At 38.9% G+C, this 126,335-nt stretch overlaps 1 protein-coding gene and 2 long non-coding RNA genes across 7 annotated transcripts; 2 read left to right on the top strand and 1 right to left on the bottom strand.

Annotated features, from left to right (window-relative positions):
• Nucleotides 1–5,946: 5,946 nt before the first annotated feature.
• LOC148214007 (uncharacterized) lies at nucleotides 5,947–49,332 on the top strand. Of its 2 annotated transcripts, none has more exons than XR_015793552.1 (3): nucleotides 5,947–6,653; nucleotides 7,167–7,329; nucleotides 43,286–49,332. It is a non-coding gene; the product is annotated as an uncharacterized LOC148214007 (long non-coding RNA). The 2 variants fall into 2 exon arrangements; XR_015793551.1 differs by lacking the exon at nucleotides 43,286–49,332 and adding an exon at nucleotides 11,060–12,422.
• An 18,107-nt stretch (nucleotides 49,333–67,439) lies between these two features.
• PCGF5 (polycomb group ring finger 5) lies at nucleotides 67,440–101,702 on the top strand. Of its 4 annotated transcripts, none has more exons than XM_088128981.1 (10): nucleotides 67,440–67,526; nucleotides 85,313–85,618; nucleotides 86,484–86,580; nucleotides 89,030–89,085; nucleotides 89,193–89,252; nucleotides 89,740–89,888; nucleotides 90,542–90,640; nucleotides 91,845–91,934; nucleotides 95,077–95,136; nucleotides 97,528–101,702. In XM_088128981.1, the coding sequence occupies exons 2-10, from the start codon at nucleotides 85,507–85,509 to the stop codon at nucleotides 97,573–97,575; spliced, it is 771 nt and encodes a 256-aa protein (XP_087985107.1). In that variant the 5' UTR covers nucleotides 67,440–67,526; nucleotides 85,313–85,506; the 3' UTR covers nucleotides 97,576–101,702. The 4 variants fall into 4 exon arrangements, with proteins under 4 accessions (XP_087985107.1, XP_087985106.1, XP_087985105.1 ...); XM_088128980.1 differs by lacking the exon at nucleotides 67,440–67,526 and adding an exon at nucleotides 67,595–67,662; XM_088128979.1 differs by lacking the exon at nucleotides 67,440–67,526 and adding an exon at nucleotides 67,983–68,136.
• Nucleotides 77,550–125,016, bottom strand: LOC148214006 (uncharacterized). The gene is made up of 4 exons (XR_015793550.1): nucleotides 124,881–125,016; nucleotides 106,171–114,437; nucleotides 79,044–79,156; nucleotides 77,550–77,685 (listed from the first exon to the last, which is right to left on the bottom strand). It is a non-coding gene; the product is annotated as an uncharacterized LOC148214006 (long non-coding RNA).
• Nucleotides 125,017–126,335: the final 1,319 nt, after the last annotated feature.

The raw sequence follows: 126,335 nt of genomic DNA, 5'->3' as shown, positions 1-126,335 counted from the left end.
CAAGGGGCAGGAAGGTGAAGCTACAATCTAATATAAGTAAAGACTTCCAATGAAATTGGAAAAGATAGAGAAATTACAGTAATTTTTAAAAAGCTAACTCTTGTCCAAGGTATGCATTTTAATGAAGAATTGATGGTGGACATTGGAATTTTGGCCCTAAGAAAATATAAAAGATGCAACTGGTCGATAGTATCCTAAACAGTTTAATCAGTACTCACTAAAAGCCATTTCAAAAGTTCAAGTATTGGATTTTGAAATCATATTCCATCTCCAGGTACCCAAGGCAATATGCAGCTTAAAAAAAATACCTATCCTTAAAAAAAAGAAGGCATAAAATACAGATCTAATAAGCTACAGTAAAAAGAAAAGAAACATCCCACTAAAATCAATAATCATATTAGCAGCAGTAATTTCAAATGAGTTCCCTCAGTAACCAATCCGGGCCCAACTTTACTGCACTACTATGTAACATTGCTACATAAAATATTCTTCTGATAGCCATTTCCTTGCCAGACAGCATTCTCATGAGGAAATAAATTGAAATAGGGAAGGAGTCAGAAGATGTGCTTAAAGTGGTTGTGAGCGAAAGGAGGAGCAAAGTCAAGGGCAGAAGGAAGAAATGGCACTTTATCCTTTAAAAAATTGTTGGAGGACATTCCATGGCAAAGAAACAGATGCTGGGCTAATGTTACACAGGGCTAGTTAGAACATGGACATGGCGTTAACAGAACTCACCAGCAGGGGTGAAATCTTTTTATGTATCTGTTAATTTGAAACAGAGACATAATTTCAGAAGAGATAATGTTGATAAGTGGACAAAGGGAATTACTAAAGTGATACAATTAATGCTCAATATAACACTAATAAAAGATTGACCATACCAGACTAAGTACATTGAGTTATTTTTGTAGTATGAAAAAGGATATAAATATTTGAGCTTAGTACCAAAATCTCGACTGTATTGTTATTTGAGAAGAGGAAGAAGAGGAAGAGGAAGAGGAAGAGGAGAAAATAAAGCTTCTTCCTGAAGCTTTATTAGATCATTATTTAGCCAATATGATCATCAGTTAACCTATAAAATTTACTTTATTTTAAATTGCATCGGTGTCATTGGAACAGTGTGTTTTTTCCTGGAATTACGGATTTGAAAAAATCCAATAGTATTGGAAAATATTATAAGATTATCTGGAGTTAGTCTGATGCTGTGACTCCTGAGGAAATGAAAAGGGTTCTCCAGTCTGTTAGCTTAGCCATCTGCCTAGTAGATCCAGGTCTCTCCTGGATAGTGAAAGCTGCCCTGTAGGTGACCTGTAATTGGATCCATGTGGTGGTGCTGGTCTCTTGAGTGAGGGGGTGCCCATCACCCTTGAAGGAGGCTGTAGTGCACCTTCTCCTCAAGAAGCCATTACAGGACCCAATGGTCCTGGACAATTACTGTCCAATCTCCAACTTTCTTTTTTAGGGAAGGTGGTGGAGAAGGTGATCCGGCTTCAGCTCCAGAGAAACCTTGAGGAAATGGAATAACTGCACCTATTTCAGTTGGGCTTCAAGCAAGGGTTTGTGTTTGTCAGGATGGGATTGGTGCATATGGTTTTCTTTTGAACCAGCTTCAGTGGTTGGAAGGAGGCACCATTTTGCAATGGTTCTCCTGCTTCTCTGTGGCTGGTTTCACTCGATGTTGACAGGTGGGGAGAGATCACGGCCACAACTCCTTATTTGAGGGGTACTGCAGGGTTTAACACTTTTCCCCCTTCTCTTTAACATCTACACGAAACCACTGAGTGAGATCATCCATTGATTTGGAGTCAGGTGTCATCAGTATCCCTATGACACCCACTTATACATCTGAGCCTTGGGCCAGCTGAATAATGCTGTCGAAGTCCTAGACCAGCAACTGGAGGCTATGCAGGCCTGGATGGGGAGGAACAGAAATATCAGCTCAATCCTGAAGAGAGCGAGTGGCTGTGCTTATTTGGGCCTCCTGGTTCTCAAGATATTCCATCATTAACTCTCAATGAGGTTGCATTGCACTTCCCCATTTGATATTAGTGTGCAATCTGAGGGTCCTTGTTCAGTATGGAATGGATGTGTCAACCCACCAGGTAGACTAGATCAGGAAATAAAGTCCACAGGAAGACTAAAACTACTTTTATTGAGTCTGTATGAAGAGATGGATAGAATGCTTGTCAAATTTATAGATGATACAAGCTACTTGGGATTGTTAATGCTCTAGAAGGCAGAAACCGAATTCAGGATTATTTGATAAGCTAAAGAAATGAGCTGGAAGTTCCTTGACTGAAGGATATGAAAACAAATGCAGAGATACAGGTTGGGAAATGACTTGGTAATAATACTTCTGAAACCAATCTTAGACTGTAGTTGATTGCAAACTCAATATATGATCAATCGTACTTTTAGGTTGTATCAATAGAAATACTGATACCAGTTTCCAGATCAAAGGAAATAATAATTCCACTGCGTCCATGTGCACTGGTTAAACTCCACCCCAAATATTGTGCCCTGTCCTGAGCATCAGATTTAAGGATTCAAGGAAACTAAAATTGGCCCATTGAGGGCACTGAGGATGATTGGGGGACTGGAAATTAAGTCCTTTGAAGACAGAATGAAGGAGTTCAATGAGTTTTGCCTTGAGAAATGATGGCTGGGGTCAGGGAGAGAGTATTTACTTACTTATTCACTTACTTACTTGATTTATATGGCCATCCATCTTATGAAAGCATTGTTCAGGTACCTGAAGGGATGTCACAAAGAAGGCCATAATTAGTTTCAAATAGTTTCAGAGGGTAGGACAAGGACAGTTTTGAAAGTTTAGGAAAATCTCCTGAACAATATGAACAATTTGATGGTAGAACCAATTTCCTAGAGAGGAAGTGGGTTCCCTTCACTGGAGGTATTCGAGCAGAAGCTAGACAGTCATCTTTGGGGGATGCTTTAATTTGGATTCCTGCAAAGAACAGAGGGCTGGACACAGTGGCTTAAAGCCACATCCTCCTTTTTGATTCTATGATCCTACATTGCTTGAGCCACTACTGGGAAGCCAGAATAGAAATTTTATAAGCAGTAAATATAATCCACTTTAGTTTGTTATATTTCCTAGCTGAATGTTGAATGATGTCCAAGGGACAACTAAAATTTATGGATGAGAAGTCTTTATTTATTCAAGAAAAATGACTTCAGCATGCTCAGAAGTGGCCTTCAAAAGTAGGTATCTCCTACTGAAATCAGTAACCTTAACTTGTCAAGGATGCATTTCTTTCCTTACTTAATCAATACAACTGTCCTTACTCCCACCAACAAATATGGGTGTGCATACGTGTGTGTGTGTGTGTGTGTGTGTGTGTGTTTATATCCTACTAGAATATTGGAGGCAATGCAAAATGACCCTCCGAATTCCCATTAAAATTTCATAGACTCCATAACAGTTTAAATGCTCTCCATTGATTGTATTTCATTGATTAATCTGTTAGGTGAACTTCCTTCCAATCCCTTTCAGAAATATTTGTTAAGTTGCAGTTCTCAAGGTAGTTTCAAAAGGCTGATTATTGAGCTTTTTGAGGTTCTGCATAAACAGCAACTGTCCATTGGTGCAGGCAACATTCATGTGTGCTGTCCAAGATTCAGCCTGGTCATGTGAGGGGGATAATATTTGAAAGCGTAGGTCCTGTTTAGATAGATGCTTCTATTTCTGTATGCCCAAACAGATGAGGAATGCCCCTCAGATCTCCATACCCAATGCAGGATAATCTAGGATTTACTGGGCAGGGTTGAAGATACTGGAACAGGAAGGTGTGCAAGCCACACACGCTTAGAACCTTTGTATGTGGACTCAGAACCTCTCCATGAAACTTGCGCTCCCTACTTTCATTGCTGGATGTTGCTGCCCTGCACTTGCTGCTTGTCCACAATAAGGAAATGACTGGATGGCCAAGATATTCTGCTACCTGAGACAAAGGACAAAGGTCTTCCCACACAAATACATGACACATGCACAAGATGACTGGACTGCTAGTTGAACCTCCTTTCAACACTGGCAGTGGGACAACATCCCTCCACTGTCCTTGATAGCGACATACTAAATGGCACCAGGCAGACTGTGTGACACACATAGCTCTCTTCTCCAATTAAGGGAACACCAGGAGAAAAAGCCAGAAGGGAGACTACTCACTTTCATTCTCCCTGCCCACACAAGCATTGTCACCCGAGGCAGCCACTTCATGGACTAATGGGCTACTAGATCTGAACTACAAAATCCAGGTGACTACTAGATGGATGCAGGACACATTAACTCTTTTACTGACATCTTCTGGCTGTCCAGATTGTTGCAGGCCCTGTCTGATAGCCGTATTGGTCTAGTGGATAAGGTGTTGCACTAGCCTCAGGGAGAACCAAGTTCACATCCGCCTTTAGCCATGGAAACTCCCTGGGTGACTTTGGCCTAGTTGGCAGATCTTTTTCTCAGCCTACCGTACCTCAGGCTGGTTGCTGAGGAGAAAAATGGGAGAAGGCAGAATTATGTACCCTGTCTTATGCTCCTGAATGAAAGCAAAATAGAAATCTAATCAATCAATCAATCAATCAATCAATCAATACAGAGCTGGTTTTATCATGAAAACTGTGAGGTGTGCTATTTTGCTTCCCTAATTCCCATATATCTGTTCGTTTCTTTTTAAAATAAGCACTTAGAGCTAAGGGACATCAGTATGGCTTTTTATATGAAGTGCAAGATTAGCTCTGAGGAAACACGCGTGGATTGTCTCTTGGTGGAGCAGGGTTGACATTCTCAGCTGCTGCAAAGTGGCAGAGCTTTGCCCAAAGTGACATGCTAGTCTGCTTCTCGGAAATCTCCGAGATCTGTTATCATGTTAATGAACCTTAAAGATGGAGACAGAGGATGATTCAACTTGATGCTATCGGTGGATTAAGTATTCCTCAATTAGAGACAGCGTTTGTGCCCACAAATACCACAAGCACGACAAGAACCAAACATTGTGGAGAGAGGAACAGGCATGTAGAAGATGTCCTTTTAGAGTAAATATTTTGATTCACACAACCAGGAAATTTGAAAAAGAGGTCTTGTAAACAGTTTGAGGGGGGAGGATGACTGTCACACCAGCCATCTGAATCCGTATCATGCCGTTTGAATTCCATTTATATTAACAGGCTTCAGATCACACATGCCACTTCAATTTGAAGACAGAAGGTTTAAAAAATAAACTTAGGTACTGTTTTACTTACTTGTTTATTTTTAAATTTATATCTTGCCTTTCTCCCCATAACAGTGCTCAAAGTATAAATTCCAAATAAATCTACTGTATTATAATTAAAACTCAAAAATTGGTAGATAATCAATCCCCTCATCATTATCAGCCCCATCACTTTTAAAAAGTCAAATTATTCAATAAGAAACAAATCCCAGCACCAATTAAACTTGCCTTCCCACAACAAGGCAACTTGAATGCTCAATGTCTGCCTGAATATAGAATGGATTTACTTGAGAGCAGAAGGGAGCACTTCTCCAGGCCAGAAGTTCTAGAGTCTGGGAACTGCCATTCTCCTGTTGCTACCAAACACGCTTCCAGTGATGATGTCTTACGTGTCATGGTGTCATTGCCCAAATGAGAAGAGCTATGTACTTTGTATAATTTGGATAAAGATGTAATGGCGCATGAAATGTCACATATCTTCCCTTGCCTCCCCCAACACCGATGCTCTGGCTTATTTTCAAGTTTGTGGGGTACAAGATACAAGTTGCTAACCCAGATTGAAACTGCATCATCTATGCATACCTCCCAGATGAAAGTGAGGGATGAGAAGTCCCCTTCCAAATGAATGCAATGCTATCAAACCTGAACATGGGTCAGTATCTTTTGTCTACTCAGCACTATATACTCAAGCCAATAAGATAAATGATTAATGATACCAGTTTATAGTCATATAAATGGAATTATGTATATAATATATAATATAATACTGTATAATATAATTACATAGAATGTATTACATAGCAATCAGGGACATGCAGCCAAGTTGAATTCAAGCAAGACAGAGCTACTGTTTTGGCAATGAGGTTCTTGTCAGCCCCAGGATTGTCTCCTGACAGGAGCATTTTGGGGTCCTCCTGGACTCGTAGCTATTGCCAGTTAGGCATGGGGGAGACCATGGCAGAGTGTCCTTTGCTCAGCTTCAATTGGTGCACTAGGTGAAGCTCTACCTGGTGTGAGGGGACTTTGCCACAGTAATTCATAACTTTATCACTTTGCAATGATTGGACTATTGAGTTGGGCTATTGCAATGCACATGGGTCTGTCTTTGAAGACCATCCAGAAAGTGCAGTTGGTATAGAACGCAGAAGCTCATTTGATAGCTGACACACATCACCAGGAACGCATCGTCCTTTTGCCATAGGTCCTGCGTTGGTTCCAATGGGCCTCCAGGTGCAATGCAAAGTTTCAACTTTGTCTTATAAAGCTGTCCATGGCTTGGCATCTAGGACTGCATTTTCCAGCCAGACTGTTAACACTCCGTCCTGGGAAAAGCAGCTGATTGTTTCCTGCTTCTGTGAAGGGAAGAGGGCTGAGGTTCAAATATGCTGCTTCTCAGCAGCAGGACCTGCTCTTTGGAATGAACTTCTGGTCAGAATCAGATTTGTCCTCTCTTTGGTTTCTTCGTTGTTTTGCTGTGCTACTAGTTGGTTGTTTTAATTATTAGTTTTTTTCACTGACTTATTTGTTTACTGTGGATGTTTTACTGTTTTATTTACTAGGGCTGTTTTATTATTGTTCTATTATCATGCATATCTTGTTATTAACCAGTCCCAGGAATCCTAGTGGATTATGGTGATCTACTTGTTGGATGAATGAATGAATGAATGAATGAATGAATGAATGAATGAATGAATGAGTGAGTGAGTGAGTGAGTGAGTGAGTATGAGGATCCAAAGCTTTGGATCTAGCATGGGCAGTCTCATTGCACCTGTTAGCACCACCTAAAGAATCTGAGACTTCTGGAGCTTGCACGATAGTTGCACAAACACACATTTGGGTTAAGGAGATGTGAGGAGAAGGAGGAGGAGGAGGTGGTATGGGTTCTATGACAGCTGCGGCAAGTGCAGCCACCATTCTTCTAAATCCCTTTTTCCACTTCAGATCTGAATGGCTGCATATTAACAACCACGAAAACACATAATCTGGCACACATCTGCTCAGAGCAACTGTTCCTCCTTGCATAAGATCCTTGAAATAGAGATGAATCACTCAACGTTACATCATTTTCTGTATGTAAAACAGGTAACCAAAGATTTTAGAAACGGTGGGTGTCTCTTTCTGCCATACCTGTAAGAATCCTTTGGTCTGAATGTTATTGTAATATTGCTGCATTCCCTTTAGCTCATTAAACTAGTGTAAACTAAAGCACATTTAGGAGGAGTATAGTTTAGCATATGGTGCAAACCCAACCACTTAACGTGCTGTGTGAACCAGGCCACCACATGAAGCCATAGCATGATTTATTTGTTAGTTCATACCATATTCTGTCTGTTAGTTTATACACATTCTGTTTTGTTAACTCGGTTCAGTATTTAGTGTCCCACATGGATGGGACACTATTAAAAGCACAAGAGCAGAGTTAGTTTTAAAAAATAGCTATGAAGAGAGGTAGGAGGGGACAGCCATAGGCTACCATAACACAGCTGCTTCACCACAGGCAACACTACTATATCTGGGCTGCAAGGATGCAGATGACCACCAGGGGGCAGCAAAGAGATACTCCATATTTTAAGCCTTTGCTACCATCTATTGCTCATCTGGGGTTTTGCAGCCCAGCATTAGTAGCACTACAAAAGGTTATCAAACTGTCAGCTGCTTAATTAATTCCTATTGCATTTTTTTCTGTCATGGAGGGATAGATGACATTTATTTGGCTAATATGCCAGAAGAATATGGTTGGATGATTGGGCTCGAACGCCTATTCCGGCTGATATTTCTCTACCTGACCCTCCCTCACTTGTTCTTATGACAGCCAAATGGGGAGATAGAATCATGAGCATCACGGAAGAGGACTGGGATAAGAACCATCACAAATTGTGTACATAATGTCAAGAAAATTGTCAAGTAATTTACAGGGATACAACATGGTCTGTGAATGATGAAGCAAGACAGAAATGAAAACAGCAGTATCTGCTCTATAAACCCTCCTGGGGAAAAGAGCTGCATTATTTCCTATGGACACATTTTATATACATCCAGTGAATATAAATATAATTTCAGTCCAGAAAAGGACTCAGTGATAATGCTGCTACTTGAATTAATCTCATGCAGGTTGCTATGAAACCATCAGGTAAACATAAACAACGCTCAGGAAGAGAAAATTACAAGCAGAAGCTGTTGGTAGAATAGAAGACTTAATGGTCTGACAGGTTCTGCAAGAACATTGCCTTTGCAAGCGTCCCATGTTGGTTAATACGTTCGGCAATAAGCAGCTCATGGCTGGAAAACTTGGTGCCTTTCCATCTTGCCAGCTAATTCAGAGGTTGTTGCTTCTGAGAACAGGACTTATTTAAACATGCATTTCAAGTATTAAATTTTTATGAGCATGCATCGAAACATCAATGACATTTCTTTATTTAATATATGTTTCAAGATTATATTAAAACCCTAACAAAAGCAATGTATGAAAACAAAACTAATATGTTCATTGAAAGGGCAGGGGGAGAAGAACTATTTATCTGACACTCATAGAGGCGAGGCCTGCTGAAGAAATAGATCTTCAACAGCGCCTAAAAGATATAGCAGCCAACATCACCAGAATTTCAGGGAGGATAATATTCTAGAGTAGTGTTTCTCAACCTTGGCAACTTTAAGATGTGTGGACTTGAACTCCCAGAATTCCCCAGCAGCATTTTATAACTGATACAATAATTATCATGTACCTATGTCAAAATGGAAGAGAACTAGTCCACCAATTCTCAGCTATCACAGTGAGAAGAGTCTGTGGGACTCCTGAAAGGGGTCTGGAGCCTCATGAACCCTTGGGATCACAGATGGCCCACACTGAAGTTTACACAGAATTCTGGGCAAGGTCTACATGACGTGTGCAACATTGAAGAGTGCAGCTGGAGAGTACGGTCTCATTCTCCATGCCTGTTGATTTTAAATACGGTCAATAATACTTGAACAGAGCCCTGAAATCATCCAAACTAGAGCTTTTGGTTCTTCTTTTTGAAATCCATAAATCCCTGAATAGCTCGCTCATAGCATCAGGCAGGAACAACGTGGAAGCCATCCAAAGAAACAGTGAGTACTGGAAGATTAGAGTCCCTTATCTTCATCACATTCCATAATGTCAGAAGCCACTCATACTGAAGTGAGATAAGTTCAACAAACACCCTTGTCATGGCATCAAGAATAAGGAAAGGATTAATATTTACATATACAGCATTAAGATTATTGATGGTGGTATACCCATGGGATATCATGTCAGCAGTTATCTGTCAACTTATTAAATACTTCCAGAGTTCCAGCAACGCTTGCCAAAGGGTAGTTATATAGCACAATATGTCAAATACCATAATCAGATGTGCTACTAAAACATCTAAAAAATGTGAAACAAAAGATATCAGCTGTCTGGAGGTAGTGTTGAATATGGAAGGTTTCTGGATGGATTATTTTGTTTTGGCTCTGCTACAACCATGACTTCTTTTGAATGACAATGAAAAACTTTTAAATAAATTACCCGCTCTTTAGGTTCTTCCTTATGGCCGAGTTAAAGTGTTATCTACTACCAGTCCTTAAACCAGAAGGAAATTATGCTAGCATGAATTGGGTTGTCCCCACTGCCAGTCCCTACTCTTCCACAGTAGCAGTGCTGGCGAAGGGAGCTGGCCTTAATTCCAAGTTAAGGGAAGTGGTGGATTGTTTTCCTCCTATCAAGCAACACCTACTGCTGGGAAGGCAATACTCTTCCCTCTAATATAGGGTTGTACAGGTGTAGATGGGTACCTGGGACAAAGAATTAACCACCTTTCAAGTTGCCTAAGTAACAGATTGCAGGTGCTTATAGGAGGAGCATCAGGTGAAGTGGGACAGAGCACTCCAATGCTCCTACTAAGACCTGCCTGTTACCTCTCATGCATGAGTGTGATTGTATGTTCAGAACCGAAAAGAGAATCTCATTCTGGACACCAATACTTTCTTCTCTTATAATTCAAAAGAACAGCAACTTCCTCAGTACACACAAAGGCTGGGATTAAGAGGCTGAGAAAGTTCCCCTTTGGCTGGATGGGAGATAAAATGGCTTCCGAAAATGAAAACAAATCACTTATTGTAATCTCTAACCATTCCAATAAATCTAGTTAAAGAAGCTTCTGTGAGAATCTTGCTTTGGGGTATAATTGGCTGTCAAGAATTGACAATGGGTAGAGTGCTCTTCTGAAAGAATGCCAAATTTGTGTTGAAAGTAGCCTGGCTGACAAGTAATAGCGGGGGGGGGGGGGGGGATGTGGGTGAAGCAGGAGGGAGCAAATGATAACAAGAGATTTCTATCCCTCATTAGTAGCGCAAGGGATTGGCATCCCTGGCAGCAAATGTCCAATATATCCAGTTCTTAACATGAAAGTTGCCAGAAAATAGTCATGGAGAATAGATAGTAGAACAGACCAATGCATAACTGTGATTGGCCTGTTTGTAATAACAACCATCCCCAGAATGCCTAGTTCCACCAATGCTGGAATGAAATAAGCAAATTGCGCCCCCCACCAACAAAGGGATATAAGTAATGAAAGTGCATTGCAGAAGCAGCTGTAGAAACTGCAGCAGCGTGAGACTGGCTCCCAGGAACATTGCCTGGCGAGGGTAAGAGCTGTAGTTCTGTGTGAGACTGCAGACATATAGACATAGTGAAAATTGTAAAACGTGCAGCCACAGAAAACACCAGCAGGAGCATGGAAGCATTTGTAAAATGTGCAGTGGTAACAGAACGCCTAGCTGGCAGACCTCAGCTCTCTTTCCTGGTCTAAGGTAATGCTTTACATACTTCTCCGCAGCACACAGGACCAGCAGTCCATCAAGACAGCACTGAACTTCCCTTTATCGGGAACCTGCATAAGGCCTGAAAAATACTGCGGAAAGTGCCGGTCAAGGATTTTGCAGCAATTGCCTCTGGGGAAGCCAGATTCTGATTTCTCAGCCCAAGCCAAAATGGCCATTGAGAGTTTTGACCAATCGCCAGAAAGGAGAGGATATGCCTGCAACATGTGGCCAGTAGAAGCTGGGCAGAACCCAACCCTTGACCACTTCAGCAACCAAATGATCACTGAAGCACGCCGGGTTGTATCCACAGCAAAAAACATGTGCTGGAAGAGGAGGAAAAACACCACTCTAAGGACTTTTCTCACTTGCCCCTAACCACAGCACACACATGCTTCAGTAGCCATTGAGGGGGGTGTCATGTCATCATTTTTGGATACATCATCCCCATTCAACAAATTGTTCCATTTATAGTACAAATTCAGGAGGAATCACCAAGTTTCCTACTTTCCATCTCTTTCTGCTGCCATTATGTACATAAAAGGGTTAAAGGTGGAACAACCAAAGGCCCCTTCCTTTGGGACTCTCCATGCTAATTACCACAGTATTATTTCCAATAAAAGTTCTGTTATTCTTAAATTCTTTGCCCTTTTATCTCTTCCCCTCTAGTTCATGTCTTGCTTCGCTTTTATCTGGTACAGGTAATCCTCAACTTATGACCATTCGTTTAACAACTGTTCAAAGTTACAACTGTGCTGAAAAAAGTGACTTACAACCAGTCCTTGCACTTATGACTGTTGCAGTGTCCCAAAGATCATGTGATCAAAATTCAGGCACTTGGCAACCGGTATGTATTTCTGACAGTTGCAGCATCCTGGGGTCATGTGATCACCATTTGCGACCTTCCCAGGGGGCTTCTGACAAACAAAGTCAATGGGGGAAGCTGGATTTGCTTAACGACCATGTGATTCACTTAACAACCACAGCAAAAAAGGTCATAAAATCGGGCATGACTCACTTAACGACCACATCGCTTAGTGATGAAAGTTCTGGTCCCAATTGTGGTTGTAAGTCAAGGACTGTCTGTTTTGCCTTTCACTGTTTTCGAAGTTTTGTTGATGTTTAATAATAAACATCAAGCTATTTTTTGCAACCTGAACTGAGTGGTGTATATGTTTTCTCAGATCCAGATCCAGAGGTAGACTGGGAGTGTGCTGGATGTAAAACTAAACCGGAAATTACCCCCAGCATTTTATTAAGTCCTCCTTAGCTGTTCCAGTTTTAAAGTAGTTTTCTGAATGTAACCCACTTGCCAGACATCCACAATACTTTGGACTGTGAGTTAGAAAAAGAATTCACATCCCCTAAAGAATACTCTAGCCCTTTCTTCTGCTGAAGGTAGAAAAAGTTGGGTCTTTTTTAAAACTAGAGCTGGTTTCTCCCCATCCAGACCCATTCAGGCACTGGGAGAGGACCTCAACAGCATCACTTGGCTGGCTTATGGTTGAAAGATATAATTGGGTATCATCACCATACTGATGATGCTGAACCTGGAACCAGTGGATGTAATGGTACGGGGGAATGACCTTGGGAGACAAAGAGATGTAACTAAGGGAATGGTCAGATAAAAAGCAGCTGAGTCTGCAGCAGGAATGTGGGTGGGCAAGAGGCTCAGAAGGGACCCTCCTAGTTTCTTGGGCTGTAAAGCAGATGGGGAGAGATGTAGTTTTATCTTTGTAAGATTCTATTAAGGTAGCTTTACCATAAAGTAGAATTAGCTCACCTGGTCATGTTTCCCGTCTGGACTGCCTCGTAAGACTGACATCAGTCCTGCAAGTCTGAAAGGTCATTCCCGCATACCATTACCATGGATGGCCTCACCCATGTAGATGTTAAACAGGAGGGAAAAGGGTGTTGAACCCTGTGTCACCCCACAAAGGAAGGGTTTAGGGAGTTTTCTACAGTTGTACTTTTTAGTCTTTGTATTGGACCTCATGGCACCCTCCTCAATATCTCACTCTACTTTGATGAGGAACCACTGATAAACACTCTTTCAGTATGACTTTTGAGCCAGCTACTATACACATCCACTTAATTGGCACACCAGTGCACACTTGGGCTCTTCAAATTCTTGAAAACAATGAACACTTAGGAGTGTGTACCCAGCTTCTCCTTTCTGAACCACTTAAGCAGATGCGCCTTTTTTCAGGCTAGAAAAAATGAGGAAGCTGCTCCTCTCTTCACTTGCCCCTGCGCATACAGGCAATTCATGTTTGAGTATGTAGCCTTAATACCCCTTGAAATCAAGAACACCAACATCCCATGATCCCATCTCCCAGTGCTGCTACTTCCACTTCCACTTGATTAAGTCCTTCCTACTGGTTAGTATCAAGTTAAGAAAAGCTGATTCTCATATGTGGGCCCTGACCCTCTGAAAGAGCAAATTGTCACCAAGATGATGATAGATTCTCATGTGCTGGCCCTCACCTTCTGAAAGAGCAAATTGTCACAAAGTAATTTCCTCGGACTATACTTGGCAGTGCTGGCAGATGGTGGGATAATTAAATGTTCCCCTCACTACTCTTTCAGGCCTCTTTGAAAAATATCCAGTTTGATTTTGGAAGGCATCATCTACATCTTCTGCTTGGTTGGGCAAGCCCTGGTCTTGCACATAAACCCCACCAATAATAATGCATTTATTCCTTCCTCCACTTACCCAGATGCTTTCTACAGTTTCACCAAGTGCATTGACTTGGATTTCTGAGCAGGTGTGGATACCTCTAACATATAATGCAACTTCTCTGCCCTTTCTATTGCTTCTGTTCCTTGTTGAGCAAATTGTATCTTTTAGCTGTTATATTCCAATCATGAGAGTCATTCCCTCAGGTCTCCATTATGGCTATAAAATCGTATTTGCTTTTCTGTGCTAAGAGTTCAAGCTAATTTTGTTTATTTCCCATACTTTGTGAATTCATGTATAGATGATGAAGACTATGAATTTTATGAGAGAATGTTCTTTCTGATTTTTCACTGAGTGGTTTAATAGATCCCACGACAGCAATATTCTCATGTACTTCTACAGCATGTACATTTTCAATATGAGGTCCTTACTTCAGGATTTTCTTCTATAATCCTCACAGGGTTTAGTTTTAAGGCTTCTCAGTCAAACTCACTGGGCTTTAGCCAAGCACATTTTTATCAGTCTTTGGGAGATGCAACCCATCTTGTCCTTGCAGTCCATCATGATCTGAGGAACCAGATCTCTCTCACCCACACCATCTTCATAGCCGGCCATTGCCTTGCAGGACTCTCCATTCTTTTTTCTCTCTTCTTCCTTCTCCTGAAGACTTTGACCTGTGTCTTCTGCCAGACCAGACAGCTATTTCAGAGTTCCAGCAGTGCAGAACTTCTTCTATGCCCCTTGCTTTTGACTATCACTCTAAACAATAAAAGTATCAAGCTCTAATCCTGTGAAAAACCAGAGCAGATGATTTATTATTTTAAAGCAGCTTTTTCCAACTTGGCACCCTTCTGGTGTGTTAGGACAGCAACTGCAGGAATTCCCAATGCAAACACAACCTGGCTGGAGGAGAATGCTTCAAAGTAAAATTAATGGTATCTTGCAGAGTCCTGCTGTGAAGACAACATCAATATTTGTGGTTTCTGGGCTTTCCATGGTGGATTGGAGCTGCCTGCAGATAACAATAAAACTCATGACTTGTTTCTTATATATTCTGCGTTTTCCTTCCCATCTGCCTCCACCAGCACTGTTGGAGGAACCGTCTCTCAAGGACCCCTGTTGTGAAAATGATACCAGAATTGTCAGTACTTTCATAGAGTTCCACAGCTTGTGACCTGCTAAAAAATATTCACACACAGAACTGCAGCAGAAATTGTGACAAACTGCTTAGCAATTTTGGTTACAGCAGTACCCTGGGAAGAGAAATCTGTATACAGAAATGGATTGTTGAAGATCAGTGAGGAAAGTCAAGCTTCTGGTCCACTGCGCTTTGCTAGCTAGAATAACCACCAGTCCAGCTAGTCAGAGATAGGGGCGGGGGGGGGGGGATTATTATTCCAGCTTATAGGTTCATACATAATGTACGATTATCAAGGATGTAATTAATAAACAAGTTTGAAATTATATAAAATCAGATGAATAGCCACAAAGTAACATTTGGTGCGAGAATCAAATCACCTTATTTTTTATTTATTTACTTTATTTATCAAATCTATACACCGCCCATCACACTATAAAAATGACTCTAGGCAGGTGACCCTTAAAAAATAATAAACACCATAAAAAGATCTTTACAACAACATATAAATACAGAGTTAAAAGTCGAGGGAAGCGACATCAAACCACCAACCAACCCAGTGCTGTGAGCCCCCATTAGATCCCCAGGCTAGATTTCCAGAAAGCCAGGAGAGTGGGGGCCAGCCTCACCTCAGGGGGCAAGATGTTCCACAGGGTGGGGGCAACAGCAGAGAAGGCTCTCCTCCTCAACCCCACCAGTTGGAATTCTTTAGCCAACGGGGTCCGCAACACGCTCTTCCTGCCGGATCAGGTGGGACGGGCGGATGTAACCATGACGAGAGGTCCACACATCTTAAAGTTGCTGAGGCTGAGAAACACTGCTTTAGAGCTTTGGTTTCACTAAAGAATTGCTAATGGTTGGTGTCACTTTCCAAAGGAAGGGTAAGTTATTGTCTGTCAGCTGTAAATTGTTTACAATAAGAGAACAAACATTTATTCAGGCTAGAGGAATGCTGGCTAAGGCTGTTACAGCTCTTTGGCTATGAAGGTACTACTTGCTTACTTGGGAACACATATAGTTGGGTAACTGATCTTCATGTCCCAGCCAAGTAACCTGGATACATAAAAATATAAATGATTATAACTTGGTATTTAATGTTCAGATTAAATCTTGCTGAGTGCCACTTGCAAATCAATTGATTTGTGTTCAGTTTAGCCATTAGAGGAATAAAGATGTTGCAATACGAGTGAAACTTAAATGACAATTTTAGGCAATACCACTCCCGCATAATATTGCCTGAAGGACAATTATTAATGGACCCTAACATTGAAAAAGTGTTAGATGCAGTCAGTCCAAGTGGCCTTTACAGTTCCAACATGCCCCCTCCCATATGTTTGCATGACTTAATAGATCAAAAAGTGTTTTATCAAAATAAAATAATGCAATCTCAAAATGGATTTTTCACCATGTGACTATGTATTGTCTGTGACCCGAAAACATATGTCCTATAAACAGCACTTGCCTATTCATTCTTACAGATATTCACCTACCATTACAAGAAGGGTAGAACTAGGGCCAGCTTTCTATCAATACTTAAAATATCTCTATACCCCAGTAATCCCTACCCAGAGCTACCATCTGTCTCCTGACATTGATGTGCCCTTCACACTAGAGCTCTTATTTGCAATGAAGACTTTCACAAATTCAACATGCCCCCTTCGTTTCTTGCACCTAATTATGGCAGACACGTGCCCCGGCAACATCTTTTTTTCAGCTGGATCCCCATGACATGTCTCCAACTCATCCCCGGCCTGTGAGTGAGATGCATTTAAGTCACCCATAGCTGTACTGATGTTAAAGTACTGTTTTCTCTTTATTCCAGCGCCTTCCAACAGCAGTCTCAAGGTGTGCAAAATCTGTTTGGCTTTGACACCATTCATGTCAGTGAAGTTTTCTGATGACTTAAGGATGGGTGGAGAGCATTTCAACTCAGAAGTAGGAAATGTCTCTTTATAATAGCACTATAATGTAGGATAGTATTGGTCTTCCCATATTATATTTGGAACTGGGTAGGACTGAGATCAAGACACTCTGTTATAAAGATACCTAAAGATACCGAAGATACAGCTGCTACTCATTCCATAGACATCCTGTCTATTCCAGCAGGCAACCTTAAGTTACACATTTATAGCCCTAATTATAATTTAATTTAACTATTAATCATTTAATTCATTATTATAATTAAACATTTATAGCCTGCCTTTCCTCTATTTTATCTTCACAATAACCCAGCCAGGCAGATCAGGCTGCTGAAAGTTAGTATCTGGCTCAGATCCACCCATTGAGGAATGTGGGGGCATTTCATGTTCCACTTCAGACCTTTCATATTTGAGTTCTAATTCAGACCACAAAATGCCCTGAGCTCATCTGGTGAGCTTAATATGATGATGCTTCACTACCCTAACTCATGATTAATTAGCTCTCAGTTACATTTATGCAACACCCCCCCCCAAGAAAGTAACTTTGAAAATACCCACTAAAGCTCTGCTCGCATGAACAGTTTCTTACTAAGATCACAGCTTTCTAGACTTGCATTTCACTGGCCTGATTGCTCCTTATATCAATGTTCTTCAGATTCTGTGGTCTGCACTCTTAATATTTCTAGCCATTGGGAATGCTGGTTGGGAAACTTGAGACTGCATTTGGAAATTGATCTGTCCAGGTGTCATCAAGCAAGTAGTAGGTATGATGAGAGGAGGGAAGCTACCTTACAGTGATGATGACTTTAATTTATATGATTTTCAACTATATCATTAAGCTTTTATTCTAACATCTCTATTATTTTGGAATGAGACTTTTCATGTTTATTATCCTCCATGGAGCCCATTGGAAAGCAAGTGTGTAACACCTCTAAGCCAGAATATCTGTTTCCCACCTTGAAAGCTGCCAGACACATTTGCATACAGGTAATCCTCGAATTATGACCATTCGTTCAGTGAACATTCAAAGTTATGATGGTGCTGCAAAAGGAGACTTACTGTATGACCGGTCTTCAAAGTTGCAGCCATCCCAACACCCCCGCGGTCACATGATCGTGATCTGGGTGCTTGGCAACTCGTTTGCACTTATGACCAGTTTCCAAGCGTCCTGCAATCACGTGATCACCATTTCCGACCTTCCCTGCCGGCTTCTCCCAAGCAAAGTCAATGGGAAGCGAGCAAGGAAGGTTGCAAGTCACTGGGGTAAGTCTCTCTGCTCCCTCCTGGCCTTTCTTCGCTTGCACACACGTGCCCTCCTTCCACTCTTTGCTCACACACACCTTGCACCCTCTTTGCTTTGCCTCCCTGCGCTCACACAGATGCATGGAAGCAAAAACCCCTTGCCCTCTTTTCACAGCCTCCCTGTGATCGTACAGACGCATGCACATGCCCCGCACCCTCTTTCCATGGTCTCCCTGCAATCGCACACATACACACACACACATAATCCGCGCCCTTGTTCCACAGCCTCCCTGCAACTGCACTTACCCTGCACCCTCTTTCCTCAGCTTCCCTGCACTCACACACACACAAGCACATACCCCACACCCTCTTTCCATGGCCTCCCTGTGATAGCATGCACTCCACACCCTCATTCCCCAGCCTTTCTGAGCTCACATCACACTGAGCACCCCCTCCCCTGACACATGTGCAGCCTGCACCAGGCCTCCCAGGGCCTCCCCCACCCCCCTGCGGCAACCCTGTGCTCCTTACCTGGGACACCCTCTGCTTCCCACTTAACCTGTGCATCTTGGGTTATGACAACAACCGGGACTACCTGGATTGCTGTCACTAAGTGATGCAGTCATGTGACATCACATTTGCAACTGCATCGCTTAGCGGTGGCAATTCCAATCCCAACTGCAGTCATAAATCGAGGACTACCTGTATTACTAAATAAATGATCCTGAATACTTCTGGGGAAGAAATGGTGGACTGAAGACAGCTCTGTGAAAAGCGGAGTTGACTACCATGGTGGAATGAAGAACTGGCAAGTAGACTGGCTCTTCTTCTTCTCCAGACAAGGAGAGGACTTGGGATCACCCACAAGTGCTCCAGTTAGCTGCTCCTCACAAGGAGACCATAAGACAAACTTGTCATTGCAAAGATCTCTAATAGCCCTAGAAGGTAAATAAGCAATTTCCAAAAGTGATTAGAAAATGAGGTTAGTGAACTCAGTGACCTTTAAAAAGGCCTATCACAATTGTGAGCATGATGGCTGATCCCTTTGTCTCCCGGCTCTCAGACCTATGGGAGACCACTGTCCTGCACTCTCCTCGTGAGAAGTGGCCATCCGGAGCACATGTGGGTGATCTCCCGTCCTGTCCTAGTCTGGAGAGGTTCTGAAGAACATTCTACTTGTCAGTTCTTCGGTCTTTGCCTCAGTCGTCATCGCTGTCATTGTTGGAGACATGTTTAGTTCTCCACGCTTCCCCCAGAAGTCCCATTATGGCAATCTTTTGTGATGAAGGAAGGGGTATACTCACCTCATCATAGCTATCCCAACATTTCCACTGGAGCATTCTCACCAATCAAAATCAGCTGTTTGTTCAGTACTATTTTTATTATTTCAGGATTACTTAGATGGACAGACCCAGATTTTCAGCCAGTCAGAGATGCTGTCATGGATGGGATTCCACCATGATGATCCATAACAAATCAGTTTTTCCTAGAATGTCATGGAGGCAAAGCAAATGAAACATGATTCAGTCTTTTTCTAAAGGTGAAGCCTTTTGATGTAATCCCTTAAAAGTCCCTTAAATTCTTTTTTTAAAGGCTGCTGCATCTGCTTGGATTGAACAAGTCCTCTTGATTCCACTGTTAAAAATAATTCTTGTTAGGTTTCCTCACTTGCAATCTCACAATTAGTGCATTCTCAGTCCTTCCACTTTTACTGGTGCCACTTGGCATTTAGAGATCAGCTGTCTGCCAACAAAAAGCAAGTATTTAAAGCATTAGATATTAGTGAGTTAAGGGTTGCACATTTTTGTAATGGTAGCAATGGGCAGGGAAATAGGCCAGATTCTCTTTGATCCTGCTAATGTTTAATCAGAACAGTTGCTACAGAAATCTTTCATCCCTTCTAATAAATTTCACGCCAACCTTCATTCGTATGCTTCTGTGGTTAGAGTCCAATCTATCCAACTATATCAAAGTATGTTGGAAACTACCCTACAAATGATCAAACATATAAGCGTATTTGTAAGATTGGAGATGTTTGCTGAATCATATCTAGACTCCATCATTCTGTTGCACTTTATAATCAGCAAAATATTCCTGGAACAGGATGTGCATCCTATCAATTCTGCTTATCTCCAGAATGTATTATTTAGAGATACTGCTTCTGAATGTCAAGATTATATTTTCTTACCATTCTGCCCTGAATTGGCTTAATCCCTTTGTTTATTGATTTTATTTACAAGAGAATCACACTGCATTTCCATCAGCCTGAAGGAAACTTACAAGAATTAGAAACTTCTGCAACAACTTCAGTTAACATCATAGAGTTACCACACGCAGTTGTGCTTTTATGTAAACAAGCTTCTTCAGATCCCATCATGAATGAAAGAGGGTGTGTCATAGGCTAACTGAAGGTGCTTCCAGACAGAAATAGCATTACAAACGTGCAGCAAGCCATCTTTTTCACTTTAAGAGATGACCTTTGGAAAGAAGAGGAAGGTTGGGAGAAAGATTATAAATCAAAGAAGATAAGCTCCAGACAAAGAGGATGACAACGTCTAGGTCTTTTGCCTCACAATATGTACAAATTACAGTACATCACTCCCCCAGCTGGCTGGGGAATTCTGGGCGTTGAAGTCCTCACATCTTAAAGTTGCCAAGGTTGGGAAGCACTGATCTGTAGTAATATTCCCAGATGACTTTCAGAGACCCATTTCCCTAATCCACACAGGATTGTAGACTGATTTGCCCCCAAAGATTCTTAGAACCAGTTTCCACATTCAGAATGGTTGCATGGATCAGTTTTTACTCAGCATCAACCCTTCTGACTTTATTTTATATTTATATGTACATATACACAAACACATAAATACCCATACACCATATGGAGTATTATTTATTTATTTAATTTCTAGCACACCTTTCCTAGAGGAGCTCAAGGTGGTGTCCGCATACATACCATTCTCTCCTCCTGTTTTTCTCCCACAACAGACTTGTGAGGTAGGCTGGGCTGAGAAACAGTGATTGGCCAAAAGATGGCCAAAAGTGAACTTCCATGGTTGTAGGTAGATTGCAACTTGAGTCTCTCTGCTACCAGTCCAACACCTTAATTAGCACACTACATTGGCTCTAAATCATTAAAGTCATTCCGGACCATTCAGAAAGGAGCTATATACTGAAAAAGAACTTGAAATAATATATACTGAGGAGAAGAAAAAAAGGCAAAACAAAAGTTAATGCCATAATATTTCTGTACTTTTTTATAACAGTAAAATATAATACTATCGTAATTGTATAAATCAGTATAAATCAATTCTGAAACAACAACTTAAACCTAGACCATGTAGAATCTATTGTCCAATCTTAACATCTTTAAACTTTAACTTTCTCCCAAGGATCAAATGCTTTTTATCCCCAGCATAGAAAGAACAATAACCAACCTTTTTTCAACATTTGCAGTGGGTTATGATAAATATTTCTTTGCTCTTATAAAGGGGGATTGTCAACCCTTCAGGATACCCCAGACTAGAACACCAGAGTTATGAATGCTAATACTACTTTATTATAACAGTACAGTAATAGAATCTGGCAAATCTGAATTTGCCTCCCCCTTCCCTCCCTTTATCTTCATGAGAACTAGGGAGGGTCATGTCTGAGATGCTCACTCAAATTACATTTCTGCCTCAGACTCAGATTTCTTTTATCTCACCATTGTCTTGGTTGTGGTTCTTCCTCCTGTTCCTCAAGGTTAGTCCTTCTTCTCATTACAGGGATCCATAGGGTATGGTCAAAAACCAGGATGCACCACAAAAAACAGGCAAAGCTTTGATCACATTGTCATGGCCACTATCTTGACTTTTTTGACCACACCCTGTGGATGTCCTGCCTTTATGTGGGATTGTATATTTGAATCTCATCCATAGAAAAGGAGACCTCCCTTTGATCTTAGCCAAAAGGGTGAGATCTCTCAAACTAATTGCCATTGTGTGTTAACAATATTGGAGGTACTACTGATAATTATCAAGTACCTTTACCTACAGTTGTGACTACTCTACAGATAGTCCTCGCTTAACAACCACAATAGGTATCGGAAAATTCATTGTTAAGCAGTGCGGTTGTTAAGCGAATCACCATGGTCATTAAGCAAATCATGCAGTTGTTAAGTGACTCATGCGGTTCCACATTGATTTGGCTTGCTGGAAGCTGGCTGGGTAGGTTGCAAATGGTGATCACGTGACCTGGGATGCTGCAACCATTGTAAGTGCGAGCTGGTTGCCAAGCGCCCAGATCATGATCCTGTGACCACAGGGCTACTGCAATGGTTGTTAGTGCGAGGACCAATTGTAAGTCATTTTTTTCACTGCTGTCATAACTTCAAATGGCCACCAAACAAATGGTTGTTAAGTGAGGACTACCTGTATAACAAATAGTAAACTATCAGATTATTCAATTAATTGGACAAAATCTAATATATTTCTGCTTGGATCACAGGTATCTATGAACATTTCTAAAGAACAGGGATTCATCTGTTGTTCAAATCATGTTAAATACAGTATCTTGGAATAAGATACCCTCATTAGTAAACTATTTTAAATTGCATCAAACAAATTAATATTGATTTAAATATATTGGCAAATGTAGTCAAATGTGGTACTTCTGGCTGATTTATACTTTAACATAAATTCCTATGTTAATTCCCCTTAACTATTTAACTTCAGTATTTTAGATTGATAAATTATTAAGGAAGATTTTTATGGGATAGGAAGACACACACACCACAGTTCTTTTTAGCTAAACTTGTGCTCCTCCAGAAAGAATTTAGATTACCTAAAAATACTGAATGGCAATATAGGCAATTAAAGAAGTTGTTGATTTCAGAGTTTGGACCTGATATAGTGAAAGCCTCTGAAATTCCTCAAATATGGATCATAGGGGAAAAGGTTTTGATGGAGTCTAAACCCACAGTCTAGATATATAAACAACTGAAATATATTACTAAGATATATAATGATAATTTACAAGAACTTTGGAATAAAGAGTTGGAATATCCTATTTTAAAGAATCAGAAGTTTTAGGTTTTAAAGAAAGCTAGTCATGTATACTATGATTTTAAGATGAGGTTAGTTCATTAAAAAAAAGGCCTCTTTCATTTTTACTGGACCCTAAGCAGATGTTCAACAAAGCTGGCTGTCAAACTTTTTATGGCAGAGAAGCAATAAATTTGAAGGAAATTTAACACATATGATTTGGACTTGTTCTTTGATTGCCCCATTGGGGCTTAATATTTATATTTTTATCAACATGATATTGAGAATTAAGATGTCAAGATGTGAATATTCAGTTATGTACCCAAAATTTGGAATTTGTTGATTTATGAAGAACTTTGGGTTTATCAGGCTTGGGGCATAATGAAGAAGATGGAAAGAAATGGCAACCCCAGATGTAAAATCCTGGATTAAAGAAATGTGTTTGCTTTTAGTTTTTGAAATGGCCTTCTATAGACTTAATAGAAGGAGTGAGCAATCTAGTCTCCATCTTCATCTGGTCAAGGATGAATTTGTGGTTCAAAAAATACATTATTGTATCTCATTTACATATGCTGATGTATTTCGTTTTACCTTGTTTTTCCTTCTTTCATTTTTGGTATGTACGCAAATAAAATAATAAAAAATTTAAAAGGAAAGTAGAGAACGGGGAAGAAAGGATGGCCATTGAGAAGACTGTCAGATCTGGGCTGCAAGATCAGTACAACCTCTAGGTGGCAGCAGAGAGATACAGAAATTTCTAATGGGAGCCTGGAGAGTAGAGATGCTAAGCCAGACACAAATTCTACTGGGTGCACCAGGGTGTCTGCGGGTATGGATGAAAAAATCAAGATGGTGGCTGCAATGGTGTGATGAAAGCTCTGCCTGATTGTTAATGTGTGTCACTTCCATCACACCGTCACAGCCATCATCACATCATCACAACCTGGTGTATACCTTCTGTAGTTTAGAAAGAAGGGGGGGGGGAAATCATCCAAGCTCTTCCTGCAGCTCATAACTTTCATGAATAAATAGAACCATGTAGTACAATGCCCCGGTGGAGCAAAAGCTAAATTCTGAAAAGCTCTGATCTACGATAGCTAGCCCAAGTCTTGGCCTGCAAACATCTGAATGATCACTAGGGAGCAGGAAATAATATGTTTTCTGTATTTCTTCGCTGCCATCTAGAGGCTGTTTGGATTTTTTTTTTGCCCAGATGTGCTCATTCTACTGTGATAAGGTAAATTTCCAGAAACAGGGATAGTTTGAAGTACTAAAGTCCAGGAAGGTTTGCGCCCCCATGGAAAGTATAATTCAACTCTTCACCAACTGTTTGGGACCTTTCTTGCGTCTCAGTAACTACTGTGTCGATATGGGTGAATGTGTAAGAGAACCTAGCTTGAATACCTAGAGGAAGGAAAGATCTGCAGTAGATAATTAACAGAGATAGAGGATTTTTGCATTTAGCTAGCAATATTCATTTGGCCTGCCTCAAATCACTGAGCTAAAAATCACACAACCATCTTGGAGAAGAATAAACACATTGACATCCGAGTTTGAATTTGTGCACATTCAGTCAAAGACCATTACAGAATGAAGGGATTTGACTGAACAGAACAAAGCAGTTGTCAAACCATATTCTTCCTTTTTCTCTCTCTCTCTTTCTTTCTCTCATTTTCTCTTGTAACTTGCCTATACATACAGAATGTAAATACTTCATCCTTCAAAATATTCCCAGCTGCAGCTGCTGAGGATTCATAATAGATATCTGATTGCTAAGACTTGTGTGCTGTTTATAGGGTTGGTTTTCATGTCACACAGGGACAATCCTGCCCTCTCCATATTTGCCACAGTGTGAACTTTCTACGCTGCAGGAGTGTGATGTCTGCTTCTTTACCCCAACATACTGAGATTGAACTCTTCTAAGGTCTTCATTTCGGTTATTTTAGGCATACTATTATGGGCATGTTTAAAAATAGTAGACCTGAAATTGCAAACTGGAAATCAAATTTGGATTTTGAATAGAAATTTATTTTGACTGCCAAGATTTGAAAGCTTTGGATTCTTGTTCTTTTAACTATTTTCTGAATATGAAACTGTATAATCTCTCAACTTCTAAAACTAAATACAACTGCCTTTCAGCTATTATTGACTGACTGCCATCTGCTTAGCACTAATATCCCAGCTGTCAGATACAATTGGCCTTTGGATATCAACTATCAGATACAGTCAGATCAGGAAGAAAATTGCCCTATAACATAGCCAAGAAAACATTCACAAGAATATAGTTAATTGAATAATGCAGCAAAATACCTATCAGCCACCCTCCTATAACAATGCTTTGCCAACATAAGAGAATTCTTACGTTCCACTAGCATAATTTGTTATGCTAGTGGAAACTAAAATATTCTGACATCAAGACAGATAAGCTGGCAAAACCAGGTAGTTTTGCCAGCAAGATTTAGCCTCAGCAGGGTTGTTGAGTCAACAAAGAGAGCTCCATACTTGAAATCCTTCAGTTCAAATCTGTGTAAGGATTTATTGTCCCTTCCTTACCTGGCGATTCCCAAACGTCTTGGACTTCAGCTTTCAACATTCTCAGTCAACTTGCTGGTTGTGAATTCTGGATATTAAAGTCCAATACATCTGGGAAACATCAGATAGAGGAAAGGTAACATATGAAGAGAGGACTTTGCTGACAGGTCAGAGTTACACGTGGCAGATAAAGTCAGTGCTAGTAATGTTTGCCTAAGTAGAGGTGGCAAAGTAAAATAATCAACAAAGTGAGAAGTCAGTGGAGGATATGAAGAGCAGATGAATCCTGGAGCTGAAGAAAAGAAGAACCATGAAAACAGTGAATTGGATCATGTACATTTTTGGCAATTTAGAAAGAGAACTTGATGCCTTTGAATGGTGATGCTGGACAGAATTTCTGAGAACACCTTGGACTGCAAGAACAAATAATTCCATACTAGATGAAGGAAAACCAGACAGCTTCCTAAAAGCACAAATAATAAAGTGAAACCTTAGGGGTTTTAAACATGTAATGTGAAGGCAAAAGTCATTGAAGAAGACGCTGATGCTAGGAAAAATCAAAGACAATTAAAAAAAAAAGAGGCCAACTAAAGAATAGGATGACCAGATACCATCACCAATAACCCAAGCATCACCTTACAAGATCTCAAAGAAGCAGGTCTTGACAGACAATCCTGGCAAAATGAAGTTCACCAGGTTGTGAAGAATTTAAGGAATTGAATTAGTGAACAAAAACAAAGAAGTAGGTATACCCTAACCCTAACCCTAACCCTAACCCTAACCCTTTTCTTGAAGTTCCTCAAGCTCACTTTCAAGGAAGACTAGAATTGCTTCACTTTTACTGTTATAATTGGCTTCACTAAATTGTACTCCAACAAAATTTCACCAAAACATTTTCTTAATCTTCAGAATAGAGTTCTATTTTTTTCTTTGTTTCCCTAGAGGACTGCTTTCAGGGAAGGGTGGCGAGATGTTCTTTAAGAAGAGCCAGCTTAGTGTAGTGGTTAAGGCTAGATGAAAAGGAGACTGTGAGTTGTACCACGAAGCCAGGCACAATCGCGGAATGGCTCAGTTCACAAGCAATCTTTGTTTTTATGTTGACGTCCTGGAGTAATTTTTTAATTTAATACCAAGATACTTCTGTCATGTGAAGGGACTTTCCCAGTTCACTTAACAATTATGGCCAGAGAGCTGCAGGGATGGATAATTTTCTAAAATATGCCATGAGCTGTTTGCCAACATTTTAAATGGCATGGGACCATGAAACTAGTAATTCTCATTGCTGCTACTTCTCTCTGCCTTTGCTTTCCTGTTAAGTTGTGCCCTCCTTTTCCAAACGTTTATAGCCTGAGCAGTGGTCCTTCTCTCGACAATAATTACATTTATTTATTTGTTTGTTTGTTTGTTTATTTAAAAGATATATATGGCCACCCGTATAATTACATTGCTTCTCTGACAGTGGTTTTGTTAGCGTAACTCGATCACGAGCATGAAAAACAAGCTTCCTTCAGAGTTCCTTACGCTTAATCCCTGGACCAAAGAAAGATCTCATTTCACAGTGATGCAATCCTTTCCAAATGAAATTCCAGGATTCAGTCTAGATGGGAAGGACTTGGGACAGAGAGTGTTCTTTAAAAGGATGATGAGAAGCTGCACGAGGGCCAGATATATTATTTGATCAAGCAGTTTTTTAGCAGCTCAGTTTATTCGTATGTCAGAAGCCGTTTGGCAGACTGGTGGATCTTAAGTAAACGTAAAGTAGACCCTACGATCCAGTGCAGCACAGCTGACAAAAGGCCAATTTAGAAGTGACTGAGGTGGAGGTATTTATTCAAATGTAGGTCTTTCCCCCATGTTATCTACATCAGCTAAGGAGTTATGTCCCTGAGTCTTTTAGGAAGGATGAGCTCTCTGTTCCCGTACTGATACTTCCCAACAGCTTTTCTGGAACTGGAGCTCAGCTAAAGTGATAAAACCTTGGGGACAGATGGCAGATATTCAAGTGGTAGAATTTTTAAAAAGATGTTGCACCCACATGTGACTTCTGTTCTAAAAATAGATTCTTCCTTTATTTGTTCTATTGCATTTTATAAAGAGAATCAGAGCTCTCAAGAAATGCTCAATTGTTATTTTTTTAAATTAATAACACTATAGAATTTTTTTAAGGTAAAAGCTAAAGTTCCTTCAGACAAGCCAAATCAACATTAAACTCCCTCAAATGTTTGTTTATATCTACTATTCTTACATCTACCTTAGTCCAGATTTTTATGTTTGAAATAAAGCCCCTGAAGGAGTATATCCTATGCACAGAAGTTGAGTTAAATTGAATTGGGGAGGATGCAAACAAGTTTTGCCCTCCTTGTTCCCCAGTGCATTTGATGATGACAGCTTGTGATGCGAGCACATTCAATTAAGCACACTTAGAAACTCGCCCACAGTTGGAAACCTTAATAAGGATGAATATGCCTGCCCTCAGAAGTGCCAGGCATTCAGGGATGTTAGAAGTGGCTTTACCTACATCCATTTAGCCCTCATATTTAGCTAAAGCCCAGGAGAGATAGGTAACAATTGCTTCTAATCTCTCTTCAGCCGTAAAACTTCATTTATCCCAGCCAAGTTAACCTAAAGGATAGTGATAAAGATAAAAGGAATGGTACGCACAGCTCTTCTGTGATCTCTTTAAAAGAAGGTGAAATACATGCAGTCAATAAAGGCTTAAAAACAGGCATTTTTCCATGTTCCATTATTCAAATGTATTCATTTTGCTATGGGCATATTAGGGCAAATGAGGATAAGTGATTTTGTTATGCATGCATACACATAAGTTAAATTGTTTTGAAGAAGGAACATATACCACAATCTGAGCAAATCCCATAACGAATTATGTTCAGTGAAATGTTAAACCATGAACAATTACTACCATGAAGACAAATAGATGCTCATTTAGCATTCCAAAATACCCCAAGAATATCCTCTACAATGTATGTGTACAACTATTTTTTCAGAATATTCATTGGGGCAGTATCCCTTTTTGCAGGACTCTTCTAACCATTTATCTCATCTTGACTCAGACAGTGATATAATTCAGTGATTTGTAAAAAGACAAAACAAAATTCTCTTTTTAAAAAATACCTCGTCTCAGCCGTGTGAGCTTCCACTGGCAGTCTGAGAGGGTACCATTGAGAAAACAGCTTTACAACCACGGTATCTGAAGCTTTAGCCTTAGAACTGAGTCTCTAATCTAGCACCTTTAGAAGTATTGAGATTACCCAAAATTCCCAAAATTCCCAAAATTCCTGCCATCCGAGCTAACAGGAATTCCAAAGGCTGTAGTCCCAACAGATCGTAAAGGTATCAGGCGGGGAGTGCCAGTTTTCCTTACAAGTCACTGAGAGAAATATGAAAAATGTCACTGCTTTAGTTGTCTTATAATTATGACACTCCTGAAAATAAATTACACATTTTTCTCACTATTATTGCTCAGCATAGGAAACCATTTAAATGTGTGATTTATGAACAGAAGTATGACTAGGAGTTTAAATTCTGAGCTGAAAAAATAATCTGGGTGCTCAGCCTAATTTTCTCACCACAAGGAATGTAATGTACACTCAGCAAAATTATTTGTTCCTATTTCTTTTATAGTAATTTTATTAAAGTTTATAATTACAACAGTAAAAACTAACACAAACTGGAAAAAGAAGACTAAAGAGTAGAAGATGCAGAAAAGAAAAAAGAGAAGTAGAAATAGAAAAGAAAGAAAAATAAGAATATAGTAAAGAAAAAGAAAATAAATATATAAAGAAGTGACTTCCATCACAAGTATAAATGATTTTAATAACTTATGACCTTCTCTTAAAATACAACAAATGACCTCTTCTTCCCATATCCCATCTCTTCTCTGTAAACAAATCCATAAAGGCTCATCATTTCAGTCCTGGTGTCAGCAAAAGTCCATTAATGGTTACCAGAGGTAACAACCTACCTATTTTAACCTTGATCAAATAAACCAACTTTATATTCCTTCCTTTTACTTCTAATAATCTTTAGGCTCTTCAAATAATGTCCTAGAACTTGATTTCTTTTCATTTCTTCTTTGTCCCTTTTCACAAAATTCTTCAAAACTTTAACAAGCCTTTTTTATAAATCCAATATAGGAAAAGGATCCAGGTCACTTTCTTGATTTATTGTTTTTATATCCCTTTTAATTATTAACACATCAGCCAGTTTCTTTTGTATGTCCCATGTAACATCTTTTTCCATGTCATTCTTGTAGCCTGTCACTTTCAAATCAGTCTCAGTCTTGTCCAGTAAAACTTGTTCCTCTTCCATAACATGTTTTAGACACAGTCTCTCCATTGAGGTACATGTCTCTGTTGACACTATTAAAATTATCCTTCAGTATATTCAGTATTAGAATATCTTGCTTCATTCTGTAATTGTAAATCAAGTTTAAGTGTTCTTCTCCTTTAATTGTAATCTTTAGTTCTCTCTAGTGTCCACCTTTTAAAATCTTATTATTTTTTTAAAAAATCAAAACAAAAGCATTTTCCCACAGGAAGGATTATTTATAATTAATTCCAAAAATCTTATTTCAAATTTATCTGGACCCTTAGTCCATTTGTAACTTTCTAAAATCAAAGTTTGAATCACCCTTTTACTGTATATTCTCCCCCCACCCTCTAATTTTAAGTTCTTAAGCTTGCAGTTAAGACTTCTTTTGCTAAGGATTGACGGAAACTCACTCAGTGCTTTAAAACTTGTCAACCCAAAGGTTCCTAATAGCTGAAAAGCAGTTAACAAGCAATTTCTGAAAATGATTAGAAAAGGAAGTATGTCCTTCCTTCTAGGACCTTAGAGTCCTTTCAAAGGTGCTGACTTTGAAAGGACACTGTTTCCTCATTTCCCAGAGCTCTAAACCCACTGGAGACTGCTATCTTGCAGGTCCCCTTGTGAGGGGCAGTTGTATGGAGCACTTATGGGTGATCCCAAGTCCTCTCCTTGTCCAGTGAGGAATCACGAAGAGCCAGTCCACTCACAGGCTCTTCATTCTGCCATGGTTGTCAGCCCCGCTTTTCAGAGCCATCTTCCATCCACCATTTCTTCTTCTAGAAGTCCACAATTATTGTTCCTATTTCAATGAATCCCAGAATGGAAACCATATTGTTAACTTGTCTCTCAGAATTTCCAGAAGATTAACCCATCGGAGTCTTTTGGAACTTCAAAGGTTAATTAATGTATTATGCAATACGACACAAACCAACATTTAGGTGCCTTCCAGGTGTTTGGACTTCAACTCCCATCATGATTAAAGAATAGCCTTTGGCAAAAGATTGTGGAATTTATACTCCAAAACTTATGGAGACACCAGGCTGAAATCTCTGACATAGGTCTATGTGGATTATAATCAGTTTTATAAAATCTTTAGGCTATAATCTTTGAAATCTTACAGTGGTACATTTCGTGGTCTTGTGATGCCATAAAACTGTGATTGCTTTTCCTCAGAGTATCCTGTCAAAAGAAAGAACCACATGGTGCGATTTTCTGGGAGCAGTTCAGTGCAAACCAATGGGTGCACAGTTGTAGATCTCAATAGTCTTCTATCCGAAAACCCTGGGCACTTCTTACATAGACATAGGTTTCACCCAATCCCCAAACCATCAGCAACATTTTCACATTGCCTGATGAGAGCTTTCCCATTGCTTTCCTTGCAATGTGCAGTGCTCTTCATGATATGACAGGACTTCCTCTAACTGATAATGGGAAGTGCAAAAATCAGTGCCTAGCCAGCCCCCACACTCTACTTAATTTCATCATCACCTCCCTGTGTTTCTTTTCATAGCAAAGGAAAAACTAAATAACAAACTAGTTGTTCATTATCAAATGCAAGTGAAATGGTCCAGAAATGTGATGGTGCCTGAAGATGCCATGGAGAACTGAAGAGATGAGAAGAGGAATGGGGCAAAAACTCTCACCAATGGGAAACTGCCCATCTTGCATCTTCAGCTGCAAGACTATCTCTGCATGACTTCCTCTTGTGTCACAGAGGAGTTGGCAGTGAATCAGCCCAGGTGAGAAGAACCACCAACAGCTCTGATGCCATGACAGCATAGGGGAATGACCCATATGATGAGGCCCCCAACTTATATAGGAGACAGTAGATCATACCTTGACAAAGGTCACAGATTAATGTTTCCTCCAGTGGCTGGATTAAATGTCACTTTAAGCTAGAATGAAACAAATCACACTATAGCTTAGTGAGAGAGATGAACCCAATTTATAAAGCTACTAATAGGAGAACTGGTATCATAAGAGGCTGAATCTCTGGGAAAGGCTCTGGGTCAGATCTTTGCCCTAAGAGAAATGAATAGTTAGCTTTAGTCAAACCACTGTTTCCTAGACTCAGCTACTATTTTTTTTTTTAATATGGGATTAATAAATCCCAAAGTACCAACCTCAAAATTAGTGTCTACAGCGTAAGGAGCTCAATCTAATGTATTTGTCAGGCAACCAACTTCAGCTGTGATTGATGACATTTGGGTAAAGTCACTTTCAGGATAGAAATCTACATAGTTATGCATATGACAAATGATATATATGACATATGGAGTCCTTGGGGTTCTCTGAGCTTGGTTCTTTTCTTGCAAACGTTTCATTACCTGGCTAGGTAACATCTTCAGTGCTAAAATGGGATGAGATTTGTTCTCTATTTATCTGCTGTGGCCTGCCTTGCCAGTCCTGGTGGGGGTGGGGGTTCTGTTTTGCTCTTCTGGTAGTTCATTAATTGGTGTATGTTGACTGCTTGATTGTGTGCCTGGTGGTGACCTTTGCTTATCTGGGTGATGATTGCTGGAGATGATTGCTGGTGATTGAATGCTGGTGAGGCCATCTTCTGGTCTTTTGCCTCTTTTGAATAGTATGTAGATGCTGTTTATCTCTATGTGTCTGTTAATTGCTGCCTTGTCTGTATACCAAGCTTCCAAGAATTCTCTTGCATGTTTGGATTTGGCTTGGTCTAAAATACTGACAGTTTCCCAGTTAAAACTGTGGTTGAGTCTGTCCATGTGTTGTGCAATTAAGGAATTTTCATCATGTCTTCTGACTGCTAGTTGGTGCTCATGGATGCGTTTTGCTAGTCTTCTGCCTGTTTGTCCTACGTAGTGTTTGTTACAGTCCTTACACTGTATGTTGTAGATCACTCCTGTTTTTTCTTCTTGGGCAACTGGGTCTTTTGGTTTACTTAGGATGTTTTGGAGTGATTTTGTTGGTTTGTGTGCTACAGAGATGCCATATGGTTGTAATAATCTGTTGGTGGTTTCTGAGACGTTTCTGATGTATGGCAGTGTGATCCTTTTCATGGCTTGTGTGGGTTGTGTTGTAGTAGGTTGAGTGGTCAGGCATTTTTTGATAAAATTATGTGGGTATCCATTTTGTTGGAAGACGTTGTATAGGTGGTCTTTTTCCTTTTTCTGCTGTTCTGGGTTGCTGCAATGCATTTGTGCTCGCTTGAATAATGTTCTTACACAGCATCTCTTGTGGGAGGTCGGGTTGAATAATGTTCTTACACAGCATCTCTTGTGGGAGGTCGGGTTGTTGCTTTGGTAGTGGAGTACTTGATTGGTGTGGGTAGCCGGGTAATGAAATGTTTGCAAGAAAATAACCAAGCTCAGAGAACCCCAAGGACTCCACAGTTCAACCCTGAGCTACACATATTCGCCTCCATATATGACATAATTTGTAGTCCTTGTTTAGCGACTGCCTTACTTAGCGACCATTCACAGTTATGACAATGATGAAAAAGATTACTTGTATGACATAAACATTGTTGTGACAATATACTCTTCAAATGTAAAGTTATTTTCATTCAATTTTTGAAGGAATGGTTGGATTGGATAGCTTCATATTTTTAGTATCAATAAATCTAATGAAGTTTCAGCTATCTCCATGGGCCATATTCAATGGGAACATTTATTAGAAACCATGTTGAATCTGTCTGCTATGGATGAAGAGGCAGTAAAGAAAAAAAAAAGACAGGTCTTTCCCTGTACCAACAACATGGCTGAATAGATCACAGAGACCCAAATTGAGCCTTTAAGATCCAAAGATTAAAACTATATTTGCAGAAGGGAAGAATGCACCAGTTTCACTTTCTCTTACATTCAGATTTTAAAAACAAAAGCTCTTCAATTTCTGGGAAAAAAGCCAACTGAAAATGTGGTCAATTCTTATCAAAAGCTGATCTGAGCTAATTCTCATCCCTTATAATCCTCCATTCCACCTCCATAATCCAAATATTTTTTTGCTGTCCTGAAAAGGCAATATGAGTACTGTTAACTGTTGACAATCATATTATTTCTCCAATTCCAACTAAATGCTTCAGTTCATGGTTTGTTTACTTCATATGTAGGTTTACCAAGAGAGTTTGGTCCAGTAGTTAAGGCACCAGGCTAGAAACCAGGAGACTGTGAGTTCTAGTCCTGCCTTAGGCATGAAAGTCAGCTGGGTAACTTTGGGCCAGTCTTCTCTCTCAGCCCACAATGTCAGGCTTGGGCAACAAGCCGGTTGGTCAATTCCTGTTGCAACCAACGGATCAACATTTGGTTGAAAAAAGCAGACCCTGCACCTCTGGGAAAATGCTAGGAAGATGATAGATAGATAGATAGATAGATAGATAGATAGATAGATAGATAGATAGATAGATAGATAGAGATTTACCGTACTTTTAAGCATTTAATCCAGGAAGAAAGGCAAAGCTGGAGAGTGCTGGCTTTAGCACTCTTTCAAAAGTCGCTCCCCTTTCCCACTTTGAAAGAATGCTAAACCCATATTTCCCCAGCCAACTTGCTCCCCCTTTGCCATTGTGAGCCAGGCAGGGAGCAAGTTATGACTGATGGTTAAATCTGCACTTTTCCTTTGTGGATCTTTACAGCTTTATTGTCCAAGTCATTTTTTATAAACTGGCCAAGATGTCCAGACTGAAGCACAATTCCAGTCAGTCTGGGACATACAGTAATCCCACTCGTACGGACGCAGTTTAATTCTTTTTTTACATTTGTGGGTGATTTGTATGATGGACCCTGGAAAAGATTTCTTATACTTGGTTGAAAAGAATGTCTGAGCAAACTCTGCCAGAGCAAATATGCAAATTATTTGTGGAGATGGTTCCTTATGTAGCTATTTATTTGCTACATCTGCCAAAAAGATGAGCTCTTGAGTTTTGCATATGATGATTCCATTTGAGCTGTAGGTTCAATTTCTTCTTCCCTTTATCATCAAATGGTGAAAATCAGAGAGGGAGAGAAAGAGAGTGAACAAAACTGAACGTAAGGGCAAAAAAAAAAAAAAAAAGGAATTTAAATATTTATTTAAAAAAAAAAACACCCCGGCAAACAAGCCTGAAGCCATGATGTATGTGACAGAGAAAATATGCTTGGCAGTGTTCTCTTGGCTTGGCTTTTTTGTTTTACTTGCAAATTCTCTTTTGATGATAGGCAGATGTTAATAATAATCCTTTCCTCCCCGCGATGGCGACAAGGTCATGATGGAATAATGCAGAACAAATAATTTGACTCACGCACACCTTTTGCTTCGAGAGACAGTTGGCAGGGCCTGAATTTGCCCATCGATTTTTAAAAGGACCAATTTCCATAGCAACAGCGAGATCTGTGAAATGTTATGAACGCCTTGTGTACAGGGTTCTTGCTTAGCTAAAAAAAGCAAGGGAAAAGAGATGAGGATAGGAGCTCTACTCTTCAAATAGTACAACTATAAAAGGAAACAGGTTTGAGAAATTGCATTTATTTATGCCAAGGTAAAAATGTGCCCCAAGCTGGTCAGGGGAAAAGTAAATACTTGCCTTTCCTGATTTAAATGTCTTCCTACCTGTACATTGCTTTACGTCCACGGTTCTAGGTTATGTTGGTTTTACTAAGCCAAACTGAACATCCTTTAAGAAGATTTGTCAATAGAAGAGAGAATAAAGAAAGAGAAGGAGACAAAATGTGAAAAAGAAGACTCTGGAGCAACAGAAGCCCATGTCGAAGCCAAGAAATAACCCAAATATGTACAAGGATACAAAGACCTGAATTTTCACCATGTTTTAAACAACAAAAAAAACCTCAGGATTACCAATAGGAGCAGCAACATTTAGCTGAAGTAAAGAAAAGAAAACCAGAAGAGGGCAGAGCATTTTCTAAAATAATGGCCTTTTTGAATAGAAATAATAACAGAAGGATAGCAGAACATGAAATTTAGTACAGCATACACTTTCATGGACTTCCGTCCATTTCATCAAATGCCTTTAAAAAGTAAACTCAAGCAGCTTGACAAGACATTAACTGACAGAAAATACATTGGCTCATATATGTTGCTAAGCAATAATGGGAATTGTTAGGGGCTTAGTGGACCCTTCCCCAAAGTGGGTGCCCTGCAGATAGCTGGACTTTCAGTTCTCAGCAGTGACCATGCTGGCTAAGACTTCTGGGAGTTGCCATTCATACAATTAAAGGGTGCCTAGGTTGGGGAAGGTTGGCTTAGTATGATATGGGAACTGTCCATATGGCTTAATGCTTTGCATATGGTTCGCCATTCCTTGTTTATGAAAGCTAAGTGGGAATTTGAACTCTATGTTCCTTATTCCTAGTTCAACAATCCAGACACTACTTCCAGCATTTGCCCACAGATCCCTAATTTGATGGCTACCATGCCAAGAGGGGCCTCAACAATACAGTAGAATATTAGATCTCCCTTGTTTCATGCAGTGCTCCCCTGATCCTGCAACGCTTTCACTGAAATCAGCCCCTACAACTAACAACAAAAATGCAAATAACAATTCTGATATTCTCTTTTTCTTGATGCCTCAAATTGGCTCCTAGGATAACTGCATGATGTCACCTTGCTTATTTTCCTCCTTATAACTCTATTTTTCCATGAAGCCTTTGACACCATCTTCTTGTTCCCACAAAGGGGCGTCTGAAGATGGGGGTATCAAAAAAGTCAAGATGGCAATAGCAGCTGTGCCATAGAAGCTGCATCCCTTGTTTGTACATATGTGTCTCACATATGTCACACATATGACAGATATAAAGGGAGCTTCAACTGGGCAGTCATAGCTGCCACCTCGACTTTTCTGACACCCCCTCATATGCTCCTGCTTCAGCTTGCTTTTAACTATGCTCTGCTTGTCCAAAAGACCCAACTATACTATAGATCAGTGTTTCTCAGCCTTGGCCGCTTTAAGCTGTGTGGACTTCAACTCCCAGAATTCCCCCGTCAGCCATGCTGGTGGGGGAATTCTGGGAGTTGAAGTCCAACAGCTTAAAGCAACCAAGGTTGAAAACACTGCAATAGAGGTACAATATCCTAGTTTATCCATGCTTTTAATTCTTTCTCCTTCCTGTGTGTTGGTTTTTAGAGTAGAAACTCCTTCAGTTAGGATTTTCTCTAATAATGTGTCTTTTTCAGTGGTGTGTAAAGTGGGATCCACGATGCAATAGAAAGAATAATGAACTACTAGCATCCTAAAAGTATAAAATATCAAAATATCAAATTGTGAGAGAGCGTTGCTTCAGGGCACCAGAAGTTTTTATTGTGGCTGTCAGTTGTTGTTTTTAATGTTTTTATTGTTTTGGGAGCCACCCAGGGTTGTGGTTCATAATATGGGCATAAATATAAGTATTTTAAATATAAATAAATAAATATATTCTCTCCTGCCACTTTTTGCCCAAAGAAAGTTATACTTTGTATGGCTATGATGCCCAGTTTGCCAATTTAAAGGTTGATTTCTTCCAACTTCTATTCAAAGTCCTATAAGAATAATAACGTATGTGATTCAATATTCCAAAATGGCCTAATAAATTTTTCTGCCTTTATCCTATTCAGGTTTTACAAAGATTATTCCCAAAGAAAATCCATTTTTTGTGGAGAAGGCTTAGTATTTATCTCCCCTCACAGACATATAGATTCACCCAGGTCCTTCAACTCTCCCAACCCATTTTTAGAAATGTGTCAGTTCCATAAAATGATATGCCAAGATGAATGACTTACTGCTGAATCTTATGAGTATGCCAGGTGGCATCACCAATAGATACACTGAAAGATGAATGAAAAGTGAGCATTCACATATAATAAAAATCCTTCTGTTGCGGCAATAAAGAATTGTAAGTTTTTTCACCTACCTTTTAAGACAGTAATAAAAATGACTGAGCTTAACCCTCCGAACAGAAAAAAAATTGACTAAATTGTCTGCTCTTCCAGAAAATGCAGAAATCAGGGGATGCAATGGAAAGACTGCTACAAAAAATATTCCCACAATGAAGATGGAGCAACCTGCATTTTATTCCAAGAGTTTCTAAATTTCTCATGACAGATTGTATAGGCAAAGCACTAAATGGCTGTGTACTTCTCTACAATAAAGCTTTTTTGCACATACACATTCACACAAACTAGCATGTCAAGGAGAAGGTCTGAGCTTAACTTAGACCTCAGAGGCCAAAGAATAAAAAGGAAACAAATTTATTGGTGACTTCCAAAGTTGATAGTCCACATCAAGGCATTTATTTGCACTGGTCTGATTAAGACCCATTCCTAGGTCATTTGAACAATCCTAGCAACAAATCAGCTAAGAAGGATTCCAATCCAAATATTATTTTTAACTGTCTGTCTAACCTATAGTTTATTCTTTTAAGGCTGGTAGAGTACAAAAGAGCATTAAAAAAAACAAACAGATTTTGCTAAAATGTAACCAAATGGTTGATCCGACTATCAATTGGATAATAATAAATAATGAAGAACCACAAGCAATGATGAATAAATTAGTAAGCTATTGGTAAGCTTCTCCCTAGTCATATTTAAAAGTGAGCAACTTTTGTTGCAGTTGTGTATCTTAGGGTTTTAATGTTTTTATTTACTGGAAGTTGCCTTGAGTTATAACTTTGGGGTGGCATAGAAATAGTGTTAAATAAATGATTAAAAAAAAATAATAACTAGAAAGGCTAGTTGTTCCAGGCCATACAAAATACATTATTAGTTATCCCATGTGATTTGTCTGTTGCATTATTTCAGATTTCAGACAGGAGGATTTAGTATGGTGGTTAAAGGCTCTGGACTAGGACCCAGAAGACTGTGAATTCTAATCCTGCCTTGGCACCAAGCCAGCTGGGTAACTTGAAACAACAACAACAACAACAACAACAACAACAAGATGATGAAGAAGAAGATGATGATGATGATGATGATGATGATGATGATGATGATGATTTCAAGTTACCCAACTGGCTTGGTTCCAAGGCAGGATTAGAATTCACAGTCTTCTGGGTTCTAGGCTATGACTCATTGGGTCATCCTTTGAGAGAAAGGTAGTGCAGTCTGATGTGACCAGAATGAACATTACATTTTAGGCTGACTATATTTTTTTTTTACCCCAGTGCTGGATGGTCCCGTGATCATCTAAGAAGAGTATATCTCATAAGTAGAAAAATAACTGTAGTTGCAAATGAACTTCAACAATAAGTCAATATTTCCTTACCTAAACAGATAAACTGAATGATCACAGGCAGGCAAAAAAGGCAGTGAGAGCAGGAGTAACTTCTGACTTCCTGCTGGCTTCCCCATTGACTTTGCTTGTGGGAAGCTGGCAGGGAGCGTCGGAAATCATGATCATGTGACTGCAGGGTTGCTGCAATGGTCACAACTTTGTGAATAAAACTGGTCTGAACATCGTGAAAATTTCAGTTCCATAGGAGTAATGGGGCCCGGATTTTTTATGCATTCTTTAAGTTAGCAGATTTTAGGTACCTTGATTCAAAAATTGCTGTGGTTTAATGCACCGTTTGGGCTAACTTGAGGGTACAAACAGACAAACAGATAAACAATGAGAGTTTTAGTAGTATATAAATAAAGTCAAAGGTGGGGGCTTGAGGAAGAACAATTTCTGCAGCTGCACAACCAGCATGTCCAGAAGGAAGTTAAAGTCAGACCTTCTCCTTGACATGCTAGTTGTGTGTGTGCATGTGTGCAAGAAAGATTTACTGTGGAGAAGTACACAACCATTCAGTACTTTGCCTATATAATTTGAGCAGAAATATGCACCATTTTCCAGGTCAACATCCTGTTTGGCTTTCGAGAGGATGGTGGGGGCTTCATTCCAGGAAATGGCTGGGAATCGGACAAGAAGTAATCAGGCCATAACAAAAATTAATGACATTTGTTTTAATTCATTTAATTTCATAAGATACTAATGGTCCCCCAGTGGTTAATATATCTCCTATTTTATTACATTAAAATGTGCAATTCAGTAGCAAAGTCTGGAAGACTTTGGGAGCCTCTTTGAGGGAGGGTGTGATGCTGCCAGCCTTGAGAGAGGTGATGGTGTGCCCTCCCTTGAAAAGGCCACCTCTTGACTCTGCTGTATTTAACAACTTTTGCACTGTCTCCAAACTTCCCTTTTTGTGGAAGGTTGTTGAGAAGGTGGCAGGCACTTCCGAACTTTGCCATTTCCATTCCTCAATCCCACCTAAGCAGTCTGAAGCCCATCTGCCAATCATCTTTAGCTCCACTGCCTTGGAACAAAATGAACCAATCCATGCTCTCCCTCCAGCTGACCAATAACAGCCAGCAAAAAAAATCATTCCATCAATGGTCTCCCTATGCTCCTTCTGGCAAAATTCTCCTCACCTCCACTCTACACAAAAAAAGGAATTTTAAAAACTGCTCGTACTTCCCCTAGCCATGTTTTCAATATATGTTGTCTGCGTTTGGTTATTTGCCCTCTTCAGAAAGCAAAGCAAAGCAAACCACCACCCTTGAGTTTTTGCAATAAGCTGAAGCTGGCATTGCTTCCCTACTGAAATCCTACTGTCAACTAGGAAGGCATGATGTAATGTCATTATTTTTCCAGCTGGACACTTTTCCCAACATCTCTAACTGTGGTTTTAGTGCTGGCTGAAATGAAGAAGAGATCAGTTCTAAGCAGAATGCATATTTTTAAGCTGTACCTAAAGAGAAAGAAAAGAAATAAAAGGCCAAGCGGCCCATATGTGAGTGCTACCTGTGTAGAGAGTAAGGAAGATGACCTTGATGGAGATGCACAAGCTCCATTGCCTAGTCAAAAAGGGCTGAAGCATTTTTTAAGTCCAGAATGTCTAGAAAATATTCAGAAGCAGATCAGACAGACACCTCCCTAATTCACTGAACGAGGAAGAGGAGGAGGGGGAGGGGGAGACACAGCACAATTCCTGGTCTGGTCTACCTCGTGGGCCTGACAGCCTGTCTCTCACCAAGCTCATTAGGCCCCTGTTAACATTCCCTCTAGGAATGCTGACTTGTGGCATTTAGACAAGCACCATTCTGGAAGAAGGAAAGGTGGAGAAGAATCAAATAGGAACAGTAGAAACCTAGCAATGAAGGAGAGCTGTTGCTCTGAGAAGAGGCTGCTCTTTTGTGAAAGAATCAACATTGGGAGGTGGGGTGGCTGAAGGAAGTTAGAAGTCACAAAGCACATAGAATGTGAGTAGCTTAAGGCTCAGAAGACATTCCAAGGAGAAAGAAGATGAAGTGGTGAAGGGAGGAAGGGAAACTGCTGTTGGAAACAGTGTGCAGAAGTGAGATGGAAGTAAAGAAGCTTAATCAGCAGTCCAGCAGGCTGAATGCCTCGGAAGTTCCAGGTAAAAATGACCTGGGAGAGACGACTGGAAGAGTTGGCAGGCTTGTTATTTTCCCCAAGTCTTTGCTATGTAGAATTCATTAAGAGTGCTGACAGCTGCCAGGACCAGCGAAAAGAAGAGAAGCGGCAGAAGGAGGTAGGTGGAACCTATGTGGAATCTACGAAAATTCAGGACAAGGAATAGGGGACAGAGGGCAAGGGAGATTCCTGCATTCACAGGGGCCAATGGGAAAAGAGTGAGGACTGAGGAATAGGAACGGCATTGTGTCAGCAGTAGAAAAGCAACTGCTATCCTATTGGTTCACTCAAACCAGACAACTGAAGGAAGAAGCTGGAAGAAGTAAAACAAGTGGCTGTAAAAGTGATAAAGGCCAAGAGCTTTTATCGTAAGCAATAAAAGAAGGAGTTAACAGAGATAATAATCAGAGGAATAAGAATAGGAGAGGTAAAGTGAAAAATATGATATTTGGGCAGAATGAGAGGCTGTTAAGTCCAGAGAAAGTTTCAGAGTTAAAACTGAAGTCTAACTAAAGGGAACTGAGCTAAAATAAATTGGAAAAGGAATAAAGGCTTAGAAATACAGAGGGAGAAGATTTAAAAGCAACAGAGATAGGAAACCGCCTCTTTAATATGTGAACACCCAGCGTATTCTGTATATAATGGTATAATAAAGCACTTTTTGTAATAAAAACCTTACCTCTGCCTGGTTGCCACCATCCCTTATAAAAGAACCAATGACTCCAGTATTTGGCACACCATCATGTGCTAATTTCACCTTTCCTAAAGTCAAGCCAGCATTTCCCTTAAGGCATCTACTCTGAGTACCGAAGCTCAGAGCTAGAAGAAAAATAAACCAAGAGTCCTCTCCAATGGGGAAGCCAACCGTTCACAACTGAAAACCATTCTCGTCTGAAAGCGTTGTCCACAGTCTTCTGGAAGAGGGCAAACCAGCTCTATTCATTCCCTCTTGCTGTCAAGAAAATATACAATTTCTTATGACCAAGAGAAGTTGGTATTTATTTTCATAGATAAACATTTTATCCCAGCAAGGGATTTCACCAAGGGAAAACCTTGGTTCTCATACCTATCATGCCTACAACTGAGACTACTTCCACGCAGATCCCATTAATATGGACATACAAAGTATTCATTCAAGTTATGCAGACTTCACCTAAAATACATTTTGTCCAACTGGGCTGTTAGCTACCAATTAGTGAAGCTGTTCTATCTTATAGCTTGCCAGGATCATCTTGCTGCTCCTTATTTGCATTAGAAATTGGGACATAGCATTTCTCATGCCAAAATGAAATTAGCCTCCACAATTATTATGATACAGATTTAAAAAAAAAAACAGTTTTGGGACTAAGAGGAAGAAGTGGCAGGATAAAGTAAAAGGTTACTCTGGATATTATAGATGCCTGCAAATTCACAAGTAATGAGAACTGCTCATTAGTGTATGTGCATATATTCACTAGAGGTCCCAGTTATAACTCAGAAAAAAGATGACTTTGGCCAGTGACATTTCTAATTTAAAAAAAGGAAATATGTTGATCTAAAACTTCTTACAATTTTGTATATGGTTGGAAATCTCTCAAATTTGTATAATGTTATACTACTGTAAAGTGTAGGAATGGGCAAATTGGTTGATTGCAGTTTCAGTTTTTCATGTGTGCATTTATCTCCAAAGTATGTATTTTGGTTTTCAGTTTTTCCTAAATACAGAGTCTCTGCCCTAATATATTGCAATTTCAATTACATTATAAATATATGCATTTTTAAAAAGTTTTTTTCATCATCTACACTATTCATTTTATTGCTGAACTACATTGCAGAATTCAGAGACCTTTAAATTTTAAAGAATAACTGAGTTTTGATCTGTGCATTGCTTTGAACATGCAAAATTAGTTTCTAAGTCAAATGTGAATGAAACAAATTTGTCTTGCATATGTAGTTAGCTGTGGAATTAGGGTTCTTTGAAGGATAGTATTGGGGATATATTTGTTCTTCTGCTGTCTTTCTGACCTGCTTCCATCCATTTATATCACTCCAGGTAATCTGAATGCTTAAAGTTGTGCCTCAACAAATCTCCCTAAAAAGGAGGAGGGGGAAAAGAAAGAAGAGGATACATTATGGGGTCAAGTGGAATCAGAGGGTGCTGACAGCCTGTCCTGGATAAACCATAGGGTGATGTCCAACTGCAGGAGGTCACATTGTATAAACATTGAATAAATACATTGAATAAACCAAAGGTATTTGACTGATTGAATAAATCATTCAATAAAACATTGAATAAAGCAAAGATATTTGACTGGTCACAACTTGTCACTTCCAACCTCATGGATCATCTCCCAAATCCCCATAATAGAAGTGACAGTGTACCCTGAAGATGCTCATAGTTGACAGTGCAATATCTGGATGACACCAAGTCAGATATCCCAACCTCCTGCTCATCAGAAAAAAAAAATCATGGCCTTATGGAGACATCAGGAAGGGAGGGTCAGCCATCTTGCCTTGAAATCTCCTCAGCTGAAGCCTACCTGTTCCTACAACAGCATTTTAATTGTTGGGCTCTATGTCAGACATTTTCTTTGCTAACTGCTACTTACTGCATATCTTAATTCACAGGGCTAATTTGAGTGAAGGTAGGTTTCGATTCTCACAGCAGCAGTGAGAAGAACACAGCATGTAAACACTTAAGGTTGAGGTTACAGTATAAGATCCACTCAATTGACCTGCATATCTGCATTTGGTAAACTCCATTTGGTGTATCAGCAATAGAGGATTCTACCCTTGAGATAAATCAAAGTGAGTCACCTGATAATTCAAAATCCAGATTAAATTTAGGCAGGTAGGAATGTCTGAGGAAAGGATGGTTATTGATCTCTTTTATGGAATGACAAGTCAGCTATTTGAAGTGGGACAAAGATGTTTAGGATGTAGCTATACAAAAAGATTATATGAAATAGCTGCAGAACAGTTTGATCTATTAGAAATCTGAACGTCATCAAGAACATCCCAGTTCTAGTTTCTTTATTATTATAGAATGAAATAATGGTTCATATTCTCCTATTGTGGCAAATCTGCCATTTTTATTTATTAAATGCATTTACAGACCCTGCCAAAAAACAAAGAAAAAAAACCCCAAAATGGTTGTCAGAGCAAATGGTGGAAAGTGCCAAGAACAGAAAAGAAGCTAAAGCCAAGAAAGACAACAATCTCAGGAAGGAACTTAATCCAGAATTTCAGAGAGCTGTTATAAGAGACAAGAAGTGGTATGATAGTGTCATCTGTTAAGGCCCTGAAGATGGAAACAGACATGGAAAAATGAGGAAAATCTTCCAAAAGATCTCTGAACTCAAAAGGAGGTTCCAATCTTGAATTGGTATGCTAAAGGACACCAATGGACAGATTTGATTCCAAGAAAATCAAATGCAGATGGAAGAAGCGCACTGAAGTTCTGAACAGTTTGGATATCAACATCTAGAATGCTTTCAAGATGTTCCCTACTTACAAAGACCTCTAGTACTAGAAGGTGGAGTAGATCAGCGCTCTGGTCATTACCCAGTCAGAAGGCTACAGGAATTAATGGAACGGCTACAAAATAGGGCAAATAAAAGAAGAAGGGTCAGTAAAAGTTCTAACCAAGCTATGCCAGCAAAACTAAATGATGACGCAGCAGCCAATAGATTTGGAGAATTCAGTTTACTTACCAGGACCAAAGAAAGCAGACATAACAGAATATGTAAACTACCATATCCTTAATTTCATGTGCTATCGAAATAATGCTTAGGACCATGCAATGCAGATGAGAGCCCTACATAGAAAGGGAGATGCAAGATGTTCAAGCTGGTTTTAGAAAAGGCTGAGGAACAAGAGTCATTATTGCTGATGCGTGCTTGATAATTGAGAAAACAAAAGAATACAAAAAAGATGGCAGTATAATCAATGATTCATGGATTATAGAAGAGCTTTTGATTGTGTTGACTCAGTCAAGCGGTGGAATGTCCTTTGGAAAATAGGAATCCCATTGCATTGTTCTCATGTAAAACCTATATACAGATGAGGAAGCCACAGTATGGACAAAACATGGCAAAAAAGATTGGCTCCAGACCCACAAAAGAGTGGGATCAGGCTGTGTAACCTCTCCATATTCAACCTACTGTATGTGCTGAATATATATATGGAGGGAAGCCGGTTTGGAAGAAGATGAGCATGGTTTTACAATTAAAGGAAGAAATATCAATAACCTCCACTATGCTGATGACACTCCTCTGATAGATAAAAATGCAAATGAACTGAAAGCTCTAATAATGAAAGTTAAGGAGCACAGTGAAAAATGGGACTCAGATATGCAAAGCAAACTGATGACAATAGGTAAAGCAACCAGCCTTAGAATTTACAACGTAGATATCAAAGTGGCAGGCATCTTCTGCCTTTTATGATCAGCTATCCACAGTCAAGGAACTATCAGGCAAGGAATATACCACAGACTAGACTTGTTAGGGTAGCAATAAAGGCCTTGGAAAAGTTATTAAGATCTCATAATGCATCTATGCCTAAAAAGATCAGAACTGTGCAGGCGATGGTTTTACCTGTGGTCATAAAAATTGGACTTAGAAGAAGCAGGATAGAAAAAGTATTGCTGTTTTTGAACTTTATGGTTGGAGAAAACTTCTGAGAATATAATCTCTGAAGGCAGGAGGGTCTGTTATGGTCTTCTCCATCTCTTCCTACTTCTCACCAAGCGTTTAGTGATGCAAGTGACTTGAGTGTATCTAAATATTTTCCCTCATCAGCCTCAGCCCGTATTTACAATGCTGAGGGCAACACACCACTGGTTTGTATGCCTAAATCATGGGTGTGCTACCTGAGCCCCAAGATCATGGGCAGCTCACTCCTAGACCTTAGGTATGGTTTTCCTGATCCTTTAAAAAACTGCAGGCAAATTATAATTTTATAGGGATCAAGTCAAGTCAGATTTGGTCTTGGACTATGAATAAATAAATAAATAAATGGGATCAGGCACATCCACAGGAAGGGAGTCAAATAAGTCAAGATGATGCCCACAGCCATGCCATGAAATAATTGCCCCTTTTTATACCTTGGTTGAAAAAGGTTGTACTTATCTTAAACATTAAACATGTAGGGAAGATGGGGATTGGTGACAGTCCCACAAACTGTTCCCTCCTGAGAAATTAACATTTCTGAAATATTCTGAAAAGGTTTCCAGAATATTTTGCCTTGTGGAATGCCTATTTACAGAATCAGGAAAACATGCCCCAATGACATCACACTACTTTTTGAATTGCTAATGCTAAAATGAGGATTTAATTTAGTACACACTCCTCCAGCCTGAACAATTTGTACTTCAGAAACATTTTACAGCTGGAACTGAGAAGGCTATACTGGGGCTTCAACTGTAGGATGAATTTGCTTACAAAAAATTTAGACACCTAAAGATTAGCAGAAGTCTGATCAAAAACCAATTTTATTCATATGAAGGTGAGAGGAAGTGGGCAAGGAACCACCAAAGAGGAAACCCCACCCCCAGCAAAAAGGGTAGAGCAAGCTACTATATATAAACAGGCAGCAAACCGCACATTCACTCACACTGATGATGTTCCCTAGTTGGGTAATGAGACGTCGCAAGCTCAGGGAGCACCAAGGACTCCACAGTTCGACCCTGAGCTACAGATATGCTTTCTATTATATATTGGTTGTGTTCAAGTGGAGGCTGTTAGGGATCCTTTTGATTCCTGCACTGAGTAGAGGTTGGATACAAAAGCCAAAATGGCTTCTTGCCTCTATGACTCAGAATTGAAAAGAACTGTATTAAATCCAGGTCAGTATCTGGCAGTCTACTGGCTTCAAAGTTGAACACTTTGCCATCTGTGGAATGAGCAGCTCCTTGAAAATCCTGCAGAGGGCAATGATGCATATTCTGAGCATAGCATAGCACTGAAAACCATCAGCATCTTTCTCCCTCTTAATCAGTATAATTTGTAGCCTTTCTTATGGGTAAGACAGATTTCCTAGAGCATTCCATTTAAAAATTAATAACAGATTGTGTGACATGTGCCTATAGATTTCAGCCAAAAAAAAAAAATCTCTTCCCAAAGTGGAAATCAGGAACTTATCTTGGCAAGTCCATACAGAAACAAAAATGGGACTATAATCGAGAATTAAGGACACTATAAATGCCACAAATGTGATGGTATAATTGTAGAGCACCGACAGTCACTTTGGGTTACCCATTAGAAAAACATTGATCTGAAGAGGAGAACTAGAATATATCAAAAATATGAAGCCACCATATTTGGTGCAAAGACCATTCTGTGCCTGATGGGCAGGAAATAGACTATAGAATAACGGATTAGTCCCTACAGTTTCCTTGGCAAAGTTTCAGAGGTGTTTTGCCATTGCCTGCTTCCTAGGGCTGAGAGCAAGTGAATGGGCAAGGTCACCCAGCTGTCTCATGCCTAAGGCAGGACTAGAACTCATAGTCTCCTGCTTTTTAGCCTGGTGCCTTAACCACTACACCAAACTGGCTCTCAACCAGTTGTGTACCTTCAAGTCAACATTTTCTGTTCTAACACAGATTAATTGCTGTAAAGTGTTTCATAAACTCAGGAGATTTGTTCTTTATTTCAAAAAGAAACATCAAGCAAATTAGATTTTTTCCCTAATTTTTTGTCTTCTTAAAACCTCATTCTTATGAAATAAAAATATGTACTAGTTCTTTCGTTCAGAGCACGTGTAACTTTTTTCAGCTGCATCAATATTCATATAGTTTGCTTATTCATCTACAGAGCATTACCATATTTTACATTAGTATGTGTTTAATTGTATATGAGTAAAGGGCATTTGAACTTCAAAAGGACAGTCTGTTTTTAATATTTTTGGGAAGTTAACACTGCATTGGGAGTTGAATTTAGTGAGAAGCTTATAAAACCTTTTGCTGGTTACTGGACACACCAAAGAAATTTTTTGAAAGGATGGAAGTCAGATTTCCTTTGTTGGTGATATGAAAAATATGAAGGGTCATTGACTCCTATGACTTGGTCTTGTGAGTCATTCATATCTTTCTGCAATACTACTTTAACATACATAAGTCAATTGATGGGAAAATCTTTTAATGTTAAAGATGTTGATGTTATGTTAAATTATGTTCCAAAACTTTGACATTTCACTATTTTTGATGAATTATGGCTATACTGGGTCTTTGAGGTTGCTAAAAATATTATTTTGAGAAACTAGAAAAGTAGTATTATTTCTGATATTAAGGACTGAATTCAAGAGAGGGATACTTTATCTGTTTTTGAAAAGGAAATTTTATCTGTTAATCAAGAATGATGTAATAGGTTTCCCTTTGGTATGTATTTTATATTATTTTACAATAGAGTATTATCATTTATTCTCTTTAATTTAGAAACTTTTAAATATTTAATATTTGATGGATGTGTAATATGTGAAGATGGTTTTCTCATTTCTTTTTGTTTTGTTACTGTTTTTTCTTGTTTTTTATATGATTTTCTTTTGGGTTCCCCCCCCCCTTTTGTGTGTGTGTGTTTTTCGTGCAAAACGTGTTAAAAGAAATAGTCTGAGGGGAAAGACGCGGAATCACTATTTATTTTTTGAAGACTCACCTGGAGACGTTGCAGTCCTCACTTGATCCTTGCTCTGGGACTTGATCAACTATTACAGAGGCATTAGACCTTTGCAAAACCTCAAGAGGGCTCTTCAATTGAGCCTTTGGACAAGCACCCCTTTGATGGAGCCCACAAAGTGAAGAGGTGCCTCACTTTCTGGCACCACAACGGAAGCATCACATAGCATTGAAGGAGTCACTTCGCTGCTGGTGGTGGGATTGATGGTTTTCTCTGCAAAAGTATGGAAGGTACAGTATTTCCATCAAAACCATGCAGTCTAGAGAAGTGGTCTGCCTGCCTTGATGTTTTAGAGCTGCAAAGACAGAGAATGGCGTGTGTTTTTCCATGTCATAAAGCTGCTTTGCTGCAGAGATCAGAACAAAGACAGCTTCATGTGTTCCCTCTGTTACCCTAAATATGTAAATGTGATAAGGGAGAATAAACAGAATTGTTGCGTTGTAGAATCTGACGGGTTTAAGGAGACTTTTCTATGGGACCTTAACTTTAATCCTTGTCACCTCCATATCAGACCAAAGCCATGAAAAGGAGTGTATCCAGACTCTAGAGGGTCCCCTGTTCTGTCCAAGTAGATGGTAGCTTCCTCTGTTGCTTTGTAAGAGTAAAAATGGGCCTCCCATTTCAATCCAGAAAAAAAAAAGTGCACTTAAGTTTCAAAAAGAAAAAGAAAATATTATTTAGACAGAGATAAAATAACAGGAATATACTTGCTGTCAGCTACTTGATTAATTCAGTTAGAATTAATAGACATATCCATCGACTGGCATTATATTCTGCCAGATGCTTATTGAAATTAAAGGGTAATTTTTCATTGGTTTTGATGGAGCTAGAGTTCACCCACAGGTAATAGACATCTAGCACTAAAATCAGTTCATCATTTTTAGCTAATTTCTTAATATATGAACAGAGTATTTGTTCACTGAATAATTAACTGATTTACAGCAATCTTGCCTTGTGCTTCCTAGACATACCCAATTACATTGATAATAGGAAGCCCTGTTAATCTTGTTTTGTATCACATGTGCAATATTTGAAACACATGGAGATACTTCATCAGGCTGGGATTTCCTGAGACTTTACGTTCATCCTGAAAACAAAGTGGTGCTGATTTTCAACGGAGCAATTAAAGCCATATACTGTAAACCCTCAGTTACTTTTTTAGATTTTTTATCCTGCCTTTATTATTTTTATAAATAACTCAAGCTGGCGAACATACCTAATACTCCTTCCTCTTCCTATTTTCCCCATAACAACAACCCTGTGAGGTGAGTTGGGCTGAGAGAGAGTGACTGGGCCAAAGTCACCCGGCTGGCTTTTATAGGTGGGACTAGAACTCACAATCTCCTGCTTTCTAGCCTGGTGCCTTAACCACTAGATCAAATTGGCTCTAACCTCATTTGGGGGACAAGCCCCAAGATGCCTATGTATTATGTAGGTGTTAGCAGTACTGTTCTCACTAGGCGTTCGTGGAACAGTAGCACAAGATTAATGAAGGGAGGGGCTGTCCATTAAAGCCAAAGGTGCATTAGAAGGCAAATGGGATTTCAAAACCCCCCACACATGAGAAACCTACTTTATTAATAGTAATGATCATGATTATTACAATCAATTTCTGTACTATTGTGATTGATTGGGGTAACCCCGAATATATTATTTGAAGTTAGGGTAAGACTAAGTTTTATTTCTCCTATTTTGCCTTATTTGAAAAGAGAGAGAAAGAGAAAGAAAAATAAAAACACGTAAGAGTATAACACTGAATTCCCATAGAATCTTAGAATCATAAAGCTGGAATGGACCTTGAAGTCTTTTAGCCCAACCTCCTGCCTACCACAGGAGCCCTCAGACCATCTCCAACAAATGACTGACCAAGCTTTGCATGGTAACCTCTAGTGATGGAGTAGCTACAACCCCAGAAGGCAGACTGTTCCACTGCTTAACAGCTCTTACAGTCAGGAAATTCCTCCTTCTTTTGAGTTTCCATCTCTCTCTGTAAAGCTTTCCACCTATTGGTTCTTGTCCTACCCTCAGGCACTATGGAGAGTAAAACCACATCCTCTTCCCTGTGACAGCCTTTCAAGTACTGGAAGACTGCCATCATGTCTCCCCTCTGCCTTCTCTTCTTTAGTCTAAGCACTTCCTTCAACAGTTCTTTGTGGGATTTAGCTTCCAAGCCCCTCACCATCTCTGTTGCTCTTCTCAGCACCCTTTCCGATTCCTCAGTGTCTTTTTTGCATTGTGCCAACCAAAACGGGATGCAGGTGCGGTCTGACAAGTGCAGCCTAAAGTCAAACTATATCTTCCCATGATCTCAACATTATAACTCTGTTGGTGAGCCCAAGATTGCACTGGATCTTTTGGCAACCTCAGAGGAAGCTGTGAACGTTGTCCAGTCTGTTTGTTGTTTGGGGTGAAGTCTGAAATTCCATGAAACTTAAGATTTTAAGATAGAAACTTTATTGATGTAGTCATCTGACCATATCAAGCATGAAACTCTGACAAAACTCAGATCCAAAATCTTTTTATTCATTAAATCCCTGAAACCAGTTATCTATTAAATTAAGGGATTACTGTACCATGTTCATCATTTGTATTAAAGCATTAACAATTCAGCAGTTTTCAATCCCTCCCCAAATCATTATCCTCCTCCCGTAGTCTGGCTGACCTTTTTCTCTTCATTAAGAGCCATTCAACACTAGTTCGGTTCAACATCAATGTATATGAAATCTGTACGTGCTTGGGTACTACTTGGTATTCCCACTGCATTGCATTTGGCATGTCATTGGCCATTAACCCAGTTTGGAGCAAACCTTTTTTGTTTGAGCAAGAGATATGCAAAACAGCCTTTTTTGTTTGAGTGAGATCAAAACAGGTTAACCTTGAAGCATCTAGTTCCAACCCTACCAAAAGTGTTTCAGTCACAAAACACAAAGTTCTGATCCTTTGGTTAGGACAACCTGCTTTGAGAACCAGAATACTTCCCACAAGGTCAGAATGGCTGTTCTAGGGATGGATTTTTGCCTATCATAGACTAACCCAGTTCACCTCCTACAATATCTAAATGAGCCTAAATAGCTTTAGAATTATCAGAATGTCAAATAATATAACATTCCTATTCGCACTTTAGTGAATTAGCTTATTACAAGCATCCATTCATTATGCTGATGAGACAGGGAAAAGTCTCAAATGTCATTATGATCTCTTATAGTTAATTAGACACCAGCAAATTACAGAACAGGAGAAAGATCACAAGTTTGTGGGTTGATCTATTGTAGGGCAGAGGAGTGCAAAGATGCAACTTTTATTTTATTTTATTTTTACCCCCAGTCACAATGGTTTTGTAGTAGAGACTGAATGGGGCAGTGACATCTCTGGCCTGGGCAGGGTTTAAATGTTCAGATCCTGTTTTTGTGGTTGGTGGGAGGGGTGCTTGGATGGCTTCCTTCTGAAAGAATATAGTAAGTTGGGCTGCTTCATTTGGTCACTTTAAAATAAATGAATGAATGAATAAATAAATAAATCTGCTAAAGATCAACAGTTTTACCACTACGTGGCATGATGTAGGAGCCACAGAAATAAGTCTGGGCACTAGAATATCTAGGAGCAGGAGCAGGAGCAGGAGCAGGAGCAGGAGCAGGAGCAGGAGCAGGAGCAGGAGCAGGAGCAGGAGCAGGAGCAGGAGCAGTCTGCTTGAAAACTTGGAATTTCAGCCAAACTGTAAATATCTTTGGACCTTAAACATAGACAACCATTCCCAGTTCATTCTGTCAGTATAAATCATGTTACACAATATTCCAAGAGTCATTTCTTAAATGTATTTATTTGTTCCATACACAGAGAATCTTTCCAAGGAGAAGATGGCCGTGTTTAAACTGGGTTGCTGGGAGGGACTGAAGAAGAAGAGAATTCTTATTATGGAGAAAAATCAGAGGATAGAAGACAATGTCCACTGCCTTGAGTTCCTGAATAAAATGTGGAACATAAATCAAATAAATTAATATTTCATTTGGGCACACAAGGCAGCTAGCTCAGGTAAAGAAAAATATAGTGTTCTTCCCATTTCCATATTCAAATGGCATATGAGCCTTCTCTCTTAACACAGGGAATTGGTCCTTCACCACACTTGGAGGTGAAGGTTCAGTTAGAGCAGTGTTTCTCAACCTCAGCAACTTAAAGATGTGTGGATGACTACTCCCAGAATTCCCCAACAAGTGCTGGCTGGGGAATACTGGGAGTAGACATCCACAGATCTTAAAGGTGCTGAGGTTGAGAAACACAGTTAGACAATGCAGGACAGGTTAGAGAGCTCTGTTCTCCACTGCTACAGTTGTTTCTCTTCATACCTCACATTTACTGCCTGAAGGAGGGAGAGCCACCAAAACATAAATTAATGTCATGGGCTGAGTTTGCACCCAATGCTACACTACAGTGTGTCTGGATGGGTGATCAATATAGCATCGTTAGTAATAAAAACGGAGGGTGGTTGGACGCTGCCTCCGTAAATAATAGCAGTGGTCCTCTGTAGCTGATAAGGGGACGAAGCTGGAGAACTGATGGCATTCTGGCATTTGGGAGCTCTTTTCTCCACCCCTTTCCTCATCAGGGTTGGGGGATGAGGCAAAGTCTTCCCTCCCTACTCCCTGAGATCAAGATGGGAATAATTTGTGGGAGGAAGCTTTAACCTTCCCCACCAATGACCTCAATGAAGATTGCTACTATTAGGAAATGGAAAAGTGTGATCTTGATCAAAGTTGTTCCAGACAGAGGAGAAATTTTAGATGGGACTCTCCTCTCCATTATTGTTGTTTACTGTTTCTTTGGGCTGAGGCTTTAACCCTTAGTGTTTGTGAAATGGTTGCCTCCATTTGCAAGACTAGCAACAACAGGATGCAGAATTTGGGGAGGTTAAACTTCATTGTGCTGAAATTTGCCTTGCAGTTTCTCAAAAGCCTCCTCCTTCTGTTCCTTCTCCTTTTCAGAATATTTAAGAATTTCTTTTGGTGGTATTTCTGAGCTTGCATTATTACTGGAAGAGGCAGAATACGAACCTCATTGCGTTGTTCTCAGTTACGTGTCCTTCACCTTCTGAATAAATGGACAATGATCCACATAAGCAATAATGAAAATCTCAGACTTGGTGAGCCCATGACCCCCTAACATTATAAATGAATTTTTTACAAACCTTCATAAATAAAAGAATTAATAAAACGAAAAGTTAGCATGTAAACTGAAATGAGAGTCACAATGTATGCCAGCATCATCCATGTATTCCGTGACAACTGCAGAGCCTCTTTCATCAATCAGCATGTTGTTGTTCAGTTGTTAAGTCGTGTCCGACTCTTCGTGACCCCATGAACCATATCGCGCCAGGCCTTCCGGTCCTTCACTGCCTCCCTGAGTTGGCTCAGTTTCATGCTCATTGCTTCAGTGATGCTATCTAACCATCTCATCCTCTGCCGTCCTCTTCTCCTTTAGCCTTCCATCTTTCCCAGCATCAGGGTCTTCTCCAAAGAGTCCTCTCTTCACATTAGGTAACCAAAGTATCAATCAGCAGCCTATACTATAATGAATAACAACAACAACGGAGAAATAAGCCTTCTGAAGAGTTATTAAAGCCCATCCTTATAAGGAATCCTTTGCTCTTCAAACTTCTGAGCAACTTATTCCGAAAAAGTTTTGGCTTATTATTGAAAAGGTTTTGGCTAAACACAGTAAAAAAAAGGGGGGGGGGCAGAACAAACAGAATTGCAGGAAAGAATGGCATTGCAACACTTTAAAGAGCAGACCACAGCCCACTGATTTCTTCACAGCTGGCAGATGTCATAGGTCTGTGAAGCCAATATGAAATAATGAGGACATTCATTTTTTCTCAATTTCCTCTTACAGACTTTGTGAATGAAAGTTACTAATAGTCATTAAAAAAAAAACAATCTGGCAGCATCAATTAAAAACCACATCTCCAAATGGAATAAATTTAGCAACCCACAGATATGATATATTTCCATCTTCATCCTTCTTTCTACATTCTTCCATGCTACTTCCTGTTCTTATTTTTTACCTCATGCTCTTGCTTTCTACTTCCTATTTTTAAAATGTTATTTTATTTTGTTTATCTGCATGCTTAAAAGTGCACCCACCTATTTTTCAAACTCTCAAGGCCATGCAACTTATGGAATACAGAATACATTTAACCTAGACAAAAACATTGCACCACGTTACGTAGGTCAGAAGTCTGGCAAATCCCACAGGAAAAAATAATTGTTTAAGAAGTGGATTGATTTGTATCCTATTCTTTTCCAGCAACCCAAGGAAGGATACATAAAACTCTGCCCTCCACTTTTATCCCCACTACAAAAATCTGAGAATTTGGCTGAGCTGAGAGCTGGCGTCTGGCTGAAAGTCATCTTGTCAGCTCTCATGGCTGACTTGGACTTGAGTTGAATTCTATTAGTAGCAAATGTTAAGAAAATATCTGTGGCTGGGATTGTATATCATGCTAAGCCAAGATGGGGTTTGTGGCTTAGCATGTTGGGTAAACCCATCCAATTGAGGTACATTTATCAAAGAACGGTTAAATAAGCCATGGCTAATCACCATGCATGAATCCAGTCTATTTGTAACCTTGCTGTCTTGCTCTGGCAAACTCTACAGGAGGGCTGCTCCTAAACAGGGATGAAGAATCAGTGGTTCTATAGAGATGGCCAAATTGAGGCTCTTAGGATCTCTCACTTTAAGGGAACACAGGCAGGAAGCAATGATTAAGGCAGGCAATCTGACATTTTCCAGAAATGTGGGATTATAATTCCCATAAACCTTTGCCAATGGCCAAGCTGGCTGGAGCTGATTGTGCTGAAACCTATGCTATCTGGATCAGTGTTTCTCAACCTTAGCAACTTTAAGATGAGTGAACTTCAGCTCCCAGAATTCCCCAGCCAGCCATGCTGGCTGGGGAATTCTGGGAGCTGAAGTCCACTCATCTTAAGGTTACCAAGGTTGAGAAACACTGAACTGGATAGTCCCATGTTCTTAGCCCTCTGTTAAAATATTCAAACTAAACCAAGTCAAGATGAATTCATGAGCTAAAACCAGCCCTTTCATTTATACCAAGTCCTTTAGTAGTTCTGCACCAAACTATCACTATAGAAACACAAAGCCTTTGATTAATGACATATCATCACCAAAATGGTTGGATAATAGTGTATATTGCTGGTATGGAAATGCTATTTGTGATTCTAGTGGAGGGATTAGAGTTCTGGTATTATGTAAAGATGTCACTGCTTATATTGCTTTCAGAAATCTTCAAGGTCAACCCCGTACAGTTTCTTATGAGAACTTAGACTCAATGTGTGAATGACTGGAGCATGTCTGGAGCATGATTTTCAAAAAATGGATCCTGGTCTTCCTACAATATAGAATTCACGATTGGGAAAGAAATCTAAGAAGTTTCCAAGTGATTGTGATAAATTGGAGAGGTAGTTTAGATAATACATTTATCGAATAGGAAGAGCCCAAATGTTTAAGTAACCTGATTATTTTCCTGGACTATTGGGCTGTTCATTAAGAAATAGGAAGAAATGAATCGAACAAAGAAAGATACTACAAGAAGGTGGTAATACTATCATTGCTAATTTGATAATGTCAGAAAGAAGGCTTTCCTTCACATGCAGGCTGCTGTTCCTAATTTAGATTTCTCCACCTCTGCAAACATGTTTAAAGTGTCTCTCAGGCCATGAGGAGAGAAAGCCCTAGTGGTTATGCTGGGATTGAGAACAAGAAAAGGCATCACCTGAACACTTTGTCTAGCTAATTCCAAATCAATGGCTCTGGGAAAAATTGTATAGTCGTCACCAGGATATTTATGAATCACTTTACATTAATTGTACGTATGAATCACTTTAGGTGAATGTGGTAGCTGGTACAACCACCAATTTTAAGGTCATTATGTGGGCTACCAGAATTCCAACAGTGCAATTTGAAGTGTAGGGATCACCTATAAGGTTGTATGCTGTATAGCATTGGGATAGATCAAGTATCACCTTTCCAAAACTGAATCTGCCTGTCCAGTCTGAACATCCAGACAGCATTTGCTGAGTGTCCCCCCGCTCCACAGGAAGTACATGAACTAGGTGGCAGGCCTTGTCTATGGTGGTCCTTATGCTCTGAAACAGGTTTATCCTCCTTTCCTCCTTACATTCCATAAGGCAGTAAAATGGCCTTACTGTATTTCATCATGTCTTTGGCTTAGCTGACCATGCACACTCATATAGGGCATGAATGATTAGTTTCTTGTTATGTTTTCATATTTGTTCCTGCTTTGCTGCACATTGAACAAAATCTTGTTGTTTGAAGCAGTTTACACATAATGAAAATTAATGATTCATATATAATACACGTATATGCACAGATAAATATTTTTCTTTTGTGGAAGGACAGCTGTCAAGGAGACCTTTTAGTAACACATCATACTCATCGTATTGTTTGTATAGGAAACACATGAGCAGGTTTGTGGGCAAGGAATGAACATCGTCTTCATCTGTTTCATTGTTTTCCAAAAGAAAAAAGAAAAGGTAGCACAAGCTGAAGCAGATCTTTCAAAAAATGGCACCAAAAAAGACTAATAATGGGAAAGTGTTCTAAAGGCTATGTGCGCTTTAGAAATCATTACACACTTGTGTATGTATATTGATAAAGATATTTTAGGAACTTGTGTCAGAACAGTTGGGCAGCTCTGCTTCAGAAGAAAAAGCAGCCCTTGAATTTATATTAAAAAGAAGAAAGGAAAATATCACTCCAAATCCAAAACTACAAAGGTTGGTTGAAGCGGAAATCAGGGTCCAATACTGCACTTTATATTAAATTTGAAAGTGACTCTTAAATGTCTACAAAGAGAAAGAGAGATAACTACTATAGACAATTGCGTTAAAGTGCTATTTTTTTAATTAATGTTATTCTAGTCCAGTATTTCTCAACCTTGGCAACTTTAAGAAGGGTAGACTTCAACTCCCAGAATTTCCTAGCCAACAAGCTAATTCTTCTTGAATTTGGGGTTCCCCAATGTTGTGGGGCAACACATAACGTTATGAGCTCTATTCATCTGCTGTTCTTCCCAGAGACCAGGCATGTCTGCATGTTAGTCTTCAGTCATTCACTCACAGCAATGAAAACAGGGTATGTTTTGCTTTCAGTAATGCTTTTTTCCCCCTTTATTCAAGCAGAACACCTTTTTCTCCTAGTCTGCAAATAAAACTTTCAGCATGAAAATTTGTGCACATTTGTTGTGCCTTTTTTGATCAAATAATTGCATCACAACATTTAGACAGGTGTGCAAACCAAAGAATAAGTGGATTCTGGTTTTGGATTTTACTTTGGGAATTGTGAATGAAATTGCTTTCTATCAAAGTACAATCCGGTATTTTTTCCCTCCGTCATATCCTTAGTCAAAAGGTGACTTGAAAAAGTTTCCATGCAGTCCAATTTGTACAAAGCTACAAAGGAGAAAAGAGAAGAACAGTAACAGGTTTATTTTGAGAGAGATCATGGATTCTGCAGATTTCTTGCTGCTTTCTTAAACATTGACCAGCATAGAAAAAAAATTAGATTTCTAATGCTGCTGTTTTGTTTAACACACACACTTCATGTTTTGTAGTTTAAATTATGGGAGATAAAAATACATTTGTTTATTTAGTTATTTATATGGCATAAATTATTTTTTAAAATGATACTTTAACAAAATAAATAATAATAAAAGGCTAGAGACAGTTCACCGAAGCCATTTTCACCTTGTTTGGACAGGATCTGAGCATATCTTGATTATTAAAGAAAAAACTCAATCAAGACTAGATAGATATCAAATGTGGCAATAAGACTTTGTGCTATGTTAGCTATGGTTGCTATAAGAACTGGCATATTTTGAAACCAGTCAGGAAGAAAGAAATTTGTATTTATATACATTTGGGTTGCACAGAGCTTCAAAGAGAAATTTTCCCCAGTAGAGATTTAAGCAACACATCTCTATAAAATGAAACAGCACCCAGAAGAATGGGCCACTTCGTTTCTATCTGCAACAGTGATTTCTGTGCATAAACAGAGCAGATGTAGCAGTTCCTGTCCATGGATTGGATGGCCAATCTGATTGTTCCTGCCTTTATCCAATGAACTGCATACCATTAATATAAATATACCCAATCTATTTCCTAAACTTGGAAGCCAATTTTTCTACCAAACAAAAATAGACATTTTAATTCCTTAAATGAAATGAGACCCAGCGGATGGCAGTTTCTCGCTGATCTTGGCTGAATCTTGAAATCAACAGTCAAACTCTACTTACTCCTCAGATGGGAGACTATCTGGAAAATCTAAGGTTGTAGACTACATTGGGAAGTCAAAGAAAAAAAACATCCCCGAAGGTAGTATTGTCAGATCAGTTTTGTAACACTTCTGGAACTTGAAGGTATCTTTACCTTGTAGATGTAATGAATAATCATTCACTTTAGCTTCAAATCAACAATTAACTCCATGTTTAATGGTTTGTCTCTAGCATCAGTGACTTGTTATATTGACAGGTTTGCAACAAGTTGTCCTGGAATTCTTCTTCAAAGAAAGAAATAAAATGTTTGGAATATAAGGCTATTCTGATGAACAGGACTTACAGGTATCTATCTGTTCCTGTAATGCAATCTGCCTGGATGGTCAGATTCTACCATAGGAAAATGCCAAGAATTCTGCAAATAACTATGTCATCTGTTTGCTCAGATTAATTCTACAGATTCTCCAAGATCCAGGTAATCCTTTCCTACCAGTGCTTGACAGGTCTCCATCCCTGAGTTTTCCATCTTTGATCTCTCTATTAGCACTACCTATTCTACACAGGGCAGAAATGAGACAGAGGAGTACTCTTTGGGGCAAAACTGGGTTTATTTGCTCAGAAATTGTATAATGTCTTCTAAGATTATTTTGGGGGTGAGTAAATACATTTTAAAATCTTACTGCTACACCCCCAAATGATAAGCTTTGGAATTCTTATACCAATGTGATCTTCTCTCTTAATTAATCCCTGGTATCTTAAGTATGGGGGAGGGTATTATATTCTTCTCTCGTTTATTCAGTCTAGTTCTTTATAAACAATTGGAATTTTATTTAAGAATAGTACTATATGAACAGATAATATGGGATGCTTTCATTTAGAGGAACAGAACATACTCTATACTTATTTATGGAATGATAGTTGACTATATAACAAAAGCTATCAGAGGTTCCTTTTCCTTTCATGCACTCTGGTTATCTACTTTTCCTTTCCCTTCCCTCTTTTTACTCTGTGAAACTGTTAACTGCCTTTCTCCTCTTAGCTTTCTGTCCCCCACTCCTTATAAGGAAGTGTTCCATTAACTCTTCAGTTACTTTAGTAAAATGCAAATAATCTACCACTTCATGACATGGCTTCCAGAATATAGGAAGAAGATAAGGACACACCTATAATATTTACAGTTTGATGGGGGGGGGAGGAGGAGGAGGAGGCGGAGGCGGAGGCGGAGGAATTATTTTTAAGAATAATTTGAGGGAGGAATAAACGAAGAAGGGAGGAGGACTCCACCAAAAGTATAGCTGAAAAATTATTGTCTTTAAATAAAAGAAGAAATCAGAATGCAATAAAGTTGTCACAAAAGTCTAGAACAAAGGTAAGGGATGGGAAGGAGAGGAATAGAAAGTTAGACAAATTAACTGAAGGAAGATTAAGCAACAATGGATCTAGTAAGAATGAAAACGAGGAAGATGGATTGAGGAAACTACTTGAGTGTAAAAGAGAGTAACCTCATACACAGAACCATTCAAAGGGAGAGTCTAGGCAAAAATGAGGTATGACAGTAATTAAATAACATGTATCTATCCATCCCTACAATCTTGCCACCCATCCAGAAGGTTGCAGATAGGCCAGCTTGATTGCAAGAGTTACTCTGATAGGAGGATGGGCCTTTCTCCTCCCAAGGCTGGGTTGCTTTTCTGGTAAGGGCACTAAAAAAATTATCACAACTTTCTGCTTCATTTTGCTCTTGAATTAAATTCTGAAGACAGTTCTCCATGGAGGTGTTTAAACTGAAGACAGGACAAATTAGACACTACTATCCCCCCTCAAGTAAGTTAATCACCTTAATTGCTGCATTTTATGACAGATTCAAGTTTTCTGCCATTATAATTCGGCCATTATTATTTTATCACTTTCTCGAAAGATGAAGATTTAGAGAAAGCTGCATTTCTACAAATATTGTTTTAAAAAACTGACCTTTTGTGTTACTTTTTAAAGATTTTTTTAAAAAAAGAATTATTTGGATATTTCAGGCCAGATTCAGTGTTTTGTTAATTTGTCAGTGTGACATACAAATTAACAATATCTCATATTGACTTTGGTGCCTCCTCAAATGTATGGATGCTGTCCAGCATTTTTTTTTAGAGAAGACAAACACAGTGAGTTTCTTTGGCTTCTCTAGATCTCTGTATTGGCTTTAAGGACATCTTCAATCTTTTTATTGTCTAGCAGACAATAGCAAACACCATTTACCTGTCTGGTGTTTCCTCTTTCTATCTTATTTAAATACATTTTTACTTCTGATTTTAAAATGTTTAGCTATATGCATCACAAGGTCTTATTTTATTTATCTTATTATAAATGTTCATTTCTTTGGTTACAATGTGTCTTCTCATTTGTTTTTCTAATTATGGAAAGTTTCAAATTGAACTCCTTTTAGCTTCCTTGAAACTAGCATTCTGTAAGACCTCTTCATGGTGGTCTTCATCTGTGTCATATATTCCAACCAACTTTCTCTTACGGAGATTTTTAATAATCTTCCAGTGTCCTGATGGCCTTTGACCAAATCAACCCTTTTTTCAACTTTACACTTTTTTTTTTTTAGCAAATCTTTTCATTTTGAGGTTTCCTCTTTTGAACTCAAATATAACTAGCATGGCTTCATTTCATATATATTTGATGGTTCTGCAGTTCCCCCCAGTTTGAAAAAACTAAGTTGCATGTTACCCCAAAATCATATCACATAAATCTCAGAATTGCTGCCCTATAGCTGGTTTTTCAACCATGTTCTCTGTTTGGCAGCTGAGTCTATTTCCAGCTCAACCACAATTCAGCAGAAATTGCACTGGAGAAAGTTTCCAAGCATCTATCTTCAACAGAGAATACTCAGATTTTTCTTTCGGCGCTCCAAAGCCCAAATGCTGCATCAGTTAAGAGTGTGGATAAAAAATGGGGTATGCACCGGGTGCTGGCTTTTGTATCCTCATATTCGTTAACTGGAGATTAAGTCGGAGGATACATTCATGACCTCATTGGGTGTTCTGTGCACTTTGAGGTTAATGTCAATTAAGACAGTTGTGAGTCAGCTTCAGACTACTTGCAAAAACACTGGGAGCTAGAACACTGGAAGAATGGAAGTACCTGGAGCGACTGAGTGGTTTTTTGGATTTTGGCTTAGCATGTGCATGAACCTATCCATTGTGGTTTATAAATCATTGTTTATGGCTTAGCTGTGGTCTTTCTCTTTAGGAATTCTGCAGAGGAGTTTGTCCCTCTCAAGTTGCCTAGTTCATTGATTGTACTTGATAGGTCAGATTAAGCTATTAAACATTCTGAATATCCCCTTCTCCCAATAATATTTGTATGATACACTTAGCATTAAAATGGAGAGATCAGATAGATTGGCCTTGTATTATAGGCTCTATGAAAGATGTTGCCAGTCACAAATTCCATAGCTGCAAAGTCACATTAGCTTTGCTATGGATGACTCTTTTCTCTATCACAGAAGATGTGTTTGAAGACAGTAATCTGTCTGGAGAGAATTTAAACACATTTTGTTTAAAAAACCATACAAAGGGAGAATTGAAGCCTTGAAGTTGAATATCAGTATTTAGCACCTGGATAGCAGACTGAACAGGCACACAGATCCTGCGCTCTAATTTTTCTCAAATTGATATGATGTTCAGACCGTCTGTTGGTTGGTTGGTTATTATTATTTAACACATTTCTATCCCACTGCAATCAAAATGGCTTTTGGCAGCTTACATAAATATAAATAGAACAGTTTAAAAGTTCCATGGTCACATATAAAACAAACAGAAACTAACCAACAACAACTGTAAAAACAACAATCAGCCACGAAACAACAAAGATGTAGCAATACAAACAAAAAAGTTGGCATCCATATAAACTTAGGGGAAAGCCATCCAAAACAATTTGGCTTAGCGTATACAGTAATGCTTGTTTTAAATTTTGCATTGATACTTATAAATTATCATAGGAACATTTTATATATCCTTTTCTATTGGTGGGACATAAATTATTACTCTGGATTTGCCTGATATCTTTAGCAGTGGATCATCTCAGGATTAGCGGGCCATCATTTCATAGCAATACAAATGTATGGAAACAGTGATAACAGGGAAGGGGAATCTTCAGCTGTGAGTCAAATCCAGCCGTCAAGGTTCCCCACCAAGCCCATGAGTAATTTGAGAAAATTTCTCCCCCTCTCCCTTGTCTGGCCTTGTCCCCTCTGTCAAGTCTTGGTTGGCATACAGCTCCTAGCATGGTTGTTTTGAGTCATCTCAGTCCTGGGCTGAAATAAATTCCCATCTCAGATTAAGAGAAACTCTTATTTTCAGAGAAATGTTCCAAGTTGCAGCAGAATTGCAATGAGTGGTCAAAAAATCCACCAGAAGAATGGAGAGCTCCAGATGCTGTGGAACAGGTGGCTGAATTTATGGTACAACCACTACATAGAAGATTGTTGGGTAGAAATATTCAAAGTTGAATACAGTGATTGTCCAAGACAACCCCATATCCCAAATTAAAGGAAGAAAACAAAGTAATGCTGCAAAAATAATGTTTAGTCTACATATTCTTCATAATCTATTTAGTACTAAGAAGGGAACAGGAAAATAAAATAAAATTAAGGTTTCAGCAACTACACTCCACAGTCTTATCTGAAACTTACAATGCTTGAGCCATCAAATCAAGTCAGCATTATTTTACCAAATACTAACTTTATTTATTGCATAACCAGCCAAACAGATCATTATCATACAATATTCTAATGCTGCTGAAAGTCATCTAATATAGGTCACAGTAAATACTATTTATTTAAACAGCAATATAACAAACTCAGGGTAATGCGATTCTTTCCACCTGAAAAAATATTTCTGATAATTATAGGTTTACATTTTACATTTAATTTAAAAAAAAAATAAAACCAATCCACCAGTGGAGGAAATGAAAATATTATAATTAGAAAAATAATAATCCAACCAAATGAACTCTATGCTTTGTGCACCATGGAAATCTATATTGAGCCACGATGAACAAGCACTTTAGGGAATATTGAGGCCAGGATTCATAGAGGAGTATTATCTGAGAATAAATGACACAGCCTAGGAATGGAATGTTTATTTGATTAATTAAAGAAATCAAGTGAGGTTATAAATATAACTTCTCTCTGTTCCCCTGCAAAAAAAAAATCTTCATCTAAATAATGTTGTAATAAACATTACTTTTCATGAAGACATCTTAAGTTCTCTCTGCATTTAGAAATATCTCACACAACAGAAGACGGATACTAAACAGCAAAGTACTTTAAAATATTTTGGACTTCAGAATGAAACTCAGCCCTTTATGAAAGAATTTGGATGCTGAAAAAGAGAGAGAGAGAAAGAAGCCTTTTTCATTACATTGTAAAATCAAAAAATATAATTAATGTAACGAAAGGAGTAAAGTCCCCTAAAAGTTTAGCATTTGGCCCTGTCCACTTCAATGGGAAAAAGTTAAGTGCATGCATAACTTTTCCATTTAGTTAATGGGATTTAAAGGTGTTAATTCTGGCTAGATTGTATCTGTAGCTAAACACAAAATAAGCAGTCTGCTTAAACATCTTCTCTTGGAATATTTACCCAAAAGCTCAAACTCCCCAGGAATGTTTCAGAAGCTGTTGATTTAGAGTTTTTCTGAATCAACAGCATTGTTTATAGAAGACAGGAACTCCATGCTGTTTCAACCATGTACTCTTAGGCCCTTTCCAGATGTTTTGAAAACAAACCTGGATTTTCCTTTTAGCGCTATTTGGATTGGCAATCTTTGCTGGCCCAGCTCCTATGACTTTTAGAAGCTGCCGTGCAGAAATTAAATAAGTTCTGGTTTCCCAACTGCTTTTTCCCCAGGCCAGGAAAAGCTTCTCTCACTTAATTCTTGCATGCCAAGCTGCCCTGAAAAGCACTGGATAAGCATCCATTTTTAAAGTTTCCTTTTTTTTTTTTTTTTAAAAAAAGAAAGTTGTTTTAAACACCACGAGTGCATTAGGTAGGTCTGATAAAATAATACTATGCTTTGACCCCAACATGGGAAGGAACCTTTTATTATGAGAAATAGCCATTTTTTTAAGAAATGGAAGGGGAAGAGTATTCCCATTCATATCTACTTAGAAGTCCTATTGAGTTCAATAAGAATTACCACTAAATAAACATGCATAGGATTTCCCAGAGAAGGATAATGGGTGGACCTCTAAATATCGTGGACTGCAACTTTTACCATGCCTCATCCCTGGCAAAGGTAGCTAGAACTATAGGACCTAGAGACCAACATCACTGTGAGCACCACACTGTCCTTCAGCCATAGGAATTGGGATGATGGAGAAGAACAGTCAGTCCCCAAAAGCCAACAAACCCAAATCAATCCTAAAACAGAACATCCAATCCGACACGCCAAACAAGGCATGAGGATAATGCAGGATGAAAGTAGAATGGTGAAACTGTGTGATGTTAACAATATTACTGATGATAGTGACATCCATAGCAGTACACAGCTAGATTCTACTCCTGGTCAGAAATTACATGCTAACCATAAACATAGCTGTTTTCCCTGCAATAAAACAACTCTGTGATTGGGAATTATTCCCTTTCTTGATTATGTGGGTGGGTGGGCGGAAAAATAGAGGAAGCCTTTCCTAAAATGGCACCCTCTAGATATGATGGCATTTCAGATCCAAAGGAAGTTGCATTCCCAAACCATCTGAATGGCAAAAGATTGGGAAGGCTGAGACCAGGCAAGAAAACCAGGTAAAATAGGTAGCTTTGGACAAGGAGAAAATTTTACTGAGAAATTCCCTTGTTAAATCACTGACATCAAATCTTGTTACCATCTTGAATATGCTCTTGGTTTCAGTGCAAGTCAGAATTCACTTATAGAGGGTATCATTGGAGGATAATCTCAGGCTCATGTTTAGAAATTGAAAACTTGTATAATTAAAAGTCAGCCCCTTTGGGGAAGCTAATTTCCCCAGTCAAGGAGGTTCTCCATCCCTGCATCCAGCCAGCCAGTCACAAATTATCTCGTGGCCAAACCCACCTTCCTAACTACCATAGTGGTAGTTAAAGGCTCCATCTAGTTTTGCCAGTCTATCAATGGGATTACCCTGGAGAGGCTTTTTTGGGGAAACCAGAGCTGGATTCAGACCTGACTAGATGCCAAGCAATCTTAAGGGAATGCATTTCATAGCCTGGAGTCTCCTGTGTGCTTGATGGAAGGCCTCTCCTGCAGATCATGAGGTACGGGCAGGTTTAGGATTCGAACACACCAATCGTTAACCATGCTCCCCAAAAACTGGCAACTAGCGCAAGCCAGTATGTCAAGTTATATTATGGTTTTCCAATTACTGCTTCATTTTGCATCAGTTACAACTTCCAGATATTTTTCAAGGACTGCCCTATGGATAGAGCATGGCAATTGTCAATTACATTGTAGGCAACTTGGGCACATGTCATCTCCAGGACCTTTATATGCAGACACACACACAGGCTATTCCATCTCTCAATTTCTTGGCTCATGGGATCTACAGCCCAGCCCTGGCAGCATCTCTCCAGATAGTCCCCCATGACAAAATCACCCACAATGAAGCTTTGTTCCTATAGCTGGGAGAGAACCAGTTTGGCACCGTGGTTAAGGCGTCATGCTAGAAATGGGAGATGTCTAGTCCTGCCTTAGGCATGAAGCCAGCTGGGCGACTTTGGGCCAGTCACTCTCTCCCTCAGCCCTAGGAAGGAGGCAAGGGCAAACCACCTCGGAAAAACCTTGCCAAGAAAACTGCAGGGACTGGTCCAGGCAGTTGCCCGGAGCCAACACTGACTTGAAGGCGAGGCCGTGCGCACACACACCTCCCTGTACCTGGGAGGTGCATTGAACTCCACGTACTCCTGCTTTGATCCATTAGACTTCGAGTTGGCTCGAACCTTTTTGGCACAACCTTTTTCTTACTTGGACCCTCTCTGGACCCCTCCTCCCTCTGTTCCTTTAATTGCTCTGCGGGGATCTGAAAGCTCTCCCTTCCTTGAAACGGTGGAATACCGTCCAGGTTTTTACTTCGTAGGAACCCAACGCCTTTCTACAGGGGGTCGCTTCTTGAAACGTTCAGCGCCGCAGAGTTTACGGCTAAGAACTCCCGTCAATATTAAGGCACGGAAAGGACATCTAAGGGCAGCAGCGTCACTGCGCCTTCACCGAGTTCTGGAGAGCATGCGCAAGCGCTACGCACATGCTCCTTGCTCCAGCGTCCTGGTAGCGTGTGTGCGGCTGGACCAGGAAGGGTAAAAAAAAAAAAGAGCGGGGGGGGATGCCTCGCGGGCGGGGTCGGGGGGAGAGAGTCGAGCTTAGACCAGCGGTGGCGCGCGCGCGAGGATGCGTTCGCCGCGGGCCCGCTGGATGCCATTGGCTCCTCGGCTGGTGCGTAAGGGTTTACCTCCCGGGAGCCGAAGTCCCTTCAGCGGGGCAAACTTACCAGCCGCCCTCCCGCGCCGCTCTTCCCCAGGGGGCTCCGAGTGGCAGAAGCACCATGGCCGTGCGAGACGAGAGGGCGGGCGGGCGGGCAGCGAAAGGCTGTGCCCCAGTTTGCGTCCAATCAGAGAATGAATTGTGTGCACCGAGCAGGGCAGCAATGCGTAAACAACAAGCTCTGGGAAAGTCCTCCGCCCCCCTGCACCGCTCCCTCCACTCCGCGGCGCGAGTCTTCCTCCTCGCTGACTCTCGGCGGCGTCCTCCTCCTCCTCCTCCTCCCTCCCCCTCGCTTCCCCCCGTGCCCCCCCGGCGGAACTCCTGTCAGCTGAGCGGCAGCTTCCAGCGCACCTCTCGCTCCCCGGCACCATCCAGGACTCCGGCGCCGCGTCCGCGGGGCGCGCTCTCGGGGCGGTCTGGGGGAAGGTAAGGGACTCTGCCCCGGCTCCTCTCCCGCGCTCGCTCTCCCCCGCCACCCCGGAGGAAAGTTGAGGAAGGGGGAAGGCGCTGGCCGAAGGGATGGCGGCAGAGGAGGAAGGGGGCGGCTCGCCTGTCAGGACAAGTTGCGGGAAGGTGCGTGTCTGCTGCCGCCGGCTCGCGCCTTGCGCCCCGGGAGCAGCTCGGACGCCGAGGCCACCCGTCCGCGGCGTTCCCGGCACCGGCGCAGAGAGTTAACTTCTTTCTTGTTTGCCCCTCTCTCCTCCCCCCTCCCCTTAATTCGGGAGCCGCTCCCAAGCGCGCCGGCTGGGGGAAGCGGCTCAGCCGGGCTGACATTTCCCCGGCCCTCCCAAGCGGGGCGGGTGGGGGGATCCCGAAGAGACACTTCGGCGAGGTTGGCTTTAAGCTCCGCAGTGGGGAACTGAGAGCGGCCAAGCACCCCTGGCCTGTGTGGTAAGGGCGGTGTGGGGTTGCTGCGTCGCTCCTTCCATTCCGGATTTTTCTAGCCAGCCGCCCGCCGGCGTCACTCGTTTCTCAAAAAGAGCGGAGGGTGGCTGGTCCGGTGGAGCATCTGCTCCATCTCCGGCTCTTCGTCCCGAAGGCGGCTTTGCTCTCCAGCTTCCGCTTTGGATTTGCTGGGCGCCGTGTTATGTAAGATGTCACAGGAGGAGGAACGGCGCAAGTTGTGACTGGGGCGAAGGGAGAGCCGCGTACCTCTCTCTCTCTGGGGCGATATTTACGGCCCTGCTCGGCCGGAGAAAACCTCTCCCCTCCCGGTGCACACGCGCAGTCAAATCTCAAAAGTGAAACTGACAAGCTGATCGTGCACCTGACCTGGCAGGTGCGTGAGTCCAAAGAGATGTTTAAGAAGGGATTTGACACTGAAACGTCACCCACTGACTGGGGTGTATTACCCGTCTCCTTGGGCACGTGGGTTCTCTACCCCCATGCTTTCGTCATGGAGGAACATATAGGTAATCAATTTTTGGAGCCGTGGGTGGAGTTAAAGAACTCAGGGGCGTATCGAATCCCGCCGATTGAGAAGGACTTTCGTGTAAAAGGGTTTGTGGATTAGAACCCACGTGTGTTTTGCTTGTTAATTTGGCCTGAAAAGGATGACTGAATGGATGAATCATCAGTTCCCCGGAATGGTGACTCACTTCTGCTACACGCGCCCGCGAGCATGCCATGCTTTAAATTAGGGGTGGTGCTTTTCAGTCCCAGATCGAAGTAGCGAGTTAGTGTCAATTCCAACAAATTTCATTTGCAGCTGGACTCTACTTTTGCGCTCCTGCACTTGTCTTGGCATGTTAAATTATCTTAAATCTCTGGTTAAATTAGGAGTATTTGGTGTCAGGGTGCCATTCGTGTATTTTGCATTTAGTAGAAGCTTTGAATTTTGTTCAATAGCACATGGTTATTTTTTTTTATTTTTTTTTTTGTGCCATAGGGAGAGAGAGATGGAACTGATGAAATGTAAATTTATTTCTCAAATAGATTACACATTTTCTTTGGTTTCCTTTACAGAAGTTATCTTGGTTACGATTCATTTTAAGGCACTGTGGCATTTGAGCTTGTTGAAATTATATAATTTACATATAATTTAAATTCAAAGCAGCAGCTAGCAAATGCACCTTTTATAAAGTTCTGCTGTCCTGCTCTTTTAGAAGAGATTCTTAATAAGAGGAGAGATGTCACCGGACGAAACAACAATAATAGTACTGTGGACCATAATATAGCAGCTGAACATAATAGAAGGGCCAGTTTTTAAGCTTAGGGTATTCAGGGTATTGAAACATTTATAGTAACAAGATCTGCAATAATTTAAGGTTGTACTAGAACAGGTTTTCTTGATTTGCATGACTAGAGTGTACTTCCATACAAGTCAAACAAACAAACAAAAACCCTTTCTTCATTTATTGTTTTGTTCAGAGCCTTAATGTTAAAGTCATTGGCAATAGACCAGAGTGGTTTAATGGAATGAAGTTTGAACTGAGCCCATCAGCTGTGTTGATGGACTCAACCCAATTAAATTTAAGTTACAATTACAATCCTAAACATACTGCTGTTGGAGTAAATCACCCTGAACTCAGTGAGACTTAGGTGTACACACTGATTTATAGTGTCTTATAGCATCATCTAGTCATTGCTGAGGAGATATAAAGACTGCCTTCATTTGTAATATATCACCAGAGTGTTGGCTGGATGTCCACTATAAAACAGTATAAATCTTTGGTGTGGAAATAGCCTAAGTAAACATACACTGAATCACATGTTAAGCCCCATTGAGATCTCTGAGGAAAGTTAGTCACAAATAGCTAAGTCAGCACTGATTTTAGTAGAGTACTAGGTTTAATTTCTTTAGATTGCAGCTCTAAGTATAGCTACTAGGAAACATGAGCCTCAGAACTCAGTTGGGTTTATTTTTGAGTTAATAGGGAGTTATATAATGAGTTTATAATTACATAATGACTTCAGAGGTCTTAACTCTTGGTGAAGTTCAACAATTCAGGAATTTAGGTTGAATGCTTCAGAAAGAATTTATGATGTGTGAGGACATTGTTTGAGAGTATATGATGCAGTCAGCTTGCTTGAACCAAATGGGTCTGGGTCTTGTAAATTACCTGGACGGAAGATTATTTGGGGTTCCCATGTTTCATAACGGAAGAAATGAAGTATAGCTGAGATAAGCCACTTTTATGGATTAAAAGTTAATTAGTCCCCAAAATATATTGCAATATTTCATTAATATGTCATCAAACTTGTACTTCTGGTGTTGATGCCTTTTGTTTCTTATAAAAAATAGGAAGATCGATTTTTCTGTCCTCTGAACTTCCTCCAGAGCATAATAAACCACTGATCTATCAAAGTAAATCCTGCAGGGATCTTTCTCTAGGAGCTTTTGTTATGTTTCTTTCTGTTGTCTCTGAGAGGTCCTCTAATGAGGTGCCTGGCATGCCTTTGGTCTAGGTCTGCTGTGATATAGTTCTGGTTTTGACAAACATTTGGTGGCCCAAAGCCACAATCAATATGTCAGGAGGCCTAAGGGCTACAAAGTTGGTATGGCTGTTTATGTAGGTCAGTGTGGTCCAAACTTGGCCACTTTAAGATGAGTGGACTTCAACTCCCAGAATTCCCCAGCCAGCATGGCTGGCTGGGGAATTCTGGGAGTTGAAGTCCACTCATCTTAAAGTGGCCAAGTTTGGACCACACTGATGTAGGTAGAGCAACATGGGGAGCTTTGGGCACATTCTTCATTTTTAAATTATGATAGAATGTTTCTAGGACATTACGTTTCCCACTTTGACATAGCAGAAAACGGTGCGATCTGTTTTCAGCAAAGATAGGTCCAGGGAGATCCAAGGGCTACAGAGTAGCTAAAAATGCAGACAAGAATGTCCATAGACACGTACCCATCATACTATTTCCTTTCATTAAACGGAGCAAGAAGAAGTCAGGAGTAGTAGGCAAGATAAATCGAAGGCAAGAGAGCAGACGAAATTTAACTCAATTTAGTTTGTACCAGTACATTTCATTAGACTTTGCCATGACTTTCTAACCTTATAAACCATCCTTGTTTCAACCACATTTACTGCATCATATGTTGCCTTTTCTCTTTAAATTTCTTATCTCTCTCTCTCTCTCGACAACTCCATCATACTACAAGCTGGTTAAAATGTCAGCTCTGTCTAGTAGACTCAAATAGATCTTACTCAGATCCTATAAGAACTTCTGTGATACAATATCTAAGGTGTTTTTGTGATTTATAAAGCATGTTCAACATAAATACTAAGGATTTGCTGTAATTATAATAGGTGACATGTCTTTTTTATCCATGCTTATCCTCAGTTTAGGCTAAAGTGTGGGTAGATGTTTAGACTCAGTGTTACTGTAACTATGAATTATAATAACTAATTTGCATATTTGTAGCTTCCTTAGCTTCTGGACTAATGATCAGGATGTTTATTTCTGCCATTTGCAGAGGAAGCTGTAGCCCAGAAGTGCACAGAAGCTGTGCTATAAGTAGCAATGATTAGTCCTTATAGGCTTCGATGCAAATTCATCATGTGAAAATATTACTAAGTATGCAAAACTTTGAAGACATCCACCTGAGTTACATATTGTGTTTTTTTGGTTTTTTTAATTATATTTATTTATTACTGCAATTTATATTCCATCATCAATTCTGAAAAGGCTTTAAATGGCTTATAAATAATACAAAAATAAAATGGAAAGATAAACAAAAATTAACAAACCTCCCAACCAATAACAATAATAAGCTTTCTTCTCCATTAACACGCCAAGGAAAATAAGGAAAATAGTCATGACAACAATTTGCCTACTAGAAGAAGGAGACAAACTATACTATCAATCCCCAGAGGCTTTCCTGAATGCCCGCAATTGGTGGGATTTTTCATCATCCTTTGGGAATGTCTGGAGGGCTATCCCTGTGGGAAAAAAGCTCTAGGGAAAGAAATAGGAATATAACTTGAAGTACTTGGTTATAGGAAGTTAGGAAAGTATTAACCAAGCAAGAGGATAGAAGGAGTCATTACATTGCAGGAAAAGAGAAAGCTGTGAGAAGAGTTGGAGAGAACCAAAAGGGAAAGAATGTCCACCTGTGAGCTGTGGGCAGACTGAAAAGGGTGTGGAGAACATTTTGGTAGCTATACTATAGCAAAGACAAGACAGGAAATTGAGATAAAGAGTACAACATTCAGAGGAATATGGCAAAATTGGAGGGAATTGCATCCTAAGAGGTACAAGCAAGAAAGCCTCAGGAGAAGTCTTTATCCCTAAGTAGATGTTCCATCAAGACAAGTTGACTCTAACTATTGCCAGGGTTTGTTCCTGTAAATGGCTGTTCTCAATTCATTGGAGTAACTACAACTTGACAAAATACAAGCATTGCTTATGAGTGCTCTCTGGAATACTCTGTTCCTAAATCACCAAATTTTGCACATTCCTAGTGTTATGTTTTATATTTTGTAAATTATTGTATGCAATAATAATTTAGTGCTTATGAAAGAGAAAGTCAGGGTATAAATTTAATAATACATTATAGATAGATATAGATCTCAAAGAAAATTGCATGTCCGCAAGGTAATCAGGAGTCAAGCTGAACCCCAAGGAGACTTTACTTTTTACCTGGAAAAGTCAGTGCTTCTGAGCAACCTATTAACTATTTAGAATGAACAGTATCCTACGGACTTTACTGTCCAGAGCCAAATTATGCTGCGCAGCTCAGAATTGGGTAAATAAAGAACATAATGATAATAGCACTATGTTATTTTTTTCATCAACTTTCAAGTCGCTACGAATACAAATCCATGTATAAAAGCTGATGTACTTAATCTAGTATACTGTTTGGTTATAGATGGTTTGCATATGAGAAACTTGGTCAAGCTGTTTGCTTATTATGCTTTCAGAGGCACAACTTTGGGATATTTATTTCTTTATCAGATGTATATCCCGCTGCAATCATAAAAGACTCTCAGCAGCTCACGATAATATAGGTAGTTCTTGCTTAGCGGCCACAATTGGTACTGGCAACTCCATCATTAAACACTGCAGTCACTAAACAGAAAATCACATGACTGTAACAGATGATGTCACTACCCATTTGGTCATTAAACGAAACATCACGTGACCATGACTTGCGATTTTACTTCCGTGTTCTCCATTAACTCTGCTTGTCACAAGCCAGTACACAAATGGTGATCATGTGACCTGGGATACTGCAATAGTCGTAAATGTGAGGATTGGTCACAAAGCTGGGTTTTTTTACACAAAAGTTACAAAGTCATAACTTTGAACGGTTGCTAAATGAGGCAGTCGGTAAGCAAGGAATACTTGTAAACAGAACACAATAAACAAATATCTTACAAATATCTTAACATTTCTCAAAGCAATAATGGTATCAGACCCTTCCAGAAAAGCTCTGTTTTCAACTTTTTCCAGAAGGCAGATAATGTTGAAGGCAGGCGGACTGGTACCATTATGGAAAAACAGTGCTTCTGGGCTTTCGTCCTACCGAACTCTGAATAGTGGGACTCAATCAAATGTTTCTCCTGGCACAAAGTGATCAGGCCAGTTCTAGTGGGGAGATATGGTCCTGTAGGTAACCCAGCACCAAGTCACAAAAGGCTTTATAAATTAAAACCTGCAATTTTACTAGTTATGAATTCAAGTCTCTAAAAAGCTATCTTATGTTTCATTGCAGTTATGCATACGTGCATACAGTTAGAACTACTAACAAAAGGGTTGTCTAATTAAAATGTAATAAAATGGCATTGATGTATAACAATTAACAAATTTCACATACCGCATGGTAGAACTAGTCATGTAATAAAGCCTGAAGTTTCATTTACAGTAGACTAGCATTGCTGATCATTCCAGAGAATTAGATATGAATCAGTTTAGCAGATTAGCATTTCTGCTTCCTAAAATGTGCGTGTTGATACGCAGATGTCAGAAAATTGTAAGTAAAATGTTGCAGAACAGCATGTTGATCACAGCAAATATGTTAACCTTTAAAATATCAATTTATGTTTGCATACATATATGCAATCTTTGATAGTATAAGGAAATCTTCATTGATATACCCATATCAAATATACCTGTCTTCATAATCCAGTTCTAATACAAGTGAACCAGATCTAGCATGCAACAACTTGCACAAGACTGGAATTACAATATGCATTTGAAAGGACAGTGAAATGTGTCGTGTCAGTACTTTGTTTTGTGCCAATATTCAGGATATGCACCTGAATGTGGACCCAAGTTATATAAGCAGTTCTTGACCCAGAAATAGGGACTTGTCCAAAACCTTGCTTTCCTGTAAGTTTCTTAACCTGAGCTGCAGCAATTGCATCAATAAATGATACTCAGAAATAGATGAAGGAAATGCCCACCTATGAACATGCTCATTTTGTGTTTCTTCATCTATCTGTTTTAAAAATGGAAAAGCAGATTTTGTTTTCTTTAAAGAATGGCACCTTTAATTTTTTAAAACAAAGAAGAAAAGCTTTTATCCCAAAGGTTAGTCAGACTTAAATGGCAAGGAAAAGGATATAAGTAGAAATGTAATTAATCAATCCAAATTAACAACATCCAGCCTTCTATTCCCATAATGATCATCCAGATCCTACAGAACAAGCAGGTCACAAATGTAGTATCTTCTATAACTTATATCAAGAAGCCTGTTGCCTCTAATACTATTATCCACTAATAATCTTAACCTCCATGAATTTGCTTTGAACCCCTTTTAAGCAATTCAAGTTGTGGCTTGACTTATATCTTCTGGTAGAAATTCTAAAAATAAATTATGCTTTATGAAGGAGAGCTTTTAAAATTTGACTTGAATCTCTACAATTTCAATTCAGTGGATGACCTCAGATTGTAGTTTATTTTTCCATATGATGCATATTTTTACATGTCTTAATCACACAACCTTTATTTGTCTTTTTTTCCTCCCCAGTTAAAGCTTCCCAATCATTGTAGCCTATCTCATAGCAGAGTTGCTCTGGCTCTTTGAATGCATTTTTTCTGCATCTTTTCTATCTCTTCAATGTGTTTGGACATGTAGTGAACAGAACTGTTCACAGTTTTAGGTACAGTATATAATCACTCCATAAAGTGTATTATCTTCTCTCTAAGGCATTATTCCACTGTGTCTTTACATCCTTGCATACTGCATACTACAAAATAAAGCAGAAAACGGTTATTTCAGTGTTCCCCAGAGCATATTGGATTAAATATGGGGAAAATGCAAGTCCTACATTTATGAGTGGGTTTAAGATGCATGGGATGTGATAGCTTCTGTAAGATTTCTATGCTGAACAAAACAAGTTTGAATTATAAATGGGCCCCATTTTAGAAGGAGAAGAAAAAAGTTGGACAGCAGTGTGTCAGTTCTGTTGGCTTACATCTTCGTATACCACTGTCACTTTTGCTGTAATATCCACAATATCATCACAAATTTCTAACCTCCAGCTTCCCCAAAAATTGACTGAAAGAATAACATATTACAGGGGGGGGGGGGAGTGCTTCTCTTTCCCATTCCAAATACTGGCCATTCATATATATGAACTGATTACTTAAAATTGCAAACTACTTATATGTCTATTTCTGTATCACATTCCTCTTAAAATATTTTGCATACCACTTTTATTTTTTTTTAAAAAAACCTTTACCATCACCTTTTAAAGACTTAGTTTCAGTTTCTGCGGGGACTCCATAACTGTGCAGAAAAAAAGAAAGATCACAAGAGAGCTGTGCATACGGAGAAAATGTCCAGATACCGTTTTGTGACACACCAAAGATTAAAATTGAGGTAGAAAGGATACAGCAGAGAATGGAATCAGTCAGGGTGAGGCACACACCAGGCTGCAGGATCCTAGCAACTCTAGTGCCAGTACCATATTCTTTGGGTTTAACTCCATCAGATTAACCCCTGATGTCAGTTCTCAAACAGTATTGTTTTCAAAATGTCTTTACAATGGAACTATAGACAGCAATGTCATCTATGTAACAGGATTCTCTTATTTTTGAATACTTTCACAATCTCTTTTTGATACCTAAGGGGATAAGTATGAAAAAGTTTTGTGGGGAGAAGTTTCTTGTTGACCATTGCTGGATTCATGACACAGAAATATTCCAGATGCGGTAAAAACATGCATACGCTTTGGGTTTACTCTAGAGCAGTGCTGGCTGGGGAATTCTGGGAGTTGAAGCCCACACATCTTCAAGCTGCCGAGGCTGAGAATTTAGATGGACAGAAATGCAATACTTTATTATGAAAGTGTTCTGTAATCTAGAGATAGTACAGAGTGCTCTATTAGAGCAATTAAAGTGTTAAATAGAATCATATCTAGGTTTTAAAAAGTGCCAGACACCTATAACATGAAACTTTTCATTATTTCAGTCAGAATAGCTTTGATTATTTTGTACTTATAACTATTTTAATTGCCATAAGTAGTTTAATTACTGAGAGTTTTTGGATTGGGGTGTTATTTCAATGCAATAAATAAATAGCACGTAGAGAAACCTTCATAGACTAGGACAATAAGTTACTGGTTCTTGCTTGTAGAGAGGAGATGAGAAAAGAAAGGTCAGATTTACTGCAGAACATTTTGTTATCCTTAATGTTCCCAGTATCATTCATCTGAAGTAATCTACCCATGGATTTGTTAATTTCTCCCAATAGTCATATCTGAATTCCATGTTGATTTTTATGTCAGATAATAAAATTGTATCACCAATGAAGGTCAAAAGAAATCACTCAGCAAAGGCGAATTCCACAATCAGGGCTAAATGGAAATAAGAATGACACAGACTGGCTACAGTGTATATGCAGGAGGTGTATAATTACTAAGTATGAAAAAAAATACTGTAGATGTTGAGTAAAACTTTACAATGAACAGTAGTGTCTGGGCTCTGCCTTAAGTGTGGATTCTAGTCACTGCTTAAATAAAATGATAAGATGCACAGGTTCCCGTCTTTCCAATTTTTATTTTTTTCAAAGAAGTTGTGTTTCTGGAAAAGAAAAAAAAAAGCCTAGATTAAATAGGTATTCTTAGATTAAAGGTTCATACTCTGTCCAACATTTGTGCTAACTACAAGTAGCTGCAAATACCTGAGACAGGAAGGCTTGGAACTATTGTTCATTAATGTTAAAAACTACAGTGGATTCCACCCACTTTCTTTATTAGAAACAAGACATGCATCATTGTTTGAAGTAGATCTTCAACCTTGTGATACTGTGTGAAATGTAACCAGGTATGTTTTCACATGTTTAAGCAAGCAGAACTTTCCCAAGAAGCCTTTTGCTTTAGGTATGGGTTGGAACCTACATTGTCAGCTGTATGCCAGAACCATGCCTATGTAATTTAGGAATATTAATTCACACCAGGAATAGTTCACAGAGGGCAGTTCAGATTCCATTTTGTATCTATACATGCGCGATTCCAGATTAAATATTATGTCTTAAAAAAAAAAAATCTGAAAAGCGAGCTGTGCAAAAAACTAAAACTGCAGTAAAAATTATGACTACTGTACAGTGACAATTGGGGCTGGCTTTGTTCAAAGCAAACCATCTTTGCATGCTTACATTAATACTCTGCAGGATGCAATTCAGTAATATCAGGAAGATGAAGTACAGATTATCTAGTATAAATTCAACAGGTTCCCTGTGGAATGCAACTGGTATTAGATTATTCTAAACAGCTAATACCTGATCAGAATAATAGTTATATGTGAATGAGGTTCAACATTTATTCAAGACATTCTGATACATAAAACACTTTTAAAAGCGTAGGATACTGTTTCTGAATCCATGGACTGCTATTTGCATGTAAGTAGGAATTGAAATACCCAGTTATTTTTGGAAGCTATTAGTTAATTAATGTATGAGTTGCAGATGTATTTATTTTACTCCATTGTAGCAGGTTGAATATAATTATTCAGATTCACCTACCCAGCTGTGTCAAAATAGTTAAATAAAATGGCAGATAAATGTCATTGTTAAACATTAAGCTATTGTTGTAGAATTTCTATTTGTCTTCCCTCTGCATTTTTAAAAGAATAGCATTGCATCTGAAACTACTGAGTATTTTATTGTACCACATATCTCAGTGAAAATAGCTATGGATTGTCTAATGAGAAAGAACAGGAATTACATTCCTGTTCCGTCAGGTGCAAGGCTTCACTTTAATTGAAGTGCTTGAACCAACTTCTCATTTCTGGAATTAGACAGGGTTACCTCAACTTGGCTGCAAAAATCCAAACCATTAGATAGCAACAAAAAGTTACTTTTCTGTATCTCCTGGCTGCCATTCATATTGTTTTGTATCTTCTGGATGCTTTTCATATTGCCGTTCATACGGGAGCCCTACCTGAGAAGAACCTGCATCTTTTCCTGCAAACACTTTCTAGAGTTGCAGAATGGTGGTACATTGGTATTCCCACAATCACAAAGGCACCTTTTTGGAATTGAATCTGCAGAGTCCTAAAAGAAATAAGTAACAAAAGTCTCCATAAGATTCTATAGTATCAGCAGAACTGATGGGGAGATAAGAGCCTAACAATATGACAAAAGTAATTGCATGAGATTTTTCAATTCAGACCCGAGCAAAATACTTAAACTTCACTTTTTGTTTATCTCTGAGGTATTGGGTTTAGTTGGCTTTCCAGAAGCATATATGGTAAAATATTTGAATAGGAACTCAAACATGCTGAGCAGGATAGGACCTGATTAGTATTTAGGAAATCCCAGAGCTTTAAACTAGCCTGGAAAGCTGAAGACCAATCCCAGAATATGGAAGTAGTCAAATTACGTGGACAAGGATGTGTAGCCACCAAGCTAGACCTGAATACAACCTTATCTTGGTTCCACCACAACATATGAAGTATCCTTAGATAAGAGGGTTATATTTTTGATGGTCAGGGAACGCGCTTAGTCTGTGTGAGGGCCACATGCAGCAGAGCAATCATGCAAAGTGGAAACATGCGTATCATACACAAATGGCAAGAATTGCAATTTGGAGAGGATTTTTTTCTAGGATTTTTTTTAAAGCTGCGTTAAGGTTATTTTAGATCTTACAGCTCCGTTTTTGTTTGCTTCCTCCCTCAAAATGATGGGGAACCATGTCACCAGATCTAGGCAACGGTTGTCAGAGGAGGCTCTGAAGGCTGCAGGACTTTGTAGTACCAGTAGAAGAGAATATGTGAAGACATGATGAAAACTCCTTAATCTCACAACACATGGACAGACTTAACCATAGTTTCAACTAGGAAACTGTCAGCATCTTAGACCAAACTAAATCCAAAAATGCAAAGGATTTCCTGGAAGTTTGGTATTCAGACAAGGCAGCCATCAACAGGGTCACAGAGATAAACAACATCTATACACTTTTCAAAAGAGACAATAAAAAGGAAAACAAAAGACCAGAACATCTCCTCACCAGCAATCATCACCCAGAAAAGCAGAGATGAACACCAAGATTTTCACCGGACAGAATCAGCAGTAAACAATACCCTAATCAAGGAACTACCAGAGGGAAAAAAATAAAACAAAACCCCCACCCCCACCAACGCTGGCAGGGCAAGCCACTGTATATAAACAGAGAGCAAACCCCATTCCACTCTAGCACTGAAGATGTTACCTAGCCGGGTCATGAAACATTTGCAGGAAAACAGCCAAGCTCAGAGAACTCCAGGGACTCCACAGGACTTCGTAGCACAATGCCTATATGTAGTATGTTGTTGCAAATTCATATCTGGTGTTAAGTGATAGGTAAGCTGTTAGCTTGGAATTTGGAGGATGTTTGGCATTTGGGAAAGAAAGCAAGTATAAATTAAATAAAGATTGCATCTTCATTTGGTATTTTGGGCACTGTTTCATTATAAAGAAGCCTGGCTAAAACTTGTGGAATCTCAAATAATTCTTGTGCTAAAAAACATTAAGTTGTATGAGTAAAACTAGTGTGATGTAGTGGTTAAAATATTGGACTAAGACCAAGGAGACCTGGGTCCAGTCCACCTTCAGACATGGAAATTCACTGGGGACTTTGAACCAGTCATTCTGCCCCAGCCCAACCTATTTCTCAGGATTGTTGTGGTGGGGAAAAATTAGAGGAGAAATGCTACGTATGCCATCTTGAACTCCTAAATGAAAGGTGAGATGCAAGTCTAATTAATAATTATTATTATTATAATGTTGACAACAATTTTGCTTTAACATATTTTTGAGCCACAGTTGGTTAATTGGTTAGTCTAGGACAGTGTTTTTCAAACTTGGCAACTTTAAGAAGTATGGACTTCAGCTCCCAAAATTCCCCAGCCAGCATCTTAAAGTTGCCAAGTTTGAAAAACACTGGTGTAGGAGAATCTTGTAATACAAATACTGTATATTGAGCAGATTTCTAAAGTTTGGTCATCTTACATACCGGGCAATTCTGTTGCTGTGGTGGAACATTTTAACAACCCCTAAACCCCTACCAGCTTCAGGCTGGTAGAACAATAATATACAGTAGTAGTGCAGAAATAGTTGTGTTTCTCTGTTTCCAGCTGTTCTGAAAGCAGTTTCTCTTTTCCTTGAATCAAATGGGCTGAATATATTTAACCTTTAAAAGAGCTCCTGGTCACAGAGAAAAGCATTCTTATTAGTGAAGGACTTGCCTCCAAGTTGGGGCCAGATTTGATCTTGTTCAGTTTTACACCAGATGAGAAGTATAATAATAGCCAAACTTTGGACAGTGGGCACCTTAAGTGGGACTGCTAAATCCAGGGTGCAAAAAACTGGATGACCACTAAATGACAGCAAGGAGAGGCAGGAAAGTAGCTCATTGGTGCAGTTTTGTGGTCAACTGGAATTACGCATCCCAGATTGGTAGTCCTAAACTTGATTCCTCAGCATTAACTTGATCCTCAAAACAACTTTTTAAGAAATATAACTACTAGCCAAAGTTATAATCTGTTTTATGTTTTACTTTCCATTTTTGTTTCTCTACAAAAACAAAGATTTCACTTGCATTTTCAGACAGTAAAACTCACAGCTGTTGTAGTTTGTGCCCCCATTGTAAATGTAATAAAGTAGTTCCTTGTGTAGATTTTGCTTTTTATGTGTTCAGTTATAATCTATTCAAACTCTATTTTTCTGGGAAATAAGAAAAAATAGTCCACAACAGTATTTTATCCTGTCTCAAACAGACAAGGAAATGACTCAGCAATTTAGCTTCAAAATAAAGCTTAAAAGTTGATGCTCAGACATAAGGAAGTCAGTTAACTTTAAAAATTACCTTGAAACCTGTACAACGTATGGAAATTCCTGCACGTTGACCATTTTAACTGTATTTGAAATGTGGAATTGTGCTTCTGATGCTCTGTGAGCAGCCCTCTAGTATCTCATCTTCTTTCAGGCAGTTATATGATGATATATAAAATGTATATAAAATGTAGTAAGCTTATAACATGTAGTAAGGAAGCAAATGTACCTCTAGATCAGTGTTTCTTAAGCTCAACAAGACATGTGGACTTCAGTTCCTAGAAGGCTGGCTAGGGAATTCTGGGAGTTCTGGGAATTCTGGGAGTTGAAGTCCATACATCTTAAAGTTGCTGAGCTTGAGAAGCACTGCTCTAGATATTTGGGACTCCAAGCGCCATCTGCCTCAACACAAAAAATAGTCGGGAATTACAGGAGATGTGATAACTAAGCTGTGATATAGGAAGTGGCTTTGTCCTGTCCGGCTGTACTGACACCTGCATTGTTAACTTTGCAGTGGGTTTATTTCAGGCTTCTGTGTGAGCCTGAGAAAAGGATACAGCCATATCTAATCACAGGAAAAAAATACTTTTCTGAAGTTAATCAGTATGTCTGGTCAATTTTGGGTTACGTAAGGAACCTTACGCATTGCCTTGAATTCTATAAAGGAAGAAAGTTAGAAATCAAAAGTAATAAATATGTGAAGAAAAGGAATTTTTCAGTTATATACAGTTAAGTTTACAGTAGGTTATGGAACTAAGTACCTGAATATGTTTTGTTTTTTAACTGACAGTAAAGCAAATATTTAGAGACCCCCATTAGGTTCCTTGTAGAACTGTGCAGAGTGTTTAAAAGAGGTCCATGGGAGTATCAACAAAGCACCTCTCCTGGAACCATTAAAGCAGCTGTGTCTTTTGCCAGGCTTACACAGCTGCTTCCGAAGCTGCTTCCTCTGGTCGCTGAATGTTATGAAGCGTTTCTTTCAAATGATATGTGCCAAATGCATTACTACAAAATGGCAACTTCCAAGCCAGAATTGAAAAGACTAAGAATGGTAGTCCTCCAGTGGCCTGGTTGTTATGGCAGGACACCAACTGCTTTTACAGAATACTCTATTCTTGCTTTAATTTTTACTGTCAGAAAAATCACACGCCTTAAATATTAGATGTCTTAATTAATTCCTATTAACTGTCGAAATTAATTCTGTGGCTATAGAAATATAAGCACTAGATAATTTTATTGAATGACTGTACCTATGATTTCTACTGAACAGGATGCTTTTCATATTACAGCTGTGGCAAAACCAGATTTATTTGATCAATAGTGCCATAATCTCATCTTTGGAGAATAAATAAATATGCATAAAATCTTCCTGCCACCCCTTAAAATGAAAGGAAAAAAACTTATCTCCTCCCTTAATTTATTGCTAGCATATTATCATAAAAACCTATGGAGGGGGCAGTCTTCTCAGACCAACTTACCACACAGGTTGCTGTGGGGGAAAATTGGAGAAGGGCGTACTATATGCATCACTTTGAGTTCCTGATGGAAAGGCAGGCCCTATATCAAATGAATTGTGTCTTGTTTACTCACCAGTTGATTTTGAGCAATTAAAATTGCATTTTTGTTTGATTGATTATGTGCCATCAAGTTGTTTTCGACTCCTAGCAACCACATAGATAGATTTCCTTCATGATGTTCTGTCCCTAACCTGTTCTTTCAGGTCTCCCAAGGGTGTACTCATCGCCACTGTAACCAAGTCCATCCACCGTGCTGCTGATCATCTTCTTCTTTTTCTTTCCACCTTTCCCAGCATTAGAGCCTTCTCCAGAGAGCTGGGTCTTCACATAATGTGTCCAAAGTAGGATAATTTGAGCCTGGTCATTTGGGCCTCGAGTGAGAACTCTGGGTTGATTTGTTTGATGAGAGGACATATAAACATTTCTTTTTAAGCAGGTGTATCCCCAACATTCTGGGCATATTTATGGAATGACTGCTTAGTTTGTCACAAGGGCTACCCATCTCCCTTCCCGTAGCACACTCTCTCCTTTGCTACCCTCATTTTACTCTAGCCGCCCACTGCTTCTCTTCTCTTTTGACTCTTTTTCTGCCTTCAACTTACCTTAGCTTTCTTACTGCTTTCTGGATAAGGAAGATCCTTTACCGGCAGTCTGTGAGAATAACAGATGGGATTCTTTGTATCCCTTTTGCAGATCCCTTTTGCAGATAATGGGCACCATTTTGGCAAAAGGGGGCAATTGGAAGTGAAGAGGCCAGGATTGAGTAAACGTCATTGTGCAATGGCTTGTGTGTCTGGATTGCAATGGAATAGATTTAGAGGTTTAGTTAAGGTGCCCCAAATAATTTTGTTGTCTTGAGTCTGTTGTGAACCATTAGTAATTCAGCTCCCATTCTTCAGATGCTGCCGTATTTATCATTGTGACCCATCTTAATGACAGCATAGTGAAAATCAAATTAATCATATAAAAAGCCACTTTTAGTATGCCTGATGGCACTGTCTTTGTATCTAAAATCCTATCTAGGTTTTGATTTGCATTTTTAACTGAACTGGACAAGCAAGTAACAGTACCAAGTGAGGTATGTTGACCTCTCTGTCTGCCAACTCCTTGCTGTGCCAACTTTCTAAGAACTCTGTACCTGATTGGGGACTGTTGACCCACAGTCCCCAATCAGGTGGCCTTCCCATGCATTAGTCTAACTCCCATCAGTCCCAGCTGGCATTGCCAGGGATGAAAAATGATGGCAGCTGAAATTCAACCTCTGGCGATCAGAGTCTGTACACTCTACACATGCTGATCACCATCATGTACATTCAGGACTAACGAATGGAGTTGAAAAGAAACCCTGGGATTAATGGGATGGGGGGAGGCCTGTTTCACTGAGGCTTGGTTTGGGGGGGGCTGTCCCTCTTGCCCCTTCCTCCTCTGGAAGGGAGGCTGCATGTTCTCTTCCTCCCCTGATGAGGCGGGGGAGGTAGGAGCCTGGGAGCAGGAGGTCGCATCACCCCTGGCATGGAGTCAGGGCCTTGGATCATAAGTGGCCATGGAAGATGTGGGCTTCCCCAGGTGAGAGGCTGCCCATGGATGGCTCAAGAAGGCAACAGATAACCCCCTCATCCCAGGATCTCTTGCAAACTCCTCTCCTTTCACCATTGTTTTCAGCAGCCTGGGGTAGAAAGAGATCAGCAGGACTACAATGTAGGCTTGCCTTGGCATTTTTTCTTGTTCTTCCTCCACCTCTCACTACAAACTCTTGCAGGCAACTTTCTTCCTGTTTTAATGAGCGGGAAAAGGTTGGGGGAGGAGAGCATAACCTGTTCCTCTGTGTTGTGCAACTCCCGTTCCCTGGAATTTATTTGTTTCCTTGGCTTGTTTGTTTCAGGGCTCAAAGATGTCTAACTCTAAAAAGAAAGTGGGGTTCGGCATTGTCAACCCTTGAGAATTTGGATCCTGCTCTGATGCTGGGAGAACCCCGGCTGCAGCCAGCAGCACCTCAGCTCCTGTGATCTTGATCCTTTTGCCTTCCAAATCCACGCCTCGAGTCTGATCGTTTTATTCTGCCTGCTTGTGCCACGAATGGCTACTCAGAGGAAGCACTTTGTGAAAGATTTCAACCCGTACATCACCTGCTGTATCTGCAAAGGGTATTTGATCAAGCCAACCACCGTCACCGAGTGCCTCCATACTTGTAAGTAGAGATTTGTGAGGCATCCCTTTTCCCTGCTGCAATTAATGCTCATTAATTAATGAATTAATGCTTTGGCAATTGTGAGATTAAGGCTCGTAGTTTAGGAATCATTCATGTTTAATATTTACTGGAATGTATTTCAGTACACACTGTGTATCATGCACAGAATATGTTTGAATTATTGCTTAATAGTAAGAAGTTGGAAATGATGAAGGGAGTTTTAATAGGAGGCCCATATGACAGCAGGAGACATAGAATATGTGCCTGGATCCAGATGCACTAGGAATCAGAGTACTTTCAGGGAAAACTGGAATGTGAAAGAAATAAATGAAAAAGATATTTAGAAAGTATTTAGAAAAATATCTCTTCCCCATCATATGTTACAGCAACCCCTATAGCACACATAGGTGTTTGGAGTGCCACCTTCTACTCCGAGGATATTGTTAGCTGAAAGCATGAGATAAAATATTTAATTGTATAAAAAACATAGACATAATAATCATATAAACTCTACAGTGCTAAATCAGGCATTATGTTTTGTAGCTTTCATAACTTGATTTGACTATCTTCAATATTTTAAAACTTCATTGGAAGAGTGGTCTTGAACCTCCAAGTTAACTTTTCCTTTTCTTTTTTGTTTGGGAGCAACATGGCACAAGTAAGTCAAATTTCACTACATTGCTGCTGATGAATTTCAGAAAAACATAATAAGAGCTCAGGTCTCTGTGCTGTCAAATATCATGTGTTTGTACATGAGAAAAACTGGTATATATTTCTAACAGATCTTGGGTCATTACATTTGCTTTAAAAATTCAGCAGTTATTTACATATTTACCTAAAACACGTGTCTTATCTGATTTTGCAGTCTGCAAGAGTTGTATTGTGCAACATTTTGAAGACAGCAATGATTGTCCCAGATGTGGCAATCAAGTACATGAGACCAATCCATTAGAAATGTTACGGTAAGGGGAAGTTTAATAAACTGTTTTCCTTTGAAATATTTTTTATCAACAATGCAATGAGATGGTATAAGAAAAATACATCTAGCACTGGAATGCCAAATTACTAAAATTTTAGATAATTGAGAATAATAGAATTTTAAATAGTTCTTTGTCACCTTAACAAAATGTTAGTTGCTGAATTTTGTTAAAATCAATTATAATTAAAGTTTACAAGACACATTTTAAACTAGTTTGAAATATAACATGAGAATCTGCTTCAGTTTCAATACACTCAGTTACAATATTACATGTCACAAATAATTAATTTCCAGGTTTAAATATCACCAACCAATCTTCAGTTATACTGGAAAAAATTCCTTCCTTTATATCACCTAAATGTTTTTACACATTTGCTTTGCAACTACAGCATGATACCATTCCATAACATGATACATACCCAACATTTTCACCTTCTCTTCTTGTTGCTTTGACATGCATTATTTTAGAAAAACCTTTCCATAGTATAAATTCACCTCTCTAGTGTTTTGATGGCTTGTTTCCTTTTTATAAGCTTAAACATTACTGTGCACCATCCATAGGCACATAAATATATAGCTTTTTAAAAAGGGTTTTCCCTTTCCTCCCAGCAACCATGCTTCAGATTGCTTGCTTTCCAGATGTCATTAGCAGCAGGAAACCAACCATCTTCCTACACTCCCCAGCAGCCTGCTGAACAACTGACACACACTCACACTGCAGTGTTTCCCAGCAGTATGGTTGGCTAACAGGGGACTACAGCACCTGCAACAAGCCATATAATCTTTTTTTAGACAAACAAAACTTAGGGGCAGGAAACATCATGGACAACAAATATGAAGGTTCTAAACCATACGCTCATTATGGAAGAGAGCAGATGGTGATGTGGAATGACGGGAAACTACTGTAACATGGTAACGGTGGTTGCACCGTGCTTTTTTCTTGGTTGAAGGGAGAAGGTTAAAGAAGGAAAAAAGTGATATTTGTTTTTGAAAAGGCAGTGACTTTTAATTTCCCAAAGTAGCAAATACAGTGCAAAGGAACCATAAAGTAAGTATAAAACCAGGTGGCAACACAGCTCATGCATTTAACTTGTGTTGGGTTCAGCAGTCATTCATTGTAGCTAATTTTTAATTATACCAAGAATTATATCCTTTGAGATCTTATGGATTTCCAAAAGCACAAATGAATGTTCTCTTGCTGAAGAACTATGCTAGACTAAGATATAAAGAATAGGGAGTGTGTGTATAATTTTATGCAGAAAATATAAGTAATAAAAATGGAAGAAGTACATATAAAATTAAATACTTGGTTTTGCATTTGTATGCTCCATCAAAACATCACTCCACCTGACCTTTTCCTTCCTTTGTATACTCATGCTACTATTATTACTACTATTTTTTGCCTGGGAAAAATTAATGGCTTGTGCTATATGCATGGCTATCTATGAGAAATTACCATACAGTCAGCTATATGAATATCTTCTCAAAAATTCTAATTATACTTGGTATCTTATTATTTTTCTAGCCAAAGGTGATAGCAGTAGTAGCAACAAGGAAAGAAGTGATAGAGTATAAACTGATGGCTTGAATCAGGGATCAATTCATTGGGTACTTGTTTATTAATTCATTTATAAACTTCTTCTGAGTATACCTGACATGTGTACTCTGTGTACTCTTTTTACATTATGACCCCATTCGTTCTTCAGTAATTTTAAGAGTATAAATACTCTTGTTATAAACTTAATTTGAAAAGTTGTGGATCAAAATTACAATATACACCAAGATGTCTGCTCAGTTTACTTCTAAGCATATTTATAAATAGCTAATATCATTATCCAACTGTGGATACAATTTAGTGTCACTATAATGAATGGTGGTTCAAGCAACTTCATGGTCTTGGGATTCTGGCAATATCTTAAAGCAAGTCTATTGGTGCTAACCTAATAAGATGACAGGACAGGTTTGTTTATGGATGGGGTGTTTGTGCATGTATGTATGTGTTGGTAGACTGCTTCTCCTCTTCAGAAGAATATTTGAGTTCTTTCCAATTCCACTTTTTAGCCAAAAGAACATCTCACAGAGATCAATCTCATGGTCCTCAAATGTGCAACTACTCAGAATTAATTGTAGGATAGTTGCCATTCAAAATTACAGAGCAAACAATAAAGCCCCATTAGCTAGGTAGGAGCAAAAGTCAAATTACAAATATTGCTATCTTATGGAGTACATCACTTCTCCACAGAATACAGTCATGGGGTTTGTAATCACTTTCAGAACATTTGCTTGAGAAGAAATTGAACATAGATTTAGAATATTTCTATTATTATTTCCCTTTAAAGTTCTATTATGTATGCCTGCAATATCTGTTAACATATGAATAAATACATACTTAGTATTTTGAGTTCTTGATGTTTTTTTCTTTTCTTTTCAAGGTTGGATAATACTTTAGAAGAAATTATATTTAAACTGGTTCCAGGACTTCGAGAACGTATGTTTTTCCTTCTCTTTACAAGATTATTTATTTTTTGTAATCCTGTTGTTATTCCAACATTATTAATTTGAGATACAAATTTGTTTTTTGTTACTGATAACTAGAGGAATTGCACCGTGAAGCTGAATTCTGGAAGAAAAACAAACCTATAGAAAATGGAGAAGGTATTTACATGTATTTCACAATAAAACATTTTAATTTCCAACTTATTAAAATGTCAGAAACTGCAGTCTTATTTTTCACTTGCATTTGTTAATAAATGCAGACATGTATATCTTACTGAAGGAACAAGCCATCTACCATCAGTGCCTCTATTTTATGTAAGTTAAACTTTAGATTATTAGACATCATAAACTCCATTACTGATTTCAGGTACTCCTTCAGAACATTTTCTGCTTCACCTAAGTTTGAAAAGCAGAAGTAGAATTTCTCTACATATTGATAACACCTTTTCCCAAATTCCCTCTCAAAGACGTTTCTTATAGATATTGTACCGCAAGAGGAATAGGAAAGAGCTGCTCTGAACAAAATGGAAGACTCCTGGTGCTGCTTCAATGAGACACATAATGTTGGTTTCAAGAAAACATGACCTAGTTTGCAGTCTTAGCTTTTATTTTCTACATTGCTATATATGCACTTTTTTGGTTGCAGAAGAAAATCCAAATTCTGAAAATCCTAAAGATGGTGAAAATGGAGATGAAAATCAAGAAGATAAAGACTATCACAGGAGCGACCCCCAAATTGCTATTTGCCTGGATTGTTTACGTAACAATGGACAGTCTGGTGATAATGTAGTAAAAGTGAGTTTTGAACTCTTTTTACAGCATTAATTAATAGAATGGTGCAGAGTAAATAGGTGTGCTATAAACAACTTAGGTTTGTTACTTTAATGCTCATTTTCTATAATTAAAGGAAATCTGAACTAATCTCTTAATTTTTTCTGCAGTTCCCATACTTGGGTCTTCATTCCACTGTCTAAGTGAACTCATTTTAAAGTTCTGAATTTAATTAAAGGTGGAGAAACTCTGATTCTCAGCCATTCTAGCTGGTGCTGTTGTGAGTTATAGTTCCATAATATCTGCAGGCCCTCAAATTCCTCACCTCTGGATTAGAAGAAAAACATCTGTGATTAACAGAGGAAGAATTCAGCATCTTACTCCCAACAGATTTTTCTTTGTTGCTTAAGAGACTGATGGAATTTATATCTTGTCATATCACAAATATCATAAATAATGTTCATTAGAAGTAAAATAATAAATAATATATCAAAGCAGTCATTTAAAACATTCAGTAAATTTATTCTGAATAAAATCAATCTTGCACGTCAGCAGAAGCTAATATCCTATATATGTTCTAGCACTGGTAGGTTGTCAATTTACATTGGCAGCATTTGGAGTGTAGTCAATTCAGATTTTAATGTCTAAGTTTAGAGTTTTTGTCTTTTTTTCTTTAGGGGTTGATGAAGAAATTCATCCGGTGTTCCACACGAGTGACTGTAGGAACTATCAAGAAATTTCTAAGTTTAAAATTAAAGCTTCCAAGTTCTTATGAGGTATGATGTACAATCTCCCCAAAGTAGCAGTCTCTGTCCTTTGACTAAGTGAATTTAAACTATCACACCTTTAGTTATCTAAACTTTTTTTCCTTGCACGACAAATATGGAATGTCACACAGTGCATTAGCAATCCTTTTCTTGTTTACTTGGAAATCAGTACAGTGTTTATGAGACTTATTTCAACATAAATTGGTATTCAACTGCACTTCAAATGTCATAATCCTAATTACAATCTTTATTTTATTGAAGGTGGTCAGTCACCAAGAAAGAGAGAGACTTGACTATTTGGGGGAAATTTTATACAATAAAAATGGCTTTAATCTGAAAAATTGTGTAGTATATTACAATCCAAATGGAATGCAAAATCAGACCTTAAGGCATTAGTAATCCTGGAATTAGATGTAGAATTTTGAAGCAATTAAATGTGTAAAGCAATTTTCTTATGCTATATATATCAGTATTTATGACTGTAGTTATTTGGATCACAGTTTATTAGAATATATGCTTTGTATGCTAATGGCTATAGATTCTGTCCTTGAAAAGAAAAAATGTAAAAAATCAAGTTGCAGGTGATATGAAATGCCATGCTTGAACCCCAGAGTAGACCATGCTGAATTGGATGGCTGAAATAATGTAGAAGCAGTTTCATATGTTCTTACGCCAAATAAGACTTTAGTTTTCCTCCTTCCCTCATGCAGAAGATATAGTGCATATAAAACAGCATAAGATAATTTCCTAATTTGCATATTCATCTTGCTATAAAAAATACAAGTGTATAACTCTTCTATGCTTTTAAAATCCTCTAATAATTTAGTATGAAGGCCAAATGAATCCCAAAAAGTATGGTTAAAAAAAAACCAGGCAAGTGTATTTAACAGCTGTAATGGATGTTCCTCCATTACACATTCCAAGCTACATTCTAAACCCTTTATTTTAAGCAGCTTCTTTAGAAGGGAGATATGGTTTCTGTTTAGGAATAATAATTAAAATATACATAAGTAGCTAAAAAGTCATTTTGTTTGCATTTTGCTTGTTCATTAAATAACTATCTTGCACAAGTATAATCATGCTGTGGTAGACTTCTAATCTTTTCCTCCTCTTATATGTTAATAATTCCATCCTAAGAAAGATGAACAGAACGGCAAGAATGTTTTTATAATACTTAAGGTTATAGTAGAAATAACTGTGTTTTCTTTTAAAGCTGGATGTACTATGCAATGGGGAAATCATGGGGAAGGATCATACAATGGAATTCATCTACATGACAAGATGGAGACTACGAGGCGAAAATGTAAATAAAATAACACTTTTTATTGCTTTTAGCATATATAAATATAAATAATAAGACTTCCTGCCATTTTAAGTGTGTGCGCTTAAATAAGTATATCTTGTAACAAACGATGAGCTCCTTCTGTTTGTCCCCTGAAGTCCCCGTGAAGAAGGACTGCAACATGGGATTTAAAGAAGGAGATAAACAGATGTTTAACTGGCTTGAGATAAGGGATAGGCCAGCTTACTTCCACTTCCCTTCATCTTAAGCACAGCTATTTCAACAGGGAAAGCCTTTCTTAAGCGGTCTGGGCATGTCGAAGGAATTATCACTTATAGCTAAAATAAATCCTTATCGGTTCATGAGTCCACTGATAGAAATCATTGAAAAAATGCTAAAAAGACAATAGGTAGTAAGGTGTGCAAAAAATAAGTAAAATAGTATAGCAGATATACCGAGGTCTTAAAAACGTATTTAAGGCCCTGATTCAACGGCATCTCATGCATTGATCTAAGCTGGTTCAGTGAGTTATCCAGCAATTCCAGGAAAAAGGAGAGTCTAAGAGGAATATCAGTGATAACCAGAAACAGCACCAAATGCATTTAGCTAGTTTTTTTTGCCTTTCAAGACTTTGATGGGTAACTGTTCTTCCTGTTATCAGCGGGCAGAAGTGCCATCAGTGGGGTTAGTAATTGCCAGAATTTTCCTAGGGTGATGAGAATTACGAAGAAAGAGATAATCTTCCTGTGAAACAACTTTGTCTATTTGCATAAAAGGAAGTTGGCTGATACATAACTAAAGTTAGGTAGGAAATAGAGCAGCTATTCCACCAAACTCAGAGAACTTAAATATTGTAGGCCAGCCAGGGCTAGGATTTGTCATGTCTCAGTTATTTGAATTCAAGAAAATCTTGACTTTAAACAGGTGTGTAAAGTAATATTTTATTTATTATTAAATTTGTGTGCTGCCCATCTCCCCCCAACGGGTGACTTAGAACATTTATATAAATGTAAAAGGACTTAGGGGAAGGGAATATAGCATCTACCTTAGTGAAAGAGCACACATCTCCAGTTAAAAGTCAAAGAGCAAGTGATGAAGGAACTCCAGGAGAGTTGATAGAATAGGTAATACCAGTCTAGCAGACCAACAGTGTAATTTTGTTAGTCTTTAGTTTTATCCATTGCTAGTTAGTCCAGGTCAAGTGGAAAATGTTAAATATTCTGATATGCACTGCTGGTTCCCAATAGCTAAAGTGCACAGCTCCTAAACTGCTGTTACCATCATGGCATAATATGTGAAGGTTAATTCAAACCATCATGCCTGTATAGACATACAGCATGATTAAAGAAGCCATTAATGTCATATTGTAATTGTTACTTCTTGCGGAATAAGAAGGTGAAAATGAAATCCTGTTGTGCAAGAAGAAGAAGAGCTTGAAGCCTAGGAATGATGGGTCTTTGAACAGCAAGAAAGCAATAAAAACTTTTTGATATTGAGCTGTTACAGAGACAAGAACTGGAAAAATTGGAAGGGGAGATATGCTAAAGGATAGAAGCAAGTATTTCAAATTCCACATGGGCTGTTCAAACCACCAAGTGTTTTTAAAACCTCAATTTTGAGAGGGAAACTGCCATTTCAAGCTTGAAATGGGGTCATTTCAAGATAAGAACAAGAAAGGGCAGAACAGTATAGGAAAATTCATGGTGAGGTTGTAATGGGTTGTTTCAAGCTCAAAACAATCTGAATTTGGAATGTTTGGCATTTCTCTACTAAAGAACATTTATTTTTCCAAAAGCCTAGTTGTTTAGATAGCATCCAAGTGCATGTAATTCACAAATGTACAGTTTCAAAAATATGAATTGTAGATAGCACAATTGCACGTACCATGAAAAAACACCACCTGTTATTTTGGGGAATGACCCAGATAAATTGAAAACATTAAATAACAAGATTGTGATGAACTTTGGGGTACAAAAAGCAATTTCTCATGTTGCTGAAAGTCATGTGTCATCTTAAAACAGTATTATGACTTTGCTGAACAAATAGAGATGTCAAAACAAATGTGAGTAGGAAGATAAAACACTCAGGTATAGAGTTTTTATTATCTGGTCTGCTAGTGTTTCATGAGAGTAGTTCTGTAGTAAGTATGTACGTAGGACAGTTGTATATTTCTACACCTGCTAACCTGTACTTTTCTCCTGGGCTTAAACCTATAGTTTAAATGTCTTCAGTACATTTTTGTGTGTTTAATAACTCTTTACATTTTATCCATGTCATTGAATATTTAATGAATCTTATAAAACTAAGAAAGTTGAACAGTCTATAAAATAATAATTCTAGTTAACTAACATGGAATAGGAATAGTCTTTGGAACTTCAAATGTTATTACTGAAAGCCATTTAAAAAATACATCTGCCTAAAAGTTGCATAAGTCTGCATTTTAACGATTGTTATAAATTGGCTAGAAATAGACTGTTACCATTTTCATGAGACCTATTCTTTTACAGAATTCACAGTTAATGTTAATTAAATTCCATAGTTTCTGTCTGCAAAATTCTTGGCAATATAGAGATTCTAATTTTTTTTTGCAAATCTTATTGCTAACCCCTTTCTGTCTGCCTTTGATCCATCGCCGTTCTTATTTTTATTATGATGTGTTTTTTAATGACATATTGCTGCCTTAGGGCATTCATATATGTCGGGGATACTTCAATTCAAATGGGGTATTCCCAATATTCACCCCCCACCCCACCCCATCCCCACCCCCAGGTATATGTAGAAAATAATTGTTTTCTAGAGCATCCATATTGTTTGGTAGCCAGTACTGAGAGAACAAGAAAGCTGTACACCGGGGAGAGAGGAATTGGCGGGGTGGGGGGAGTTATGAAAATAAATGCCTTTTTGACTTGTGTAGTGGGATATTTTGTGTCCAGTGCATAGCTTTAACCCCTTGCTACCTTTTCCACATATATATATAGTGTCTGCAACAGAAACTGAGCCAATTAAAGCTATAGATTTTTAAAAAATTTTCTGATAGCCATATAGCTCATCTCTTAAGGGTCAATTAATTCATTCTTGAATATGAAACAATTTTTGAATGACTGATGATCAATGTTCAGTTGTGGATGCCTCTTATCTGATCAGAAAATCATCTCCTTCGCAGTTTCGGTGTCAGAACTGCTCGTCATCACAAGTCTGCTCACAGGATGGCTCTTTTTATCAGGTAAGAGGCACTCCCGACTGTACACATTGTAGTCATTAAGACAACAACCTTTGAAATTCAGTTTAGGCGGGAGCTGGATATCTCGTTCATTTTCTGCTGGACTAAGTTCTTCTAGACTAAATTTAATTACGAAGATTGAACACCTTGGGTTTTTGTTTTAATGTTTACCTAGATTAAAAAAAATCACATGGGGCAAGCTATAGTCATTAATTTATATCTTGTCTAGCATGCTCTAGGCTCTTAACAGACCACGAAATTATATAAACCAATTTCATAAATCAGTTTGAAATAAAGATAAGAATGTTATAATATTACAATGATTTAGGTCAGACTCCCTATGCTGCTGATTAATTGTAGCATTTACAGTAAGGTATGATAGGATACTGTGTGCATGAATATTCAAACAGGTAAAAATGTATGGTTAATTGCAAGTTGACAAGCTTATTTTTTGTAAACTAATCATAATGTTAGCATGTATTGCCTCCTTTGAAGCTTTGCTAACTTTAGCAATATTCTGTGTAACTCAGTTTATATTATCATAACATCATAATGCAGCAATAGGATAATCTCTGAAATTATTTTGTGTCTACAAGCATGGGACATTAGGACTCAGGAATGGTCCTGTACATATTTCAGGAAATGAACATAACAGAAAATTGGTAGCCATTATGGCTACAGTATCTTAGTTGAATGATTGAGTGCTATCAATATTTGATTTCATAGTTTGGAGTTTCAAGAGATTGGCAGCTTAAGATTTTAAAGTGATTTTTATGAAACATTAGAATCATAATACTAAAATATTATGTTTTGTACAGTAACCATACTTTCAAAGAAGGGGAATTAGTCCACAATGCCAGAGAGCGTTACCATTGTCATAATGGGCTTCCAATCTTAAGCATTCATTATATGCTTCAATTTTATCCTGCCCTTCCTTCAAAGAGCCCTATTTTACTCTGCTCCCCATTTTTATATAACCAGGTAGATATAATAAGTCACCCTATCCATGGGAGAGATTTAAAAAGCATTATGATCTCTTTATGGTGGGACTTTAAAATGCAGTGTTATATCCAGCATTAGAATCAATTTGTTTGACCAAAGTCTATTACACATTGCCATCTAAACTAGTCATGCCATATACCCAATAGAGAATATAATAGAGTCCTTTGCAGTTAGGTGCAAGAAGTATAGCCATAGTTCATGCACATGGACAGTTGCGTTGGGGAAAATGCATATCACTGCTTTGACACATCCCTGTATCTTCAGGTTATATCCTGAAGATTGGGAGATTCTCATAAGGAAGGTATGAACAGCATCCACATGTTGTTGGAGAACACTTCTCATCATCCCTCACCATTGTCAATGATGGCTGGAGATGATAAGAACTGGAATTCAGCAGCAGGTCGCACACACCTGAAATAAGGATCAAAAAGCTCAGCCCAGAGCACATGATCTAACAAACACTGCACAGGAACTAATCTTCTAAGGTACTTCTAAGTTTCTTTTGCTTCCGGGGATGTGGCCTATTTGCAGCAGTGGCATAGGCATCTGCAAAGGAAGGTAAAACAATGAAATGTGCATAGTCACACAAACGTGTGCTTTATGTGCTTGTGTCTGACGCGGAGATCCAAGTATGAAAGGCTGGGGTTTGCATCATCACCGTTTATACCAGGTGACTGAATTGGGGACTGCTTGGACATTTTAAAGAGAGCATCCTTAAATGAAGATTAGGCCCAGTTCAGAACAGCTGGTGAAGATTCCTTGTTTCTTATGCAGTGGGGTAGAAAGCTAGCATCAGTGCCCTCAGTATTACTGTGAGAACCATCACAACTAGTAGCAGCGGTAGGTTCCTGCAGTCCTGAGTACCACTTCTTGGCTACCTTGTGTTTATTCCTTTGTTTAATTATAAAAAATGCTATTTTGTTTTTATTTAATGACAGTACTAAAGTACATGTCTCTGTTGATACCCATAGGGGGAACTAAAATGACTTCAATACTGAAAACAACTGAGTTGGGGACAACCCCCCCCCCACACACACACACAACATCCCTATAGATGGTGATTTGCCTTATTTAGCCTTTCAAAGCAATCCTTCTGTAGTTAAATAGAAATTGCTTAGGAAAGAAAAGTGCTAGTGAATTCAGATTGTTCAGAATATAGCCAATTTATTTCTCATTTTAAGAATATTGATTGGTTTATTGATGAGCCAAGTGGACATGAGAGTTTAATTCATACAGCTCTTAACTTTGTTTTATTTCTGTTTAATATGTATACATTGATGAAGAAGGACTTGTTAACTAAATTCTGTTCAATCAATATAAATCATTATATTGCTTGTTTATTTATGTCTACCTGCTGTCATTGTTTCTGTTCTGTTTTCATTGTGGTTTTAGTCTTATCCCATGGTACTCCAGTATCGACCCAGAATTGACTTCAGTTAGACCAAAGGGCCAGATCCCACTGAGATTAAACCTGCACTATGTTGTTTACCCATCGACAGATTGCACAATGAATGGATGTGCCTGGATTGGGGGGAGGGGGGAACCACTCGAATTTCAACCTGCAAATACGGACTTTTCTTCAGTTGATCAACTACTTTGTCCCTACTGTTAGAGTAAATCAAGTGCCATTCTGCAACTGAAACATTCATAATATATTTGTGGCATCAAAGACTGTAAATTATAGCCAAATCATTAAATGTATAGTAAGGAATCAGAATCTCTTGAATACTTGCTTTGCCTGATAGAAAACTTCACTGATTCCATAACACTGATTACATTAGAAAAAAAAATAGCTGTCTCCTGTTTCACTTGTGGTATTCTTGTTTTTTCACATGTACTGTTTTACTGAAAAAAGTTGTTTAAAAGTACTGTATAAAAGGTTAAAACTATACCTTTAAACATTTTGTATATAATACATATTTCAGAAAAGTGGTTATTTTACCACTACTTTTTCTTGTTTAACTTCTCATAGATCCTGATGTAGTTCACTCATTAATATGCAGTGATCATTTAGCAGTATCTGAAGTTAGATTTTGTATCAAAGAAGTTGAAAGCATTCAGACTGAACTGAACTTGAATGGTATCATATCATGTGATTTCCTTTCAATAGTATGCAAGAGTTATTTAAAGTTTTGATTTGGAGAATTAGCACATTGGTACATGTGCAGCAGGTAAAATAAGAGTTTTTAAAATAAGGGATATTTCAAATTTTATTATAATTTAACTAGAAAGAAAAACAGGAACTGTCACGGAAACTTTATTCTCAAAAGTGTGGGTTATATTTTTAAATTGTTGTTGCCTTCCCTTTGAAATTTGGTAACAATACAAGAAAGTTGTGGGTTGAAACTGGTGGTCTTAAACGTGTTGGATTACAGTCACTGAAGTGACATATGCTTCTCTATTCCTTGAACATATTCAGTAATATGCATCAGTACATTATAAAATGAGCCAGTTTAATTGCATCCCAGGCACAATCTAGGTTTACCAGGAATCTTACTGTTGTTATGGAATTGGTTGTCAAGTCTGAAACTGAACTAAACTGAAATGGTTAACAAAGCTATCTGACCAAAACTACTGGCTGTTCAGGGTGTTTGGTTTTTTTCATAACAGTAGTGTTCAAAAATGTTAATGGTTGCCTTAGGTATTGCACGTGAATTCTTTCTTGTTCAATAATGTTGTGTTATGGATATTACTACGGAAATCACAATGTATTGTATACTGTTTTTTCTTGTCTTCCATTACTTTTTTGCAGTTATAACCCAAGGTAACAGTCAAGTTTAATGATTTGTACAATTTTTAATAAACACCGTTCTTCATATAGTAAATTACACACCATAAGTAAAGTAATTCTCTCTAGAAAACTATTGAGTTTAGGAAAATTAAAACCGAATATTGTATGCCTGCCTTGTAATACAGGGGTCTGGCAAATAAGAGCATATACAGCAGGCCATTATTTCTAGAAGCATATTGTGCTACATGGACCAGATCAGATCCCAGACAAATAGACTTGGTTCTAGAGTTCTGGTCCAGAGTAATCAGCTGTAGAATAAAATACTGTGCAATGCTCGTCGGGGCCAGCACTTTCAAATACAGCGGTTGGAGAGATTTTTCAGTTAAACATTAAATCATCTGTTAAATGTTGTCAGCTCATTGAAGAAGTATCATTTGTATAGCCTTCTTTTGTTAGATGCAATAGCTTGGATCCAAATGCTAGCTCCAGCTGATGCCTAGGGGATTTTTTTTTTCTTTTGAATAGTTGAATGCACCCCATGGCATACCAAAAAACATTTTTGCCATTCCCTTCCATTTTCAGAGCAGCTGATACATTGCATTTGAAGCTACTTTTTAAATATAACAAAACTCTGGGCTCATGGAACTTGTTCTATGAATCCTAGTCACGATTTTACATATTCTGATTGGGTTTACCCATTGTGCTTTGTCATCACAGAGTTTGTTTGGTTTTGGCTTAGCATATGCTGTGAACCCAGCCCATGTGGCTTGTAAACTATGATTGATGGCTTAGATGACATATGAACCCACCCAGTGATGATTTATCCAATAGGTCAGTCATGCCATAGCACCAAACAAGTCACATCTTGCTGGGGACCTGATCACATAAAGCTGTTTCAGTGCTCAAGTTAACATTTATATAACGAGAACAGATTTCTTAATGCATTCAGTGACTTAAGAGTGGCTTTGAATATTCCCTTGAAGCAATGGGAAAAGGATACATGAGTGATTGTGAGTCTCCTTCCATAATTCTGGATAACACCCAAAGCTGCAATTCCCCTATCTCCCGGGATAAATGGCTACGATCTTAGAGGTATGGATTTAGTTTCCCATGGAGGAGATACACAGGGCATTACTTTTTATTTTATTCAAAACCCTAGGAAATAGAAGCATACTCCATATTTTCAGGGGGCTGGGTAAATCTAAATCTGCCTGTTCCTAAGACATCTATCAGTACGCATCAGTCCTACTAATGACTTCATGGGTTTTTCTGGTATCGTTGCAATTAATGAAAAGATCTTCCAGTTCTGCTGAGCATACATGGCTAACTCATTAGCACTGAGACTTGTCTGTCCCAGTACTAATAGGGAGTATCTGGTCTTTTTCTCATGTCAGCATTCTGTCAAGCTTAGCATTGTTAAAATTAAACATCCATGGAACTGTAAAAACATTCTTGGTTTTACAAACGAAGTATGTGCAATTTCTATTTCAGGTTTCCTGTGCAGAATGAGTAATTATTGTTTTATCTTGTCTCATTAGAGGAAATGTAATATTCCATAGGTTAATTCCAATTGATCTAAATTACATTTTCAATCTCACATTTCTCATCATACTATATCGACTGAAGCATTTTGTCCAAATCCTCCAAAATATGTTATGATGTATTGTATAGCTGCCTTGTACTTAGCAGGGATTCTGCCTTTTGCTGTACCAAAAGGACCACATAAAAACAAGTATTTGGGGTCTGGGTATAAAGACTTTCAACAACAATTCAGTGAATTTCCAGATTCAGAACCAGCTTATTTCATTTTTGTAACATGTTTCAACCTTGATTAGTAAGAGAGATTTTCCAGTAGAGTTGGGAAAAAAGAGCATAAATGTCCAAGATAGACTTATCAGCTGTGAAAGTAAAAGCCTTAAAACGTTTCTTGCACACGTAACCTCCTTGTGGCCTACAGATTTGCATTTCTGATACAGGTGCACTGTACCTCTACACTGTAGATGCTTTTTGTCAAACTTCACGACATGTTAATATAGTGATACAGAACCTGAACATTTCCTTGTAAACCATGAAGAGAGGCTTTTTTAAAAAAACAACTACATAATTTTCCACAAAGCAACACAAAGGAAATGGAGTTATCCACTGAAAGCAATAAAACAAAATTTAGTTAGACAGCAGGTTTCCTTGTCATTACTATCCTATTCATTTTAGATCACCGCTTGTGAACCTGGCCATGTGTGCTCAGGCTTATTCCAAAACATGGCCTATTCTTTGAACTACAGGTAGTCCTCAGCTTATGACCACAATTGGGACTGGAATTTCTGTTGCTGAGCGATGCGGTCGTTTAGTGAGTTGCGCCCGATTTTACGCCCTTTTTTACCATGTTCTTTAAGCGAATCACCGTGGTGGTTAAGCGAATCCGGCTGCCCCCATTGACTTTGTTTGTTGGAAGCCAGCTGGGAAGGTCGCAAATGGCAAACATGCGACCCCAGGACACTTCAACCATCATAAATACATGCCAGTTGCCAAGCGCCCAGATTTTGATCACATGACTGCGGGGATGCTGCAATGGTCGTAAGTGTGAGGACTGGTTGTAAGTCACTTTCCAGCACCTTCATAACTTCAAATGGTCATTAAATGAATGGTCGTAAGTCGAGGACTACCTGTACATGAATCTACGGAAGGGGCAAGGGGGTGTCAAATAATGACTTGTGTGTCATGAAATTATCATGCCAATGAAGTGACTTTACCTACTTGCATCAGATCTCATGAAGCAATTGACACAAATCAGATAACCACATCATTTGTGCAGTAATATCATGGTGGTGCATGTTTAGATGTCAATGTGACTTATGTATACTGCTGCTAGGAAGTACCATAGTTCAGGAGAGGCTACATCTTTTTAGGCAGAAAGTTCTCAAAATAATTGGCATCTTCAGCTAAAAGATGAGTTCTACCTAGAAGTATAGATAAGTTCCTACAGTATGTGGAGACAGTAGTAAGTCGATAAAAAGCATTAAAACATTTTAATATACTGTACTTTGAAAGAGAATGTGCTTGCTGTATTGAAGCAAATGTCTTTATTTAAATGTTACAATTTAGATTTATCTGTCTGCACAAACACAGAGGTGATACTTGGTCTTTTGCTTCTGTTAATGACATTTGAGCTAGCTAGCTAGCTGTAATACATTTTCAGTTTATCGTTGTGACAAGCAATCTGCCATTTTTAATAGAAGCCCATTTCAAATTCTTACATGATGCAATTATTTTAAATAAATTAGGGAAATCTATAGAGTATTAAAATATTCAGTTCTCCATGATAGAAAGCTGATGCTTATCATTATTTACATGGAAATACATTATTTACTTTCTGGATACTTTTGAGTTACTAAATCTACAAAATAGATTGAATACACAGTGGGATCCACTAATTTGTTATGTGTGATAAGCAGATTGTAGTGATATGAAAGACAGAAAAAAATTGAAAAATGCCTACTGATCTTTTCAAAAATGACCAAAAGTTACGTGTGTGTGTGTGTGTGTGTGTGTGTATGGGTGTGTGTCTGTCCTTTCTTTCTTTCTTTCTTTCTTTCTTTCTTTCTTTCTTTCTTTCTTTCTTTCTTTCTTTCTTTCTTTCTTTCTTTCTTTCTTTCTTTCTTTCTTTTTGGGTAGCATTTATTTTACTTCCTGAATTGTTGCTGAAGAAATTTGAGTTTCCTTAGAACTGATCTTGCTAATCTGTTTTTTTAAGGCTTAACTTTATAGAAATAACTTATATTTATATTTCTATGTATTTATATGAATTGAAAGTAAATGCTCTGTTAGAACCTTCCTGAGCTGCAGAGCACCAGATTGGAGAAGGTTGGCTATTAGTCACCCTCTGTTTCTCAGTGGTGTTTTCAAGCTAGCTAGAAAGAAAGAAAAAATGCAAAGAACCAATTTTCAGAATAGCTCTGAATAATTCCCCCTCCTGCAGGAAGTGCAGATTTCAGATTTCTGTTTTTTTAGTACTGTTGGCTGTAATTTATTTGGCCACTGAACCAAACATCCAATACACTCTTACTTTAACAAAGCACAAAACTGACCAAATTGATGTTAGCCTTTTGAAATAATTATGGTTTCATGATAATATATTTAACATATGTGACAAAATATTAGCATTTACTTTGCAAATACTTACTGTATTTTTAGCTTAAAACTGGTTTCAGTAACACCTGTCCTACAGATTTACATGTAAGCCAATGCTGAATGATACATTTTTTCCAAAGTAGTTCTTAATTTAATGGAAAACCTTCAAGAACTCTGATTTTGAATATTTGCTTCTAAAGGTATCTAATAGATACTTTGCTAGAATTGAGAACCATAAAGCATCTGTAGGCCCTCTCAGTTGCTAACAATCAGCCATTTAAAAGGTGAAGATATAATGCAATTCTTTTAAAACACATGTTCCAGGTAATTGCTAGAAAAGAGTCATTTTGACTGTATTCCTAAGTAATTTACCTGGGAATAAAACATACATAACTTAGTGGGGCTAGTTTCTGAAAAAGCATACACAGGACTGACTGAACTATCTTTATAAGTTCCAAGATATGACAGTATGATATGAGTAGTACAGTAATTCTTTTGTACTTCTTTCTGATTGGTGATTATCACTATAAAAACCCTTGCAATATGTACACCTCGATGCATAATATTTCATTGCTATCTCTTTAAGTTTGAAATATTTTAGGATTTTTGTCAAAATTAGTAATACCTTAAGAAACCTTTTTGTGGTTGTAAAGTTTAGATTATGAATATTTAAATTGAAGTGAAAAAGGGTCATTATTAATGACTTGATCTCTCCTACTTATTAAGAATATATGTATTTTTGTAAAAGAAATGCACTTGTAAATATTCAATCTTTCACCTATGTTTTGTTTTGGAAAAAATGTTGCTGCTTAGGGAATTACCTAGAAATGTTTTTGCTTTGTGTTCATGACAAATTCATTCTGTTCATGGCTAAATAGTTACAACTGAGCTAAATGCATTTTATATATGGACTTAACCCAAATATGTCTTGAGCATGCCACACAAGAGTTTCTCATTAAATTCACCTGAAGGCAGAATATACGTTGGTGCCGTGTTTTCATCTTCTGTGTTAGCTTGGTGGTGTCTTATAATTTCTATTTTTGTCATTGTGATATAACAAGTTCATTATGAGAGCTGCAATCCATAACAATTGCAGCAATGGATATTTTCAGTATGCAGATTCTAAAAGGGCTGTCAGATTTTGAAATGAAGAATACTAGCAATGCAGGCCCAGAAGAAGTATCTAGAACAGGCACAACTAAGGCCAAATCTTGTGAGCACAGTGGTAAGAAAAGGAATTAAGAAGAGCAGGACAGAAACCAATGTGAAAAGTAAAGGCCAGGGCTGTTGTCTTTGGACTTGGAAATTGTCAGACTGAAGTCAATTGACATTTGGTCCTCAGGGGTTATCTAAAAGAAGACGCTTTTATTGGTTCAGGAAAAATACTAGGTCTTTGGCAAGACGACTTGTTAAAAAGTAGAGTGAACTAGGAAACAAGTACAACATGGCACAATAGTTTGTTTTTGTGTAGAGGGAGCTCAGTTTGTACACCTGCAAGATTTTAATAGGAAACCAGGAAAACACAGGTTTTCAATTGCAATTCACAAGTTACTAATTCTGAACTGATTGTACAGCTTTCTTCAAATTGGCAATTGGTTATAGTTCTGACCCAGGATTTTCCAAGACCAAAAGAAGGCAAGCAGCCAACCGCTTCCATGTTGTTGCCAAGAAAACTGCATGGATGTGTCCATGAAGTCACTAGGAGTCAAGCTTGACTTGAAGGAAAACACCTTTTTAGTTTCTGGGAATACCTAATTTTCATATGATGCCAATGAATTTGATGTTGAAGGTCTTCTAGTCTTGACTTGACTTCCAATCACCTAATCTGAGTGAGACTGCATTCCTCCATTATGGGATTGAGAATATTTTTAGGACAGTAGCTAACCTTAGTACAATCTGGGAAAAGAAATAAGACCGCATGCTTTGAAAGCTTCAGGCCTCAAACAAGCACGCACGCACACCCACACCCACACACACCACTATTGATTAAAGCAGCCACAAACTTTTTTCAGGCTTGTGTTGAAACTTTAAAAAGAAAAATTGTTTAATGAGTAGCTAGCAAATAAGTGATGTACCTGGGTGAGATCTAAAGCACTTCTTCCAAATCATTTTTAAATATACCAAGCCCCAGGAAGAAATGGCGGACTTTTTAGTCTATTATTCTTTTGAAATTGAATGTGTATCTGCACTTCATTGGTGTATTAGTGAAATGCACAGAAACAGGCGTATTCTAGAAAGATTACTGAAGCATGATAGGCAGCCATGAAACTTAATCCACAAAAAATAATTGGGCCCATGCAAAAATCATATTAAGCTGCTTACATATAAGTTAGTAATTTGTGGCAAGAGGTTTTGCTAGTCAGTCTTTCTCTTCCAGAGGTATGTAGTTAACTCATACTTAGCATGAGCAATCAGGTGATCGGCCATTCACAAGCCTGCTCTTAATTATATTACATTCATTATATGCTGATTTTAAACATGCTGTGCCTCAGACTGTATTCATTGTTAATATCAAGAATATCCATAGCACCACTGTAAGCTGCTGATGGAAACCCCAACCTATACAATCCATATGCTGCATTATGCTTCTAGCCCAGTTGGACAAAACGTTATAAACACTGAATCAGGCAAATTGTAAAACTAATTTGCTTTTCAGCACCAAATTGCTACTTTTTGAAAGCAATAAATATATCTGTTGTGACACCTAGTGTGCAGCCTATGATAAGCATTTTATGACACTTTTGTTTTCTATATATTTTATTTTGTGTTATAAAAATTATTTAAATCGTGTGAAAAATTTCTCATTTGTAATGGCTTTGAAGGAATGTGTATGTTGGAATCAGATATGCAACACTAGGATATCTTCATATGAACCATACAAACTTAAATGAGTTCAATGAGACGTCAGTCTCAGACAACTGTAATGTTTCATTCAACACCGATTATAATTTAATTTAATTCAATTTCAAATAATCTTTGTCCATTCTTATTTTATCTGAAGTTGAATATTTAGGTCTAAATCCAAAAGGCCACATGGACTTTTCAGAACTTCCTACTACCGAGCCCTGTAGGCTATGCCCCTACAGAGATATTGCAATCAAGGAAATACAAGTGCAAGCACTGAGCCCACACACAAGCCAGGTAGTTATGTGTGATTATTTGATGAGTCTTCCTACCCAGTTTTATCTGATGCATTTAATAACTCAGTAGGTGATTTTTCCAGATGTGGAATTCTATTATTTTTAGAATACAGATGTTGCCGCTTAAATCTAAAAACAGAAAGGAGAAACAGAACAAGTTAAAGAGCTGGCAAATGAGCCATGAGATAAAACTCACCCTGACTTAGTGATGCAAAGAGATGTACAGTGGTACCTCGAGTTACGAATTTAATCCGTTCCGTGACTCTGGTTGCAACTCAAATTGGTCGCAACACGAGGCAAATTTTCCCATAAGGTTCAATGTAATTACCGTTAATCCATTCTGGCGTGGAGGACAGGGAGGCGGCTATTGCTTGGAGGGAGAGTCAGGGGTGGAAAAATGGCCGCAGACCACGTGTCGGGCGGAAAAATGGCCGCGGACCACGTGTCGGGTGGAAAAATGGCCGCGGACCACGTGTCAGGGGCGGAAAAATGGCCGCGGACCACGTGTCAGGGGCGGAAAATGGCCGTGGACCACGTGTCAGGCGGAAAAATGGCCGCGGACCACGTGTCAGGGGCGGAAAAATGGCCACAGACCACGTGTCAGGGGAGGAAAATGGCCGCGGACCACGTGTCACGGGAGGGAAAATGGCCGCGGATCTGGTTCGTAACTCGAGGTGGTTCGCAACACGAGGTAAATTTTTGGGGCCGGAGCTAGTCGTAACATGAAAAATTCGTAAGCAGAGGCGTTCGTAACTCGAGGTACCACTGTATTGTGAGCATGATTATATGAGAGAACCAGCAAAAGTAACAGAAGTGGATGCAGTTCATAGCCACTGTACTTTGAGCAGAATTCATGAAAAAATGGTTAGTGCATAAAAGTGAAATCTCCTTCTAGTTGAGCTCAACTCCTGATGACTTCATGGACACTTCCATGCAGTTTTAAGGCTAAATTACAGAATTCTGTAATTCACTGCAGCACTGCAAAGTAAGTGCATGATTATATGAAGAACATGCAAACATTTATTGCTCTGCTTCACAGCAGATGACTATTCTGTTATTTGATTTACGTCTTTCATTCAGGAGCTCAAAACAGAGTACCTCTCCTATTTTTCCAGCAACAACCCTGTGAGTTAGGATGGGCCGAGAGAGAGTGACTGACACAGAGTCACCCAAGGACCTTCTGTGACTGAGGCTGGAGTAGAATTTTGATCTCTCATTCTTAGTCTAACACCATACTGGCTCTCCAACATTTTCTTATAGAGCATTAATGGTTTTCCAAATCATGTGACAAAATCAGCAAAATCAGTATATAGTCTTCGTTCCTGCATTCTCATCAACATTTTTCCTGATTTGCCCTGCTGATTCGGTATCTTGGCTCTTAGATCTACCAAATAATATATCCTGACCAAACTAAGCCTTTTTAGGCAAAACGCTCCATCTGCTGGCCAATTTAACGATGTTAAACTCCCATTACTAACCTGATGTTTCTTCAGTTCTATCTTGATTTAATCTCTACCAAAGGAAAACTTCTTCTTTTTTCCTTCAATATTTTTGAGGCTCTATCATGGAGAAACCACTGCAGGGCTTCTGCAAACCATGGAGGTGTCTTGTTTTGTGTGGGGATAACTTCCCATGACATCTATTTTTTTCAGTGTGTTCTTCAGCACAGCCTCAGTGTTTTAGTTTATTCTGAAATCAGGGCTTAAACGACACCTGCAATTTACATGTACATATACCCAAATCCAGGATTCAGGATCTGGAATTTCCCATTTTCTCGTGTACCCGATAGCCTCTCACCCTGTCCATCCACTCTGCTTAGGCTTCTGGATGTAGACTTACCATCAAGTCAGCACAATGGAACCACCCGAGAAGGATTTTGAATACAGGTTCACCCTCAAGCCAGCACAGTCCCAGCTACCATGTGGAAAAGATTTTGACTGAAAATATACATGCCAGCATGTTCACATCCATTTAGGGTTTGAACTCTAGTTTACTGCATATCAGTTACTGTCATGTCCAGGGAAATTTACCAACATTTTTACCACCAACCTTCATCTGCCATCATCTCTCTTATAAGGGGTTCCTTGTGTGTCTGTGCATGTGTAGGCTAGCACACAAATGTAAACAAATACATGAATGAGGGGAAATGAGGGAAGAATACTGGCAAGTTACAAATATTTTTTTTCTTTTTTTGTGGAGCGGATAAAGGGATTTTTTCTTTGTTTACAAACCAGTGCACTTGGCAAACAGGTCCTTTGATTCAGCTCAAAGGATACACCTGTTTGGAGGCAGCATTAGACTTGCAAATATATAGATACCCCTGTGATTATAACAGTCTGAAAGGTAAGCATAGATCTGAAGAATTCCATATTCATTTAAACACTCATTGAGATATGGTTTGAGTGCCAAGGACTGGAAATGGTTGCTCTGGAAAGCGTCCTGGTTTATGAACCCTGAACTCTGAACCCTATACATTTATTAATAAAGGTATGGAGGTATATATCAGTACACAAGTCTAGTTTGTACAATAATTCTATACTCCACAGCATTTTCATATTCCTTCTAAGATTAATACAGGATACACTGGGTTTACTGCCATCTTGCTAGATAAGCCACCGATTGTTAAGTCTGGCAAATGTGCAGGGCTTCTCTTTCCCATACGCAACGGGCTTGCCTGTTTCTACTTAGCTTCCAGTCAGTGGTCATTAAACATTAAGCAAAAGGTGTGAGAATCACAAGTAGTTCTCCAACATGTTTCTTTTAAAGCTTGCTAATCACTCTCCCTCCTTTACACATTGTTGTTATATGTTTTAATTTAGAGAATAAGAGCCCTCCTGTATAAATAATTCTGAAAAGTTGGGGAGGAACATTTTTGAATACAGGATATTTCCTCTGTTGTTTTAATGGGACTGGTATCAGCCTTTTTATGAATTACGAGTGCAGAAGGATCCTTTCCAAGCGACATTGCTGAAAGCTTGCCATTACAGTGAGGCATTCGCATTACAGCATGCCAGCACATGTGTGAGTCAAAATGAAAGGAGGAAATCACTTTTTTCCATAAAAAGGAATATTCTGTGCTAGAACAGAAACAAATATACAGCTATTGCTCAGACTAATATAATCATTTATTCATAACGAAAAAGGAAAAATAAATGGACTGCATAAGCAGTTTATGCCCTTTAAAACAATAAAGAGAGAATATTTGAGAAAGTAGTAAAGGCAGATACATTCTTATGGGAGCTTTCTCATCATCTGCTATCATCTTATGGGAGCTTTCTCATCATCTGCTATCATTATCTCTTAACTGGACATGCCAAGAAATAAATCCTGGGTCTTCTATTTGGAAATACAAGATTTACAGTCCTATCTATTGCTATAACTCTGTGGGATGAGGGAACCTATGGTCAGGTCCCCTGATATTTTTGGACTACAACTCCCATTGTCCTATGCTTGCTGAGACCGATGGAAGCAGAGTCCATTCCAATAACAAGAGGACCACAGATGCCCACACTCTACAGATTCAACCAGGACTTCCATAATAAATTGATGCTTAGCTTCTGTGTCCTCAGATTGACAGATCTTCCATCAAGTACAGGTAGGAATGAGATAAGCCACTTTGTGTCTATTGAATTAACCAATACATGAAGCAATACAGATTTGCATTCAGTGGAATGATTTGCAGAAAAGTGCATGGAACTGCTGCCTTCAGAAAAGTCCTATTCATTCCATGGGTGGATCCATATGTCATATTAATCCATAATGTAGTTCATTCGGATTTGGCTTGTGATGTGAGAACCGAACCCTGGTTAAAACAATCCATGGCTTAGCCAAATTATGAATCCAACCATTGAGGCTTCTAAAGTATGGTTATGGCTTACAATTACTTATGAACGATAGTAGCTAAGCAAACCATGATTAAAACTTAGCTTATTGGAAAGTATAAACCTGGGTATTAGATCTAATGTGTAATATCACATTGAAAAGACAGTTGAAAAGACAAAAGGAGGTATCAGGAAGATGAATCAGTGCCAGTGCTGAAGTTGTAAATTTTAAAGACAGAAGCCCATCATATCTTAGCTGCATCTCCAGGACAATCTACACATGCAGGGAGCATTGGTGAGGTGTTTCACACATAAATCCCAAAGAGCAGAAGTACATTATAGAATGGCAGATTTATCAGAGGAGCTGAAAAAATGCTGGAGTTCCACTTGTCAGTCTTCATACTTCAGTCCATCACCCATAATCACAGAATCAGTGGAGAACATATGGAGAGGCATATGCACATGGCTTACACTTGGAAAACTGGAGCTGTAAATCTTTAGGCTTCTGTTTCTGTTGTTGATACATGAAATAATGTCCATCACTGTTCTCTCTGGAGAGAAGGGGGTCAGAACCGCTTGGCAGAGATAGGAAAAGCAACACAAAATTGTTTGCAATTATCCAGTTAATGATGCATGGGATTAATGATTGAAATGCCATTTGAAAGAGTCTACACGGATAGTCAAGTTACTGTAGCCCAATTAGGGTAGGAGCAAAAGCACATCAGTCATAATAACTCTGACCATGTGTGGTATCTGCATCAATGGATTTATTAAGGTACAGTTAAGCCCTAAAAGAACAGATAGATTTATGTATGGAGAAAAACAAGCTCAGAGAGTAATTGCAGCTTCTTGTGATAGGGTGATGTTATCTAGTAGCCAGGTTCTAGGGCATGAGTGCTCTATCACTATCCGTGTTCAATAGCAGTGGTTCCAATGAGTCTGCCTTCTTTTCCCAAGACAATTTCATCCAACTTCATGAGCTGGGGGAGGGAGGAAGTGCTAGAACATGGTACACTGTAGAGTACTTGTTAGAATACCTGAGCTATCAAATCTGGTTTCCTGGCTATGCCATGACAAATGTTGACTGCGTTCACATAACACACTAAGCTTTCTCAGTTTTAATCTTGGTTATTTTGGAGGTAGAGGCTTTGTTTCCCATTCTGGAGGATTATTCTTTCTACTCTGACATGATGGATAGTCACAATAGTATCTCTCTATGCATTGATTGAATAAGCCACACCACATTCCCCTTCCCTAATTATCATTTGGCTCTGGGTCAAGTTAACTTGGGGAGGGGGGGTGGAATAATAGTAATTCCTCCTTTCCAAATGGAAAAAAAACCCCAAGTCTCCATTGAGTCAAGTCAACTCTTTCCTTTGCAACAATACAAAAGCGGTTTGCCATTGTCTTCTGCAATATTTTTGTGATTTCCTAGTCTAGCCTACACCCCTCCTATTTCCTAATGGTCTCTGATCCAAGCCCTAACAAATAGACTGCACAATGTTTCTGATTTGATTGCAAAAATGTGCTTTGAAGCAGGTGGAGCACAAACCTAGCACCCACCTGCAACTCTTTACAGCAGCCACTTACAGAATGGCACATAAATGCTCCGTGTGTGTCCCTGTGCATCTCAAACCATCTGTTTGGAATCAAATCCAAACAGTGCACAGTCCTCTTAAATAGGTTTGGTCACCAAAATATTACTGTCAAACTGGGCTCTGATCTGCACTTGAGCCCTAACTTTCTGCTAATTTGAAAGTTGACATAAGTACAGCTTCATAGTTGCCCTAGATTCAGCCATCTGATACATGACATTTGCCCACATTTGGTAAAATGGTCTATTACAAGATGAAATTATAAGAAATAAAGCATCAGTTTTGTTACTGCTGTCAGCTCCCCCAGTTTCAGCCACTTTGAGAGGATAAATTGTCGGGCAGAGTGATAATCACAAACACTCCTGTTTGTGCAGAGCACAGCAAAAACTCCAGGAAGATATTAGCCATGACAGCAAACACAATGCAATGTCCATTTCTTGTTTCCCAAAGAAATCCAGTCAGAAAATATATACTAACTGGTGTTTATTGATAAAAATGCAAAATTCCATAAAATGCAAATATCATACAAAATATAAAGAAAAACACATCTTCCCATGTAATGTAGCATCCAAGACTTATTAGCAACACAAGCTTAACAAAATCTCTAGCTACAAACTCTTAGAGAAGAGGTACGCTACTTGGTACTTTGTTACAACTACGTAGCCCATAAAACCTACATAGTGGCTAACACTAAAACAACTAACAACTACTCAGAGAGGCTGAACATTTTCCTCCCTTTGTATTATAGCTCTATGCCACCCCCACTGGGTAACTAGCATACACACGCCAATAGGCGGCAGTAAGTAGCACAATACACAACACACAATAACAGGTGTTTTTCACATGATCTCTGTAGTCAAAATATTATTTGTTATTGTTGTAAAGATAACGGGATGAATCCTTTCCCATGAGAAAGAAAATCCTGACATAAATTTGCTGTATAATTTGAAATGACAGTCAAATGGCAGTTGAAATAATTTTGGCTGTTATTTTTAAATGCCTTTTGTGATTATTTTTTTTTGCTTCTAATGTGCAACGTTTGATATAACAACATGAGACATCCCGACGAATCATGCAAATGCTTTAAAAAGTCTGTGTTATGACACTGAAGTATTAAAAAAGGAACAAAATTTGTAATGCAAATATCCAGCTTTTAGAATGATTGGAATTAATGAATCTGCACGATACTGGGGTCAGCCAAGCAAACATCCTAGAGGAGCTTTCCACAAACACGTGTCCTACAGTTGTTTGAAACTAATTCCCCTAAGTCCCAACCAGCAATCCCAAAGGGTTGCGGTTATTATTTGATTTTATTTTATATCCCCCCTCAACACACTCTTTTCTCCAAAAGCTCAAGGGAACTTATATGGAGATATCTTTTCATCTTTATCCCAATAGCAACTCTGTAAAGTAGGTGGGGCTGAGAGTGACTGGCCAAAGTCAGGCACTGATTTTTCATCTGAAAAATTTCAAATTTCATTTGGCTTTCTTAATTAAAGTCCAATACACTGGAAAAGTACCAGTGTGGGGAAGGCTGTGCTAAAGGATAATCTGTTATACCAGAAACACATTTCTTTCTCCATTTTAACTCCATCTTTCAGAAAGCTACCTTGATGACTTTGTTCTAATGAAGCTTCTTCAGCCCCATATCCAAAAATGTCATTATCTAAGATATGACTTTCTAGTATAGTTAATGTTTTTCTGTCCAAAATTCTGGAGACCAGTAACAATGGATGTCTGCCTGGTTTAAATTTAATTTCATCTGGATACAGGAATTTCTATTTCAGGCATAGAGCTAGAAATGGATCTCTAAATGTTGCTTTGCTATAATTTCCAGCATCCCCACCCACCATGACAATGGCATTTTATGTTGCACTTTAGCAACATTTGCAGCATCAATGATTCCCTCACTCTGTTTTATCCAGTACTAGAATCCACTTTCTATCATGCTCATCTGCCAATCTTGTTTAAAAAAAAAGAAGGAAGAAGGAAGAAGGAAGAAGGAAGAAGGAAGAAGAGAAAAGAAAAATAAGAAAGAACGAAAGAACGAAAGAACGAGAGGGAGGGAGGGAGGGAAGCTGTAACAAATCTTCCGGTGAGAGGTGATTACTATTAAATAATATTAGGTGTGTAGGGTGAAAAGCTCTACATCATGTCTCTGAAACCTTGAGAAAACTTAAAGACAACAAGACACACAAATATTGGGCCCAAATCTCAGAAAAGATATGAATGATTAAATAAGACAAGACACCAAAAATTCATTAAAAATCCTACTGAGAAAGAGCCTTGCCAGTTGAAATAGTTAATCCCACCCATTCAAATCTGGAATGTTTTAATATCAACCCTTGTAAAATGAATGCTCAAGGACACCCCTATTATTCAGGTGACAAAGGATTTATTGAAAGCATATCTTACCATAATGAATACATTTGATACAAAATGTCCTACTGTACAGCAGTAATGTTGTAAATAATATCTAATAAACAGCATTCATTTGATAAAAATATAATGCTTGTCAAACTCAATATCATTTTTCTTTATATTGATGTATACTAGCTATTGAAAATATGCAGGTTTAAAACAACAGATTTTGAGATACTTCCTACGCAGGTCATCACCAGCTTAGTGACACATTCTTAACTGGAACAAGCTAAGTACAGGAATCTTAGACTCATTATCTTACATGGTTCTTGTCCTTATTTCTTTGGATTTTTTCCACTTGTATTTTCCAGTTTTCTGATTCAGGAGCATTTTTTTTCTCCCACATTCCTTGCTGTAGGTACTCTGTCTTTGCTACTTTGGAAATAAATAAATATTGCCATCCCAAATAAGCTTCCATGTGCCTTCAAATTTTCTTGATCTTTCAACTACAGTCATCATCTCCTGTCTGGGAACAATGAAGCAGGGGTCAGCATGATGTCAAATTTTCAATAATATCCTTACCGTTAAAAAGGAGAAGATATTTAACCTTTTGGACAGCCTAACTAATTCTGCAGACATCCACCAACTAATTGGGTGGATTTTGAACCAAAAGTGAAACCAACAAAGCAACTATCCAAGTTTATCAGGACATTAGACTAGAAGACATACATGCTTGGCTTGTCAATTCTAATGATTTACACACTACCTTAAGTATTGATTGATTATGTGGCATCAAGTCATTTTCAACTCCTAGGGACCACATAGAAAGATAGTATACTTTTTACTTAAAAGTCATTCTCTGTGAATTCAGTAGTGTTTTAAAGTATGAATAGGAATTCAGCATTCATTCATTTATTTTATACTGGGCCAACCTGCTGAAATGGACAAACTTATGCATATCTAATCCTAAGTGAAGGATTCGCCTCCTCCCTTGCTTTTGGAGTGCCAGCAAATAAATTATTAAAAAGCCTACAAGAAGTCAAGCAAAATCGCTCTATTCCAGTGACCATTCTAACTTGCATTATTTTCCAGTTCCTAAATATTTGAACTCTCTTGCTTAAAAACCACACAAGGTTTTACATTCTGACTCACACACGTGTCTGCATGAAGTACCAACAGTGGTTTAACAGCATCCCAGACACACTTCTGCCCAGGCCAGTTAGTAGAAGACTCAATATTAAGTGGCCTAAATCATCAGAGCATAGTGAGGAAGATAAGTTATGAGCCGTGAGCAGAGACTTTTCTCCTCTAAATTTCTGACCAAAACATAATTACAAATATATTAGAGCAGGAAAGGAGAGAAAACACACATCCCACAAGGAAGAAGTCCGTGGGAAACAAGACAAGGCCACTGTGAGTCATAGTGACAACACACAGTGATTTAAGCCAGCTTTCTTCAATGGAGGCCTTGGATCCACCACCACCAGCAAGCATGCTGCCTAAAGAAGTTGGCTATCATACAATGCATTCAGGGGTGCCACTCTGCTGAAGAATTATAGTTTGAACTATACATTTGTCTATACATGCATGACATGTACACATTCACGATCCCCACCACCGGTACATTTATATATTTGAATGTTCATATATACAGTATTTCATGACAAAGTACAAGCCATAGAAATGAATAACAAAATTATGAACCTGTGAGAAACCACACCATTAAGACTAAACTCGTATTTACCTCAGTTACATCAGACGTCCCTTCCCCAAACTCTCTCAGCACTCAGAGACAGTTGAAGACAATCTAGTTACATTAAGACCAGAAACATGTTCACTGTATTACTTTTTTAAAAAACACATATCAATTAAGATTAAGGAGACCCTATATTGCAATGTTTCTCAACCTTGGCAACTTCAAGATGCGTGGACTTCAACTCCCAGAGTTCCGCAGCCAGCATGCTGGCTGGGGAATTCTGGGAGTTGAAGTCCACATGCTTTAAAGTTGCCAAGTTTGAAAAACACTGCTTTGGAGCAACCAGTGTTTCCTTCTTGGGGACAAAATCTGAAGTTTGACAGATTTGTATCTCAGTTATCCCTAGCAACATACTGTACTGATGAATGCCTAGATATCTTCATCACTTTTTTAATTATCCATTTTACATGGGGGACGGGGAATCAAAAGATGCATCAGAGCCTTTGGCCAGTAGGATTCCTTGTGCCATTTCTTTACTATGGAAGAAGGCTCTGAAGGAAAGGATTGCCAGGGGCTCAGGATGAGTAATTCTCCAAAGACTTTCATGAATCACTGCAAATGGAAAGCTGATCCTGTTCCTCTATTGTACGAATGCAGTTCTTGTAGTGATCTGCATTGCTTCACACATAAGGTATTCAGACTATGTAACCGATAGACCTCTACCTAATTTGGATGAGGCAGACTTGTCCAGTCCATTTTTCCACATTCCAGTCAGATTGGGAGATCTCCCATCCGAAATTTTTTTTTTAATTGCTTTGTGAAGCTGGAAGATACACACTTAAAAAATAATAAAATCCAAAGGACATAGCTCATTGTTACCAGAAATGTTTCACGTCATGGGCCAGTGCTCAGCGGTGATGGTGAGGGATTTTTGCATCGCTCTGATGCACAACATGATGACTTGAGCCATCTGTATCTGGCTAAATTTATTCTGCAGCCTTCTACAGCATTCAGCTGCTGACTGGTTCTCCGTTCCTACTCCTTATATGGAAATGGCTGTGTCAGCATTAAAGGTGGATGTTAGAATCTCCCTGTAATCCTGAATGGTTCTAAAAGGCTAGAGACCAAATGAAGGAAGCACTGGTATCCTTCAAGTAAATATCAAAGCAAACTGTTAATAAATGTTGACAGATGATCAGCTCTGCACCGCTAAAGGACAAAAACAGCAAAGAGTTTTGTGGTAGCTAAAGACTAATTAAATTTATTCTGGCAGGCAGAGTGGTGTAGTGGTATAATGTTAGACTAGGACAGGAGATGCAAGTTCAAGTCCAATTTAGCCTTGGAAACTTACTGGGTGACTTTGAGCCATTCACCGCCAATTCAACCTACCCCAAAGAGTTGTTGTTGTGGGGATAAAATGGAGATCCCTATGGAAGCTATCTCGAATTCCAGGAGAAAATGTTAAATATACATTTAAACAATAATCATAATAAAAATAATAATACCATGGTCTACAGTGCACCATGAACTATATGTGGTGTTTTCCTGAGTCTGAGTATTTAAGCATCCATATTATAATTTTATAGATCTGCAGTAAATAACGACAATGATAATAAATAAGTAAATAATAACAACAACAAAAACAATATCATCATTATGGACTACAATGCACATATACGTGGTGTTTTCCTGAATTTGGACTATTTATACATGCATATTATAATTTTACACATCCATTTTATAACTGGAAGGAAAATATCACCGAGAAAGGTAGAAGGAAACCATATGTAAAATATACGTACATTTGATAATTACCTTATTAACAATAGCCATTGATTCCCAGTCAGCAGTTGTAGAATGATCATACAGACATTCTTGCACTAAAGACTTGATTAACACATGCAAAGCTCATCCAAACAGCTGCTTTAACATCCTTTCCTTCAAACTTTTCAACTGAATTTTGCAGAAAAGGACGTCGACATAAAGTCAACCACCTCAATGTTGCTGTTGTTACCTTCTTTAATAAGGAGCAATTTCAGAACAGCGATTGATGGATGCCCTGGTGCCCTTTCCCCACCAATTGGTCTCCCTAATCTGTGGCAGGGCAGGGTTTGAGTGATTCTGGGCACTTCTTCCCAGAGCAGCCAAATTTTGTTCCTTAGTTTTTTGCCATAGGACCACTGGTCAGTTTTGAGATTAATTGGCCCATGCCTCCCTCACCACAACTACAACCCACTTCTCCCCAAAAAGCACAGTTCAGCTCACATGAAACACCCCAACATCTGGGGAAAATCATATCTGAGGATGCTTCTAATCCTTTGGAAATGAAATGATGTTTTTTAAAAATTGGGAAGATGGAGGAGCAGTAGTGAGGGGTAGAAAGGTGGTATCTTGCTCTCTTTTTCACAAGAATCCCTCTGACATTAATTCATATCACCATGATGAAAAACAAGGCAGGACTGTTGGCATTCCATACCGATGGAAAAAGGATTAATAAAAGCAAGGTTAACACTCAGACTACGGTTTCTAAAGTTTATGTTTGTAAATACTGTAAATCGGTCAGCGTACAAAGAAGGGGGAAGACAGAAACCAAATACTTATCTATACTATTTTCAGTAGGTTTTTTCTTTTCTTTTTCTTCTTCTTCTTCTTTGTTAGCATTTACAAATAACAATACAGTGGAGATTTTGGTACTAAACTCAAAGATTTATACTTCTTTTCCAATCATAAAAATCACTCAATGTACTTTGGTATGGTCAATCTTTTATTAATGTTATACTGAATGTTAATTGTATAACTTCAGTAATCTTGTGCACTTATTGATATTATATCTTCTGGAACTATATCTTTGTTTTAAATAAATAATAAAAGAAAGGATAATTCAGGTTTTTTCTATGACTCTTTTGATGGAGGGCTTCCTTACGTGGGAAGTTTAGATATTTACTTTTTTCCCCCTTCTGTTTCACTCAGTGTGGTGGAAGACGGTGGGGTCCTGCAGAGGGTTAATGACTGGTGGACTGTCAAACTGAAATTTGCTGTGATAACAGAGCAATGAGTGAGTATAATCAGCAATAGAGCAAGAACCACAGCAAGACTGAAATCATTCTTCACTGAATAGTAGTAGGGATTTAGAGCAAACAAACTTATCAACAGAGTGCAAGAGACAGATCTCCATATTCCTCTCTGAGCAGTGCTGAAACTGAATGCTGATGCTGGCAGCATTTCCTGCCTTGATCTTCTGACCTTCCATGTTGCTTCCAGAAATAGGTAGTGGGCTGCATCCTGTTGCATGCTAAGAACATCCGTTCCCTTGTGGACAGGAATGTAGAACTGACTTTGGGGAAGGAAGGAGTAAACCATTATGGGGGATTGCCCAGTCCTGAGAAAGAGGAGAGCATGAGAAAGAAACTCAAAAAAACCCTGCCTTGATGTTGTTTAGTATAAGAGGGGACAGAGAGAGTCTTTCAAGATTCTGTTATCTTACCTTATTACAATCAAGAACATCCCTGTCGCGCCTATCACGTAGCCTATCACAAAGAGCTGATCCCTTGGGAACGCTTGCTAAAGCAAGAGCAATACTGGCAAAAAAATCCAGCAAAAGAAAGGAATGAATGAGCTGGTGGCCCACAGGACTAGGAAGTTCCCTGTGCATTATACAAATGTTGCATCCCCCCCATCCCACCCCGAACAATACGATGATGTAAAAGTCAGGCCAGGTGAAACAACAGATCAATAAACCTCTGTTTGGAAAACTGACCACCCATTTACATTTTAAACATGTCAGCCTTACAGGAAGTTGATTGATCTCTTTTTAAAAGAAAACTAGTCCTATAAAATGTTTTAAATTGGTATTTCAGGACATAAAGAGGAAGAGGCAGTCACACAAAGATACATAGTTCATATGGTATTCTCAGATTTACTTCGTGCTTTACATTGAAAAAAATCCCTTCACCACTGTCCGGGTAGATCAAATTCCATTTTAAGATGCTGGTTTCCCATGAGATGAACATTTCCATTAAAACAACAACACCACCAACAATAGGCTGTGCAAGCCAAATGCCTGATTTCTCTTACCACCAAGACAAAATGCAGATTTAGATGGCCAAGAGGAGCTAAACAGACCCTTGTCACTGACCATGTCACCCCCACCCTCATCACTGAAAGGTGGTAGATTGTCCATTGGGCAAGATTTATATCAGGAGAACAGAGTAAATATCGCTTCAGCAGCAGAACAAGAAAGCCAACTTCCAGCCGTGTTCATGAGCTGAGGATGAGACAGAGGTGACATTGTGAGGACCTGTCCTTAAAAATGAGTGGGCTTTGTGCAGCAGGGAGATCTGAGGATTAAAGCCGTGTTTTTTAAACTTTGTTCCCATTCAAGCCACAGCAGACAGAATTGAACCTATTAATCTACTGTAATTCAGCTGCTTCATAGTTAAATCTGCTTCTGTAGCTCCTTTGTTCAAGAACAGCTGTCTTAAAGTCAGGGACAGAGGTCCTAGCTGGATCCTAAGCTATCAGCATATACTTTGTGTACATTTGGTAGCAGTGATTTCATCCCGTAACAAAGGGGGTGACTAGATGAAGATGCAGTCCATGTTTTGCAACATGATGAGCCCCCTTAAACAATGTCATACTTGTTCCAAATCTCAGTATATCCCCATTGTTTCCATGAATGGAAAACTTCTGTTTCAAAGCTGTTGCTCTCCCTGAAACTGACTAGCCATGAAAAATTGAAACTGGAAACAGCCTGGACAGACAGTTGGTCTATTGTTAATTAACTAGGTCAGCTCACCCTGGGTCATTTCATTTGGGATACGTATGGCAGGGAAAATTGCAAGGAAGAAAAGAAAAGGAATAGATCTGCAAACAGTCAAAAACAGCCCGGATCAAACTTGAGTGGATTTTACAGTAGAATCAGCTGGTTGAGAGTTGGTCATCTAGAAGTATCCAGCATGTAGTGTTCCCTAGGCTTGTGCAAGGCAGCCCTAATTTGACTTATTGAGGCACTTCATGTTGGTCCAACTGCCTTTTCTTTTGGGCCCAAGAGCCAGAAAAACCTTCTGTGCCTTCACTGTACATGTACAGAAATCTGTTCCAGCACATCCAATAGCTCATTTTGGAGTAACAATTTTCAAATCTTTTCATGGCCCTAAGGTTTACCCTTCTAGGGAAAATACTGATACTTTAGGATATTGGAAAAAGAAAAAAGAAAAAAGAAATCCCAACCCAAATTCTTACTGCTTTCTGACAATGTAAGCTTTGAATCTTGCACTATTGCTGAATAACCTGTGAATTCTGAGAAAAGATTTCTGCCTAGAATTACATGCTTGCCACTAGAATCTGTCTCTTCCAGCATTACTGTCTTATTTGTATAAGAACAACCTCTTCCTGGTAAGCCAACGTTCTATAAGCTCAGGGTTGTTGGGGTTTTTTTTGGGGGGGGGCATGCTGAATTTCTGCTGAATTTTTAGAGACAGAAGTGAGAAGATAGGAACACTAGGAGAAGCTCTGGCAAAGACAAAATTCTGGTCTATTAATTGCACTAATAAAACTACATGCACATACACATATGTGGCCAGTAAGTTTGATCTTGCCATTATCAAAATTATTACTAGATCAGCAAGGTAGCACCTGATGCATTCTGGATCTGGTGTTGTTTACTCTGTAGACTAGAGCAACATCTTGCTGTATGTAGAAGCAATCTTTTATTGCTAGATGCAGTGACAAGAGAAAATGAAATCAGAAGTCCTTCCTCATCATCCTTTCTGCCTTCCCAGCCTCCTCTCCCCTCCCCTGATCCTGTACTTCCTTTTTGAGAAAACAGACCTTTGTTTTAGCCATGGTATTTAGTTAGTACAGATATAGCTGATCTTTCACCTTGAAGCAAAAGATGGAGAACATGGCCTTTCCCTTCTCATGTTAGTGTCTCTCTACAATTGTGTGAGATACATTATGCCTCACATAATTACTGAACACCTCAAAGTCACTCTTTGGCTCAGTGGAGAATTAATAGAGGGTCTCCATTGTTCTAGTTCAACATTCTAACCAATAGACAAAATTGGCTCCATCACAGGATACTTTCAAGTAACATGTTTGCTCCCAAACCATACAAAGTCTCATTCACCGTGCCCTGTGAGTATCATCACCAGAACTCATTGAGCAGCCTCATGAGCATTGAGGAAGTACAAAAATTGGCACCATGGACAGCAACTATGGAAGGGAATGGCAAAGCCACAGCTCAGATCCATTGGTGTGAAAGAACGTAGACCTGACCTTGAGAATGGGGAAGGAATGAACAAGGGGGAACTTACAGAAAAAAATTAGTCCCGAGAAAGAGGAAAGCATGAGAAAGAAACTCAAAATAAACATGCCTTGATGTTATTTGGTATAAGATGGGGCAGAGAAAAACCTTAACATTCTAGATCGGTGTTTCTCAACCTTAGCAACTTACAGATGTGTGGACTTCAACTCCCAGAATTCTCCAGCCAGCTTGCCTGTCTATTATTCTACTCCTTACAACAGTAAAGAGCATTCCATGCCTTTTCCTTGACTCTGCCATGCTGACAACTGGAAAGGATGGGTGACAGTTACAAAACACCATGGCATCTTGAATTCAAGTGGGAGGAGGAATGGGAGATGAGATGTTGCTCCCAGCAGCTGCAGAAGAAACAATGCAGGGCTGTCTCTGCAGCATTTTCTCTGAAGCTGCAGCTGAGCCATAAGTTGACGGGTTCAGCTGCAGAAGGCCTCCTTAGGAACAATAATATCCTGGGGACATAGGGGGTCAACGCTGATCCTTGATCAAGGTATGTGTGTAAGGGACTTTTGTGTCACCTGTGTATGATTACAAAGTGCTTGAATGTTTATGCAGAGAAAGAGCTAGATTGAAAACCATCTTTGCAGCAAATGATCCTCCTTCCCTCCGCCCATCACTGCCATCAACATTTCCCCAACAAGAAATGGAGTGTCCCACATATTTAAAACACGTTATTTATTTGTTGGCTCATTGATTTCCCCTCTAAAGACAAGTATCATCTCATAATGTGCCTCACATCAATCACAAAAGTGAAATGGGTTCTATCTGGGGGTTCACAATTTCCAAAACTATTATATAGGGAGAGGAGGGAGACAGTTCTACCAGGCAGAAATGATTAATGATGATCAATGATTCTGGTATTTCTCTACAGTCCCACTTGAGCCGGTCTTCCCAACTCAGAGCTCTTGTTTGAATGGCCAGTGAATTGCAGCTCTTGTTCCTTTAGTCAATGGATGGGGATGGAGATTGGTGAGGAGGAGCTGATGGATCTATCTGGCAGGGAAGACTGAAGCAAGCTGCCTGCAGCTGCTACTTCTCTGGCCGATATAAGGGTTGGTATCCCATTGCTATATTCCTCCTGGGAGGGAAAGGATGACACTTTCCAGTAGACCTTGGTCCTTCAGCTCCAAACCCAGTTGCCCATCTACCCCCATAATAATGCATCAGTATGGCTTTCTGGAAGCTCTTTTTTATCTGCTTATATGTGATATCCATTTAGGCTGCAATACCAAAGCTACAGCCTGATGTATCATATGTAGCTTGATTACATGAATTTAGCCTTTGTTACAGGGGAAATTTTGCCACTGTGAATGTTTCTATTGTGGGGAACCCACATCCATCCCAAATGTTGCTGAATTACAGCATTTCTCACTACCAGCCACGCTGGCTAGGGATTTGTGGAACAGCAGTTCAGCAATTGCTGGAGAGTCACATTCATCTGTATGTTCCTTTCCAGGGACAACAAACTACAAACAACAAAAGTTTCTAATTTGGAATATGTAGTCAGATCAGTATTTGGAATTGGTGGCCATTGTACAATAAACCTGGTGATATAGTAATTATGACTTTTTTGCAGACCAGTTTGTCTAAGAAGAACTCAGATCTTCAGGGAATAGCACAGACTTGCAAACAGGACTTACATTCATTTCTCCATGTTTTCATTTTTAGCACACACCCATTTCTGGGAAGTGCTGGACTAATCTTGGACTAATAATAGCTTATCCTTCTTTAGGAGCCAGTTCTTCTACAACAGTAAATGATTTTTTTCTGAATCTCCCTTCAGCAGAAATTAAAAAGTCAACACAAAACTAACATCAGATTTGGAGATGTATTACTTCTGCAGGAACCAGTTGCAGTTCTAGGATTTGTTTTCTGTACACTGCTTTTATAGCTTTTCCTTTGTAAAGTTGTCTCTCCAGAAGGACATTCCACAATTTCTCCTTCAATGAGCTTTTTTACCACACTGCAAAGAAGTTACACCCATCATTTCCTCTAACAATTGCAAAAGAGAAAGCAATATTTTGTATGCATAGCATGTCTTGGTCTGTGCTGTAATCACTTCTATCGTTCTTTTTCCATATTGAGCCATTCAGTAAGAAAAAACTGCATCTACTGTTCATGGAGCTCATCAATACAAGGGTGGTCAACATTTTTGGCATCTAGAAGCTGCATCTTTTAACATTTTTATTTTGGTGCCTGAAGAGCACAGTGAGAAGGGCAGTGATCTAATGAGAAGCAGTATTTTGGACCGTTCTGAATATGATAAACGTATAAACAAATAAAGGAAAAATAAAGAAAAAGCAAGATAGAAAACGTAGAATTATGACTTCTGCCTTTCTTTCTATCGAGTAATTGCCATCTTACTCTTTCCCCTCCCTCTTTAACCCTTTCTAATCCCCAAATCCATAAATCATCAGTTCAGTCTTTTCTTCTTGCAACAAAAAGTCCATATAAGGCTTCCAGTCTTTTAAAAAAGTCTCTTATCATTTTTTTCCTGACCGAACTGGCCAGCTTTGCCGTTTCCACAAGCTCAGTCAATTTTATAATCCAATCTTCTACTGTAGGTATTTTATTATTCTTCCATCTTTACGCATAAACCCCTTTTTTTCCCCAGGGAAGGGCTGCTTTCAGTTTCCTAGGTATGCTAAGCCTATATAAGGCTCTGTAAACCCATTTTACTTTCAGTTGACCATGGGTGGGAGCATCACTGTTGTAGCTGCATAATCTCCAAGGGCTCCAGGAACTCCAAAAAGAGTGCCCGGAGACACATGATGCAGCCCCTGGGCTGTAGGTTACCAGATCTAAACAGAGTTAACATTCCACAAAGCCTATTTCAGCTATCAACTTCTCTTCCTTTCCTTCTCCCCTTTCTCTTGAAGGACATTATTATTTTTAAAAATTCATGCTTCTGTTTCCACATCACAACACAAACTTGTGAGATTCTAAGTACTGACCTTTATCCCTAGCTGTGCTCTTGCCAAAGCCTGCTTACAAACTGGCTGGAAAACAGCTACTGAGACACACTCTTATCAAGTTTGGTCATGTACAAGAATGTACTCATGACCAGCCAGCTTGTGACTCTCATTTCCAATCTTATGCCTGCAACACTGGTGGAACTGAAATTCCAGTTTAGCTGCATGGTGTGTTTAGGTCAACCTTTTGTAGAACTGCCAGTCGAAAGGTCTTGTGCAACGATACTGTCTTGGCCTCTATAGCATGCAAAGATATCAGTCTTGTATGATTAAAACTGTGGGACAGCCCGTATGTAATCTAGGAAAGACATGTCTCTAAAAGTTCCCAAAGTAGTCTAACAAAGTGTGTTGGACTGCAGTCTCCTCTGCACCAGTCCTTGCTGTTACACTGTTGTTTATAACCAGGACTTAGTATTCTGGGGTTTACTATTTTAACTCCCCGCCCTGATGACATTCAGGAAGTATTAAAGACCTGGCTATTTTCCCAGGCTCTGGGGCCAGGTGAAGGTTGCGCCCCTGCTGGATGTGTTTTCTTCGGTTATATGTTGTTTTGGGGGTCTGTTCATGATTTTCTGTAATGTGCTTTGCATTGTTTACTTTCAAGCTGTCCAGAGTTGTTGGGAGTTGGACAGCCTATACTGTACACTGAATAAATCAATGCTGTACATACATAAATAAACTGATGGCCAGTAAAACACATGCAGTTTCCAGTCCTAAAAAAAAATCAAACTAAATATTCCATAGGCTAGGCTTTAAGGAGAAGGCAATTTGTGAAAGGTGGAAGGAGAGTCCTTAATCGTTCTCAGCCAGCCAGCCAGCCACGCCCCGGCCAGCACTCCTGCCATAAGAGACATTTCCATCCAGTGGATGTGGGATTCTTACTGGTGAGAGAAATCCCCATGCCAGAACTGTTCAACTGGGAGAGCTACAATGGTAAAGTACTGAGGAAAAGTGGGGGAAGCCAGGAGGCTCCTGTTCCCCAGTGTCTCTGCTGCAAATGGCCCCTTCCACAGAGCAATGCAAAGGAGATGCCATAATGAGAACACAAATGGGCAACCTGTGCGCTGTCCCCGCTTGCAGGCTAATCAACTGGCGCACGGCAAACAGGTCACTGCTTACTTGTTGCCATTAAGGCTGACTCCTCCCCAGGCTGTCCACAGGGAGGGGCTCAAAAAAGTCAAGATGGTGGCCACAACCACACTCCCTGTCCACAGGGAGGGGTTCAAAAAAATTCAAGATGGTGGCCACAACCATGCAATCGATCATCTCGTTCTTTTGAAACCCCTCCCTACAGACACCCTGCTCTTCACTGAGCAGCCAAAGATCCAGTTGCAGGTGGAAACCAGCTGTTCCTCCACAGTGGGCCTTCTGCTTTCCATCTACCAAGGTCCTCTCTCTTCTCAGTTCCACAGGGGAGACAGTGAAGCAGGATCTTTG

Source organism: Python bivittatus, unplaced genomic scaffold (genome assembly GCF_059951505.1).
Source record: "Python bivittatus isolate LINGU-HERP-01145 unplaced genomic scaffold, Pbiv_v1 ctg000780_np1212, whole genome shotgun sequence".
Taxonomy (NCBI): Eukaryota; Metazoa; Chordata; class Lepidosauria; order Squamata; family Pythonidae; genus Python; species Python bivittatus.
This window is presented reverse-complemented; position numbering and strand designations above follow the sequence as displayed.

Coding starts and splice junctions, on each gene's coding strand:
- PCGF5 (XM_088128981.1), top strand. CDS start 85,507: ATGGCTACTCAGAGGAAGCACTTTGTGAAAGATTTCAACCCGTACATC. Junction 89,253..89,739: donor ACCTATAGAAAATGGAGAAG/GTATTTACATGT, acceptor TTTTGGTTGCAG/AAGAAAATCCAAATTCTGAA. Junction 95,137..97,527: donor AGGATGGCTCTTTTTATCAG/GTAAGAGGCACT, acceptor TTGTGGTTTTAG/TCTTATCCCATGGTACTCCA.